At 44.3% G+C, this 121896-nt stretch overlaps 1 protein-coding gene across 1 annotated transcript; it reads right to left on the reverse strand.

Annotated features, from left to right (window-relative positions):
- Positions 1-71227: 71227 nt before the first annotated feature.
- LOC311242530 (hyaluronidase-4-like) lies at positions 71228-121411 on the reverse strand (the record flags this gene model as incomplete). The annotated part of the gene is made up of 5 exons (XM_084331488.1): positions 71228-71284; positions 74003-74185; positions 74891-74977; positions 79556-80671; positions 121370-121411. 5 exons carry the CDS (start codon positions 121409-121411, stop codon positions 71228-71230), a joined length of 1485 nt encoding a protein of 494 aa, XP_084187614.1.
- Between the last annotated feature and the right edge of the window lie 485 nt (positions 121412-121896).

Raw genomic sequence — 121896 nt, forward strand, 5'->3', positions numbered from 1 at the left:
GCAATTCGAAACTGGCCACCATAAATGTCCAAACCCCCCCACCCCCACCTAATAGACAGTCTCCTCCCTACCGCATGTATATATTCTCTCCCCACAGTATGTATATTTCTCTCCCACCCACCCACCCCCTCCTAATGTACAGTCTCCTCCCCATCATATGTATATACTCTGTCAGGATCTATGGATAACAGTACTGTATATTTGCATATCGTATATGTCACTAATGTAACAGTACTAAATACCTGTATGTCATATATGTCCCTATGCCATAAATGCCATGTATGTTGTGTATGTCATAAATGTCACTATGAATTGAAAATGGGGGACCCTGATGTAAACAAGACGAAAGTCTTTCTCTGGCCTGCATCCCCTTAACAATTGTGTGTATTGAGCCGTACTGTATTGTACCCATTCTGCAATCTGTCAAATAAAGTTTTCATTCATTCATTCATTCATTCATTCATTCATTCATTCATTCGTTCATTCATTCATTCATTCATTCATTCATTCACCCACCTCTTCACCAAATTTGTAAATTACTCTGATTTCTCTCTTTTCTTTCCTTTTGTTTTTGTTGTTACGTTGTTCCCTGATCCCCTTGCCTTAGCTGCCCCCTCCTGTTAAGCGCCTTGGGTCTCCTGAAAGGCACTATATAAATCTAAGATATTATTATTATTATTAAAGTCCAGCTGTTCGTAGTATTGACAATGTAGGAGTATACTGAGAGTCTACAATATAGTGCAGTAGTCCATCACGCACCGTGGGTCAGGGTTAGTAGTCCATCATGCACCGTGGGTCAGGGTTAGTAGTCCATCACTCACACGTGGGTCAGGGTTAGTAGTCCATCACTCACACGTGGGTCAGGGTTAGTAGTCCATCACTCACACGTGGGTCAGGGTTAGTAGTCCATCACTCACACGTGGGTCAGGGTTAGTAGTCCATCACTCACACGTGGGTCAGGGTTAGTAGTCCATCACTCACACGTGGGTCAGGGTTAGTAGTCCATCACGCACACGTGGGTCAGGGTTAGTAGTCCATCACTCACACGTGGGTCAGGGTTAGTAGTCCATCACTCACACGTGGGTCAGGGTTAGTAGTCCATCACTCACACGTGGGTCAGGGTTAGTAGTCCATCACTCACACGTGGGTCAGGGTTAGTAGTCCATCACTCACACGTGGGTCAGGGTTAGTAGTCCATCACTCACACGTGGGTCAGGGTTAGTAGTCCTTCACTCACATGTGGGTCAGGGTTAGTAGTCCATCACTCACACGTGGGTCAGGGTTAGTAGTCCTTCACTCACACGTGGGTCAGGGTTAGTAGTCCATCACTCACACGTGGGTCAGGGTTAGTAGTCCTTCACTCACACGTGGGTCAGGGTTAGTAGTCCATCACTCACACGTGGGTCAGGGTTAGTAGTCCTTCACTCACACGTGGGTCAGGGTTAGTAGTCCATCACTCACACGTGGGTCAAGTTTCAAGTTCAAGTTTCTTTAATAGTTGTCATACAGAAGTACAGAATACTTTTATACAAAATGCTTCTTACTGTTACGCTCCAGAGACTGTGCTAGACAGATAAAGTATGAAATAACATAGTATAGCATGTAAATTAGAAGTAAAAAAGAAGTAAAAAAGTAAAAAATTAGGTCACAGTGTTCAGTATAGACATATGTACAATGTTCGATGCAGAATAGACGTAACTGAGTTACCATATAATATACAATATACTATGCAGTGTACTAATATACAATACTATATAGTGCAAAGCAGAAATGGGATGAGGTACAATTTAGGTACAATTTACAGTAAGGTGTACGAGTTGTAGTGCAAATCCTTTATCAATAAATATAAAGTGTGTTTATGTGATCTAAAGTGTGGAGAGTGGGTGCTGCAGTGTGTTGTTTGTTTAAAGTGAGTGTGTGCGTGTGGGTGTGTGTGATGTGTGCATTTGATGGTTGTTGCATAGTGTTTATTGTTCGTTTAGCAGCCTAATGGCCTGGGGATAGAAGCTTCTTCTGAGTCTTTCTGTGCTCGCCTTGAGACTCCGGTATCGCTTGCCTGACCGCAGCAGTTCAAAGAGGCAGTTGTTCGGGTGGCTGGAGTCCTTGATGATTCTCCTAGCCTTACCCCTGCACCACTTGTTGTAAATGTTCTGGAGGGTGGGGAGCCCCCCTCCAATTGTGCGTTTGGCTGAACGTGTCACTCTTTGTAGTCTGCTTCGGTCTTGTGCAGTGCTATTCCCAAACCAGGAGGTGATGTTGCCAGTCAGGATGCTCTCTATTGTACATCAGTAGAAGTTCTTAAGGATCTTCTGACTGACTTGGAACTTCCTTAGGCGCCTGAGGAAGTAGAGGCGTTATCGTGCCTTCTTCACAACACTGTCAATGTGTGTGGTCCATGTCAAGTCCTCGGATATGTGGGCTCCGAGGTACTTAAAACTGTTCACTCTCTCAACCGGTGCCCCGTCGATGCTGAGGGGGCTGTAGTCCTTGACCCCCGACCTCCTGAAGTCCACAATCATCTCCTTTGTTTTGCTGACGTTCAGGGAGAGGCTGTTCTCCTGGCACCATCCCGCCAGGACCTTGACCTCTTCCAGGTAGGCCCTCTCGTCGTTTGCAGAGATCAGGCCCACCACTACTGTGTCGTCAGCAAATTTGATGATTGTGTTGTTACTCCACTGAGCCACACAGTCGTGTGTGTACAGGGAGTAGAGGAGGGGACTCAGAACACAGCCCTGGGGGGCCCCTATGTTGAGGGTGATGGATGAGGAGGTGCAGTTGCCTGCTCTCACCACCTGGTGTCTGCCCGTCAGGAAGTCGAAGACCCACTGGCAGAGGTCATAGTTCAAGCCCAGGTCCCTGAGCTTGGCTATGAGTTTGGAGGGGACTATGGTATTGAATGCCGAGCTGTAGTCGATGAATAGCATTCTCACATAGTTCCCCTTCCTCTTGTCCAGGTGTGATGCTGCTGTGTGCAGCACATGGGCTATGGCGTCCTCCGTGGACCTGTTGGGGCGGTATGCAAATTGCAGGGCGTCCAGGTTGATGGGGAGGGAGGAGCAGATGTAGCCCTTTACTAGCTTCTCAAAGCACTTCATGGCTATGGAGGTGAGAGCTACAGGGCGGTAGTCGTTGAGGCAAGCAGGCTTGGATTTCTTGGGTACAGGGATAATAGTGGACTTCTTCAGGCAGGTGGGGATGACAGCCTGTTCTAAGGACAGGTTAAATATGTCAGTGAATACCGGGGCCAGTTGGTCGGCACAGACTTTTAGGACGCGGCCGGGGATGCCGTCCGGACCTGCTGCCTTCCTGATATTCACTTTTTTAAAGGTCCGCCTCACCTCATGCTCTGTTACCCGTCAGGGTTAGTAGTCCATCACGCACCGTGGGTCAGGGTTAGTAGTCCTTCACGCACCGTGGGTCAGGGTTAGTAGTCCTTCACGCACCGTGGGTCAGGGTTAGTAGTCCATCACTCACACGTGGGTCAGGGTTAGTAGTCCATCACTCACACGTGGGTCAGGGTTAGTAGTCCATCACTCACACGTGGGTCAGGGTTAGTAGTCCTTCACTCACACGTGGGTCAGGCTTAGTAGTCCATCACTCACACGTGGGTCAGGGTTAGTAGTCCTTCACTCACACGTGGGTCAGGGTTAGTAGTCCATCACTCACACGTGGGTCAGGGTTAGTAGTCCATCACTCACACGTGGGTCAGGGTTAGTAGTCCATCACTCACACGTGGGTCAGGGTTAGTAGTCCATCACTCACACGTGGGTCAGGGTTAGTAGTCCATCACTCACACGTGGGTCAGGGTTAGTAGTCCATCACGCACCGTGGGTCAGGGTTAGTAGTCCATCACTCACACGTGGGTCAGGGTTAGTAGTCCATCACTTACCGTGGGTCAGGGTTAGTAGTCCTTCACGCACCGTGGGTCAGGGTTAGTAGTCCATCACTCACACGTGGGTCAGGGTTAGTAGTCCTTCACTCACACGTGGGTCAGGGTTAGTAGTCCATCACTCACACGTGGGTCAGGGTTAGTAGTCCTTCACTCACACGTGGGTCAGGGTTAGTAGTCCATCACGCACCGTGGGTCAGGGTTAGTGGCATCAGCAGCCAATATCTATTGATTTAATTCAGGTGTCTCCAAAAGCAATCACTCACAAGAGTCGTACAACTCAAAATTCACAACGTTTTTCTAAATAAAAAGACGAATAACAATGGTGTCTACTCTCACTTTAGCGACTTCCCCTGAGGAGAATAGTAATGGTGTCTACTCTCACCTTAGCGACTTCCCCTGAGGAGAATAGTAATGGTGTCTACTCTCACCTTAGTGACTTCCCCTGAGGAGAATAGTAATGGTGTCTACTCTCACCTTAGCGACTTCCCCTGAGGAGAATAGTAATGGTGTCTACTCTCACCTTAGCGACTTCCCCTGAGGAGAATAGTAATGGTGTCTACTCTCACCATAGCGACTTCCCCTGAGGAGAATAGTAATGGTGTCTACTCTCACCTTAGCGACTTCCCCTGAGGAGAATAGTAATGGTGTCTACTCTCACCTTAGCGACTTCCCCTGAGGAGAATAGTAATGGTGTCTACTCTCACCTTAGCGACTTCCCCTGAGGAGAATAGTAATTCAAAACACTACATACATCTACCATACTAACAGACAGGTCCCCCCCCCCCCCGACATGTTCCCAGAGATGGAGAGGACGCCCCGGCAGCCTTGTCTCTGTCCCGCGCCGGATCCCATTTGTCTCTCCGTCCATCTGTCTCAGAGTTTATCTCTGTGATTCAGGTGGAGTGCTGTGTGACGGGTCCTCCGTCTGCGTTTCATCGGCCGCTGGAGACGGTTCCCGCAGAGCTTATACGACGGAAGAGATACTACTCTGAACGTGGAGAGCATTGCGATCACACAAGCTAGCTGTCTGCTAGACAGGCGACCCAGACACAGTGTATAGTGTGTGGGTGGGTTTGTGATGTTCTTTCGCAGCAGAACAAATGACTCTCCTGGCCATTATTGGGGGATTAAGCATCTTGATGGCGTTCTCAGTGTGTCTGTCTGTGTGTGTGTGTAGGCGCATGTGAGCCCACGTTCACTCACTCCCGAGACGGCAAATCTTCAGTGACAAGTGGGAGTTCAGGAAGAGATTAAAATCCTCTCCAGCTGCAGAAGGCTTTGTGTTCTTTGAGAAAAGGAACACCTGTCTCCAGAGCCTTTTCATTTCTCCGCCTGTAGATCTGTCTCTGTTGTCTCTGATTGGTACTCTCTGCTTTTGGTAATCCGCTTTCGCAGGTTGGGAGTTAATAACGGCGATGGTCTCAAACGTTCCCTTCCTTTAACATTCTCCCATCACCCAATTTAGTTGTTATTCTGTCTGTCTCTAATCTGTTTGTCTGTCTCTAATCTGTTTGTCTGTCTCTAATCTGCCTGTCTGTCTCTAATCTGCCTGTTTGACTCTAATCTGCCTGTCTGTCCGTTTGTCTGCAGACGAGGACCAGGAGACCTCCGGGGATTTCGGCAGCGGGGGGGTCATTCTCCTCGACGACCAGGAGAAGGAGGAGCCGGCACAGAGTGGGCGTGGCCGACAGAAACAGAGGCGGGGCCGGATCCAACCCCGCGGAGCCATCGAGGACGACGAGGACCAAGAGGACGACAAAGACGACGAGATTGGCTACGTCTGGTAGCTTCCACCGCCCCCCCCCCCCCCCCCCCTCTTCCACTCAGCCATCAGCCAACCAGGGACCTCTGTTAACTCAGCACAGACCTGAAGCCATTCCAGCCTCCACCACGGTATTGGTCCAATCTTCGGCTCCCGAACCCCCTCTCCTTCTACTCCCTGCCCTGTATCCAAATCCGTCTCCTGCCTCTATATCAAGTGTCTCTCCCCTCAGTCAGAAAACAAAGACCCTTTTAGATTCCAACTAAGACCGTCAAGCTCCTTTTCCAGTCCAGCTCGACCTCTCTTCTTCCTGCTCCCACTGTCTCCAGACCAGCGACCTTCGACTTCCACTGAAACTGACTCTCCCCTCGCTCTTTCATATTTCCCCTCCCCCTCTCTCTCTCTCTCCCTCTCTCTCTCTTTCTTTCCGTCTCAGAGCTTCTGGTTAGTTTGCGAGGCCAGGGGTACCAGATGAAGTGTAGGATGTAAACACGATCCCTTCCCCGGGAAGGCCAGATTCTGTGTGTTCTTCTGCTCTTTTTCCTTCCATCAGAGGTTCACATCCACTCTCTCATGTTCTGTGCTCCACTGCTGGCTTCCCTACAGTGTTCAAGAAAGGTTTCTTCAATGGACACCAAACTCCCAGGTTCTGGAAAGCTCTCTTTTTTAGCAGATTGTATTTTGTGTTTTTTTTTTTTATTATCTTTCTGATTTGGAATGTCTCTTACCAACCTGGAAGCAATGAGATTGATGTTAGATTGACTTTGGTTTTTTTTTATTTTTTTTGCAAGATCCCCCCGCTGGCATCGTCTGTGAGCCGGTCAGTCCTCTATGCATCTTAAGACAGAAAGGGAAACAAATGTTTTTTTAAGTTCCACGACGATGACGCCTGTTTTTGGCTGCTACTGTGCTTTGAGTCCCATTGCTTCTTTCTCTCAAGCCCAGGCGCCAGGAAGAGAATATCCCGTTGATCACACGCCGCCAGACATGCATTCCTCTCCTCACCTCGAGAGCGCAAATGGATTCATGTTTTCGGAAAAAACAACAACAACTCACGACTACATTATTTGTCTTGGTTTTTGGCTGAAATCTCATTTCAGTAGCGTGAATAAAGGAAGCCTGTAATCAATTCTGACCTTTTCCCGAACCTCAATAATCCAGCCTCTCTCCCGCGCGCCCCTTTAGACAGACATGAATATAAATAACATAACACTTCACTTAACTCCACACTTAACTCTTGGCTTCGGAATAAAACACAGAAACATAATAGCCGTAGCTCCCGCTTGTCTGAAAAGAACAAGAAAGCGTTGGGTTTGTTAGTAATAGAGTGAGATGTCTGTAGGGGTTTTTAGCGAACAACTCTAACAACTTTAACATGCATCCTAGAGTCTGTTCTTACAGTGTCTTGACTATACTATTCCAGGTAGTAGCAAGACTTTGTTCTATTATACCATTCTCTAAGACACATTTATCAAGGATTGTAATAGGTTAACCATCACGAACTGGTACAACATGAGTACCCTCATTAAAATACATTACACTTTGATGAACACTACTATCCTACAGAGTACACGTATTGTCAGGGAATCTGTACTGCCCTGCGTGCAGAAGCTAACCGCAGTGACCACGCAAACAGTGAAACTGAGAAAAATGGCTTTAAAGTTCTTTGACTATCCGGTGATTTTGTAGTTACTGCGATTCTTTATACCCCTTTTTCTCTAAAAACAGAGCGAGATTGATCCCTGACACTTTGTCACAAGATAAAACGGATACTGAGAAGTTCAATTTCACTTAACAACAACAAAATGTAAGATTGTTAAATGATTGTGCATATTGTATTGTGTGACATGATGACTGAATAAACTACTACTACTACTACTACTACTACTACTACTACTACTACTACTACTACTACTACTACTACTACTACTACTACTACTACTACTACTACTACTACTACTATTGTAGTTACTGCGGTTAGCTTCTGCAGGGAAGTACACTCTTCTCTAAGACCCATGAAGGATTGTAATAGATGGTACACGTCTTGTCACGCCTGTAGTTGGTTATGGCTTGTTATTCTACTGGTCCTGCGAGCAGACTGTTGCAGTTGTACCTTCCTTTCTAGCTACTTTACATACTGGGCAGCGCCACCCGGTGTTTGGCCCCCGGTACTCCTCCGTCGGTGATTCTACAGTCTTGAGCTTGTTCTCACTGTTGCGCTTGTCGTAAATCGTCCTGGATGAGAGCATCCGCTTGGTGCCTAAAACGTGTACGTTAACGAGGAAGAGTAGCGACATCTTGTACTCAAGTAGAAGTGAAACGTTATTCAAATACAAGTAACACTAACCTAACTAAGTAACCTGTTGAGGAGATGTCCAAAGTTCACCAAAAGAGTAATGAATTCCCTCCACACGTGATTTTAACACTTTAAAAAAAGGTTGTATATTGAATAACAATTTGTATGATATGGTTTTTCCACCAAATATGTTCAATAAACTACAAAGAAAACTACAAAAAACGAGAAGAAAAAACGAAAAACTACACATTTGCCCTCATTGAGAATGCAAGGACCTCTCAATATGCACAACAATTTACCAATCTGTATAGTCAAGGTCATACCTCAGAGAGGAGTTAACTATAGGAGTGGAGGTTGTGTCCCAAAATTGTCGCCCCTGAAATTAACTGTTGTACCTGTTTGGTGGAGTGGTGCTTGCAAATAATGTGATCATCCGTCATCAACAAAGCTACTACTAATTGTGGGAGGTAAACGCATTATTGTAAACATTCATTCGCTCCTCGTCTGAGCAAAGATACTGAGTCACTCAAGCGGAGGTAAACACTGGGAATAAAAGCCTTTGAAAGAAACCGAAAAGAGGCAGCGTTCCACCGAATAACTACCGTGTGTTTTATTATTCACTTCTGTGTCTTGTGTTCCGAGTTTCCATTTCCTCTCCTGATGCAGAAAGTTACCGACGCAAAGCTCGTTAAAAAACCATATCACACACGCCGTCTCTCAAACGCCATCACGCTCTGCCCACTGCGGTCCTCCTACCGTCCTCTCTCTCCCCCCCCCCCTCTCTCTCTCTCTCTCTCTCTCTCTCTCTCTCTCTCTCTCTCTCTCGCTCTCTCTCTCTATCTTTCTCTGTCTTTCTCTCTCTCTCTCTCTCTCTCTCTCTCTCTCTCTCTCTCTCTCTCTCTCTCTCTCTCTGTCTCCCTCTCTGTCTCTGTCTGTCTCTCTCTCTCTTTCTCTCTCTGTCTCTCTCTCTCTCTCTCTCTGTCTCCCTCTCTCTCTCTCTCTCTCTCTCTGTCTCCCTCTCTCTCTCTCTCTCTCTGTCTCCCTCTCTCTCTCTCTCTCTCTCTGTCTCCCTCTCTCTCTCTCTCTCTCTCTCTCTCTCTCGCTCTCTCTCTCTCTCTCGCTCTCTCGCTCTCTCTCTCTATCTCTCTCTGTCTCCCTCTCTGTCTCTGTCTGTCTCTCTCTCTCTTTCTCTCTCTGTCTCTCTGCCTGTCTCTCTCTTTCTTTATCTCTCTCTCTCTCTCTCTGGAGAGAGAGAGAACGAGAGAGAGAGAGCACGTATATGCACACACACACACACACACACACACACACACACACAGTGTAATCTCCCTTCATCATTCTCATTTTCCTACCCTCTCCACCTCACTCCATCTTTGTCTCCCCCGGGGGGGGGGGGGGGGCTGTGTGAGTTTTACTGCTGGGCCGCTCCCTCCCTCAGTCTCATTTCCATTAGCCGAGCTGCAGACCCCCCCCCCCCCCGTCACGCCGCTACGCCTATCGGCCCCCCTAATGGAGCTTGTGAGTGTGAGAGTGGGGTGTTGTGGGTATTCCACGGGGGGCCACCTGTCAGCCTTTCATCTCCCAGAGCCGCTCCCCGTGAGGAGGAGGTCTGCGCCGAGACTTAAAGGTGCTGCGAGTGGGTATTCTGTTGTTGAAATAAGTGCTCTACGTGTGTTAAGATAATACCTCTACGTTTTTCTGACAGCCATCACTGATATATATATATAGAGTGTTTTTGGTTCAGTAACATGGGTCTCTCGCAGTCCCTCGCGCTCTCTGTGGTAAAACAGGAAATACATTCTCTGGTATTCCTGTTCCCTCACTCGGGTGAGAGAACTCCGCACTGCACAAATGGTCTGACAAAAAAAAAAAAAAAAAAACTAGTTTTAAAGGTGCTATAAGTGGTATTTTTTTGTTAAAATAAGTGTTGATTGATTGATTGATTTTATTTGACATAATAAAATACAATACACAGGTGCCTACAGTATAAAAATATATCAGGATAGCGCAAGAAAGTCCTTAGACTTATTTCCATTGCGTTTTTTGCAGTGTGGAGTTCTCTCTCCTGATTGGATAAAGTCGGAACAACTACATTTATTTTTCAGTGATGGCTGTCGGAGTGTAGAGCTATTATTTTAACATGTTGACCACTTATTTTAACAAACAAAACATTTACCTACAGCACCTTTAGGAGGCGAAAATAGAGGCATCCATTGTCAAATGTGAGCTTTTTAATCGTTTGCAGGCCGTGCCCACCGACGGTAACATTCTAGTACAGAGTGCATGAAGTCGCGTCCCTAAAGGCACCGTTCTCATCCCGGCCTTCACCCTTTGTGACGTCATCCACTCCCTCCCCCCTGCCTGACTTGCTTGTATAAAAGGCAGAGCATATAAGCCCCTCTCCCCCGCGTGACGGACCCAGCGCCGAAACGAGCGCTCTGAAAGTCCCACGCGACCCTCTGACTCCGTCCCTCTCTATCCACACAGCGGTGACCGACCTGTTCCCTCAAACGGACACGCAAAAAAGAAACGCGCGGAGATTACGCATTCCGCTATTTTCCGAAACTCAAAACATCGATGGCCATATTTGCAACTTGTCTTATTTGTTAATTATATATTTTTTTTACTTTGTAAAGAGAAAAAAAATTGAAAATGCTACTTGGGATGTAATATAATGTATTGCCATGTGGCATTGTCCAGTTTGCATTTAAAAAAAAAAAAAAAGAAGAAGAAGAAAAAAGACTGACGTGTGTCAAATTGATTGTCTTTAATGTTGCTAGATCCCTGTACATCTCTCTATGGAAGCATAGTGTAGTGAGTTTTTCAGTGCCCCCCCCCACCGCTAGCCCTCCCCCCTTTTTGGAGTTGTAATGGAATGTTGATGTTATGAGCTGAAAGTCTCTTGTTCCCACGGTGACGGTTCCACAGTGTCTGTCTGAATAAATTTAAGTCTGTCTGTCCTGTCCGGTGTCTGTTTGGTGTGTCCTCATTTCAGTACCTGCAACAAAGAACCTGCACACACACACACTTAGAAAGATGTATTTATTATATATATATACACCTGAGGAAGCGACAGCGAAACGCGTTGTGCAAACAATAAATAAGCAAAAACGAGTCCTGTGGAGTGTGCGGTCCCTTCTTTCCCTTGAAGGTTTTCTCCTTTTAGTTTATATATATATATATATATATATATATATATATATATATATATATATATATATATATATATATATATATACATTTACATTTTGTCATTTAGCTGATGTTGTTTATCCGACTTACAAGTTCTGTACGACAAGTCATCAGGAAGGGTACAACTCTATCAGCTGAGTAACAATGTCCATCAAAGTGTTGAGTGCTACAGTGTAGGTTAGTATATTATAATCATTATTTTTTTCAGATATTGATTGAAGAAATGTGTCTTTAGTCGACGGTGAATGATTGGTCGGGTTTCGGCCGTCCTAACTGTGGTGGGAAGTTCGTTCCACCATTGTGGGGCAAGGACCGAGAATAGGCGGCTTCTCTTTGATGACCCTCCCGGAGCTCGGATAGGAGTAGATCTGAGGCGGCCAGAAGATGCAGAGCGTAGGAGTCTTGAGGGTGTGTAGTTAGAGACCATTTTAACCTTTATTTAACCAGGCAGGTCAATTAAGAACAAATATTTATAATGACGGCCTGGCGAGAGGACAAAAGGGACAGTTAATTTAACATGGATTAAATAAAATAGAAAAGAGACAGACGATATGTCACAGAGGTAAGGGAAAACACTTACCCCACCGGCTTTCCACCTGCTAACACGGCCAATTGTGTTAGTAGGGACGACTGACCACGCCAGAGGTACCGCTGTAGGGAAAGGTAATTTAACATGAATTAAATAAAAATAGAAAAGAGACAAGCGATACATCACAGAGGAAAGGGAAATTATTAACACACACATCAAACAAAACAACCAAATAAAATGACACGGTATGTAAATACATGAAGCAGAACAGACCAGGTGACAGTTGCTGGTCCTTAACCCTTTCACTGCCGCACTACCAAACGGTTAACCCTTTCACTGCCACAACACAGACGGTTAACCCTTTCACTGCCACACGATAGCAGGTTAACCCTGTCACTACCACACTACAGAAGGTTAACCATCTCACTGCCACATGACAGCGGGTTAACCCTCTCACTACCACACTACATAAGGTTAACCCTCTCACTGCCACATGGCAGCGGGTTAACCCTGTCACTACCACACTACAGAAGGTTAACCTTCTCACTGCCACATGACAGCGGGTTAACCCTCTCACTACCACACTACAGAAGGTTAACCCTTTACCATCACACTACAGACGGAACCGTCTGTAGTGTGATAGTAAAGGGTTAACCTTCTGTAGTGTGGTAATGGAAGGGTTAAAAGTATGGGGGGGGGGGTCAATTTGTCCATCACATATCACTCATATTGTAAGAAAGTATCTCCACTCGAGGATGGTGCTTACCGGTAAGTACAACTCTGAAATTGGAAATGTCGCCTGAGGTTCCTGGCTCCTGGGTGGATGTCCGACCAGGTGGACCGGGTGAGCCTGTCTCTCGAACCCAAATGAGTGCACAGCGGTCTCACTCTGGCCCCCTGTCTCACTCTGGCCCCCTGTCTCACTCTGGCCCCCTGTCTCACTCTGGCCCCCTGTCTCACTCTGGCCCCCTGTCTCACTCTGGCCTCCATGTTGTGTGTCGTCAGGTTCCCAGCTCCAGTTAGACATCAGGTCAAGTGTTCCTTTATTAGTCCCCTTGGCGACATTCAAGTGTCATAGCAGCATGGGAGGGGGGAAGGGTGGGGGGGTACAGGTAGATTGAAATTCTTTATTCGGAATAACCCCTTGAGATGTAGCATCTCGTTTTCAAGGGGATCCTAACACAATACAGCGTATGTACATTTTCAGAAAAAGAAAAAAACACACAAAAAAAAATTGGACATCGAAACAGTCTACAACAACAAAATCAACTGAGAAATGAAATTACAAAATAAGTAAACCAACATACAAGATCACAAAATAAACAGGACAAACAAAACAAAACACAAATCCAGCAAGGATATGGAATGGACCGTTACTTCGTACGAGATAAGTAATGAAAGTCATGATAGTATGCAATATATAAATGATAAAACTAAAAATGATAAACTAAAAATGATAAAAATGATAAACTAAAAACATGTACATGTCCTATGAAAGTGAGAAGACAGCGCATTTTTTAATAAATAAAAAGATGAGATGGAACGAGTATTTGCAGGTAAGTTATTCCAATCAGAAGGGGCTTTGAACAAAAAGGCTTTCTTGGCTGTTGCTTTTGAGAGTGTTGAAAGTGTAGGTATGCAAAAATAGAGTTGGCTAGAATGCCTTAAATAATAATTGGAATAATATGGAGTCAAGTATTGTTTTAGATATTGTGGATAATTAAGATCCAATCCAATCCAATCCACTTTATTTATATAGCACATTTAAAACAACAAAGTTGACCAAAGTGCTGTACAAGTCCACAAACATAGGATAAAACATAAAACATAAAAATGTAATAAAAACACATAATAAAACAGTACAATGTGTCACATAAAAAGGCCAATCTCTCAAAAACGGTTTAAAAAACAAAAGCCAGAGCAAATAAGTGTGTTTTGAGGCGTGATTTGAACACCTGCAGAGTGGGGGCCTGCCTGCAGTGGCAGCTCATTCCAGAGCTTTGGGGCTGCCACTGCAAAAGCACGGTCCCCCCTAAGCTTCAGCCTGGAGTTTGGAACGGCCAAGAGGAGCTGGTCAGAGGACCTGAGGGACCTTAGAGGAACATAGGGTTCCAGCAGGTCTGAGAGGTAACCCGGTGCCAAGCCGTTCAAACATTTAAAAACAAACAGTAAAACCTTAAAATCAATCCTAAAACGCACAGGAAGCCAGTGGAGGGCAGCCAGCACAGGGGAAATGTGCTCCCTCTTTCGCGTTCCCGTCAGCAGACAGGCAGCAGCGTTTTGCACCAACTGCAAACGAGAGAGGGAGGCCTGACTGACGCCCACGTACAGGGCATTACAGTAATCAAGGCGAGAGGTCATAAAAGCATGGATAACCGTTTCAAAAACGGAACGGGATAAAAAAGGTTTGACCTTGGACAGCCTCCTAAGCTGGAAAAAGCTCCTTCCCACCACAGTATTGATCTGCTTGTCCAGCTTTAGGTCACAATCGAATTTCACCCCTAGGTTGGTGACTGTTGGCTTCACAAAAAGCCCAAGAGGGCCCAAATCACCAGGAGGAGGCACATGACCATTGCTGGGACCAAACACCATGACCTCTGTTTTAGATGAATACATTTGAAAATAAATTGTAACCAGTGGCGCTGTCTTCTTACAGTGGGAGAGGGCAAATTCAGTGTTTCATACATTAGACAGTGATGAGTTGTAAAAGGGCATCCAAGAGCAAATCTGCATAATTTATTGTAAGATGTATTGAGAGGAATGAGATTTGTTTTGGATGCAACCTGGTAGACAATATCTGCATAATCCATAAATGGCAAAATAAGTTGAATTACAAGCTTTTTTCTAACAGAAAGAGTTAAACAGTTTCTGGAGCGGTAAAGATACCCACACTAAGATTAATCTTTCTTACAATATGATCAATGTGACACTTAAATGATAATTCAGAGTCAAGCCAAACACCCAAGTATTTTGTGTGTTCGACTCTTTGCAAAGGTGTACCATCTAAACTATGAATAGCACATACAGGAGATTTGGCTTTAGATTTGATGCACTGGGGAGTACCAAAGTTCATTGTATATGATTTGCTTTTGTTAAGTAATAATTTGTTAGCAGCTAGCCAATGTTGCAAGGAATTAAAATCAGATTGCAGAGCTAATTCAATGTGTGATAGAGTGGATTTGATTAGATAAGATAATAGAACATATAACAAAGTGCAAGTAGTAATGCTAATAGTGATTACAGTAGTAGCAGTGAACAGTAGTGAGTGGCAGGATTCAATCAGAGTCAGATACTCCTAACAGTGTTTATTATTAAGAGTCAGATAGTCCTAACAGTGTTTATTATTAAGAGTCAGATAGTCCTAACAGTGTTTATTATTAAGAGTCAGATAATCCTAACAGTGTTTATTATTAAGAGTCAGACAGTCCTAACAGTGTTTATTATCAAGAGTCAGATAGTCCTAACAGTGTTTATTATTAAGAGTCAGACAGTCCTAACAGTGTTTATTATTAAGAGTCAGATAATCCTAACAGTGTTTATTATTAAGAGTCAGATAGTCCTAACAGTGTTTATTATTAAGAATCAGATAGTCCTAACTGTAACTGAGGGGTACAATTCCCTGACTGTATTAATAAGTATGGTATCATTAAACCACTACCGTCTTATGTACATTACTACTGGCCATACAGTACACAGGTATCTTATGATGAACACTTTCCACAATGACTGGGTTCCACACAAAACTGGATTTAAGTATTTATTAGCAGCAATGATAGTACATAATATACTTTACTTTGGATGCGCTTATAAGGCAAAGAAATGTGCGTAAGCAAATCAATAACGTATGTCCATTCTCATATTACGCAGGAGATAATAATACAACCTGAATCTTAGGAATTATATCTATGGTACTCTGGGGAGGCAGCGGGAGATACTGGTAGGGGGTTCCCACCGGTTGTAAGCCAGCAGGGGGAGGAAATGTTCGAATGCAAAGTCTGGATCAACGGGGACTCAATAAGCTCCTGCTATGGGAGGCGGTATTACTCCCTTGATCGGCAGACGAAAGCAGCAGCTGTAATCCAAGTATGCGTGCAACACAGGTGAAAGCCGGCCAGCCTCTCCAAGAGACGGGCTCGAGTGATGTTCCTCACGTCACGGGTAAATCCCACACAGTAGTGGGGTGTAGACGATTCTCCTCCGCTCCAACAGCCTGGTCCAAAGCAATATAATAATAATCCAGCCGGAAAAGGGCTCTGCTTTCACCGGTGTAGATTCTCCGGTGCGCGGTACTTCACATTAACTAGGTAGAACTTGACGTTATTCCACTAAGCTCTGACACTTTTACTATCCTATCCGCACGCGGTTATAAGTGCTCTATTTAGATGCACGGTTGCTCACTTCACTTGGTCGTTGACTCGTGATGAAGGCTTTACTAGTAAGGATAACACGTTTCTAGGTTAACTCGTTCGAGAGTAACTTGACTTTAGGCTAAGTGCTGCTGTCTCAATGCTCTATTTGGGGCCAAACGGGCCCTACTTCACCGCACGTTGTATCGTAGGTGAGGCTTCACTTGGGTAACTCGAACTACTTCTGTATTCACCTGCGCCATATTTATATGTTAGGCGAACAAACTAGTACCAGCCTTATTCCTGTCTCGTATTCTAGCGCCAAGCCGGGCATGTTCAGACAAGCCTTGACGGTGACTTTGAACTCGGCATTGGGGGTATGGTCGCTGGCGCCTAGGGGACGCTGTCCAATAGGAGAACGAAATATTATGGTCTGTACTAGGTTAAAGGGATATTCCGTGTATATGTACAAAGAATACACAAGGGATATCAGACGATATACAAATCCTATGCAATATATATCAATCAATAAATACATATATTCGGTTTAATCTGACCCTTTGTAACAGCCGCCTCCTAATTAGTCCCACCTAATTAGATAAGCAGAGACAGATTAACCGCACTGTCCACTACTCAATGTCCGTTGTGAGGGTAGGGCAGTTCACAAAGTCAGTGGGTCATGGTCGTCATTAAGCGAGTCGGGGAGCCTTGGCAACTCTATCAGCCTCGCCACGGGTCGGTTGTATGTCCGCCCTTAGACGAGCACTTCTGCCGCTCTGACCTTTCCGTCGGCACCAGTGATCACTTTGCTTACGCGGCCGGCTGGTCTATGGTCATGACGACTGGACGGGATGAAGGGGGGCTTAGGAGGAAGCGGGCCTGAGACTGCTTTGATCTGTGCTTGGCTGTGCCTCCTCCTCCTCCGTCTGTTCCTCCTGTTTGCTCTGTACCCCGTCTGAGGAGGGGCCGGTGCCGGCCGCCCCGTCAAGGAGTCGCTTGGGGTGCTGGGTTCGAGGTCAGCTACGTCTGGAGCGCAGCTGAGGGGGGTGGAGTTCCGAACTCCCTCTGGTGCCCACAGTTCTCTCACAGGCCTCTCGCTTAATGTCAATAGCCTCTCAACGGGCTGTACGAGGGAGTGGCCGGTGTCGCTCGCCTTTGTGTGTAGGCAGCGTGTCGACGTGGGTTGACTGTCAAGTCCGTAGAGGGGGCCCTGGAGCGTCCATCCCAGTCGGGTCTGAACCACGACTGGGCATCCTTTGGGTCCGATGTGGGCCGCCTCAATTGGGAGAATGAGGTCCGCGTGGTCGGAGCCGATGAGCAGGGTCGGTGTGGCGGCGTCGATAAGCGGTATAGGTAGTTGACGTAGGTGCACATACTTGGCCATCAGCTGTGGGATGGGGTAGGTGTACTGAGACAGGCCTATGTCGTGGCTGGTGAAGACGTTGGTTATACTATACTGCTTCTCGGGCTGGTCCACCGCTGCTATCTTGAAGGAGACCTTCTCACCTTTTATGGTCTTCTGGTCCCTTCTGATGGTGCGTATTGTCATGGTACCTTTGGCACCCCGCAGGCCCAACTGGGCTGCGGCGGAAGCGAGGAGGAGAGTCTTTTCAGACCCATCGTCCAGGACGGCGTAAGTATCCAGGACCTTGTCCTCGTAGCTCAGGAGCACTCTGACCACTTTGATGAGCACTCGGGGGGTCCCGCTATGCTGGTCAATGTGGAGCACTCCTGTTGGTCGGTTGCTTTGGATCGTCTGGGGTGGTGCCGACTCGCGGTCGTCCGAGTAGCACCGTGACTCCCAGTGTCTGCTGTAGCAGTCGGAACAGTAGGGAGCGGTCTGGTGGATCTTTGGTACTGGTGCCACCGCCTCGGCATGGTACATTACCGCGACGGGCCCACTCTGTTGTCCTGGTTGACGCTTGTTGATGTCATGCAGGACCTCCAAGTGGGTGCCACCGCACCTGCTGCACTTCTTCTTCAAGCGGCACTCAGCTGCCAGGTGGCTGCGCGCGCAGCGGAAGCAGCGGCGGTGGTCCTTGATCCACTGACTCACCTCATCCGTGGTCAGCTTCCCGAAAGTGTCGCATTGGTACAGCCGATGTTCTCCCTCACAGTACTGGCACTCAATCTTCCACTGGTCCTCTTTCGTCGAGGGGGTGTTGTGGTTCTTGTGCTGCGGTACTGATTCGGCTTGGTGCATAACGGTCACCGACCGGCGGTTATCATTTGATCCCCGAGGTCCTGGTCTTGGGCTTGGTCCACTCCATACGAACGTGTCCAGTCGTAGGCTGCTGACCTCCCTGGCGAGGAAATCAGACAAGTCTAGGAGGGATGCCTCTGGACCGTTGGGGTCGCGGTGGTCTCTCTGCCGCCGAAAACGCTCTTGTCGGGCGGGAGGGAGCTTCTCTAATATTCTCTCTACATTAGAGTTAGCGTACAGTTCGTGTATCCCTTTTTCCTTTTGGGACCCTAGCATCCCTACCAGGGACTGTACCTTGATAGAGAGGTCATCCAATGCTCTGTTGTCTCTGGCTGGGGGGAGACGGTCAATGTCTCTTATCTCCTGTATCACGTAGTCCCATATGCGTCCATAACGTTGGTCGAGGGCTACTAGAGCCGCGGTGTATGGGGTAGTAGAGGTGGAATATGCCAGCGCTATATTGTGCGCTCGGGGCACGTTGAGGTGCTTGAGTAGGATAGCATATTTGTACGGTTCATCAGCTACATCGGACATCATTGTCTCTAAGCACATTCGTAGCTCTGTGTACTGTGCTCTGTTCTCGTGTGTGAAGTCCGGGAACGTCGGTGTGCCAAGGTACGATGCCATGGATGGCTGGCACATCGGTGAGCGTTGGGGGAGAGGCCTCCTAGGCGAGTCTCCTCTTACGCGTCGTCTTGGGCTGGTACTTGGTGGGTACCGAAGGTCGGGTACCCAGGTGCTGTTCCTCGGTGCTGACGGTGCGTCAAACTCACCCGTGAGTTGAGTCGGGGGTGGGTTTGTAGCGCAGTGCCTCGGGGCTGACGTCTGGGCTGTACTGGACCTCCTGGTCCAGAGTACGTTGCTGCTGGTCGGGGCTGTACTGGGCCTCCTGGTCCAGAGTACGTTGCTGCTGGTCGGGGCTGTACTGGGCCTCCTGGTCCAGAGTACGTTGCTGCTGGTCGGCTTGACATTCCTCCTCTTCCTCCTCCTCTTCCTCTGCTAGGTCCTGGAGTCTTCTGTTCAGTCTCTCGGCGTGGTCCGGTTCTTCCCGGTTGCTGGGTCTTGTATGGACCGGCCGGGGAGGGGGTTCGGAGACGTGGACAGGATCCTCCTGTTGGCGGGGTCCCGGGTCGCTTGGTCGGGTAGGGGAATGTGTCCTAGACCCTTGTCGTGACGATCTCCGGGAGCTCCGTGTGGAGTGAGGGGGTGTCGCCATGGTAATCAATTTGTCCATCAGCTGCGCCTGCAGCCGGTCACGCTCTGCCTCGCGTTGGGCATGGGCGGCTTCGCGCACTGCTTCGCGCTGGGCATTTGCGGCGTCGCGCTGCGCATTGGCGCTGGCATGGGCGGCGTCGCGCTGTGCATTGGCGGCGGCGCACTGTGCATCGGCGCGGCTTCTTTCGATGTTCTCTTCCGTCTGAAGGCGTCTGGTCTCCAGTCTTATGCGGTCGTCTTCGCTTTTTTGTTGCGCCTGGAAGCGCTCTCGCTCGGTTGCAGAATGTTCGCGTTCACGGAGGGCTTGCGCTTGGAGTTGCGCGTGAAGGCGCTCTCGTTGGTCTGCAGCTTGTTCGCGCTCGCTCGTCTGTTGCGCTTGAAGTCGATCGCGTTCGGTGGAGGCTGCCAGGGTGGCGATGAGTGCCTGCGCCAGCATCTTGTCCGCTTCGCTGGGGGAAGACACAGGCGGAGGAGATCGGCTTCTAGCAGTGCTCGTTGGAGATCCGTTCTCCTGTCGCGCTCCGAGGAGATCCATCTCCTGGGTGTGCGTTTCTTCTGGTAGTGGGTCGGGTTCCGTCCCTGGAGCGCTTTCTTTATCCTGGAGCTCTCCGGGGACTACCTCGTTGGCGTCGGCGGGGGGTAAAGTCATGTCAGGTCCCTCCTGGTCCCCACCGTGAGCTTGGTCAGTTACGTTAGAACCCACTAGGGTCTCTACTGGCGGGGTAGCCTGGTCGGTAGGGTTGGACATAATTTTACTATCCGCTTTAGTTACTTTATCCGTATTTAACTTCCTTTTAAAGCTAGGTATTGGACTGACAACGTAGTCCTCTAGGTGAAGAGGTGGCTGCCGTCTGCGCTCCGGGCGATCTAGCTTAGGAGAACCGTTTGTGGAGTGTTCATCATCGGCCATGTTAATATTAATATTATATTAATATTACGCTAATTCTTATCCGGGGCTCGAAGGACCAATTGTAACTGAGGGGTACAATTCCCTGACTGTATTAATAAGTATGGTATCATTAAACCACTACCGTCTTATGTACATTACTACTGGCCATACAGTACACAGGTATCTTATGATGAACACTTTCCACAATGACTGGGTTCCACACAAAACTGGATTTAAGTATTTATTAGCAGCAATGATAGTACATAATATACTTTACTTTGGATGCGCTTATAAGGCAAAGAAATGTGCGTAAGCAAATCAATAACGTATGTCCATTCTCATATTACGCAGGAGATAATAATACAACCTGAATCTTAGGAATTATATCTATGGTACTCTGGGGAGGCAGCGGGAGATACTGGTAGGGGGTTCCCACCGGTTGTAAGCCAGCAGGGGGAGGAAATGTTCGAATGCAAAGTCTGGATCAACGGGGACTCAATAAGCTCCTGCTATGGGAGGCGGTATTACTCCCTTGATCGGCAGACGAAAGCAGCAGCTGTAATCCAAGTATGCGTGCAGCACAGGTGAAAGCCGGCCAGCCTCTCCAAGAGACGGGCTCGAGTGATGTTCCTCACGTCACGGGTAAATCCCACACAGTAGTGGGGTGTAGACGATTCTCCTCCGCTCCAACAGCCTGGTCCAAAGCAATATAATAATAATCCAGCCGGAAAAGGGCTCTGCTTTCACCGGTGTAGATTCTCCGGTGCGCGGTACTTCACATTAACTAGGTAGAACTTGACGTTATTCCACTAAGCTCTGACACTTTTACTATCCTATCCGCACGCGGTTATAAGTGCTCTATTTAGATGCACGATTGCTCACTTCACTTGGTCGTTGACTCGTGATGAAGGCTTTACTAGTAAGGATAACACGTTTCTAGGTTAACTCGTTCGAGAGTAACTTGACTTTAGGCTAAGTGCTGCTGTCTCAATGCTCTATTTGGGGCCAAACGGGCCCTACTTCACCGCACGTTGTATCGTAGGTGAGGCTTCACTTGGGTAACTCGAACTACTTCTGTATTCACCTGCGCCATATTTATATGTTAGGCGAACAAACTAGTACCAGCCTTATTCCTGTCTCGTATTCTAGCGCCAAGCCGGGCATGTTCAGACAAGCCTTGACGGTGACTTTGAACTCGGCATTGGGGGTATGGTCACTGGCGCCTAGGGGACGCTGTCCAATAGGAGAACGAAATATTATGGTCTGTACTAGGTTAAAGGGATATTCCGTGTATATGTACAAAGAATACACAAGGGATATCAGACGATATACAAATCCTATGCAATATATATCAATCAATAAATACATATATTCGGTTTAATCTGACCCTTTGTAACAGCCGCCTCCTAATTAGTCCCACCTAATTAGATAAGCAGAGACAGATTAACCACACTGTCCACTACTCAATGTCCGTTGTGAGGGTAGGGCAGTTCACAAAGTCAGTGGGTCATGGTCGTCATTAAGCGAGTCGGGGAGCCTTGGCAACTCTATCAGCCTCGCCACGGGTCGGTTGTATGTCCGCCCTTAGACGAGCACTTCTGCCGCTCTGACCTTTCCGTCGGCACCAGTGATCACTTTGCTTACGCGGCCGGCTGGTCTATGGTCATGACGACTGGACGGGATGAAGGGGGGCTTAGGAGGAAGCGGGCCTGAGACTGCTTTGATCTGTGCTTGGCTGTGCCTCCTCCTCCGTCTGTTCCTCCTGTTTGCTCTGTACCCCGTCTGAGGAGGGGCCGGTGCCGGCCGCCCCGTCAAGGAGTCGCTTGGGGTGCTGGGTTCGAGGTCAGCTACGTCTGGAGCGCAGCTGAGGGGGGTGGAGTTCCGAACTCCCTCTGGTGCCCACAGTTCTCTCACAGGCCTCTCGCTTAATGTCAATAGCCTCTCAACGGGCTGTACGAGGGAGTGGCCGGTGTCGCTCGCCTTTGTGTGTAGGCAGCGTGTCGACGTGGGTTGACTGTCAAGTCCGTAGAGGGGGCCCTGGAGCGTCCATCCCAGTCGGGTCTGAACCACGACTGGGCATCCTTTGGGTCCGATGTGGGCCGCCTCAATTGGGAGAATGAGGTCCGCGTGGTCGGAGCCGATGAGCAGGGTCGGTGTGGCGCCGTCGATAAGCGGTATAGGTAGTTGACGTAGGTGCACATACTTGGCCATCAGCTGTGGGATGGGGTAGGTGTACTGAGACAGGCCTATGTCGTGGCTGGTGAAGACGTTGGTTATACTATACTGCTTCTCGGGCTGGTCCACCGCTGCTATCTTGAAGGAGACCTTCTCACCTTTTATGGTCTTCTGGTCCCTTCTGATGGTGCGTATTGTCATGGTACCTTTGGCACCCCGCAGGCCCAACTGGGCTGCGGCGGAAGCGAGGAGGAGAGTCTTTTCAGACCCATCGTCCAGGACGGTGTAAGTGTCCAGGACCTTGTCCTCGTAGCTCAGGAGCACTCTGACCACTTTGATGAGCACTCGGGGGGTCCCGCTATGCTGGTCAATGTGGAGCACTCCTGTTGGTCGGTTGCTTTGGATCGTCTGGGGTGGTGCCGACTCGCGGTCGTCCGAGTAGCACCGTGACTCCCAGTGTCTGCTGTAGCAGTCGGAACAGTAGGGAGCGGTCTGGTGGATCTTTGGTACTGGTGCCACCGCCTCGGCATGGTACATTACCGCGACGGGCCCACTCTGTTGTCCTGGTTGACGCTTGTTGATGTCATGCAGGACCTCCAAGTGCAATCCATAAACCATAATAATTCTCCACTTGCGTAAGAATTCGACACTCCGACACCGTGAAATACCTTATGAGGAGAAGCGTTGTTTTATTGCTATAAACAGAACCTCATAATCAGATGTTATCAGATGTTATCAAATTGTATCGTCCTTGAAGAGTTTATTCTAATGATCTTTCGGTGTGTTCAGATTATCGTCCTTTTGCTGTTCAGTCCAATAGTGTTCAGGCCTGTTCGTTAGCCGAACCCTCCTCGTGTTAGCCGAAGCTACTGTAATGATGATGTGGCATTCTCCCTTTCCCCCCCCCCTCCGTGGTGGAGGAGGAAGAGTCTCTCCTCTGTGTGATCTCAGTCCTACTCGCTCTTGGTCAGATTCTCGTCTGCCTTACACCCGGAAACACCGTTCGACTCATAGATGTTCGTCGTCGCAACGACGGCCCCGCCTTCTGGTTGTCATGCGACGTGTTGTCATGACAACTGCATAACCTTTAACACTAATAAACTCACGTTTCATTAAGATGAACCTCTCTCCCTCCTGCCCTGGGAGACAGTACACTCTAATCTCAGATGTTCTTCTAAGGAATTCATAACAAAACCCTCGCTGACGCGGCTTGTGCCTGTGAAATCACTGGTTCCACCACCATCAATATCACCGTCTCCTGCTTCCATGCACATTTCGATCTACCATTTTAGCTGTGGTCCCCCCAATCTATACATCACATACATTGAATAAACCCCGTTTTCTCTCAACATGCTTATTTTTGCCTATCTTTTACAAATTCTTAAAAACTAAATATATTTTAATATAAGAAAGAAAAACTTTAAATATGCTGCAAGATATACTTTTTTGAAAGAAAAAACAAATGTTTGATGTTTTACTCAAAACTGTACTCCTGAATTATTTTATCCTTTAAGGGTTTTTTAAATCTCCCCTGAGAAGTACACAACTTCAACCCGTCACCATGGCTTGCAGACTTTGAAAACATGGCAAATTATGCAAAACTCCCATACCTACTGGGTGAAATACAACAATGTGCAAACACAGTAGCAAGATTTGTGAGCTGCTGTGACCAGAAAGAAAGGAAGAAAAGGACATCCAACGGAATACAACCACCATAAAGACTGTCAATCACACAAACATCCCTGCACTATCTGTACGTACTGATTGTTTTTCTTTGTTTTGTTTGTTTTAACACTGGCTTCGGCAATGTAAACATTTTGTTTCCCATGTCAATAAAGCTCCTTTGAATTGAATTGAGAGAGAGAGAGATCGATCGATCGATCGATCGATCGATAGAGAGAGAGAGAGAGAGAGAGAGAGAGAGAGAGAGAGAGAGAGAGAGAGATAGATAGATAGATAGACAGACAGACAGACAGACAGACAGACAGACAGACAGACAGACAGACAGACAGACAGACAGACAGACAGACAGACAGACAGACAGACAGACAGACAGACAGACAGACAGACAGACAGACAGACAGAGAGAGAGAGAGAGAGAGAGAGAGAGAGAGAGAGAGAGAGGGAGGGAGGGAGGGAGGGAGGGAGGGAGGGAAGGAGGGGGAGGGAGGGAGGGAGGAGAGAGAGAGAGAGAGAGAGAGAGAGAGAGAGAGAGAGAGAGAGAGAGAGAGAGAGAGAGAGAGAGAGATGTGTAGACACGGCCAAACACGGCAGTGGAGCAGAGAGTGGCTCCTTCAAACACACCTTCACATCCAAACACGTGACGCACCCAATACAGACACTCCCACATTTATGCAACAGGGGAATCCAAACCCTATGTCTCTGGCCAGGTTTTCAGCAGTTCCACACAATTTCACTCTGAGATGCTTAGCGTTGCCCAAATGAGCATGGATTTCAGATCCGTCCTCTCCTCATACGTCACAGAGAACTCCTCCCGCCAGACACACTTTTGTCTTCATTCAATACGCTATAATCCATCGATCTGCTAATGCCCTTTCTTTAGTAAATGCAGCTGAAAGAAAATCAATTTCCCACTGTGGTAAATTAGTTAAAATGAAACATTACTTTCCCTCAAGGTCTACAATCTACGGGACGATTCGGCGGTAAGAGGTTATAGGAAACATTTAAGCTGTATTTTTTAGTGCTGTCAAACGATTAAAATATTTAACTCGATTAATCGCATGATTGTCCATAGTTAACTCGTGATTAATCGCAAATTAATCGCATTTTTTTTTTTATTTTTTTTTTATTACCTTAAACAGATCTTTTTCAAGTTCCAAGTTTTAATACTCTTATCAACATGCGAGTCAACAAATGCTTGCTTTGTGCAGCCATTTAACACAAAAGGATGACCCTCATGCATTGCAAATTTGCATCAAATTCAAAACAGAGTGATGCACAAAATAACTTAAAAGAAAATAATAATTTAAAACAATGAAGTACATAGTCCCCTCCATACTCATAGCCAAGCTCAGGGACCTGGGCTTGGGCTATGACCTCTGCCAGTGGGTCTTGGACTTCCTGACTGGCAGACCCCAGGTGGTGAGAGCAGGCAACTGCACCTCCTCATCCATCACCCTCAACATAGGGGCCCCCCAGGGCTGTGTTCTGAGTCCCCTCCTCTACTCCCTGTACACACACGACTGTGTGGCTCAGCGGAGTAGCAATACAATCGTCAAATTTGCTGACGACACAGTGGTGGTGGGCCTGATCTCTGCCAACGACGAGAGGGCCTACCTGGAAGAGGTCAAGGTCCTGGCGGGATGGTGCCAGGAAAACAGCCTCTCCCTGAACGTCAGCAAAACAAAGGAGATGATTGTGGACTTCAGGAGGTCGGGGGTCAAGGACTACAGCCCCCTCAGCATCGACGGGGCACCGGTTGAGAGAGTCAACAGCTTTAAGTACCTCGGAGCCTACATATCCGAGGACTTGACATGGACCACACACATTGACAGTGTGGTGAAGAAGGCACGACAACGCCTCTACTTCCTCAGGCGCCTAAGGAAGTTCCAAGTCAGCCAGAAGATCCTTAAGAACTTCTACTCATGTACAATAGAGAGCATCTTGACCGGCAACATCACCTCCTGGTTTGGGAATAGCACTGCACAAGACCGAAGCAGACTACAAAGAGTGACACGTTCAGCCGAACGCACAATTGGAGGGGGGCTCCCCACCCTCCAGAACATTTACTACAAGCGTTGCAAGGGCAAGGCTAAGAGAATCATTAAAGACTCCAGTCACCCGAACAACTGCCTCTTTGAACTGCTGCGGTCAGGCAAGCGATACCGGAGTCTCAAGGCGAGCACAGAAAGACTCAGAAGAAGCTTCTATCCCCAGGCCATCAGGCTGCTAAACGAACAATGAATGAACACTACACAACAACAACCACCAAACGCACATAGCACACACATCCACACGCACACACTCACTTTAAACAAACACACTGTAGCACCCACTCCACACACTTTATAGCACACACCCACTTTAAACAAACACACTGTAGCACCCACTCCCCACACTTTATATTTATGGATGAAGGATTGCACTACAACTCGTACACCTTACTGTAAATTGTACCTAAAATTGTACCTCATCCCATTTCTGCTTTGCACTAGATAGTACTGTACATTAGTACACTGCATAGTATTGTGTATTGTATATTATATGGTAACTCAGAACATTGTACATATGTCTATACCGAACACTGTGACCTCATTTTCTTCTTCTAAATTCATGCTATATTATGTTATTATGTTATTTGATACTATCTTGTCTAGCACAGTCTCTGGAGCGTAACAGTAAGAAGCATTTTGTATGAAAGTATTCTGTACTTCTGTATGACAACTATTAAAGAACTTGAACTTGAATAAAGTGTGCATGAAATAATAGGGGAAAGAAAACGTTAGGAACTTGTTACATTCACACACACAAGGGCTGATTAATCACACACCCCCCTCTCTCCCTCACACACACACTCTCCCAGATCTTTTTCTCTTTTGGCCCTTCCTCATCTCTCTCACCCCCCTCTCTCTCTCTATATCTCACACACACACACACACACACACACACACACACACACACACACACACACACACACACACACACACACACACACACACACACACACACACACACACACACACACACACACACACACACACACACACACACACACACACACACACACACACACACACACACACACACACACACACACACACACACACACTTCAGAAACAAACATAGTATCAATGAGAGCATCAATAATACACCTGAGTGAAGTCTAGTAAAAAAAAAAAAAAATTTAGTTAATCTTGAGTTAAAAAAATTAGTGGCATTAATAGAATCGGGAGTTAACGCGATATTAACGCGATATATTTGACAGCCTTAGTATTTTTATATCTGGCCAAACCATAGGTTAAAGAGTGCAAAACGACTATAAAAGGTTAAATATTCAATAGACTTCAGTTAGAGACATAAGTAATCACTCAAATTGATTAAGCTAAATGACAAAATAACTAAAAACATAGTATTTATCAGGGAAAAGATTGGACAGTAGTCATTTGAATTGAATCAAAATTGTCTGTCTCCCTGAGAACCAAAAGGTCAGAGGAAGACACACACACACCCTAGGTTGCATACTATAGGATTATAGGGTTATAAACCTCCCCCCACCGCAATCATACATTCTAAGGAGACCACAGGGTAATTTAAATACAACAAGATACTGGTTACTCAGGCCTGCTTTTAGCATTAAGACCCTAGGCGGGTTGACCACAGCAAGACGATGAATAGGTCTTGTCAGCAAACTGAAGTTTATGGTGATGGAAAAGGCCAACTGTAACTAGAACAATGGGGAACACGAACCCCCCCTTTTATAGGAGGTGAAAGATAACGTAAGGTTATGAATATAACCAAGTTCTATGAATACTGGTGACGCTTAGCGGCATCTGCACTAACATCACTTCGTGCACATGCACTGAATAAAAATCCACAATGTACCTTTACATACCAACATCCGTCTGGCCACACCCCTATCCGCTACCTTCATAAGCAGGTGTGTGGTCACCTACTCGCCTCCTTCCCAATATTTCACCACAAGGCGAGATCAAGGGCCGCAGTGGCGTCCCGACGCTGAGCGTCACCAGTATTCATAGAACTTGGTTATATTCATATAACTCAGCTCAGCGTCATCTGCACTACAGGAGCTGAGCGGGAGCCTGAAGCTCGACAAATGTACCCCGCTGAGGCCCCCCACAACCATCAGACCGGAGAGGACCGAGCCCCCCGACCCTCCCTAATGGAGGATACCCCCCTTATTGGAGGACGGGAGGGAGACGGATCCGACCGTGCGAAAAGAAACTCGAGCAACTCAACGCACAGGGTGAGCAGACCGTGGCTTGACCCCACGACTACGCACACGCACAACCCGCATGCCACCAGGGAACGAACGGAAGGAACAAACCTCGTTACCACCCCCAAAATCACGTGGTCGAGAGCAAACTCAACCCCGTGGCAAGGCCGTAGCAGCGGAGCACGAAGGAAGACCCAGACCCACTGAAGGGATTGGATCCCCCGGAAAAAGGGGGCCCGGAGAGGTCAATGACGCCACAGCATCAAGACCTCACCAGGCGGTCACTTAGTGACACCGCCCCCCACATCGCCAGCGTATTCGGACAGGGCCCCTCCAAGAGCGGGCCCTTCCCCCCACTAGTACGCCGCCTGGCACACTGACCCTGGCAAACTCAGGCAGTCAGCATCGCCGTAACTTGAAGCACTCAAAGGGGGGTCGATCTCTTAAACCAGGCAGCAGGCGTTTGACCCGAGCCTGGAGCACTGCGGACGAGACAGGCGCCAAAGGGGTCAACTGAAAACAGCACCCCGGCGGAAGGGGCGTGTGCTGGCATTGTTGCGCACCATGACAAAGCCTCCACCAAAAAACCTCGACCCAGAGGGGCCGAGGCAGAGAAAGCTGACACGATTGGCAGGCGTCATGAACGTGCAGGGGCACAATCAACCGGGTAACCCGGGAGTTGACTCTGCTCCAACACACCAGGGAATCAACCACCCTCTTGGTACCACATGCGGTGGTTGTTCCTATAACCCCTCAAGAAAAAACTCCAAAACACACCTGCGGGTATACACTGGCTACACCGCAGTACAAGTGTTTCAGTTTTCAAAAAAAGGGTTATTCCAGGCCTACGGGTCGACGAAACACAACTTCGGACCGGGCCCCGGTGGCTCTGGAAGCACACAGGACTACCAGAGGAGGTCCATAAGACCACCCCAACAGCCCCCTCTTCGCCATGCGTGAGAGAGGAGCGAAAAGAATGGAGATCCAGCCCCTTCATGATAGCGCAGGGTACAACATGTACCCAACAAAGGGTCTCCATAACGCCCAACCCTGTGACACCCGGGCCGACCCGGCATTTTTTCCCCCGAAAAAAGCACAAGTCCCTCAGGGTACCAGAACAGCAGATATGCGTCCCCGGCGGACAACGGGTTAACTGACCTGGACCAGCGGGACCAGAACCAGTCCCGTGCCCTAACCACGCCGACATCCCCACTCCAAGAGAGGGGGTAGGTACGCGTGTCGATCTAAAACATGAAAAGAGGGCGCCACCCAGACGGTCCCATTCGTACCGCGCTCAGTGGCCCACCCCAAGGGCGTGAAACCCCTCTACCTATGTTTTGATCTATTCCGTTAACATCCCCCAGATATGAACGAGAATCCGTCGAGACCTAGTAACAGGCGCTCGGAAGAGAAAACCTCCATCCCAGTTGCCCTATAAAAACGCTGTTTTAATAACGAGCAACCAAGGCGTATCAGCCTCATGCGTGATTCTTATCAGAAACACCCCGAGCCAGCACTATGTACGCGTCGAGACCCAAACACATCAATGGATAGTCTAACCAGACACCAGACACTGGTCCTTCAAGTCGCCTGGGAGAACGACAAGGAGTTGTCGTGCTCATATTCTTCCCTCTTTTATTAAAAAGAAAGAAACACAGACTGACATGAATCCCACGTGACGCGGCCGAGGGTAAAAATGTTTTACATTCTTACATCCCGCCACCCTCACCACAGAGAGGAGACAGGAATCCTCAGAGAGACTTCCCACGTGAGCCACAGATTGAAAAGCCACGGTAACATTGAGCCATGTGAAAAACAGACTCAAGTTACACGTATATCGAGCGTAGCAGAACAGTAAGTTCCTACGCTCTGCCCCGACAACTTGACAATGACAGACCCTACAATGACAGAACATCCGGCGCAGTCATGAGCAGTCGCATTACTGAGAGCTCTCGCCAAACAACCAAAACAACAAGGTTTTGTGGAAATTTTCTACTCCTGCTAATATGGATTACGGACTTATACCTCAATTCATCAATGAAGCAACATCAAACAGAAGTGGAGAGAAGTGAAAACGGATTTAACGAGACCCACAGTGACTTCTACCTTCTCAATGGCTCGGAAAAGAAACACCTACACGTCGGAACGGCGGCTATACACACGTTACTAACAGCGAGCCCGGTACGTAAAAACTTACCCCCGACTGGCAGATTGGACCGTAGGACCATGATCATCCTGGTTCTGCTATTTTCGGGAGACATTCATTTAAACCCAGGCCCGGTTTTGACCAGAACTCAGGCTAGAAGACTTGGTCTGGCAACGCAAGAAGCGATGGAGGTTTCCATCGCGACCAACAACAACACCAACAACTCGACCTGTGGCTACATCCACAGCGCGGACGGCGACTCTCCCCCAATGACGCCGCAGCAGACGAGCACACGTGAGGCAGAGACGAGAGGAGGTGAACCGAGGGTCGAAACCATGACGACCAACTCGACGCGGGATTTAAACATCTCGGCGCCCGATAGCCGGCTAGCCAGCAGAGCTAACAGCTAAAACATCCAGGAACAAAGTCCTCTGGAACGAGTCCTTTGTTGTACCAGAACGGCGCGGGACCCGACCCCCCCCTCCCCCCTTCCCACCCACAACAACAAAGCCCCCCCGCCCCACTCAGAGGAACAGATCACAAACGAACAATACTTCGAACCTGCCAACATCAATGAAATAACCAACGCCAATGGACTGAACATTTTCCACATTAACAGCTTAAAAAACAAATTGGATGAAATCAAACAATTATTCATAAATGGTAAGGCAAACATACTGTGCTTCTCAGAAACTAAGCTTGACGATTCTGTAAAAGATCCAGAGATAGAGATTGAGAACTACTCAATAATCAGGAATGATAGGAACAAACATGGAGGTGGTGTCTGTATGTACATACACAAAGACACCAAATTCATCAACAGAAATGACCTGAATCATAAATCAATTGAAACTGTATGGGTGGAAATCCTATTCGAAAGGGCGAAATCCCTACTGGTTGGCTCAATCTACAGGCCGCCAGATCATAGTGGCTTTTATGATACACTGGATGGGTGTTTAGCTGGAGTTGAGGATGTAGACAAAATTCTTATTGGAGACTGGAACACGGATATGCAACGAAAAGATGCACCCGTCTTCAAGTCATTCAGTAGGTTTTGTGATCTGCACGGCCTCAGCCAGCTAATCACCCAACCCACACGTGTATGTGAATCAACTCAGACTACCATTGACCTCATTCTGACCTCCGACAAGTCCAAGATCTCCAATAAAGGGGTTATAGCATGCGGGTTAAGTGATCATTATATGATATTCTGTACCCGCAAAAAACGAAAACAAAAGGCTGGCTGCCACAAAACAGTCACATCTAGAGACCTCAAAACCTACTCTAACGAGGCCTTCAACCTTGAACTGGAGAGTCTGGACTGGTCAGATGAATTCAATGGTACACTGGCTGAAGAAACATGGCTTGGCTTCAAAACCAAATTCTCAACAATACTAAACGACATGGCCCCCCTAAGAACCACCAGGGTAAAAAATCGCGCTGAGCCGTGGATGCACTCCGAAATACTGGCCGCTATGAAAACTAGAGACAAAAAATGCTCTGAGTTTTGTAAAAGTCAGTCAAAGCTTACTAAAAGCACGAGCAGTGAACTCCAAGCCCACGTGACTGAACTCAAACTAGAAAGAAACAGACTAAGAAACGACGTAAACTCCATGATCAAAACTGCAAAAAAGAATTTCATCAATGACAAAACTGAGGAAAACAAAAACAAACCATGTGAACTTTGGAAATTACTCAATAATCAACTAGGATGCAGTAAAAAATTCAAAACCAGATTCTCAAACATAAACATAAAAACGGAAAACACACTCATCACAGACAAGCTGGATGTAGCCAATTACTTAAACATTTTCTTCACAAACATAGCCACAACACTGGTAAACAAACTACCCTCCCACTCAGGGCGTTATGGGGTAGAACACATAGTAGCTTACTAGAAAAACCTAGGGGTCCGCAAGGACGACTTCAAGCTGGAAATGGTAACAACAGATGAGGTACTCAATAAACTGAGCGCCCTCCAACCTAACAAGGCCACTGGCCATGACAACATCCCCTCCAAATTCCTCAGAGACTCAGCAGCCGCCATCACCCCAATCATCACACACATAATAAACCTCTCCATAAAACAGGGACACGTCCCCAAGGACTTCAAAATTGCGAGGGTGACCCCTCTGCACAAAAAGGGCAGCAAATTAGACCCAGGCAACTACCGCCCTGTTTCTATTCTCACCTCCATCTCGAAAGTCATGGAAAAAATAGTCTATGAACAGGTCGAAAAGTACCTAGCGGAAAAAAATCGAATCTACGAATTCCAATCTGGCTTCAGAACATCCCACTCCACTGACACATGCCTTCTCTATTTGAATGACCATATCAAACAAGAGGTGGACGCAGGCAAATACTGCGGCATGGTCATGCTGGACCTACAAAAGGCCTTTGACACGGTCAATCACTCCATTCTGATTGACAAGCTAAAAGCAATTGGTTTTGATAGTCTATCAGTGAGCTGGATGCAATCCTACCTTGAGGGGAGGGAACAGATGGTGGAGGTAAACACAAGGAAGCATACTAGGACCGCTACTGTTCCTAATTTATGCAAATGACATGTCGTCAGCTTGTGACTGCAACTTGTTCCTGTTTGCGGACGACTCAGCCCTGCTGGTCTCTGACAAGAACAAGTTACAGGTTGAAAAAACCCTCAGCTCGGAACTAGGCAGAATCTGCATATGGCTCGCTGATAACAAACTATCATTACACATGGGCAAAACAGAGTCCATTCTCTTCGGTTCAAATAACAAACTCAGCAAGACCGACGGCTTCTCAGTTACAGTGGGTGACAATATTGTCACAAGGAAAGATGAAATTACCTACCTGGGTTCCATCCTAGAGGCTAATCTCTCCTGTGACAAAATGGCATCCAATGTAATAAAAAAAGTCAACCAACGAACTCGATTCTTGTACCGGATCTCCTCTCTGGTAAACAAGAATACCCTGAAGACTCTGGCAGGAGCACTCATTAAGTCGTACTACGACTATGCTTGCACCTCATGGTACCAAAGCACCTCAAAGGCGCTAAAAACAAAATTACAAACATCTCAAAACAAACTGGTCAGACTACTGCTTGACCTTACTCCTAGAACCCACCTCACCCCTGCCCACTTTGACAACCTAGGATGGCTTAGAGTAGACGACAGAGTACAGCAACTTGCAATGGGCCTGGTCTACAAGATACACTACACGACCAAGGTACCCATGTACATGTCAAAATACTTCCCAAAGGTCAGTGAATACCACGATCACAACACCAGAGGGAGCTCCACAAATCATGTTAAACCCAGATTCGGCTCAAATAAGGGACTAAACACGTTTCGCAATTATGCCACATCAATGTGGAACGCCCTACCCAAAGCTGTAAAGGAATGTGAATCACTACCCACTTTCAAAACCTCTCTCAAGGGACACCTACGGGAGACTGCAATTCAAAACTGGCCCCTGTAAATATCCTAACCCAACCCCCTCCAATGTACAGTCATTTACCTAGTATGGTTTTGTCAATAGTCCAATGTACAATTTTGTTTGTTTGTACAGTGTCTCCTCCCCTCCCCCCTCAATGTACAGTTTTGCTTGTTTATACAGTGTGTCTCCCCCCCCCCCAACCACCTCCAATGTAAATTACCCAGTATGGTTGTCAATATCCCAATGTACCCAACCCCCCCCACCCAACCTCCTCCAATGTACAGTTTCTACGTCAAATGTATATACTCCCTTTTCTTGACTCCTTCTGTATCACAAACAGTACTGTATTTGCAAATCTGGTATGTCATAAATAGGGTTGGGCACCGAAAACCGGTTCTAATAGGAACCGGTTCCTAACTTCCGGTTCTGGAACCGGAAGTAACATATTTGAATTTCGATTCTAAATTTCGATTTTTTTTTCTTCTTTTTTTTTACTTTGTTAATTAATACCCTAGTTACAGTACAGCAACCAAATTAAACTGTATCAAGTCAACTGAAAATGTGAATAGTATGATTTTCTTTTTGAAATTAGAAACAAATAAAAAATCTCATTCGAAATAAGCTGTGACCTGTTTTGACCTGCATCTCAAAGAATCGGAATCGAGAATCGTTTAGAACAGGAATCGATATGGAGAATCGGAATCGGAACCGGAATCGTTCAAATCCAAACGATGCCCAACCCTAGTCATAAATGTATAGATGTAGCAGTACTGACTATCTGTATGTCATGTATGTCATATATGTCCTGATGAATTGAAAATGGGGGACCCTGATGTAAACACGACGAAAGTCTTTCTCTGGTCTGCATCCCCTTAACAATTGTGTGTATTGAGCTGTACTGTATTGTACCCATTCTGCAATCTGTTAATAAAGTTTTCAATCAATCAATCAATCAATCAAGTCTGAAAAAACTCACGGAAGCCGTCGTCCAATAGAAACGTGCCTAGTGACGTTTTCTATGACGGGGGGAAACCCATGACTCAACCGCCCGTGATAGGTGCGGAGTCAGGGAACCCCCCCCCCCCCCCGTGCCAAGCTGCCTAACAGCTTGGCCGGACCGAATGAAAAGAGAGTTCCAAAAAAAACCTGACCAATCAGAAGAGGGAAGGAGGGGTTTATCCGGTACCCCCTCGCAAGCCCAACCCTTGAATACGACAACAACAATAGCCATATGATACCTTAAGTAGCCAGTATGCTAATGAACGGCGCAAAGCTAACTCAATGCACGCTAGCCACAGACAAGTCTGTGAACAGGGTTTATAACAAGGCCAAAGTTATGTATGTGTGAACCCGACACCCGTGTTTATGTTGCAAGACACAGAAAATCTGATAGAGAGAGAGAGCGGCCTGAGCCGCGGTACCTTTACACACACGAGCATTACTGCAGACCAACACAATAGTGTTGCGGCTCAATATCACTGTTTAAGCAACAGAGCACACAACTAACCTCTACCTTTATGTGAAGACCTAACCTTCAGGTCGAGGCAGAAAAAACCTTTTTCAACCGAGTGTAAGCTGCAGGCCTTGCTTAAGCTCTAACATGAATGTAGCGACCAACAAGACTTAAAGTCTAGCCCTTCTATCAAACCCACACTAGCGAAAGGTTCACACATCGTATCCCCATCATATGTTAGTGAATAAACACCCAGTTTGTAACAAAAAATACAGTCCCTCCCAGGAGGGACTTTTTATTTCTCATAATCAAAATCATATGTTTGGGCCGGGAAGGGAACAGGGGGGACCACAGAGGGAAAAAAGTCATTTTCAGCGACGCCTGCCACGAGCCGCTCGGGACTTGCCACCCCGGGGAGCCCCGGAGGGACGGTAAAGGATAGGAGGCTGGTCACGACAATCCCTACAGTCACCTCCGGGCGTAGATGGGTCGGCTGCAGTGGCGGAGGCGCCCTCTTTCCTCCTGGCCTTCTTTGCCGAAGGTCCAGCAGTGGCGGTGGTAGCAGCGGCGGCTACGGCGGCGGAACCCCGACGACGAGCCTTCCGTCTGACTCCACCGGCGACATCGGGCGGGGGGAAATGAGGCTGGTGCACGGAACGCTCCTCCTGCATCTCCCTGCAGGTCGAGGTCATCAACTGCAGTGCCGACCCGAAAAGTCCAGCATCGGAGAGGGGAACCGTCAGAAGTGGAGTCCTCTTCCTTTCCGGCACACGTGCCTGCTCCAGCCAAAGGTGGCGCTGGACTAGAGTGGCCAGGGCGCATACTTTCCCAGCGGCGATGGCCTGCGGCTGGATCAGATGCAGGATGGCTCCTGCCGACTGGGCGAGCTGATCATGTTGCAAATCGGTCAGCTCTGTACCGCCCGTCAGTATCCCGGACATGAATCTCGCCAGCTGCGCGATGTTAGAAGTGGCAGCCAGAGATTGAGTCGCGGAGATAAATGACTGGTCACTCCAGTAAGCCAACCGCCTCGCCGATTTCCCTTGGGGAACCGGCTTCCGTAACGGCTCCCACACCACCTCAGGACAAAGGAGAGCTGCCATCGCCCTATCAAGCCGAGGCACCCCCTCCTTCATGCCGTCTACCAAACCCACCACCCTCGTGACTCGCACGTAGGCGGGGGTGAGGCCCATGATGTGGGAGACCACCTGTCCCTGACGGACGTAGGCCTCCATCGAGGGGAAAAATGGACAGACAACGGCCATCTCTCTCACAGGATGGCGTTGCCATAGATGACCTATGAGATCATCAGGAACAGGAACAGGCAGTGGCTGCGGCAGCGGCACGCCGTTTGCGACTGCCGCCGCCGCCATGAACTCGGGGAACAAAGCACGCAGTTCCCCCTGCATACTTTCCCCCACCGAGCTTGCGTCCCTCACATGCAGCAGACTACTGGTTACAGAGCCACATTCTGATGTGGCTGATAGCAGGGCATCCCGCCGCCGAGTCGGAGGTTCTAACCCAACATCCGCGTACGAGGAACCCCAAGGAGACCTATCACCCCCTTCCAGTGTTACCTGGACGGGCGGCGGACATGTCTCCACCGGGGCGTCAAACAAGAACCCGTCCGCTTCTACCATGTAGTCCTGTGTTTCCATTGGCCATGGAGAATCAGACGCATCCTCATCCGGCTCCAGCAACTCACCAAAACCAGGCCGTTCGCGTCTACAAGCCACCATCTTACGACGGGAGCGAGCCGACGCAAAAAGTTTGCGTCTCAAATCCTCCGCCATCAGAGGAGCCGGCCGCCCAACAGCGGACGACTCTCCGGAGGCAAAGGAACCAGAGCCGGAACCAGGCCATCGCACAGGAGACGGCGCTGGTGCACCAGCTCCTTGGAGAGGCAAACCTCTCCAAGGATACCTATCGGACGCCTACCGGGCGCGGCTGCTGACCACGAAAGAGGCCTCAACCCCGCTCCAAGACGCACGACAGAGGAGGCAATGGAGAACCGCTGGTGAAGGGTAACGTTGCTAGCGCGACCTCCAAGGTAAACATTATGACTTCGCTTTTTTCTTTTTTGTATTTTATTTTTTTATTCTTTTTTAAAACAAACATATAAACAAACATGACAACACACGATAAGATATACAAGCATTAATTGTCAGGGCACATCCAATGAGATCACATTTTGGTTAGTTGTTTTATATAAGATATACCCATAATACCTGTTATCTAAAAAAAAACCCTACATACGTATGCTCAGCTCGAAACCCCCCCTCCCGGACCCCACCTTGAGAAGTACCTCCACTATCCCTCGCACCTAACCAGACACTACCATTATAAGCTAGCTTTTATTCTCTCCACCACTTCTAACCACATTGACATTTTGGATTCATTGAGACCCAGAATTCTTGCTGTAGATATTTCATGGTAAATTACATCGAGATATGTAAGAAACCAAACTTTACGGCACATTTTTTCCGGTTGAAACCAGCGTGATGCGATCAGCTTTTTGGCTACTGTGATACCCGATAAAACCAATCTCTTTAGCTGTGGATTCACTGCAAACTCAAAAACATCATTCAACAGCAATACCGAGGGGTGTACAGGTATATTCCAAGATACGAGTTTTGATATTTGTTGGGTCACATCTTTCCAGAATGCCTTAACTGGTGAGCAGTCCCAATACATGTGCATAAATGTCCCTTCGTCCCCATTTGTACATTGGGTGCATTTGGAATCTTGTTTGAGCCCCATTCGGCACAGTCTTATAGGAGTCAAGTATGTCCTGTGAATATAGTTAAGATTGATTTGTTGATGATCCGGGTTCCTTGATGTAAGTCGGACATTTGCCCAGGCTCCTTGCCAATCAAAGTCATTTTCCAGGTCTGGTATATCCCTCCTCCAGACAGAGTCAAGTTGGAGGGTTTCATACGAGGACGTTAGTAATTGATGATAAAATTCTGAAACAAAACCTCTCGATGTCTCTCTTGAGTAGAAGAATTTGTGGTATCTGTGGTGTTCAATTGGTCTGTCTAATGGAACACCGTGAGACTTCAAACATAGCTCTAACTGTTTGTGAAAAAGCCATGTGGACTTGGTGAGATTAAATTTTTTGCGTATTTCTTTATCACTACAAAAACCCTGTTTGTTAAAAATATCCCCTAATGAGTGTATGCCTTGCTTTTCCCATATAAGGAATCTTATAGGTCGTTTTCCAATTAAGAGAGCATTGTTATTGAATAAGGGAGTATGGTTGTGCCATTCTTGTGGGTTAGGATTTTTTTTTTGTGATTCACGCCATATCCGGATCGCATGAGTAATTATGGGGCCAAATTTTCGTTCACAGTGCTTGATTGGTAGTTTAGTGTGTGCTATGTCCTTCAGTCTATGTGGGGCTACTATGTTTTCTTCTATTTTCCTCCAAGATGCTAATGCTTGGGAGTCAAACCATGTTGTCAATGGACTTAATGAGTACGCCTTACGCTTTTTTCTTTTTAAAGTTTATGAGAGAAAGAAAAAAGCAAGAAAAAATGTAAACACGTAACTCAACTTTCTTCAGCTAAAACAACCTCGTCAAGTGATGTATACAACAGGCACTTCCTTGTGGTGAAAGTGAAGAAGGAGGCGAGTAGGTGACCACACACCTGCTTATGAAGGTAGCGGATAGGGGTGTGGCCAGACGGATGTTGGTATGTAAAGGTACATTGTGGATTTTTATTCAGTGCATGTGCACGAAGTGAGGTTAGTGCAGATGACGCTGAGCGGCAGCCAGTATGATATAGAACTCAGTTGCGATCTACTTCAAAGAATGTCTCATGTTACTGTTGCCTGTAAAAACATAGCTGGTGAAACTCCGCCTGTCTGCATGGGCAGAGAGGGGAATAGTAAATTTGGATTTAACTTGGTTTTAATACATAAATAGTTACAATAAGTACAGGACATTACCAGAAATATTCAGCCCATAGAATATCAATAATATTAAGATAAAATAGGAAGTTTGTGGCCATCTGGAAACTAACTTAGAAAAAAACATAGGGTTTACATTCTTGTTAAGCTATTTAAAAATATGTAGGAACATACTAACAGGATAAATAATAACTGTAAGACAATAAAATAGAAATATAGATTATCTTTATTGATCTGAGAACCAAAAGTAGACCAATTCAGACATACTGAAGCCTAGAAAATCCTGCAAAAGAGCTATATTAATCTAAAATAATTAAGTAGAAGTAAGCTGTAAATTTCAAATCTTTAAAAGCAAAATACAACATAAAATAGTAATCTGGAGTAAAAACGGGTGGCAGCTGTAATCTAAATACAGAGCCGTCCCCTAAAACAAATATCTCCTTAGTTGGAGCTGATCTGAAATACAAACTGACGTATCCACAAAATGGATGCCGTCCAAGACAATTCAGCCAATCAGAGAAAGCCATACTTCTAGAACCTACGTCACATGACGAACCGGACTAGAGGCGTGGTTTTGGTTTCTTAACAGGCTACTCGCAGGAGACGAGACACACGGAAAATCAACACGCAGATCCCTCCACTCCAGATGGTTTCGAGAACAGAGACGATTGCACGAGACGCTTCTGGGTTGCCTTGGCGACTCACACATCAACAACCTGAAGACGCGATTAGATAGTAATTCGAGAAGCTGTTAAACTTATAATTGAATTGTGGTTTTATTGCTTGAATAAAACACAGATCTGTTCTGTTTGAAACCGCTGCGCTCTCGTCCGTGTCAAGTTCATTCTAGTGGAGGGAGAGGGAGAGAGAGAGAGAGAGAGAGAGAGAGAGAGAGAGAGAGAGAGAGAGAGAGAGAGAGAGAGAGAGGGGGGGGGGGGAGAAAGAGAGAGAGTGAGATAGAGAGAGAGAGAGAGAGAGAGAGAGAGAGACTATTCACTATTGAATAAGTAAACAAAGTGTCTACAACGCAGAGAAAAGGAAATTCCACTATACGAGTTAAGAAACGATCGATTAGAGATATGTTACCATCTATCTCTCTCTCTCTTGCTCTCTCTATCTCTCTCGCTCTCTATCTCTCTCACTTGCTCTCTCTATCTCTCTCGCTCTCTCTCTCTATTTCCCTCTCTCTATCTCCCTCTTTCTCTATCTCTCTATCTCATGCTCTATCTCTCTCGCTCTCTCTCTTCATCCCTCTATCTATCTCTCTCTATATCTTCCTCTATCTCTCTCTATCATCGGATCATCCACCTCTAACGACAACAGGAGGCACTGGGCTCGTGGGTCAACTCGTCCGAGCAAGACCGTGTGAGGAAGGCGTTTGCGTGGAGGGCTCTGAACGGCATGACCAGTGTGTGGAAATCCAACCTCCCCCGTCAAATCAAGCTCAACTTCTTTCATGCAACAGTTGAGTCTGTCCTTCTGTTTGGCAGTGAATGCTGGACCCTGAAGCCCACCCTGCAGAAGGCCCTGGATGGGTGCTACACCAGAATGATGCGTGTGGTGCTCAACATCAACAGGGATGAGCATGTCGCTAATGCAAACTTGTATGGGGGGGGGGGGGGGGGGGGTGCTAAGGGTGAGCAAGAAAGTGGCAGTCAGGAGAATGAGGCTGGCAGGACACTGCCAGACACCATGAGCTGCCAACCAGAAAACTTGTGCTGTGGGAGCCAACACACGGGCATCTATCACGAGGACGTCCCACTCTAACATACATGGACATACTCAGGAGAAATGCGGCAGCAGAAAGCCCCGGCGAGCTAGCCAGATGCATGGAGGATCGGGATGACTGGAGCATGGAGGATCGGGATGACTGGAAGCACTGAGGACGACCTAGATAGATAGATAGATCTCTCTCTATCTCCCTCTCTCACTCTCTCTCTATCTCCCTCTCTCTCTTTCATTCTCCCTCTCCCCCCCCCACTATCTCTCCCTCTCTCTCTCTCTCTATATATATATATCTCCCTCTCTCTATCTGCCTCTATATCTCCCTCGCTATCTCTCTCTCTATCGTTCCATCTCTCTCCCTCTCTCTCTCCCTCTCTCTCTCCCCTGCTCCATCTCCTCTTCCCCCCCTTCTTCCCCCTCTCACGGTGTTGAGACCTAATGATCTCAGACCTGCTTTACGGCTGTGAGCTGCATGAGCGCTGGTATGGATCACTTCATGTGTGTTGGAATCACTGGTCTGAAATCAGATTTACCCACCGTGTGCCTGTGTGTGTGTGTGTGTGTGTGTGTGTGTGTGTGTGTGTGTGTGTGTGTGTGTGTGTGTGTGTGTGTGTGTGTGTGTGTGTGTGTGTGTGTGTGTGTGTGTGTGTGTGTGTGTGTGTGTGTGTGTGTGTGTGTGTGTGTGTGTGTGTGTGTGTGTGTGTGTGTGTGTGTGTGTGTGCGATAATCTGTGTTTATACTTCCTGCATTCCCCCCATAGACTGCTGCCAGGGGGGACACAGGGAGGATGATAGCAGCATATGGTAATCATCCCTGCCGCCTCCCCGGGGCTTGGCGGAGGGTGTCCAGCCGTTATCGGTGGGATGTGTTGACGCAGCCTCATCCTCTGGGCTACCGTTGACGAAGCAGTCGTAGTGTGACTGTCATATTCATTAGTGGAGGGAGAGGGAGAGAGAGAGAGAGAGAGAGAGAGAGAGAGAGAGAGAGAGAGAGAGAGAGAGAGAGAGAGAGAGAGAGGGGGGGGGAGAGAGAGAGAGGGGGGGGGGGGGAGAGAGAGAGAGGGGGGGGGGGAGAAAGAGAGAGAGTGAGATAGAGAGAGAGAGAGAGAGAGAGAGAGAGAGAGAGAGAGAGAGAGAGAGAGAGAGAGAGAGAGAGAGAGAGAGAGAGCAAGAGAGCGAGAGAGAGAGAGGGTTCCTAGAGAGGCAGCCTCCACGCTTGCGCTCCTTCCGGCGCCGGACCGACTATCCCGATTGACACGTGCGGTCGGCGGCATGCGTCCGATGTAACGGCATTTGATTGGATGATTGCTAGATAGCGCAGGTATTAGGGGCGACAGCGGCTCGGGAGGTAGAGCAGTCGTCTGGTGATCCGGAGGTCCCCAGTTTGATTCCCGCTTCTCCCCCCGGGGCGGCGTGTCGAAGTGTCCTCGAGCAAGACACTTAACCCCCTAACCGCTCCCAATGAGCAGGTCGGCACCTCGCATGGTCGGTGTGTGAATGTGCGAGTGAACGGGTGAAATGTGAGGAACAAAATTGTAAAGCTCTTTGGATAAAAGCTGTTAAATAAACGCAACCATTTACCATTTATTAGAAAACCAGGGGGCGCCCAAGTGGCGAACCATGTAACGCGCTGCGTCGCGGCACGGCCGACCCGGGGTTCGATTCCCCAGTAGTAAAAAGCGATAAACGCTGCCGGCTGGACCCCGCTGGACCCCGCTCAGATCCATCATTAAGATAGAACGTGTGCCATGGCCTCTAAATCGAGTTTATTTCGCTTAATCCACTGCATTGATAAACTCTTCGCCTACACAGCCTGCCCTGCCCCCGCTCTCCTCGGAAGCCCTCATTTATATTTATGACAAGTCCAGCCCTCCGTTTTCCTGATTAATCCACTTCATATTTGGAACCAGATGCGTAAATCTCCCGTCTGGCTCCGAGGCGGAGAGGAATCCGGATTGATTGATTGATTGAAAACTTTATTAACAGATTGCAGAATGGGTACAATACAGTACGGCTCAATACACACAATTGTTAAGGGGATGGAGACCAGAGAAAGACTTTCGTCTTGTTTACATCAGGGTCCCCCATTTTCAATTCATCAGGACATATATGACATACATGACATACAGATAGACAGTACTGCTACATCTATACATTTATGACATACCAGATTTGCAAATACAGTACGGTTTGTGATACAAAAAGAGTCCAGAAAAGGGAGTATATACATTTGACGTGAAAGGTCAAGATGTGCGACAGGTGTGAAGGCTGAGATCAGCAGGGAATTCGGCTACAGGCCCCGCCCCCAAATCCTGCCACTCATAAATGTTAAAGGGTGCATTTATATAGTGCTTTTATCCAAAGCGCTTTACAATTTGTTCCTCACATTTTACCCGTTCACTCACACACCGACGGCGGAGGCGACCATGCGAGGTGCCGACCTGCTCGTCGGGAGCAGTTAGGGGTTAAGTGTCTCGCTCAAGGACACTTCGACACGCTGCCCGGGAAGAGCGGGAATCGAACCCGGGAAACCTCTGGATTGCCAGGCGACTGCTCTACCTCCCGAGCCACTGTCGCCCCCAGGGACAACAATGTACTCGCTCTTGTGTGAATGAACGATCGCTGTGTGTATACAGCGCTTTTCTAGACTTTTCTGGAAATTGCCTCCTTCACCGCCACTGTGTAGCAGCCAACCTTGGGCTCCGCAGGCTCAATGGCTGCCACACACTGCTATAAATATCACACTACACAATGGCTGAACGGCTCGGGAGACAAGGATTTGTATCAGCCAATTAAGGGGAGGGCTGATTATGTGGCCTTCGTGTCAGAGACCCAGGCCCGGACTGGCCATCGGGAGCACCGGGAGTTTTCCCGGTGGCCTGGCCTGCAAATTTTTTTAAAAAAAGTATATATTTTTTTTGATTGTAATTTTTTATTTTTTATTTTATTTTTTGCCAGGCCATTGATTCTAGTTGTGGCGGCGCGATAGTTAGATAACCTAGGTGGGTGGGGAATAACCAGGATTTCACTGTCTGCGACAGAGTTGGAAAACGATCTGACTCTCTCCCTCTCGCGGATCACACAGACAAATGGAGCCGTGCTGCCGCTTGTGATTGGTGGAGGCGGGACCAGGCGATACAACTGATTGACAGCGGAGGTGGCGAATGGAATGGCAGATGGCACTAATAGAATAACAGCCAGGCAGTGAGCCAGGTAGTGAGGGACTCGGGAGAGATCAGAGAGCGAAAGTCAATTAACGTTGATGTCAAGATGGACAGTGGAAGAACGAGAAAGGGTGGAGGAGAGAGGGATAGAACAAAGAAAAAGAAAGGCCCTTACACGAGATGCTGCTAAATCCGGCAACATTTATCAAATGTTTTCTTGCACCAAGGTCAAGGAACCAGCAGGTTAGTCAGTGATACAAATAAACATGTGGATGTTAGCTAGCTAACATTACCATGCAATGCATCATCTCCCCTGTCAAAGGCCCAATGTTAAATCTGCCAAGAAACAAATAAATAATTTAACCCTTGTGTCTGAAAACTAAAGTGTTATACTCTTACCATATTAGGGGACTAAATTGAAAAACGCCATAAAAAGATTATATGTTGTAATCATTTCCCACTTTCTTTTCCATAAATATTTTATTCAACTTCAGATTAAAAATGAAATACTCCCACTTTTCTGAAAGGAGTTGCTAAATCTGACATTACAAAAAACAATATGTGGTGGTTATGATAAGGGCTGAAGTTGAATAAACAATTTATGAAAGAGAAAGTCAAAATAATTCCAAGATAATTCAAAGATTACACACCTTTGCCACATATATTGGCTACAAACATAATCACTGCAAAGTTATCAAAGAAATAATAATCTGATCAGACACAAGGGTTAAGTTGTTCCCTTTCTAATTTCCTCAAAACCATCTAGTCTAGTTAATGTGATCAATATTATTTGACAATTGATGCTTTTTGTTGGAAATTTCAGTCAGTGAGCTCATACTTTGAGCTCATTTTATAGTTAAAATGATTGAGACTGATTGATTGAATTGATTGAAAAGTTTATTAACAGATTGCAGAATGGGTACAGTACAGTACATCTCAATACATACAATTGTTAAGGGGATGCAGACCAGAGAAAGACTTTCGTCTTGTTTCCACCAGGGTCCCCCATTTTCAATTCATCATAACATATATGACATACATGACATACAGATAGACAGTACTGCTACATCTATACATTTATGACATATCAGATTTGCAAATACAGTACTGTTTGTGATACAAAAGTGTCCAGAAAAGGAGTGTATATACATTTGGCGTAGAAACTGTACATTGGAGGAGGTTGGTGGGGTGGGGTTGGGTGGGTTGGGTGAGGGCTGTACATTGGAGGTGGGGGGGGGGGGGGGGTTGGGTAGGGGACACACACACATTTTACACTGTACATTGGAATGTTGACAAAGCCTTACTTGGTCATTTACTGTACAACTAGGTTAGGACATTTGTAGGGGCCAGTTTCGAATTGCAGTCTCACGTAGGTGTTTTTTGAGAGTGTTTTTGAAGGTGGGTAGTGACAACGTAATCTTGTCTTCATTGTGCATGCATGCGTGTGCTCACCACACGCGATACATGTGTCACTATTCTGGCAGTGGCTACTGTTATTATAGTATTGTAATGAAAGGTCTGTTATTTAATGTTTGTGTAAAGGGCTATTTTAACTGTTGATGGGTAGTGCATCAGTAAAGTGAATATGGTATTGTGCTCTTGCTCTGTTTGAATAGGTGGAGAGAGTGGTTAACTGTATTATAATAGTAAATAGAAAAATATGTTGTGCTCTTGCTTTTTTCTTTTTGAAGGTGGAGAGAGTAGCATTGCTAGTGCCACAACAGTTTTATTTGAGGTTCATAACAGTACATTGTACTAAGCAATTGTTGGCTCATTAGTTTGTGATTCACATGCACTCAAATTCACCAGAATGCAGGAAATGAAATCTTTGTAAAAAGAAAAATTCCTGGTGGGGGACCCCCAGACCCCCCGCTTAAAAAGTGTCCTGACTGGGGCTATATTTCGCGCTATATCTCCCGGTATGAATTATTTCCCCACTCCGGCCCTGCAGAGACCTGAGTGGGAATTTGACCAGGAACGTCGGGGAACCTACTCTTTGCGATAGGCGTCCTGAGTTCTTTAACAACCTGAATTCGGTCGGTTTAGCATCTCATCCGAAGGACGGCACTCTCATCTGTACTGCCACGTCACTCACATTGACCTCCTTTCCGAGGTCCCCAAAACATGTCCTTGAATTGCTGAAAATACAAGATTATACATTTTAGGAGCCTCTATAACCCTCTGTCTCCGTCCGGTTCTCGACTGGTTAGTTCTGTGTCTGTGGAGAAAGAACGAGCGAGCCGCCACGATCGTTCATTCATTCATTCATTCATTCATTTTATTTTGTTTCGTACATGGGGGTACAGTTCATCTTTGCACAATATCACCAACATCTTTATTTTTATTTTTAACATGATTCACCCATGGCCGAAAAGGAGCAGGATGAAGAAAACGTATGTTTCCTGCCCCCTTACAAACTTCATATTTATTTTAACATAATGGTCAGCTCAAGTGCACCTTACAGCTTCATACCATATAATAATAATAATAATAATAATAATAATAATAATAATAATAATAATAATAATAATAATAATAATAATAATAATAATAATAATAATAATAATAATAATAATAATAATAATAATAATAATAATAATAATAATAATAATAATAATAATAATAATAATAATAATAATAATAATAATAATAATAATAATAATAATAATAATAATAATAATAATATAATAATCATTACCATAATTATGATAACAATAATAATAATAATAATAATAATAATAATAATAATAATAATAATAATAATAATAATAATAATAATAATAATAATAATAATAATAATAATAATAATAATAATAATAATAATAATAATAATAATAATAATTGTACATCTGTCGATGCTGTACGATCAAGCGTACGATCAAGCGAAATTCTGATCAAACTGTAAAACCAGGCATTGTAAAAATAAATGTTGTCAGACACATATTTTAGTGAACCGTATTTAAGCAAGCTGCCATTTTGCACACACGCGTTTTTTGCAAGCACGCACGCACGCACCTTTTCTGAATGCGAAGCCGTGTGCTAAATCTGATTGGGTTGTCTCATTTCACATTTTCTGGTGGGGCGACAGTGGCTCAGGAGGTAGAGCGGTCGTCTGGTGATCGGAAGGTTCACGGTTCGGTTCCCGGTCCGATTCCCGCTCCTCCCGGGCAGCGTGTCAAAGTGTCTTTGAGCAAGACACTTAACCCCCTAACTGCTCCCGATGAGCAGGTCGTCACCTTGCATGGTCAGCCTCCGCCGTCTGTGTGTGGATGTGTGAGTGAATGGGTAAAATGTGAGGAACAAAATTGCAAAGCGCTTTGGATAAATGCACCATTTACCACTTTGTGTGTTAGTAGGCCCATCAGAGACACACAAGCAAAAGAAAAGTGAGTTTTTCACAACATGGGACCGTTAAGAAGACTGGATTAGGCCGCAGGCGAGCTGTTGAAGTGCTGACTATTATGATCCTCGCTGGGGGAGAGAGAGAGACACTGAGTCACAGATGAGCTCATCAGCGGAGCCACAGCGCTGCTTAATTCCCTGTGAGTAGTTCAAAGGTTTCCTCTCTCTCTCTCTCTCTGGTGACGAGCTGCGTCGCACGTCCCGAAGAGAAACTGACGTTTTTATTGGAGGATCATAAGAGAGAGAGAGAGTCACAAGGCCACACAACTTTGATTATCAGGGGTGTTGTTTTACTGTAGGCTGGAGGGCCGGCCTACAACAGCTAATGTCCCTAACTGTCTCACTCCCCATTGACATTTAGTCATTTAGCTGACACTTTTATCCAAAGCGACTTATGAAGTTTTGTGCAAGTCAGCAGGAAGGGTAGAACTTTGGCAGCTTAGGGTAAGTAAGATTGTTCGTCAAACAGGGTTGAACTTAGGTGCTACAGTCTTGAATGCATAGTAGTATAGAGATATTAATATAGTAGGTAGTAATATAGGCAAGGTAGATTATTTAGTAGCAAAGTGCATAATAGTAAAAGACAAATGTTAAAGGGGAAGTTCACCCAAATTAAAAAAGATTATAATAAAAGAAAAAATATATATATATCTTTCCCCTTACCTGGAGTGCTATCTATCCATCCAGATCATCCCGGTGTGTTTTGGAGATATCTACCGCCGAGATGTCTGATGTGACAAACTTCAAGTCTCACTTGAAATGCTTAGGGACATTCATGTAGTATGGGCGATACATAGATCACAGCAGTTTATATGGATCATAATAATCAAACACGCTGAAACTTACCGCAGCTTCCTCTGACCGTTGGGTGGTCAGCGTGGAGCAGAAAGTTCGCGATTATGGGATGTTGATATATGCGATCCATTTCCAGGTTGTATAATAGTATATACGTCCAAATCAGGTTGTTTATCGAGTTATTGGCAACGGATCGCTATCCAGTGTATCAAGCTCGAGTCCCGGGAGCAATAGCGAGTGGCCGGACGAAATATGGTTGAGCACCATTTCCTGCCGCGTCACTTCCGGTTTGGGCGATTCGCCGATCGGCCACCAGATGGGGGTCTTGAACCGTTGGAGAGTTGATAGGAGATCAACAGCAAGTCTCAAGTCTCCGTGGGTAAAATATGATTGACATGACAGATTTTTGAAATATTGATCTCAAAGACGCCTTACGGCGTCATTGGCAGATTACGCAAGGCGGAGAATGACGTGGTAACACGTCATTGGCGAATAAAGGGTTAATAGTTGTCATACAGAAGTACAGAATACTTTTATACAAAATGCTTCTTTCTGTTACGCTCCAGAGACTGTGCTAGACAAAAGATAAGTATGAAATAAAATAGTATAGCATGTAAAAATAGAAGTAAAAAATAGAAGTCACGTACATAGACACAGTGTTCAGTATATACATATGTACAATGTTCAATGCAGAATAGAAGTAACTGAGTTACCATACAATATACAATATACTATGCAATATACTAATATACAATATACTATATAGTGCAAAGCAGAAATGGGATGAGATACAATTTAGGTACAATTTACAGTAAGGTGTACTGAGGTATGGGTTGTAGTGCAAATCCTTTACCAATAAATATAAAGTGTGTTTAGGTGTTCTAAAGTGTGGAGAGTGGGTGCTGCAGTGTGTTTTGTTTAAAGCATTTGATGGTTGTTGCATAGTGTTATTGTTCGTTGAGCAACCTGATGGCCTGGGGATAGAAGCTTCTTCTGAGTCTTTCTGTGCTTGCCATGAGACTCCGGTATCGCTTGCCTGACAGCAGCAGTTCAAAGAGGCAGTTGTTTGGGTGGCTGGAGTCCTTGATAATTCTCTCAGCCTTACCCCTGCACCGCTTGTTGTAAATGTTCTGGAGAGTGGGAAGCCCCCCTCCAATTGTGCGTTCGGCTGAACGTGGCACTCTCTTTTTTTTTTTTATATTTTTTTTATTATTGCAAAACAAAAATTATTAAAAGTCAGTACTCAACACATAATGCATAATGAAACTAACAGTCAAGGTGGTTAAAATTACATGCAAGTACAGAAACAAGACAAAAAAAAAAGTCTATAATAATATTTTAACCGTATACAGTGTATATCCAGCGAAATTAACAATTATACAAATGCTTATATAGGACATACCCCTAATACCTATTTTCTAAAACCCTACACACATATGCTCCAGCTCGAACCCCCCCCCTCCCGGACCCCTCCTTGGATAGTACCTCCATTATCCCTCACTCCTAACCAGACACTACCATTATAAGCTAGCTTTTATTCTCTCCACCACTTCTACCCACATTGACATTTTGGATTCGTTGAGACCCAGAATTCTTGCTGTAGATATTTCTTGATATATCACATCGAGATATGTAAGAGACCAAACTTTCCGGCACATTTTTTCCGGTTGAAACCAGCATGATGCGATCAGTTTTTTAGCCACTGTGATACCCGATAAGACCAATCTCTTTAGCTGTGGATTTACTACAAACTCAAAAACATCATTTAAAAGCAATACAGAGGGGTGTACTGGTATATTCCAAGATACGAGTTTTGATAATTGATGGGTCACATCTTTCCAGAATGCCTTAACTGGTGGGCAGTCCCAATACATGTGCATAAATGTCCCTTCGTCTCCATTTGTACATTGGGAGCATTTTGAGTCCTGTTTCAGGCCCATTCTGTTCAGTCTTATAGGAGTCAAGTATGTCCTGTGAATATAGTTAAGATTGATTTGTTGATGGTCCGGGTTCCTTGATGTAAGACGGACATTTGCCCATGCTTCTTGCCAATCAAAGTCACTTTCCAGGTCTGGAATATCCCTCCTCCAGACAGTGTCTAGTTGAAGGGTTTCATACGAGGACGTTAGTAATTGATAATAAAAACCTGATACAAAACCTCCCAATGTTTCTCTTTCATAGAAAAATTTGTGGTATCTGTGGTGTTCAACTGGTATGTGTAATGGAACACCGTGAGACTTCAAACATAGGCGTAACTGTATGTAAAAAAGCCATGTGGACTCGGTGAGGTTAAACTTTGTGCATATTTCTCCATAACTACAGAAGCCCTGGTTATTAAAAATATCCCCTAATGAGTGTATGCCTTGCTCTTCCCATAAAGGGAATCTTATAGGACGTTTTCCCATTAAGAGTGCATTGTTATTGAATATGGGAGTGTGATTATGCCATTTTTGAGGGTTAGGATATTTTTTTTGTGTTTCCCGCCATGTTCGGATTGCATGGGTAATTATGGGGCCAAATTTCCGCTCACAGTGCTTGATTGGAAGTTTAGTGTGTGCCATGTCCTTCAGTCTCTGTGGGGCTACTATGTTTTCTTCCAATTCTCTCCAAGATACCAAAGCCTGGGGATCAAACCATATTGTCAATGGTCTTAATGTGAAAGCCTTAAAATATTGTAAAAAATCTGGAACTGCCATGCCACCGTCTGCTTTATTTCTCTGTGCGGTGGATCTTTTTATGCGAGGTGGTTTGTTATTCCAAATAAATTTGTATGTGGAGGAGTGTAATCTTTTCCAGTAGCCCTCTGGAGGGGGTAATGGTAGCATTGAGCTGATGAAGTTGATTCTTGGTAATACATCCATCTTAACTATTGATACCCTTGCCTGTACTGAGTTTTTAAGTTTTGCCCACCTGTCCAGGTCGTCTTTGATTTTGTTCTGTATTTTTGTGTAATTGTGCTTCACCGTTTGTCTTATGGTGGGAAATATTTCCACACCCAAGCATCTAAAATGTTTTACCATGGGTATCGCACCTGGGAGGGTTGTGTCTTTTTTTGCATGGATGTTAAGTGGAAGGAAAGCCGACTTCGGCCAATTTATTTTAAATCCCGATAAATCACCAAAGTTCTCTATCAACTTGAGTAGATGAGGCAATGTGGTGTTGGGGCTTTGCATGAACAATATTACGTCGTCCGCATATAAACTAATTTTATGTTGTGTGCCCTTGATTACGATTGGTTCTATGTATTGGGATTGTCTTATATATTGTGCTAAAGGCTCTAATGATAGATCGAATAGTCCGGGACTAAGAGGGCAACCCTGTCTGGCTGAGCGTGATACCGGAAAGATTTCGGAGATGAATGTGCCTGTTGTAATCATGGCCGATGGGTCCTTGTATAATACTTTAATCATATCAATGAATCCTTTTCCTAACCCCATCCTTTCTAATACTGCCCATAGAAACGATCATTCCAGCCTGTCAAATGCTTTCATAGCATCCAGGGATAGCATCGCCTTAGGTGTGGTGTCCTCTTTGTCTGCATCTAGTACGTGCAGTATTCGTCTTATGTTATCATTGATCAGGCGACCTCTTATGAAGCCAGTTTGGTCCGGATGAACTAAAGACGTCATATGCTTTTGCAATCTGATGGCTAATACCTTAGAGTACAGTTTGACATCGGTTCCGAGGAGGCTTAAAGGTCTGTAACTACCGCACTCTGTGGGGTCTTTGTCTTTTTTGAGAAGGACTGAAATGAGTGCGATATTGTGGTGTTTATGGAAGCTCCCCTCCTTGACTGAGTATAAGATCATATTTAGTAATAAGGGTCCAAATATGTCCCAACAAGAAAGGTACATTTCTGATGGTATACCGTCTCTTCCCGGAGCCTTACCATTTTTCATTCCGGATATGGCCTTCTTGAGTTCTTCTAATGTGATCGGTGCTTCTAACTGTTTAGCGTCGTCCTCCGAAAGTTTAGGGAAAATAATTTGATTAAGATATGTGTCCAATTTGTTTTGATCAAAGGTTGTTTTTGAATTATATAAGTCGGAGTAGAATTCTTTGAATGTATCGTTTATTATTTTGGGGTCTGTTACAAGTACTTGTTGTTTTCTAATGGCAGTTATATCTGCAAATTTTGCATTAATTCTTAATCGCATGGCTAATAGGTGACTACGTTTAGAACCTTGGAAATACTGCTGTTGTCTTGTGCTGCGTATTTGCATTTCCGATTTTTGTCTGTATATTGCATTGATCTCTGTTTTTAGAACGTTAACTTGATTTTCTAGTCTAGTTGAGTTGTTGTATTTTAAAGAATTAAATAACGTTGAGTAAAGCGTTTCCAGTTCAGACAGTTTTGTGCATTGATTTTTGCGCAATATGGAGGAAAATCTATCCGTGAAATCCTTGATCATACCCTTTACCGACATCCATATTATTCTGGGGTCTTGCACCGCGTTTGCATTCTCCCGTAGGAATACTGTGAGAGCTTCTTTGAGTTGTGTAATGAATTCCTTGTTGTTAAGCAGCATAGTATTAAAACGCCATCTTGGGGCCCGGGAAGATAGTATACCAAATGTTGCTTTTAGGATTAAATAACAGTGATCTGAAAGCGCATTGGGTATCATTTCCACTTCATATTTATCAAATAGTCTCGGGGATGCAAAGACGTAATCAATTCTGGATAATGTGTTATGTCTCGCCGATCGACAGTAGTACTTTCGGGTCGTGGGATTAAGTGAACGCCATAAATCAATTACCCCTGTAGTCTTTGACCAATCTTTTAATGCTTTAGATGATTTTTTTTGTTCGCTGGAAAAGGCGAGGTAAGATTTGTCCATCCTTGGATTCCAAATGGCATTAAAATCCGCACCTATTATAAATGAGTACTCGGGATGGTTTAACATTTCATCGGTTAGTGAAGTGAAGAAACCCACTTCGTACAAATTTGGGGCATATACCGCTGCCAACGCTATTTTCCTGTTATTATGTACAATCCTAGCTATAGTTATACGCCCCTCAGCATCCGACCATACCCCTTTTAATTCGATATTTAATTTACGTCTGACGACTATGGCTACACCTCGAGTTCTCGTACCAAAAGAAGAGTGACTAATATATTATGGTATATGTTATCCGCTAACGTATCTATAAATTCTAAAAATAGACTGAAGGACATAGCATACACTAAACTACCAATCAAGCACTGTGAACGAAAATTTGGCCCCATAATTACTCATGCGATCCGGATATGGCGTGAATCACAAAAAAAAAATCCTAACCCACAAGAATGGCACAATCATACTCCCTTATTCAATAACAATGCTCTCTTAATTGGAAAACGACCTATAAGATTCCCTATATGGGAAGAGCAAGGCATACACTCATTAGGGGATGTTTTTAACAAACAGGGTTTTTGTAGTGATAAAGAAATACGCAAAAAATTTAATCTCACCAAGTCCACATGGCTTTTTCACAAACAGTTAGAGCTATGTTTGAAGTCTCACGGTGTTCCATTAGACAGACCAATTGAACACCACAGATACCACAAATTCTTCTACTCAAGAGAGACATCGAGAGGTTTTGTTTCAGAATTTTATCATCAATTACTAACGTCCTCGTATGAAACCCTCCAACTTGACTCTGTCTGGAGGAGGGATATACCAGACCTGGAAAATGACTTTGATTGGCAAGGAGCCTGGGCAAATGTCCGACTTACATCAAGGAACCCGGATCATCAACAAATCAATCTTAACTATATTCACAGGACCTACTTGACTCCTATAAGACTGTGCCGAATGGGGCTCAAACAAGATTCCAAATGCACCCAATGTACAAATGGGGACGAAGGGACATTTATGCACATGTATTGGGACTGCTCACCAGTTAAGGCATTCTGGAAAGATGTGACCCAACAAATATCAAAACTCGTATCTTGGAATATACCTGTACACCCCTCGGTATTGCTGTTGAATGATGTTTTTGAGTTTGCAGTGAATCCACAGCTAAAGAGATTGGTTTTATCGGGTATCACAGTAGCCAAAAAGCTGATCGCATCACGCTGGTTTCAACCGGAAAAAATGTGCCGTAAAGTTTGGTTTCTTACATATCTCGATGTAATTTACCATGAAATATCTACAGCAAGAATTCTGGGTCTCAATGAATCCAAAATGTCAATGTGGTTAGAAGTGGTGGAGAGAATAAAAGCTAGCTTATAATGGTAGTGTCTGGTTAGGTGCGAGGGATAGTGGAGGTACTTCTCAAGGTGGGGTCCGGGAGGGGGGGTTTCGAGCTGAGCATATGTGTGTAGGGTTTTTTTTTTTTAGATAACAGGTATTATGGGTATATCTTATATAAAACAACTAACCAAAAGGTGATCTCATTGGATGTGCCCTGACAATTAATGCTTGTATATCTTATCGTGTGTTGTCATGTTTGTTTATATGTTTGTTTAAAAAATAATAAAAAAAAAAAATACAAAAAAGAAAATCTAAAAATAGAAGTAAAAAATAGAAGTCACGTACATAGACACAGTGTTCAGTATATACATATGTACAATGTTCAATGCAGAATAGAAGTAACTGAGTTACCATACAATATACAATATACTATGCAATATACTAATATACAATATACTATATAGTGCAAAGCAGAAATGGGATGAGATACAATTTAGGTACAATTTACAGTAAGGTGTACTGAGGTATGGGTTGTAGTGCAAATCCTTTACCAATAAATATAAAGTGTGTTTAGGTGTTCTAAAGTGTGGAGAGTGGGTGCTGCAGTGTGTTTTGTTTAAAGCATTTGATGGTTGTTGCATAGTGTTATTGTTCGTTGAGCAACCTGATGGCCTGGGGATAGAAGCTTCTTCTGAGTCTTTCTGTGCTTGCCATGAGACTCCGGTATCGCTTGCCTGACAGCAGCAGTTCAAAGAGGCAGTTGTTTGGGTGGCTGGAGTCCTTGATAATTCTCTCAGCCTTACCCCTGCACCGCTTGTTGTAAATGTTCTGGAGTGGGAAGCCCCCCTCCAATTGTGCGTTCGGCTGAACGTGCCACTCTCTGTAGTCTGCTACGGTCTTGTGCGGTGCTATCTCTCTGAGTGCCCGTCTCCTGGCGCTGACTAAGGTGATGGATGCCTCGGGGTCTTGGCCAAGATTGTAGTGACTGCTCTACATGCACCTCCGAGGCCTTGGATCAGTTATTCACCGTCGTCTGTCCGTGGTCCTGTCAACTGATTAACAGTATTAACAGACTGTTAACAGATTAACAGTCAACGCGGTTTCATTGCTGGGTTAAGTACTTCTATTCTATTCACATAATACGCTTACTTCATATATCTACTCCATTCACATATATGCCTACCACTTGTATCTATTGCTATGTCCGCCCACTACAATCTCATGAGCTGTCTAACGCCTGTCCCGTCTCCCTGTCCCCCTATGACTTGCTGTCCTGGAGTGTTGACCGGAGTGTTGGACGTCCCGTGATGAAGGCCGGGAGGTTGCGACCCCCTCTGCGTGCCCCCCTGTCTCTGGAGGTCTCGTAGTGGTGACCGGAGTGCCGGATGTCCCGCGATGATGTCGGGGAGTTCGCGACCCTCTCTGCGCCGCCCCCTATCTCCCTGTCTCCGGCTGTCCCTGAGCAATGACCGGAGTGTTGAATGTCCCGTGACTAAGACGGGGAGGACGTGACCCTCTTTGCGCCGCCCCTGTGCCTCAAATAGAACGGCTATCAGCTCTATCTTTAATCTTTCAAAATGTTCAGTTGCTATCGCTATTAGCTCTATCTTTAATCTTTCAAAATGTTCAGTTGCTATTGCATGCACTCATCTGTGTTTCACTACGCACATGAGTGCATGCTTACCAACTGTCCGTCTGCAACACTACTATCACCAACATCTAAGAAGGGAGATCCCCCCTTGAATGGCCCTTCTAAGGTTTCTCTCCTCCACACTGCCTGTGGAGCTTTTTTCCCTATTGTTAGGTTTTAGTGAGTTTTTCCTTACCTTCGCGTGGGGTATGTCTGGGAGTGCTTGCATTCTTTCATTTATTTGCATTCATCTAAAAATGTTTGGACCTTATGGTGTTCTTGTTCTGTTCTTGACTTATTGTTATGTTTTCTTCTTGACTTGTTTAAAGAAGACCTGTACGGCCCATGGGGACATTAACGTGTGTTGTCGGGCCCTATAAATAAATTTGATTTATTCCCAAACCAGGAGGTGATATTGCCAGTCAGGATGCTCTCTATTGTACATGAGTAGAAGTTCTTAAGGATCTTCTGACTGACTTGGAACTTCCTTAGGCGCCTGAGGAAGTAGAGGCGTTGTCGTGCCTTCTTCACAACACTGTCAATGTGTGTGGTCCATGTCAAGTCCTCGGATATGTGGGCTCCGAGGTACTTAAAACTGTTCACTCTCTCAATCGGTGCCCCGTCGATGATGAGGGGGCTGTAGTCCCTGACCCCAACCTCCTAAAGTCCACAATCATCTCCTTTGTTTTGCTGACGTTCAGGGAGAGGCTGTAGTCCATTCATGCTGAGTGAATCAGTTCCCCCAGCCACATTTGTGTATTCAAAAAAATTTGGGGAATTAACCGATAGAAAATTTATCGAAAATTAATCGAATCCAATCCAATCAAATCGAATCGTGGTCAAATGAAGAGATTTCATGATGCATTGAATCGTTGCCTGAATAATTGAAATTATTCGTTGTGAGGTCGCATCGTTACACACCCCTACTACTGACTAAATGTAAAATACCTTTGGGGCCACTAGGATACCCCTAACAAGATCTTCTTAAGCCTCTGTGAACTCTGAACCCCAGAACTATTAGGAATGTCTGACCACTAAGTGTGTCTGACTCTTAACCACAAAAACCTGCACGGACTACAACGTATGACGTATATCATGACAGTTAGGGTATCTTGTGTATACTGCTTACTTTTACTCATAGTATATATTCAGATTCTAATTATTTATTGACTATATTTATTGTAACTATAATATATATATATATATATATATATATATATATATATATATATATATATATATATATATATATATATATATATATATATATATATATATATATGTATATATATATATATAACCAATAGGGCATACAGACCCTCATCTGCACCTTTGTTTATTTTTCTCATATTTATATATTCAGAGTTAATTACATGGATTACACAGTACATTTTTTCTCATATTTTTACATTCAGATTTAATTTTATTGTCTATATTTATGTCTTTCTACTATTTCCCTGCCCATACCTGTACCTCCCCCTCCCCCATGCTGCTGTGGCAGCCGAATTTCCCCAAGGGGATCAATAAAGGAATATCTTATCCAGCCTAAATGTTTTTAAGGGGGGGCGGGGCTTTAAGCATTTATGCGTGTATGTCACTGATTATGCCCGATAAACAACCATTTTGGGTATTCAAGCCAGTTTAAAAGCAGTCATTTCAAGGCAACAATGGCCAGAGCTAAACACTGCGAATTATGTGGGCGACATCGTGTTAGACTGGACCGGCACTTAAGATGATTTCACCATTTAAAGGTTGTTTCTTCAAGCTTCAACTCGGCTATGCAAACCAGACGGCATACACAGAATGTAATCTAGCTCTATTGATGAGCTTTTGAAATACTGTACAGTATTGATGAGCTTTTGAAATACAGTACAAAATGAACATTTTCTCTCCAAAGTCTCCTTTCAAATCCTCCAGCCGAGATGGTCATTTCCCAACGCTATGTGCTGCCACCACTGGTCGCCAGTGAAACACGTTACTATCACTGTTAACCTATCGGGTCAAGGTGCTGATCTTATTGGCGACCAGTGGGGGCAGCACCGAGCGCTCGTCGACTGGAGGATTTGAAAGGAGACTTGGGAGAGAAAAGGGTCATTTCATACTGTTTTCTCCTCTTCTTCAGCTCCAACAGAAACCAAGCCAGGGCCTTGAGGCAGGAGAACCATCCCAACATGGCGCCAGGGCAGCTAGGTATACTGGGTAGAAAATATATATTTTTGTATCCACTTTTTAAATTTTTCTATTTTTCTCCCATCCCAATTTCGTATTGCCAATTCTCCCCTCCCCTGTCTTGAACGTTGCTAGACTATGCCCCCCACTGGTCGGTTGTAGTGAGGATAGAAGCCTTGCATCACGTGTCCCCTCCTCCGGTACACGAGGAGGCAGCCTGTCGCATCTTTTCACCAGACAGCACGGACTCTCAGTGGCGAGGAGTAGCGCGTGGGAGGCTCACGCTGCCCCCGATACTTCCTGTCTCTGCTGTGCAGGCGTCACCCAACCGACCTGTAGGAGTCGCTGTCGACAACGTCCAATCCCCACCCATCGACTTTCCACCCGCTACCTCTGCCAATTGATAGTATGACGACTGGCCCAAGCCGCAGGCAATGCTGACACCGGGATTCGAGACCGGAGTCTCTTGCATTGGTGACGAGCGCAGTCTCCGTTACGCCACCCAGCCGCCCAGAGTTGTAGTATTAATATGTACAGTGATACAGGTATAAAGACACTATGGTACTAAGTCATACTGGCCAGCAGCGTAACTAGTAAAGGTAGGTAAGGGATAGTCTCTTGCCAATGGAAATCAAGTGCTGCCTCCCGCTACACTGACTACCGTACATTAACGTTTCCCTCTGGTTAGCTTTAGCGCTAGCTAACGTTGTCATAATATCTAGATCTGTGGTGTCAGCTGGATGACGTTCATCATCATCATCATCATTTTATTTATTCGTACATGGAATTACCACAGTCCAACAGTACATATTCATATAATTCACCAAAAATACCATGGCCGAAAGGAACAGGAAGAAGAAAAAATCTTATATATACCTGCCCCTACACACACACAACACACCGATAGACAGTGTAAAACCAAACAGAATATACCCATTTTGCAAAAAAAATAAAAATGTAACATCAACACAACCAAATTAAATCAACATAAATAAACCCATTTTGTCTATCTATCAGTCAAACTACATATTTAGGTTCATTCATTTACACACACACACACACCCCCACACACACACACTTATATAATGTATTATACTTCTATATACTATCTAATTTCTATTTTATTATAATATAACAAAATCATAGTTATCTATATGGCGTTGGCAGACGAGGCTGGCATTGTCCAGTTGACACATTAACATTACAGATCATGATGCTATGATAGCATTAGTAGCTAAAGCTATTCCCTGCATGTCAACAACTCGATTCGACTGAGGAAGTCGAGTAGGTACCACACGCTAAAACGTCCCCGGACCCCGCAACCTATACAGTTCCAACTTCAGTGTGTGAATTACGTTAATGCCACAATTACTCAACTGCACTCAATATTTAAATACCAATGCTAGTCTAAATAAATGTAGACAGACAATGTACGTATTAAAAAATAAAAAAATAATAATAATAATGCAATAACAGTCTGAAAATGAAGGGATTATGTCCATGAGTGTCATTTTTAGAAATTAAGGCCTGCCTCTTATATAAGCCTCTCTCTAATAAAGGCCTGGTGCTCTTTGCAGCTGAGGTAACTAGAAGACCCATCCTATATTTGAGGATTTACGGTATACTAATTCAAATGGTTGGACCTGCGAGATTTGTACTTTGTAGGTCTGCATTTTAAATGTAAAGAGTAAAAAATATGTTTTTTTTCTCTGAAATGTAATTATAAATGTAATTATAAAGTATACAAACCTAATAATACTTGAGTAAAGTATAAATCCCCAAAAACAGTACTTTAGTATTGTAACGAAGTACAATCACTCAAGTACTTTACACCCCTGACTCTATGTGATGTGCCCTTTCCAGTGAGTTTCCTCAGTCAAGTCTATCCATATTGTCCCATGCAAGATTGGTGAAGACATGAGGATTGGTGGATGCTGGAAGTACACCTCTCTGGTTTGAGGCTGTCTATACACAGACTTGGCGGACAGGAGGAGCAGGTTCAGTGCCAGGCTCACACTACCTAAATGCAGCACTGAATGGCACAGGAAGTCCTTCATTCCAACAGCCATCAGACTATACAATGCATCACTGTGCCTCACTGCCAGTGATGGGAATAACGGCGTTACTAACGGCGTTAGTTTTTTCATCTAACGGATTACTCTTCCAATCTTAATAACGCGTTACTGTTACTGCCAAAAAATGCGGCGCTTTACTATGATGATTGAAGCTGTTTTTTTTCATCAGACAGATCTCTGCGCCGAGAGGCATACTGTTCCTGGTTGGTTAGTGGGCAGCGCGCGATTGGCTGAGGTTGAGTAAAATGTCATGGTAAGCCAATCAGAGGTAGAGGTGGGCGAGTGCCTCCAGAGTCTGACACACAGCGACAAGTCACAACACAACCGAGTTAAGTCAACGTGAGACCGCGGGTCCGTGTACGAGCCCAAATAATCCAATAATCCAAAACGAATCCAACGAACACAAGCGAGCAGTCAACGACAGTCCATGAGCGTTTTTTGTTCACTCTTGTTAGTTGTGTTGCAGCGCAGGAAACTGCAGTAGTGGAGGCTCTACTCTGCTGACATAGTGCTGCACTTCCTGGTTTAATAGCAGTCTTCAGCTGCTCAGAGATATATATATCTGTATGTCATGCATGTCTTAAATGTCATGATTAGATTTGTTTAGATGATTAGATTATTCTTATATCTGTATGTTGTGTATGTCATAATAAATGTCATGAATTGAAAATGGAGGACCCTGATGTAAACAAAGACGAAAGCCTTTCTCTAATCTGCATCCCCCTAACAATTGTGTGTATTGAGCTGTAGTACTGTACTGTACCCATTCTGCAATCTGTTAATTAAAATGTTCAATCAATCAGTATATATGTTATTTATTTTTTGTAGTGCTTAACAAGTGTAGCCGGTGTGATCTTAACTGCGTTGTGTATTTCGTTCGACCCCTGTTAAGGGATCGCCCTGAGTGGAAATTGAACCCCGGTCTCTCTGTACCGGGGCCGACAGCACAGACCACTGTACCAAGAGGTGAATCCACCTCTTGCTTCCGGGTCTGGATGCCTCTGGGGAGTGAGTTTAACTTGCAGTACCGCTTACTAACTGCGGTACCTCGGTTACACTCACCCCTCTAAACTCACTCCACCCAGGGCATCCGGGTGGGTCGCCTGTTATTTTTCTACAACGGAGTTCGGCGATTTGCGAATCTGATTGGGCAGTGTCATTTCTGGTCATGTGACATGTACGCCCAATCGTGGGACCGCAAGTTTCTACACTGGTTAGGCTTAGGCGCTCGTTCGAAGTCAGTTAAGGTTAGTTTGTCTTAGAGCATGGCGATAGAACGCCTGCCCTGATTCTGACGGTTAAGCTTAGGCACTCTTTCGAAGTTGGTTAAGGTTAGGGTTAGGGTTAGGGTTAGGGTTAGGCGATAGAACGCCAGGTGCTTTGCAGGCTGTTCGACGCGGAAATGGGCAAAGACACAGCTCGTCACGCTATTGGGCGCACATGTCACATGACCAAAAACGTCAGTGGCCAATCAGATTCGCAAATCGCCGAACTCCGTTGTAGAAAATATAGACACATCCGGGTCACAGCACCACATGTAGCCGGTGTGATCTTAACTGCGTTGTGTATTTCGTTCGACCCCTGTTAAGGGATCGCCCTGAGTGGGAATTGAACCCGGTCCGACAGCACAGACCACTGTACCAAGAGGTGAATCCACCTCTTGATTCCGGGTCTGGATGCCTCTGGGGAGTGAGTTTAACTTGCAGTACCGCTTACTAACTGCGGTACCTCGGTTACACAAGCATAATTTAATGTTGCCCAGTTGTGGCCTGTTGGGGGGCAATACATATCAAAAGTTGCAAAACATCTATTGTGTTTGTATTTGTATAATCCACTATATAAACATAGTAATTATAATATCTACATACATGGCATTTGATTGGAGGCTAGTCTCACTTTGTCCCACAGCAACATTAAAATAGTTTAGATTTGTGTATGTTATTTATGTAAAAAAAATACTTGAAAGTAACGCAAGTTACTTTCTGAAGTAACTAGTTATTTATCATTTGTAACTGAGTAAGTAATTTGGTATCTTTTTGGAAGAAGTAACTAGTAACTGTAGTAACTTGCTTAAAAGTAACTTGCCAAACACTGCTCACTGCATCACTGAGCACAGAGTGGCAGTTACCATCTTCCTGGACTTAGTTTGAAACAGCACTGTGCAATATTACACCTACTGTAGACCTCAGTATATTTTTACTGTATTTATTTACTGTATATTTTATTCCATTTTTATTCTATTTGACTCTACTCTTATCTTAGGCAACTTGACCTGTTCTGTCTAAATGTTTAAATGTTGAGCGATTTGCAGTAAAATTTCCAACGGGATAATAAAAGTATTTATATTCTACAGGTGCAGCTCAATACATTTGAATATCGTGGAAAAGTCTATATATTTAGCTGTACTGATGCAGTCATTTGTGCAAAAGGAGCCCCAACCAAGTACTGAGTGAACATACATGAACATACTTTTCAGAAGGCCGACATTTCTATATACAAAAGAAAAATACATCTATTTAAAAACATTTATTGGTGATACAGAATGTTGGGCTTTCATGAGCTGTAAGACATAATCATCTAAATTAAAACAAATAAAGGCTTGAAATATTTCACTCTGTGTGTAATGAATCTATTATCTACCAGAGTTTCGCTTTTTGAATTGAATTACTGAAATAAAATAACTTGGCCACGATATTCTAATTTATCGAGTTGCACCTGTATTATCTATTCTATTCTATGCTAGCTTTTGGAGACACAGAGCAGTGTCATTCTCTTCAAGTTGGGAGTAAGAGACCCCATGCCCAAGCTTGTTCAGTGTTTGGACGAGCTCAGTGTTACCTGTCAATGTTTTACTGCATAAGGAAGTAGAAGGTGGTTTGTGTTGACCACATGTCACAGCATATATTATGTCCTGACTAAATGACTGAACCAGAGCATTGACTCTCTGTGTTTGAGTTTTGGTGTCAAGATTTCCAGTGACATTTACATTTACATTTAGTCATTTAGCTGACGCTTTTATCCAAAGCGACTTACAAGTTCTGTACAACAAGTCATCAGGAATCAAATCAAAATCATATCAAATTTATTTGTAAGGCCCGACAACACACGTTAATGTCCCCATGGGCCATACATGTCTTCTTTAAACAAGTCAAGAAGAAACATCACAATAAGTCAAGAACAAAACAAGACCACCATAAGGTCCAAAAAATGTATCCCTCCCTACCACCCCTGGGATCAAGAGCACACTCAGAGAAGAGGAAAGAGAGAGAGGAGAGGGAGAAAGGATAAAAATAAAATAAGTATTCATCCTAGTTGACCGTAAAAAGAGAAAGGTACATATCCATATACACATACGCATATATACACATATATATATACACATACATACATACATATACGCAGAAAGGGGATTCGTAGTATAGGTGTTGTTTGTAAAGTAAATATATCATCAATAATAATAATTCATTTATTTTGTATAGCGCTTTTCAAAGACCCAAAGTCGCTGACAATAGGCAAAAAATAAACAAAGAAAACAAAGAAACATAGAAGAACCACAGGGAAACGGAGAACAATAAGAATACACAGGAACATAAAACCATGAGTAACGGATAACAAATACGGGAGTGAGTAGGGGACAGTCGGGAAGAGAGTAAGGGAGAACCAAGGGGGGTGGGGGGGGCAGGAGAGGAGAGAACGTAGGGCAGGGGAAAATGGTGGCGGGTTGGAGGAGGGTGGTTATGGGTAAGGAAGGTTGAATGCTAGGGAGAACAGGTAGTTATATTATCATACTGGCCAATCGCGTCTCGCTCTTCGCCATTATGAGATATCTCTTATCTCCTAGCACATGTGCTCACGAAACAACAAATGCACTCACATGCACGTGACCAGGCCACGCCCCCACGTCCCACTATATGACGCCGGACATGGTTACACTCTACCTTCCTCTTTTTGTTTCCAACACGGAAGTAGCAGTGCACTCCGTGAACTAGCTGTTATGAAACGCAGGGAGAAATTACACAATGTTTGGTTTTAGCCAGAGGTTCACCAGCCCCTGGAATCTTCTCGGCACATCCTAACAGCGCATAGGGCCTGTCCTGGGGTTTCCTCATCTCGTGACAGCGGATCGAGGGACGTCGCGCGACGGTTAGCAGTCGAGCTACGTCGTGCACAGGTAGGGCCTGCGCTAACAGGCATTGATACTAGCATGAGTGATACTGCTCGTTGTCCCGTGAGACATCAGAGTTATGTATTGGCGAGAGGCGCAGGATATTTGGGTAAACATGGTCGTCATGACTCTGTTTTGGATGTTTTCCCAGCTATCCTGGAGCGCGTGGCTAATGCTAATGCTACGATGCTGGGACGCCGTTCCTTTGTTCCCCGCCGTGGGCTGTCGCCACTCTTCCCTTCTCTTAACCGTTTCATTGCTGAAGGTCAATCGGTGTCTAATGTGGGGGGTTTTGCTGAGGCTTATTTACCCTTTATACGAGTGGATGAGCTGACAAAAGGGCGCAAGGAAGGTGTGCCGTGGCGTGAGGGCCAAGTAGCATCGGTCCTTTGCCCTGGCATGGTTGAACGGTGTCCCACCCGGAAGCCGACGCCAGAGGGCGAGTCGGCTCGGCAGGTGGCTGTATGGGCTGATGAAGTTTATACCGCCGCAGGACGGAATTTAGCGGCGACCAGTGTCATTGCTCAGTTGACTGCTTTTCTGTCCACAATGGTGTCAGGTAGTGGGGCCTTAGGGCCAGCCGACGTCGAAAACATTGCGCATGTTTTTGGGGTTATACAGCTTTTAGTCGCAAGCTATAACCGCAGGGAGAACTAGGATGCTGTCAATGCTTGTTCACAAACATCTTTGGTTGGAGCAGTCTTCCTTTGAGGAGGAGAAGAGGCTTCTCCTCCTCAGGGCTCCCCTCTCCGCCGAGGGATTCTTTGGTCTTTCCGCAGGAGCGCAGGCGGTAGTTGACCTAGGCCCCACACCGCCTCGCACCACGCAGCCAGAGGTGAGGGCGCGGCCTCGCCAGCGACTGTGGTGAGGCACCGACCAGCGGCCATGTTTCCCCCGCCTGAGGTACCCTGGACACAAAGACAACAGGTGATCACAAGGCCGACAGCCTTGGCAGCCGAGGGATCGGCTACATTAGATGAGCACGCCCTAAAAAACCATAGCCGTCTAGCTGTGTCTAGCTCACTCTCCGGTCACTCCCCCCCCCCCCAACACCAGAGGGATATGGGCTCTGATTTGTCCCCTTTGGCTGCGGGCCGCATGCCTTCAACGAGGCGCAAGCGGCCCCACGTTTCGCTTCTCATGGGGACAGGGGCTGACAACCAGTTGCTGGCTAGGCCTGGGTCTGCCTATGAGAATGCTGTGCCGTCAAGCGGCTCCCACGCCACACGTTCTGCGTCTGTGTTTGGTGAGCCTGGTGTTGTGTCTGTCAATGACAAAGGTTGTCAGGGGGGGAACTCGAGGCCCAGGGGGTCGCAGCGTGAGTTCCCCCAGCCCCGCCCTCGCCAGGCCGGGTATCACTTTAGTGCCTCCCACGGCCGGAAGACCGGCGGTGGTCAGTCAGGCACGGGTGATTTGGGTGGTAGTAATATCACTGCAGGGCTACGGTGTGTAGGAACCCACCCTATCGGGCAGTGTGGGGACCACACGCCTTGCATGTCCAGCTGTAGAACAGATCCTCAGCAGTCCATGCCGGGGAGATGTTCAGTGGGGGAGCTTATGTCACCCAGTGTGATGTCAGCTTCCCCCGTATCAAACCGGCCCTTTCTGTCGGGGTCCCCCTTTGGGTGCGATTGCCTCGTTGGTAGTGTCAGGGTGCGATATCCCGGCTCTGCGAGACGCCCTGCTTGCGCGGTTGGCGAGTCCAGGGTTGGCAACACACAGCGGGTAAGACCGGGCCGGCTATCTACGGTTCCTGGCGGACCAGCGCCAAGTGGCGGCGGGTGCGCTTTGGGATTATCATCATATGGCTACAGCAGTGCCATATGTCAAGGTGGATGGAGAGAACGCTGAGGCGGGGACTTGTGTTGCAGTTTGCACAACCCCTCCCTCCGTTTTTAGGTTGGGTAGGAGGGGTGGGTGGGGGACACACTGTACAGCTGTACAAGCAAAACTGTACATTGGAATATTGACAAAACCATACTTGTGGTTCAGGCGTTTCATCCGCCTCCTCACGCTAGTGAGTTAGAGGCGAGCCTTCATCAGTCGTGTCCTGTCCATGCACTGGGGGTTTACCTCAGTCGGACGCAGGATCTCAGGGCTTCCGATCAACTGTTTGTTTGTTACGGTGGCCCTCGCGCAGGTAAGGCACTGTCCAAGCAGCGCCTGTCACATTGGTTGTGCGAGGGCATTGCCCTTTGCTACACGTTGGCTGGACAGGTCCCCCCTGGGGGCGTCAGGGCACACTCCACTTGTGGAGTGGGGGCCTCTGCCGCCCTGTTAGGGGGGGCCTCGGTGGAGGACATCTGCTGCGGCCTCCTGGTCCTCCCCGGGTCCTTTCGTTAAGTTTTACCTCGTGGACATGACTGAGAGTTCTGTCTCCCAGGCGGTTCTGAGGTCTGGGACCTCTCCTGCGTCCCGCCATTTGGTGGGCTAGCAGGGGTGTGTGGGTGTGTGCCACGGGGTGCTGTGTCACACGTGGTCCCGCCTGTGCTGTGTGTTTTTCAGGGGTGTCTGGTTCCCCCTTTTTCGCACTTTGGTGGAGTTGACTGCCTACCCCCCTTCGTTAGGACGGGCGGGTGGACGGGACTCCCCTCCTCCCTGGTTGGGGCTTACGGGCCCTCAGGGGGTACACTTGTCGGGCCACGCGTCTGCTCTGCCCCATATCTCATAATGGCGAAGAGCGAGACGCGATTGGCCAGTATGATAATATAACGAAAGGTTATCCTATAACCTAGTTATATGAATACTGGCTGAGCGTCTCGCTCTTAGCGCCCTGAGGTCCCTTGGTTGGGTTTTCAGTGTTGGAAATCTTTCTGAGGAAGGTAGTGTGTGACCATGTCCGGTGTCATATAGTGGGACGCGGGGGCGTGGCCTGGTCACGTGCATGCGAGTGCATTTGTTGTTTCGTGAGCACATTATATGCTAGGAGATAAGAGATATCTCATAATGGCGAAGAGCGAAACGCTCAGCCAGTATTCATATAACTAGGTTATAGGATAACCTTTCGGTTTTGAGTCTGGATTTGAAGGTGGAGAGTGAGGGAGAGTCTCTGATGGTCTGAGGGAGGGAGTTTCAGAGTCGGGGTGCAGCTCGTGAGAATGCCCGGTCACCAAAAGTTTTGAGTTTGGATGACGGGACAGTGAGGGAAAGAGTGGTAGAGGACCGGAGGGAACGGGTGGGGCAGTAGGGGAGAAGGAGGTCAGTCAGGTAGGGGGGGGCCAGGCTATGGAGGGCTTTGAAGGTGAGGAGTAATGTTTTGAAGTTGATGCGTTCCCTGATCGGGAGCCAGTGGAGGGAGTGGAGGACAGGAGTGATGTGTTCGCGGGACCGGGTGTTAGTGAGGAGGCGGGCAGCTGAGTTTTGGAGGGAGCGGGAGGTGATGCCAGTGAGGAGGGAGTTACAGTATCAATCAGGTTGGTGTTATCTCAAAGAGTCAATCCCTTTACATGTTCAATAAAGGGAGACCATACTTTGGTGAACTTGTCATAAGACCCGTTCAGTGTATGTCTTATTTTTTCAAGCTATAGCAAAGACAACACCTCCTGTATCCACCTCCTGAAGGGGGGGTGTTTGTTGGATTTCCATTCCATTAGAATGATTCTGTGTGCAATGAGGCTACTGCTCCCATCCCAATTTAGTCGTTATGCAAATTCTCTTCCCTCCCTTCCTGGTCGTTGCGCGCATTTGCCCCCCACTTAGTTGCCGGTCTAGGGAGGGTTGATAGATACTATCACATGTCCCCTACGATACATGTGGAGTCAGCCAGCCACTTCTTTTCACCTGCCAGCGAGGACTCTCACTGGGGGAGCGTAATGCGTGGGAGGCTCACACTACTTCCCCCAGTTCCCTTCCTCGCTGAGCAGGCACCCTGACCGATCTGTAGGAGTCGCTGTTTACAATGACCAGGATACACACCCCACCGGCTTCCCACTGCTAACACTGCCAATCGTGTTAGTATGGACCGACCAAGCCGGAGGTACCGCCAACAGCTGGATTCGATACCAGTGTCTCTGCGGTGGTAGGCAGGCGCTTAGTTCGCTGCGCTACCCAGCCGCCCACAAAAGCTTAATTTTCACAGTATTACCCAGCTCTGCCTCTTCTACCACTACCTCTTCTACCACTACCTCTTCTACCTCTGCCTCTTCTACCACTACCTCTTCTACCACTACCTCTTCTACCACTACCTCTTCTACCACTACCTCTTCTACCACTACCTCTTCTACCTCTGCCTCTTGTACCACTACCTCTTCTACCACACCTCTATTTAAACTTGTGTAATTCGGCAGTTCAACAAGTTGAAAGTACTAAACTCCTTGGAGTGATGCTGGATTGCACTCCGTCTTGCTCTCAGCATATTAATTATATTGTTTTAAAAATGGGAAGAGCAATTGGTATTTCCAGGAAATGTGCTTCTTTTGTTGCCCGTCCCCTTTTATGTCAGATAATGCAAAGTTTAGTTTTTATGTCATCTTGACTATTGCTCTGCGATGTGGTCTTCTGCTGCCAGTGGTGACCTCAGGAAGCTCCAGGTGGTCCAGAACAGGGCAGCACGGTTGGTACTGGGCTGCTCACTAAGGTCTAATGTGAGCCGTATGCATGCCCGCCTCTCTTGGCTTAACGTTGAAAATAGATTGTCTTTTAATTGGGGCTGTCAGTTTATCGCGTTAATTAGATTAATTAATTACACAGTAAATTATCGCGTTATGAAAATGTACTAAAAATAAATTAAATTGATTTTTTTTATAATATATATTTTTTTATCTCATGCATTCCATAAGAACGTAGAATAGACATTTCCAGACTTTTTTTTAATATGGTCCACATCTTGGTATCTGATTCTAGGGACATCTATGGATCTCAGGGAATGTATTCCCAGTGTCTGAAATACTGTGGGCTAGATCCACAAAGAATGGATTGCACGGTGCAAGTTGCACCCTTACACAGTGGTTCTCAACCTGTGGTACGCGTACCACTAGTGGTACTTGGTGGTACTGCTGGTGGTACTTGAAAAGATTTATAAAAATAATAATAATAATAATAATAATAATAATAATAATAATAATAATAATAATAATAATAATAATAATAATAATAATAATAATAATAATAATAATAATAATAATAATAATAATAATAATAATAATAATAATAATAATAATAATAATAATAATAATAATAATAATAATAATAATAATAATAATAATAATAATATTAATAATAATAATAATTTTTTTTTTTTTGTGCAGTCAGGCCACTGAACTTAGAAGCAGGCCAGGCCAGTGTTTCTAGTTGCGGCGACGCGATAGTTAGATAACCTAGGTTGAATGCCCACGCTCGCTCTTAGGTCAGATCGATAACTTCATAACTCATTGGTCTGCCTATCTACACCTCAAACAGCGTCCTGTGAAGTGGTTGACACGCAGAACTAACCGAGTCTACAAAATGTTGTTGTTACCACTGACCGACAAGAGACAGCGAATGCACCGTTCCGACCCCCGTCAGTCATCGACCTTTAACGTCGAGTGATTGAAGTTGCGGAATCTTTTATTTTATTTGCACTGGGAAGGACTCTCTATATTCAGAGGAGGTCCATTTCCCTAATCCGTTACACGTATTATCACTATATGGCTTTACTTGATAATCCCATTATACAGAATCCACCTTTAGTCCTTAATGCATAATCATAAGTCTCCTTTTACTCCGTAGGGATAAAGCCTATAGTTATAGTTATATCCCCATTATAGCTAGGGATAAAGCCACTTACACATATTATCACTATATGGCATTACTTGATAAAACCAGGTTTATCAGAATCCACCTTTAGTCCTTAATGCATAATCATAAGTCTCCTTTTACTCTACTTGATAAAGCCTATAGTTATGGTTATATCCCCATTATAGCTAGGGATAAAGCCACTTACACATATTATCACTATATGGCTTTACTTGATAAAACCAGGTTTATCAGAATCCACCTTTAGTCCTTAATGCAGGGATAAAGCCACTTATTCTATTTTACATCATTAATCAAAAAATGCATGGGGTGAAGTTACAATGCAAAACACATTTCATGCTTACCCGGTCGTCTGGTCAGAAGAAAGGACACAAATCATATTTATAAAGAGGTAATTTTAATTAGAAAAAGCTAGTTACAAAAAGATACTGAAGTGGAAAGCACCCAATTCAGTTTAAAATAAGCACAGAACAAAACATCTCATCATGCACGGCTTGTGCCCAGTGTCGAGCACCATTCTTCTCATCTCTCAAAAAAGTCTCTAAGCACCATTCTTCTTCTCTCTCCAGCTCAGTGTAAAAATCTGCCCGTGATCTCGCCAGTTGGCCCTTATAAAGGGCCCCAGGGTCTCTTCTGCTTATTGGTCCAAATACAGCGCTGTCACCGTGATGTCATTTCACCAGCCAGTCAATGCACGGCTCGTGGGGACTGGCTCTCCTCCCATTTTACTCCACTAGGCCGTAACTCGAAAGTAATTGTAACGTTTTTCGCTGGAACAGACTCCCTTTGTTCTCTGCTGTGGAAAGTCCCTTCACTCCCCATCTCACTCAGACCCCACAAAGGGTTAACCAGTTTAATGCGTCTGCCGGCCGGAGAGCTCCAGGAAGAGGCCCCCGTACATTCCTCTGGGCTGTAGTCATTATTGAGAGGGAATAACTGGCCTGTGTTCCTACAATACACAATATACCTGTACTGCATACTACATACCTGTAATACATCAATATACTATTGTATATTGCATTGTATATATTGTATATATATATATATAAATATACAATACACCTGTACCAATCATTGGTTTTATTCTATGCAGACAGGACAGGTTTAAACTGTGCCAACTTGCTCTCAGCTCAATCCTGCTCTTCACTCCGACTGCACATTAACTGTAACATAGTTTTATAAGTGTATAAAGAGTATACAGGTCATATACATAGCTCCAATCATATATAATAAACATAAGAATATTATACAAAGTGTCACTCGTTGACTTGTGGCACTTTAACATGTGTTTACACATAACGTGTTTCTATTCCATTGTCCAGGAAGAATCTACAGACATTCCCCATAATCATATATAAGATCAGGATGTCATACCCAGTGTCACTTAGTTGGCTGTGACACTTTACAGGTAACAACCAGGAGATCACTGTGACAGAGAGTATTGCAGTCTAAACAGTCATACATCTTTTATTCAACTTCAGCCCTGATCATAACCATTTTTATTTTTAGATTTTTTTGTAATGTCAGATAGAAAATGAAATACTCTGAAATATTCTGAAGAGTTGTTGTTAAATCTGACATTACAAAAAACTAAAAAATCCATCAAAATCTGTGTTGTTGCTAATCATTGACACATGCCTAGCCTGTAATAATCCCCCCCCAGAAAAATGTACTTTGCATTTGATATATTGAAAATATTTTTCTTTTTGTGTGTTTTTTTAACAATAATTTGTGATGTCATCACACAAACTGGCATTTAAAGGGTTACAATTAAAAAATGTATTGAATATGTTTTTTTCTTTTTTACAATAATGTTTTATGCCCATCACAAACACTGGCATTTAAAGGGTACATTTAAAAAAGATTCATGCACCAGAATGCAAGAAATTAAGTCTTTGTAACAAAATAAAGTGGTTTGACTGGGGCTATATTTCACACTATATTTCCCAGCCTGAATTATTTCCCCAGTCCGGCCCTGCTTTTGTGAGTTGTCAATGGACAACAAAATTGTGTGTGTGTGTGTGTGTGTGTGTGTGTGTGTGTGTGTGTGTGTGTGTGTGTGTGTGTGTGTGTGTGTGTGTGTGTGTGTGTGTGTGTGTGTGTGTGTGTGTGTGTGTGTGTGTGTGTGTGTGTGTGTGTGTGTGTGTGTGTGTGTGTGTGTGTGTGTGTGTGTGTGTGTGTGTGTGTGTGTGTGTGTGTGTGTGTGTGTGTGTGTGTGTGTGTGTGTGTGTGTGTGTGTGAATGAAGGACAATTGCTTGCTGAGCGAGAGAGAGAAAGAATTAAGTACACTTGCTGAAAAACAGTTGTTCTTAATTTTCTCACTTGCTATGTGAGAATGTTAATTATTATGTTCTCAATGCCCATTGCATTGTATGAGTTGTGTGGAAGAGTTTGCTAGTGCTAGTGCTACCCCTTTGTACATTGTGGCTGTCTGATGACAAAAGTTAACAATATAATGCTATTAGGAATACATTTGCCTCCTGCGTGAACTGTGCATAGCTGAATATACTGTATTTTAACGTCGGTCATATGGTGGTACTTGGAGAGCCAGCTACGTTCTCAGGTGGTACTTGGTGTAAAAAGGTTGAGAACCACTGCACTAGAGGTTCCAGTAGTGGGCAGCTTGAATTGCCAGGTCCTAAAACCAACGCTTTAAAGAGATCTTTTATTTTTAGAGCATTAACTCTTTGGAATAACCTGCCTCAAAACCTCTGCTGCATTTACAGTAGATTCACTTTAAAAAATAATCTTAAATCGTTTTTTAGTTGTTTTTAACACTGTAAAGTAATTTTTTGTTTTTGTTTTACACTGTAATGTAATTTTAGCGATCTTAAGTGGGCAGCTTGAATTGCCAGGTCCTAAAACCAACTCTTTAAGGAGATCTTTTATTTTTAGAGCATTAACTCTTTGGAATAACCTGTCTCAAAACCTCTGCTGCATTTACAGTAGATTCACTTTTTAAAATAATCTTAAATCGTTTTTTTAATTGTTTTTAACACTGTAAAGTAATTTTTTGTTTTTGTTTTACACTGTAATGTAATTTTAGCGATCTTAAGTGGGCAGCTTGAATTGCCAGGTCCTAAAACCAACGCTTTAAGGAGATCTTTTATTTTTAGAGCATTAACTCTTTGGAATAACCTGCCTCAAAACCTCTGCTGCATTTACAGTAGATTCACTTTTAAAAGTAAAGTAATTTTTTGTTTTTGTTTTACACTGTAATGTAATTTTAGCTATCTTAAGTGTTACAGTAGTTTCATTATGCATTGTGTGTACTACTGACTTTTAATACTTTTGTTTTTGCAATAATAATTGTTTTTGTATGTTTTTTTGTGTGTGGACCACAGGAAGACTAGCTGGTTGCTATGGCACCAGCTAATGGGGATCCCTAATAAAATAAAATCAAACCAAATCTTCTACCTCTGCCTCTTCTACCTCTCCCTCTTCTACCTCTCCCGCTTCTACTGCAGCTCTGTCTCTTCTAAAGTGTCTAATGTAAAGTGCCAACAACACCAACAACAACAACAACACCGACAACGACAACCACAACCACCACATGCTCGCCCCGCCGTCGCAATTCATTCCCTTATATCCCTCGTAGCAGTGGCAGTGGAACGTGTCATTCAGCACCTGGAGCTCCAGCTGGACGCCGGTACTCGAGTGCAGGTAATGCTTGAGGTGGTGTTCCTGGCGGACGCAGCGCCCGTTGTTCTGGCACAGGACCTCGCTGCAGTGCTCGGCGGCCCGGGTGACCTTGGTGATGAAATCGCCCAGAGTTCCTCTCAGGTTGGACACCAGCGTGGTGCATGTGTCCTGTGGACAGGCGATGGGGGAAAGGGGAAACAAGTTAAATTGGCATGAAAAGAGTGGGGTTGTGTGAGAACAGGCTGTTTAAGTGAGTAAGTGAATGTAAGTACCACACTACATAAGGTTAAGTACAGTACACTCCGCTGTACTGTAGCACTATTTTACTCTGTCCATTCTATTGCATAATTTTACTATCTATTCTATTCTACTATTCTATTATTGCACTGTATTATTTTACTCTCTCTATTGCATTTTATTACAGGTTCAAAACTGTCAGGTTTTTTATTGAACTGTTGAACAGTAATCCAGAACTATTTTATTGCACTGTAATATATATATATTTTTTAATCTATTCAATTTTATTGCACTGCACTATTACACTATTTTACTCTGTCTATTTTATCTTGCTCCTTTTATTATTGTCTATTTAAAACTGAATCAAACCATAAACTATAGGTGGCCTGTTGGGATGTTAGATCCTAATGTGAACAACTGTGATTTTATATGTCTGCACTTTATGTGCTCATTTTATCTGTTGTGATTGAAGCACTTTGAGCTGCAGTTTCTTCATGAAAGGTGCTATACAAATAACGTTTATTATTATTATTATTATTATTATTATTATTATTATTATTATTATTACAGTGCTTGAGTAAAAATACTCGGTTAGTTTCCACCTCTGTGTATGGATAGGAAATACTGTACACTTACGGTGGATGAGGCGATATCGTTTCCAGTAATCACGAAGCCAGCCGCACCCAAGGCAGCACTCTCACCAATGGTGTAGAGCAAGTCATCCTGGAAGAAATTCATGAATTGGTTTAAGATTAAATAATGCATTTATATTTATTAGTGCTGTCAATAGATAATTTCTTTTTTTACTAATTAATCTCACAATTTGCTGTAATTAATCTAGATGAATCTAGATAAAAAAAATGCATTAAGACCGAAGCTTGTAACAGATATTTACTTGAGTAAAATAATGGAATTAATGTAAACTCAACACAAAGAAAGTATATTTAGATTCAAAGACTATTTTAATAGCTTTCTTTGAATACAGTTTCTCTCCTGTGAAATACAAATGTTCAACAAAACCATCAACATTGACTCAGCTAGACCTCTTTTTTATATCCGCGGCGCTAATATTGAAGATGTTTCACTCCATAGATTAATCTAGATTCATTTATTTTAATGCTTTAAATAATTTAAATTAATCTCCAAAATTAAAGCATTAACTTTGACAGTCCTAATTTCTATTTATATTAGATTGCTCGTAGTAACATTTGGCACAGAGACAGTATCAAGTGTGTAGGCTACTACTATAAGGGATGACAAGAGTATGTACTAATACGCATCCATTGCACCAAAGGAATACTGTTTGCTGTTAGTGGCTGTGAGTACAGCGATAGACTCTGGTGAATGGAGTGGTTAACTCTGTTTCACCACATGGTGGTGCTAATGAGATTCTACTGCCAAAGGCAGGGCTGCCGTCCTTGTATTAACTGATGCTTCACTTCACTCGGAAGGATACCATGAATGAACTAAACAAACCAGTTGTATGAACATTGTATTTCAAAGACCACTCAACCCAACACTCTCTGGCATTTATCTTTTAGCCAATATTCTTTTTCACATTGCACACTGGCTCTCCACAGGGCTGCGTTCTGTCCCCACTACTATTCTCCCTGTACACCAACACTGCCATCATCCAGTCCATCCTCACCCTCTCCATCATCACCTGGTTCCCTGCAGCCACGGTCAGGGACAAGGCCAAGCTGCAGCGGGTGATACGATCAGCGGAGAGGGTGATCGGCTGCCCCCTTCCCTCCCTCGAGTCCCTACATTCCACCAGGGCAGGGCCTTGAGGGCGAGGAAGATCATGGCAGACCCCGCCCACCCGGGTCACGGCCTCTTCATTAGGCTCCCCCACGGCAGGCGGCTACGGCTGCCCAAGACGCGTGTATGCTTTCTACAACGCAGTTGCCTTTCCGGGTTGCTCTGATTGGCCGCTGACCCCACGTGACCCTACGCTATTACGCCCCCCTTATCTGACGCTCTACAGCTCTCCGTAACTTCCTCGCAGAACAGCTCTTTCCGTATTTATAATATTGGAAACGCCGCGCTGTGATAACAACATTAACGAGCGCTGTGATAACAACATTAACGAGACTCTCTTTGTGTCTATTCTGCTAACGCTAACGTTACCTCTCATTGTGTCTATTCTACAAGCTTTAACGTTAACTAGGCTCTCGTGTCTATCTGCTAACGTTCTCGCGTCTATCTGCTAACGTTAGCATTAGGTAATAACCGGTTTAAAATGGATGGTGATTACCTCACGTTGTGTCTATTCTACTAGCATTAACGTTACTAGTACAAACAATCAAACCAAAACATTGACATCTAACTTATCTTTAGATATTTACTCAACCTCTAATGTCTAACTATGAATGAACACAACACTCTAACTTAACATCTTTAGCTAATAAAGTACTCAACCTCTACTGTCTTTAACTATGAATGAACACAACACTCTAACTCACCATCTTTAGATAATAAAGTACTCAACCTCTACTGTCTTTAACTATGAACAAACACAACACTCTAACTTACCATCTTTAGATAATAAAGTACTCAACCTCTACTGTCTTTAACTATGAACAATAAAGGAATATCTTATCTTATCTTTCACTACCACACTACAGAAGGTTAACCTTTCACTACCACACTAGACGGTTTAGTGAAAGCAAAGGGTTATGAAAGGGTTAACACATTTGTTGTGTGGCAGTGAAAGGGTTAACCTGGATAGTCACAGTGAAAGGGTTAACCACTTGGTAGTGAAAGGGTTAACCTGTATTGTCGCAGTGAAAGGGGTTAACCCTTTGGTAGTGAAAGGGTTAAAGGAATGTTCTCCCAGCAGAATGCCAGCAGGAGCTGCAGCCTCAGTAAGAGACACAGGGACTGTTCTGCAGAGCTGAGTGATGTTTATGGTGGACATTTAGAATATCATTCTTTCCTTCAGAAATTGCTGTACAAGTAGAGGTTGAGTACTTTATTATCTAAAGATGGTAAGTTAGAGTGTTGTGTTCATAGACAGTAGAGGTTGAGTACTTTATTATTTAAAGATGGTGAGTTAGAGTGTTGTGTTCATAGACAGTAGAGGTTGAGTACTTTATTATTTAAAGATGGTGAGTTAGAGTGTTGTGTTCATTCATAGTTAAAGACAGTAGAGGTTGAGTACTTTATTAGCTAAAGATGTTAAGTTAGTGTTGTGTTCATTCATAGTTAGACATTAGAGGTTGAGTAAATATCTAAAGATAAGTTAGATGTCAATGTTTTGGTTTGATTGTTTGTACTAGTAACGTTAATGCTAGTAGAATAGACACAACGTGAGGTAATCACCATCCATTTTAAACCGGTTATTACCTAATGCCAACGTTAGCAGATAGACGTGAGAACGTTAGCAGATAGACACGAGAGCCTAGGTAACGTTAAAGCTTGTAGAATAGACATAACGTTAGCGTTAGCAGCAGGGTACAAAATAGTTAGATGCCCAGCGCCGTTGGCTTGTAGATTTATTGTTTGGCGATTAGAATTTAAGGTCTGCCCGCCACCTGGCAGCTAACAAAATACACTGCATGCATCTACCTCGGCCGGCAGGTAATGGGTTGTCTGTGCTCGGCGTCAATATGATGCGGCGGTGGTGAGTTGAAACTGTGTGTGTGTGTGTGTGTGTCACGTGTCCGTTCTAATGTTTACAAACAATGAACCTTTAAATGTAAATGAGATGCACTCTGCTCACGAGGTCAAGTTTGTAACATGAGACGCACATGAGGTCTTACATCACTCGTTCTTTAGCCTACAAGAAAACCCTGCAATCGTGTTTTTGATTGTGCTCTGATATTTTACTATTTCGCATTTGATTTGACCAAATATGTGGAGGCATATTCCCTGCAACAGGTTCAAAGATAACTTCACATTTATTGGCAATTCGTTTCCTTATATCGCTTCCTCCAGGGTTCCAACTTGTGTTGACAAAATGCAACCTTGCTCAGCTACGGAGAATCAGCGCTCTCTCTCTAGACTAGAAAGGTGCACTCAGTAGAGCACAGATGTCCGCCAGGGCGGCAGCCACAAATAATAATAATAATAATAATAATAATAATAATAATAATAATAATAATAATAATAATAATAATAATAATAATAATAATAATAATAATAATAATAATAATAATAATAATAATAATAATAATAATAATAATAATAATAATAATAATAATAATAATAATAATAATAATAATAATAATAATAGATTGGATTTGTAATGCACTTTTTGTTCACTGGGATCCCAAAGTGCTACACTACATGGTTAAAACAGTTAAAAAAATAGAAATAAAATAGTTATTAGTAAAACAAATAAAATAAAATACAGAATAAAAATAAGATAAAAATAGAACAGTTAATTAAAAACATAGTATAAATAGGCAATTTAAAAACAAAAGCGCAATAAAATTAAAATAAAAAGCTAACAGTCAAAGGCCTTTTTGAACAGGTAGGTTTTCAGGCCTTCCTTCTCTCTCTCTATCTATCTATCTACCTCTCTCTCTCTGTTCAATGATTTAAAGTGGCCAAACGTTACAATATAAATACTAATAGGATTTTTGGCTGGTAAAAAATCTGCCCGGCTGGTAGTTTTTAAAATCTACCAGCCAAATGGCTGGTAAGTCAAAAAGTTAAGTTTGTTCCCTGGTTAGCAGAATAGACACAATGAGTCTCGTTAATGTTGTTATCACAGCACGGCGTTTCCAATATTATAAATACGGAAACGGAAAGAGGTGTTCTGCGAGGAAGTTACGGAGAGCTGTAGAGCGTTAGATAAGGGGGGCGTAATAGCGTATGGTCACGTGGGGTCAGCGGCCAATCAGAGCAACCCGGAAACGCAACTGCGTTATAGAAAGCATACACGCGCCCCAAGACATTAAAGTCCCGCCATAGACTCAGCTTCTTCCCCTCAGCAGCTCGCCTGGTAAATGAGTCAGGTGTCCCCCTGCTCCCCCCCCCCGTCTATGGCGGGCTGGACCTCTGGACTTGAACTGTGCTGCACTGTATCCATGTACCCCACCACTGCACTTTACTGTCTTACTTGTCTCACTGTTCTGTCCTGTTTTGCACTTATTTATTTATCATTATCATTATTATGTTGTTCCTATTTGTGAAAAAATCAATCATGCACTGAAATGTCATCACGTTCCATTTGTACCTGTACAATATGGGGAATAAAGAAATCTGAATCTGCCAGCAGTAATACAAATAGAAAATATATATTTCAGATGCATAGTCAAGAAGCCCGTGTTTCAGTTTCACATCAACTCTTACCTCTACGAGAAAGTCCTTATTTCCTTCGATATACTTCAGTCTCAAATGCGGGTAGATGGGAAGCTCGTACTCCTTGGAGCTCAGGTCGGAGACTCTCATGGCCTCCTGGAGCCGATGGTGGGAGATGAGGCGGTTTTGTTGTTTGTTCCTTTTGAGGAACATGGTGGGGAACAGCGCCGTGCTGCTATCCCACATCCACTGCATATCGTCGTTGGACTCCTTCGTGTTGTCGCTGCAGGAGCCTTTTGTGTCGACCACTACCGTTGTATTGTCCCCGTAATTGGAGTTGTAGCAGTCGGGGTAGGAGTAGTAACCCCACAGGGCGTTGGGGCGAAGTTTCACCCCGAACTGGATCGTCTTCTGCATGAACCGCCTGGCGCTACGCTCGAATCTCAGCCTCGCCAGCATCCTCGTCTTCTCCGCGTGCGTGACGTCTTTATCCACGACCGCGTCGTCGTCGGCCGTGCCAATGGAATGTTCGTCGTCCTCGTCAATGGCCTTCAACCAGAAGTCCAAGTCTATTTCCTTGCCCTTAAACTCCTCCTTGACCAGCGCCACCACATATTTCCTGTATACGTCCCGCACGCCAAAGTTGTGTTCCCACAGCGGGCGCCAGCCCTGATAGCTGATGGTGGCCAGGCCGAGGAAGTCCTGGCGGGGGATATAGTGACGGATGTGCCTGCTGGCATTGTAGAGGTGGTTCTTCAGTGACTGGAACTGGGACTGGAGCTGGGACTGGAACTGGGGCACGCCCCCAAATATGGCGTTTTTCCTCATATCCGCCAGAGATATATTCTTATTCTTAGTTTTTATTATAAACGGGAAATTGCCGAGCGTATCCTTGTTGAACAAGACGGCGGGCTGTGTGTCGTCTTCCCCCGGAGTGGCTTGGAGATGGAACACTTTGTTCAGGATGACCTTGACATTGTCCTGGTCCGCTTTATTGTTGCCGCAGCTCACTTTGACGTTCCAGATGGCGATGAAGGGCTTATGGTACACCTGCGGCAACTTGGCCGGCTTCTGGCTGTTGGTAAACTCGTTCTCAGTTTCATCTGGGATGGTGGTGTTGGCGGCGTGAAAGAGGAGGAGGAGGAGCCAGGAGCAGGTAAGGGCACCCTGGGGAGGAGACAGAGAAAGAAGTGAGCTGAGGGTGGTGACACAGACATTACAGGAGCAATGAGTCATTTGTCTCAGCCAAACAAACGGATCAAATATATCATTAGATATAGATATATCATCTTGCATGTATACAATTATTAAGCTATCGGGTATGTTTCTATTATCTGGTCCAGTTTTCTTCTTTTGTTTTGCCGTCTGGCCGTCCCTATGTGTCCATATGATACCCTGCAATGTTTACTACTGTAAAGTTTTTCATGTAACTATATACAGTAGAACACATTTCCATGAAAAACCTTTAGTAAACAATTTGCAGGGTCAACATTTTGGCAACTTTTTTCAGTTTAATTTATTTATTTCAAACCATGCAACCTATACAATACAAGACAACCACAAAACTAGGGGTGCACCGATATGAAAATGGGCCGCCGATACCGACTGTTCAACTAACACAATCGGCCGATACCGATACCGATATTTGTGGCAAAAAAAAATATATATATATATTTATATATATTTTTTTTTTGAAACTACTGTATATGTGCACAAGCGCCCTTTTGGCGGTGCGTGACATGAAAAGGCTAATGGCGGTGCTATGGTGTTATTTTACTAATAAATATAACTAATAGTCATCTGTTTCTGAGCCTATGCATGCAATTCTCATTTTGTTCTTTCGTGTGGTGAAGTATTTTATTTGTTGCAATTTGAGTAAAATGACTGGAGTTACCAACATTTTCATTAATAACTGCTGCTTATTGATATAGCTGGTTAATTGTTGTGTGCTTGCTAAGGCGAGGATAATGTTTACTTGGTTTCATATTAAAAAAAAAGTTTGGGAACCGCTGCTCTAAATGTTTTGATGAATTGAAAATGGAGGACCCTTATGTAAACAAGCTGAAAGTATTTTGCTGGTCTTCATCCTCCAGTCTTAGGTCGCTTTCACATATAGTTTTGGAGGACTCGGTGCGGTTCTGGGGGTGAAGTTGCAACATTGTTGCATTCTTCATTTGGTTCGCCTGCTTTCACACAGGTTTCTGTGAGGCGGACCGAGACCTTCTGAACAATGTCACGCGGTCGAAAAGGGCGCTTGTCTATTGGACAGTGGAAATGTGTGTGTGGCTGCGATCCTGTGTGTGCGCGCGCGCGCGTGTGTGTGTCTGTGTGTGTACTGCGGAGCCCAGATCAGCGGAGCCGAGTTTTGACATGGCATTGATCCATTGTTCTATTGAAGCACATTACCACCATCCTCTCGCTAAACAACTTGTAGACCACTGTGTTTTTATGAGTGCCCACAAGTAGCTGTTTTAATAATATAATAAGCCGCGCGCCTCGGTAATAATAATAAGCCGCGTTTTTTCTTCCTTCTTCCCAAGATGCACAGACATAGATATAGATAGATAGATAGATAGATAGATAGATAGATAGATAGATAGATAGATAGATAGATAGATAGATAGATAGATAGATAGATAGATAGATAGATAGATAGATAGATAGATAGATAGATAGATAGATAGATAGATAGAGAGAGAGAGAGAGAGAGATAGATAGAGAGATTAGATGCAGTGTGCTTGTTTTGCAGTGAGTGCTGCGAGCAGTGGTAATAATAATCACTTCCTATATTTGGTTCGCATTTGGTCCGCTGAAGCCGAACCGAGACCTACGTTTTCAGGCGGACCAGAGTTCGCCTGCTTGGTCCGTGGACCGAGTTCGACGCGCATTCACACAGACTATCGAATTCTGGTCCGAAAGTCCGGACCAAACAGCCCCTGTGTGAAAGCGACCTTAGCAGTTGTATTGAGCTGTACTGTATTGTACCCATTCTGCAATCTGTTAATAAAGTTCTATTTCGTTATGGCTTCGCTCAGCACCAGTTGCATAATATCTCGCTTCAGTGGATATGCACTGAATACATTTCAAAATGTACCTTTACATACCAACATCCGTCTGACCACACCCCCATCTGCTGCCTACATAAGCAGGGGTGGGGCCACACACTCATCTCCTTCTCAAATTTCATCCACAAGGAAGTGCCTGTATACACCACTTGACGTGGAGAAAATATTAGTCTGAGGAAAGGAAAACAGAAGAACAAGGAGATACGTTGACATTATATCTTTATTTTCTCTCACTATTTTCGAGAAAATACGGCGATATTGTCTTCATCACTGGAGTGTCTGGAAGATGATGATCATTCTAAACCTCCACCGGTTTTTTCGTATTAGGGGCTCGCGTCGCTGATATACTCCCCAATCTGCAGTCCTCCTTTGCTGCGGCTGGATGGGTTTGGCCCTCCGGCTATGCAGCTGGACTGTGGAAGTCTGTTGTGAGGGACTGGTTGGTTTTCGAGCCTGGGTGAGTAATGTTTGCTTGCGAGCGCCAGTTGTCTGTTAGTGCTATGGGGGCTAGCTGACCATTTTTACGAAAGCCGGCCCCAGATTAGGGTCCTCTGTTCGGCCTCTTAGGCGACGGCGGAGGATCTTGGTCTGAAGCCCATTATGGTCAACTAGTGGGCCGCGACCAGGACCTGGTGATCCCAGGATTTTCTGGACAAGCGGATGCTTCTCTGTCCCGTGCAGGCCCCATCTTTCACATAAAAGTGAAAGTACACCCTAACGAGGAAATGTGGGCATGGATGTTCGTTATCGGAAGATCCATGTTCAAGTCGGCTGCAGCCCAGATGGGACTTGTGCCGGCCCCGCCGTATGTCTGGTAAAATCACCGTTGTAAACTGTGTTGACATCTCTTTTTCTCTTCTCTCTTAAAGGATGAGGAGGGTTTCAGACGGCGGCCTGTCTGAAGTGTGGCTTGTTATGTCGTTGTGTACAGTTCAGGTGATAGCTGCTTAGCTTGCGTGCTAGTTGTGGCCTACCTGTTAGCCAGTCAGCTGTTAGCTGCGGCGCTAGCCCGTTGTGTCACTAGGCTAGGAAATGTTAGCTTGTTGCTATCAGTCGAGAGCGGCTGTTAGCTTGATGCTACACTGTTGAACATTGCTATGACTATAACATGCCTTAAACACTCTGACTACGACGTCATCTTTGACAGAGGATGTTAGTCGAACCTACACCGGGAGCCCTGCCAGCGAGGACTGCGTCAACATGGAGAAACGTAGAGGCTGGGTGGCGCAGCAACGCTACCCTCGTCGCCGACACAGGAGATGTCGGGGGCGACAGTGGCTCAGGAGGTAGAGCAGTCGTCTGGCAATCCGGAGGTTCCCGGTTCGATTCCCGCTCCTCCTGGGCAGCGTGTCGTTGTGTCCTTGAGCAAGACACTTAACCCCTAATTGCTCCCGATGAGCAGGTTGGCACCTTGCATGGTTGCTTCCGCCGTCGGTGTGTGAATGGGTAATATGTAAGTAACTAATTGTAAAGCGCTTTGGATAAAAGCGCTATATAAAAAAGCAGCCATTTACCATTTACCATGCTGTGTTCAACTTCGGTGTCCCGTTAGCCAGATTGCAGTTCTCTTGGCCTGCGCTCAGGGTAGCAAGGTCCCGACCGGACTTTAAACACTTCTTCTTTCCTTCTCTTCTAAATGTTTTGTAATAACAATGTTTTCTATAACGTGTGTTGCTGCAATACATTGAGGATACGACGCGTGTTGTGTGTGAATTGTCTTGTCACTGGTATAGCTTCTCTCTCCATAGAAATCGGGTTGTTGTTTACATGTGTAAAAATTATCTGGTTAGTTGTGATGAGAACATGTGTGTTCATGTAACGTGAACTCACAACTAAGGGGGTTAATTAACCTATAAAGCTATGCTTAGTGACATATGATTGAGGAATGAATTATTTTCTCAGCCTGTAATGACAATGAACAGTGTGTTCACATATTAACAGGGTTACCTGTTCAACTTGGTCGTATCAAGGGTAAGGAAGGAGGGGTGATCCCCCCGGTTTCCCTGGGGCTTCCCCACCCTCCTCTCAGACATGTTGTTTACAATATATTGTGTCACTGTGTTTGTGGGGATACGATGTAACCCTCAGCTTAATTGCTGGGGTTGTGCTTTCCGCTTGAGAAACTATATTTTCCTAAAGAAAAGATTGTTTGGTCACTTATCATGTGTGCTTAGCAAGGCCTGTGGCCAATACATAATCAAGGATTCTGTATTCTCTCGTTATGAAAAACGGCGTTCCTCTGTAGCAGGAGTGTACTTGCCATTTTTTGTTGTGATGAAGGGTTGTGTGTGTCTTGTGATCTACAACTGGGTTAGGTTTGGCCACAGAAGCACATGTGTAAGTCTGGTACCGGGGCTCTTAAAGGGGGCCCTCTCTATTCTGTGTTTTTTCCTTAGTAAAAATCAGATAGCAGGTTAGCACATGAGCTATGTGAAGCTGTTAGATACTTCATGTAGCAGACTATGACTGTGTCATGCTCTATTTGTCATTACATCGTATCATGGGTGTGGGGTCGTAAAGGGGTGAACTGGTAATCCTTTCCTCCCCTTTTCTGATTGGTCAGGGGTTAAAACCTCCTGTCCTTCAAGGTTCCTATCACGTTGCTGTTCGGCACGTGACAGGGTAAGAGGGGGGGGGGGGGGGTAGTTTCCTGGTCCTGATGCTGAACGCTGATGTCACATCAGGTGGAGGGCAGCGAGGGGCTCTGAGAGTCACAGGCAGGTAGTGGCAGGAACCAGAGCCTTGCTACTACTAGCCGAGGAGTGATGAATGAAAATGTATCTGTTTCACCTAACACTATTGCTCCGTGATCATAGCCATTCATCTCTAAAGCTAACCACTATTTGTAACAGCCACAACCACGAACACATTTTTTTATAAAAAATTCTAATGTTGATTTAGAATTCGAATGCCAACGTAACGAACGTTCAAACGTTTGGGCTCATCCCTAGTGGACACTCACCTTTCCACGGCTAAGCGGTAGGCAAGGCATCTTGTTTGAGAAATGCAGGTTTCAATCTATGGCCCCGTCCACACGAACGCTGGGTTTAATGTAACCGTGATTGTATGTGCGCAGTTGCACTGTTCGGCCACACACAACCGGGGATTTGCTACACTGCAACCGCGGTCTTTTGAAACCGGTGGCCAGGGTGGAGTTGTGCGGTTTTGCAGTTGCGTGTGGGCATAGCAACCGAGGTTATTCCCAGTGTTTACAGCAGAGCTGTCGCAATTATTCCCCATGTTCACGGCAGACCGCGGGGTAGAGAGATTATAGCAGAGCCAACTACACCAGTGTTTACAGCAGAGCTGTCCCAAGTAGCGTTATATGAAAATGATTGTAACAAACTTTTGTTCAAAACGTATCGTCTGTGTTGAAGAGTGTTGTGATCGACTGATGTCTGTTGACGCTCAGAGTAAACATGTAGCTGCAGCTAAACTAAACTCATGTGTTGTCAAGTTATTGTTATAACTTATAAGGAACCCAGTCCAGACTGCATCCCCTTAACAATTGTTTGTATTGAGCCGTATTGTATTGTACCCATTCTGCAATCTGTTAAATAACGTTTACATCCATTTCATATCGGTAACGTTACTTCTTCTTCTTCAGTTAATTAATGGCAGATCGCGACCCAACAGGAAGTTTAGTGAGCGTTCAGTCTTTTCTGATTGGTTGAAATGGCCTTCATGTCTGAACAACATCGCCGCCTACTGCTTTGGCATTGTATTACATTGTACTAAATGTATCGGTTGCTGGGTTCCAGCTCTGCCCGTGAGTACGCAGTTATACACGGTTGTCCACCTGTGTTCACCGTGTGGACGGAGTTTTATTTTTTCAAACGTCATATTAAATCCAAACTCTCGTGTGGACAGGGCCTCTGTTGTTTAACAGTTCAGTCCTGTTCCAAAATGTGCAATGATATCTTCTGAGAGAGTTGTTGGATACACAAATGTTCTAGAATGTTCTATTATGACATCATACTGTGACATCACTACATGACATCATACTGTGACATCACAACATGACATCATACTGTGGCATCACAAATGTTCTAGAATGTACTATTATGACATCATACTGGACATCACAACGGAACATGTTTGAGTTCCATTTGAATAATATAAATAATATGGTAAGGCTGTCCCCGAAGCCTGTTTTTGGGAATCAAAATTTTGACAGGGTTTTTCGAACGGTTCGTATCTAATAAAAAAAATAATAAAATTCTAAATGTATTTTCTTAACCGTTTCCCGGCCAACCACGGAGATGTCCGTGTTTCGGATACACCGCTAGAGGGCCATCCACGGACATGTCTGTGGCAAGGTTGTTTTGGCTTTTATTCCATTTTAATATCCTACTCGATGTCACCGAGCAGCACTGCAGAAGTACCCTACTCTTTGAATTCAATAAAGTGCATTACCGGCCAGATCCTCTTAGAGGCGCTATCTTGATAATGCAGTGTTCCCTGTGGCAGAAGTTGTCTTGTTTTCTCTGGATCTTCAATGTAGTTTCTGAAGCTATGCCTATAGCATGTAGCACGGAATACGTTTTGGGACGCAGATTTCAGTTAGAGCCATATGAAATCCGCGTTCACGGACGGAATCACGGAATTTACCAATAAAAATGGAATCAACTGCAAAACGTGGAATATTGCAGAATTTGGCCTAATCTGGACTGAAATTCCGTTTTTGGGTGGAACGTTTGTTGCAAAGCAAACATGACCGGGGAGGCGGGGACGCTGCGTGTTACACACAACACAGCGGTGACCAAGCGTTTCGCTGCTTCTGTGTTAACGCCGCCAAGAAGCTACGAAATTCCGCAATAAGCCCTAAATTCAGAGCAGAGCAGTATCCTAATGACTTTTATGCTTCAGTCGATAAGGTGTTTTGCTAATTCTGTCATCATACCGTGGGGACTGGACCCGCAAAAACACGTGCGAAGATCACTTCAAAAACCATGTCAGGAACAAGGACTGCGCTTCCCAAAACACACCAACTCTCTAACGATGATCTCTGGTGATCACAATAAATACAGCTAGAGGGCGAGGCTAATCACTGACACTATTGTGATTTAAATAGCTATGTAACGTTATGGAAATTATAGCTTCTTGCTAAATCTGGTGCACCCATCTATTTGCAAATGATTGTCAGTAGCACACTGTCCTTTATAAATGAAATAAACTAAAGGTGCATAAAATTATGCATTACTATATTCCATCACAATAGAATAGATATAGCTAGGCTACTGACATTGTGATAAAAGTAGCTAGCTGTATCTTGTTTACACTTGAAATTTTTATTTTGTCACAATATTATTTGAAGCATATTGTGCAAAATGTAACTGTATTTCTGAGTTGCAGCACTTAAAAACATTAAATGGACTGTTATATCTTATTAAATTGTGGACATTTATTCATTCCCAATTATTAGACACTATTTCTGATGGTAAAATGGGCGCAAAAGGCAAAATACAGAATTCTGAAATATTAAAATGGCAAAAAATGAATTTGGGAAAAAATAAAATTGAATTTGGAAAATAATAAAATGGATTTCATATGGCTCAAATTTTAGTGTGCAGTAAAGGAATATTATGATCAGCCAATGGACATATCGATCGATGGCAATCGATAACTGGGAAATCATTTTGGGGATCCAACCGGCCCACAAAGATCTTTTTCACGTAAATTACATGCTGATCAGGCCTTGTTATGATAGCCATCCACCCGATCAGCGAATGTGACTACTGAGGCTAACGCGGTTATTGGTAATCAATAATCAGAAACGATGTCCCCCGCCCCCCCTTCATGCATGCATGGTGGACCATCAATACCGACTATATGAATTTTGCGTTTTAGCTTTAGCTCCTGTAGTGCCGAAACGCTGTTCGATTTAGGCTACGTTTAGACGAGCGTTTTGGGATGGAAGTCTGAACAGAAACCGCAAAAGTCGTCTTGCGGTTTCACTTTTAATTTTGCGTTTAGACGAGCGTTTTGGGGTGGAATTCTCCGTGCAGACGAGGCTGTAACGACGGAGCCCCGCTGTCACACGATTGGCGCATATGTCACATGACGTGCTGTGAAGACCCGCCCTACTCTGCCTCTGATTCACAGACTGTGGATGGGGAATGTGATTGGACCAAAGCAGAGTCACTCACAGACAGTGGGTCCACTCACGCCGCGGGACAGATTCTTGCGTATTTAACCCTTTCACTGCCACACGACAGCCGGTTGTGTGATAGTAAAGGGTTAAACTTCTGTCGTGTGGCAGTGAAAGGGTTAAAAGTACTGCCAATGTAGCCTTCAGGTGATCGCCATGGATAGAATCAGACATGCTTTGTTTACGCTTCTAGGCTACTGGCGGCGCTGGCGCATGCCTGTGATGTAAGCAGTACGCGCGACCAGAGCCGTGACAACCCTTTCGTCATCGTTTTATGCGGTTTGACAGTTTAGATGAGAGCGCAAAGGTTTAGCGTTTTTCTAGGAATTCCACCCTGGAAGGTAGTCTCACTTTTTTGCGGTTTCACCCCGTAAAAACGCTGTTTCCGTATAAACGAAAGGCACATCCGAAAAAATATTTTGGCGGATTCACCGGCTAGCGTTTCCGTCTAAACGGGGCCTAAGTTATTCGCTTAGCGGCCTGTATCTCGCCTACCAGGAAATATACTAGTCCAAATCCCATATAACGCTTATATTCACGAGGCTATAAAATGAGAACGTATTGATGAAAAAATTATTTCTTTAAGCCATTTTGAAGGGGCGGTTTATGGTCTCAATTGACAATGAGAATGGACAGATAGCAATAATATAAAGTATAGATTTAGCTCTACAAACAGCCCCACGAACTATGCAAGTCTATTTTGAAATGCTGGCCATCTAGAGTGATATTAGACGGCCCCAAATGGCCCTGAATGTGTTAATAAATTTTTTTTATCCTCAAACTAAATCCTCAATTTGAATAAAGTGACTAATCTGATTAAATTAGTATTTTTTTCTTTTATTAAATCAACTTTCCAGCCCCAGACCCTGCCCAGGGAGAAGCCCCAGCCCAACTAAATCAATTAAATCAACTTTCTAATGAATATGACTCATCAGTTTCTTTTAATACTATAATATTAGTGTAGCCTAATCTTTATCTGCAACTGTGAAGAAAACCCCCATTGGTTTAAACAGAATGAATAGAAAAAAATATTTAAAAAAGAAAAGAAGTAAAAAGATTTTTATAAAAAATTCTAATGTTGATTTAGAATTCGAATGCCAACGTAACGAACATTAAAACGTTTGGGCTCATCCCTAGTGGACACTCACCTTTCCACGGCTAAGCGGTAGGCAAGGCATCTTGTTTGAGAAATGCAGGTTTCAATCTATGTTGTTTAACAGTTCAGTCCTGTTCCAAATTGCGCAATGATATCTTCTGAGAGAGTTGTTGGATACACAAATGTTCTAGAATGTTCTATTATGACATCATACTGTGACATCACAACATGACATCATACTGTGACATCACAAATGTTCTAGAATGTACTATTATGACATCATACTGGACATCACAACGGAACATGTTTGAGTTCCATTTGAATAATATAAATAATATGGTAAGGCTGTCCCCGAAGCCTGTTTTTGGGATTCAAACTTTGTCAGGGTTTTTCGAACGGTTTGTATCTAAGAAAAAAAAAAAAAAAAAAAAATCTAAATGTATTTTTTTAACCGTTTCCCGGCCAACCACGGAGATGTCCGTGTTTCGGATACACCGCTAGAGGGCCATCCACGGACATGTCTGTGGCAAGGTTGTTTTGGCTTTTATTCCATTTTAATATCCCACTCGATGTCACCGAGCAGCACTGCAGAAGTAGCCTACTCTTTGAATTCAATAAAGTGCATTACCGGCCAGATCCTCTTAGGGGCGCTATCTTGATAATGCAGTATTCCCTGTGGCAGAAGTTGTCTTGTTTTCTCTGGATCTTCAATGTAGTTTCTGAAGCTATGCCTATAGCACGGAATACGTTTTGGGACGCAGATTTCAGTTAGAGCCATATGAAATCCGCGTTCACGGAATCACGGACGGAATCACGGAATTTACCAATACAAATGTAATCAACTGCAAAATGTGGAATATTGCAGAATTTGGCCTAATCTGGACTGAAATTCCGTTTTTGGGTGGAACGTTTGTTGCAAAGCAAACATGACCGGGGAGGCGGGGACGCTGCGTGTTACACACAACACAGCGGTGACCAAGCGTTTCGCTGCTTCTGTGTTAACGCCGTCAAGAAGCTACGAAATTCCGCAATAAGCCCTAAATTCAGAGCAGAGCAGTATCCTAATGACTTTTATGCTTCAGTCGATAAGGTGTTTTGCAAATTCTGTCATCATACCGTGGGAACTGGACCTGCAAAAACACATGCGAAGATCACTTCAAAAACCATGTCAGGAACAAGGACTGTGCTTCCCAAAACACACCAACTCTCTAACGATGATATCTGGTGATCACAATAAATACAGCTAGAGGGCGAGGCTAATCACTGACACTATTGTGATTTAAATAGCTATGTAACGTTATGGAAATTATAGCTTCTTGCTAAATCTGGTGCACCCATCTATTTGCAAATGATTGTCAGTAGGCCTACACACTGTCCTTTATAAATGAAATAAACTAAAGGTGCATAAAATTATGCATTACTATATTCCATCACAATAGAATAGATATAGCTAGGCTACTGACATTGTTATAAAAGTAGCTAGCTGTATCTTGTTTACACTTGAAATGTGTATTTTTATTTTGTCACAATATTATTTGAAGCATATTGTGTCAAATGTAACTGTATTTCTGAGTTGCAGCACTTAAAAACATTAAATGGACTGTTATATCTTATTAAATTGTGGACATTTATTCATTCCCACTTATTAGACACTATTTCTGATGGTAAAATGGGCGTAAAAGGCAAAATACAGAATTCTGAAATATTAAAATGGAAAAAACTGAATTTGGGAAAGAATTTAATGGAATTTGGAAAATAATAAAATGGATTTCATATGGCTCTAATTTCAGTGTGCAGTAAAGGAATATTATGATCAGCCAATGGACAAATCGATCAATGGAAATCATTTTGGGGATCCAACCGGCCCACGGTAAGATCTTTTTCACGTAAATTACATGCTGATCAGGCCTTGATAGCCATCCACCCGATCAGCGAATGTGACTATTGAGGCTGACGCGGTTGTTGGTTTTGATTTGATATTTTTTATTTTCGTGTCTTATGTATGCCCAGCCCATATGGGCTTACAAGACACATAACAATAAGTATATAATAATATACTTTACCAATTACTTAACAAATGACATAGACCAAGATGGCCATAAAAGAATACAAGAAAATACACTAAAACGTAATATAACACAAGCTGTACTCAATGTAAATAAACAGAAAAACAAGGTGAATTCAAATACAATTATATAGGATACAGTGTTGGTAATCAATATTCAGAAACAATGTCCCCCGCCCCCCCCGTCATGCATGCATGGTGGACCATCAATACCGACAATATGCATTTTGCGTTTTAGCTTTAGCTTCTGTAGTGCCGAAACACTGTTCGATTTAATGTTATTAGCTTAGCGGCCTGTATCTCGCCTTCCAGGAAATATACTAGTCCAAATCCCATATAACACTTATATTCACGAGGCTATAAAATGAGAACGTATTGATGAAAAAATTATTTCTTTAAGCCATTTTGAAGGGACGGTTTATGGTCTCAATTGACAATGAGACTGGACAGATAGCAATACTATAAAGTATAGATTTAGCTCTACAAACAGCCCCACAAACTATGCAAGTCTATTTTGAAATGCTGGCTGTCTAGTGATATTAGACGGCCCCAAATGGCCCTGAATGTGTTAATATTTTTTTTTTTATCCTCAAACTAAATCCTCAATTTGAATAAAGTGACTAATCTGATTAAATTAGTATTTTTTTCTTTTATTAAATCAACTTTCCAGCCCCAGACCCTGCCCAGGGAGAAGCCCCAGCCCATCTAAATCAATTAAATCAACTTTCTAATGAATATAACTAATCAGTTTCTTTTAATACTATAATATTAGTGTAGCCTAATCTTTATCTGCAACTGTGAAGAAAAACCCCATTGGTTTAACAGAATGAATAGGGAAAAAAAATGTAAAAAAGAAGAAAAGAAAATTAATAAAAAATTCGAATGTTGATTTAGAATTCGAATGCCAACGTAACGAACGTTCGAACGTTTGGGCTCATCCCTAGTGGACACTCACCTTTCCACGGCTAAACGGTAGGCAAGGCATCTTGTTTGAGAAATGCAGGTTTCAATCTATGTTGTTTAACAGTTAAGTCCTGTTCGAAAATGCGCAATGATATCTTCTGAGAGAATTGTTGGATACACAAATGTTCTAGAATGTTCTATTATGACATTATACTGTGACATCACAACATGACATCATACTCTACAGAAATGGGGGCTCGAGGTCATGTGTTTGAACACCCAGACTCGGGGCATCATAGCAGTATGGGGGAGGGGGGAGGGCAGGTATAGGTATGGGCAGGTTAATAGTACTAGAAAGACATAAAAAAAACAGGAAATACAATTTGATCTGAATATAAAAAGATGAGGGGAAAAAACGTGTAAATGATATAATTCTGAATATAAAAAAGAGAAAAATAAATGGTGTAAACAAAGGTGCAGATGAGGGACCATGGTCAGGAGTTCATCAGGTACTCCACGTCTCGCAAACATAGACTTCAGAGCTGTGCTGTGTTTGCTTCTAGTACCACTTAACTCTGAAACCTCTTGATATTTAGAGCAGGGGTTTCCAAACTTTTCAGGCCGCGACCCCCAAATAACTGTGTCAGAGAGCTGCGACCCCCACTATTATAGGAGGTAAAAAAAATTATAATAAGAAAAAAAATATATATATTTTTTTTTTAATAAATGGAAATGTATGGTTGAAACATCCAAACGTTCAAACGCACACACACTAATAAGCATTGGAGGCTTTTAACCAGGGCCGGACTGGGGAAATCATTCAGGCCAGGAAATATAGTGCAAAATATAGCCCCAGTCAGGCCACTTTTTAAGCCCCCCACCAGGATTTTTTTTGTTACAAAGACTTAATTTCCTGCATTCTGTTGCAGGAATTCTTTTATTTGTACCCTTTAAATGCCAGTGTTTGTGATGGCATCACAAATTATTGTTAAAAAACAGGCTAGCATATGTATGATTAGCAACAACACAGATTTTTATGGATTTTCAGTTTTTTTGTAATTGATAAAATATACAATCTTATTCAACTTCAGCCCTGATCATAACACCACATATTAATTTTATAATTCTAACCATTTAAATGCCAGTGTGTGTGATGGCATAGATTTGCAATATATCAAATGCAAAGTAGATTTTTCTGGGGGGGATTATTACAGGCTAGCATGTGTCAATGATTAGCAGTTTTTTGTAAGGGTCCCGCCTCCACCAATCACATGCGGCTCCCTTGTGTGTGTGTGAGAGCAAGACAGAGAGAGAGAGATAGTTCTCCAACTTGTGTGAGTTGCAGTGATCTCTTGGTTGTTTTCCACCTAGGTTATCTAACTATTGCGCTGGTGCAACTAGAAACACTGGCCTGGCTTGCTTCTAAGTTCAGTGGCCTGACTGCACGGTGGTGTAGTGGTTAACACTGTCGCCTCACAGCAAGAAGGTCCAGGGTTCGATTCCCGCTTGGGGACCAGGTTTCTATGATGCCAGGTACCCAGGTGGGGTATCCCCAGGCCTTTCTGTGTGGAGTTTGCATGTTCTCCCCGTGCTCGCAAGGGTTTCCCCTCCGATAAGATAAACCCAATGGAAAAACATGCACAACAACAGATCGCTAACGCTGTGGCGTCCTTGACGAAGACGGACAGGAGCACTTGGATTGGTCCCCTGGCGCGGCTCACGTTGACGCCTGTCTGCTCCCGGCTGCCCTTGGGGGGGAAGGACGACGGGATGGGTTAATCGCAGAGACGAATCGCATCAGCGATCCTATAGACAATGTATGCGTGTGTTCCGGTGTGTGTGTGTGTTGAGGATAATTGCCAATGCCAATTAAAGACCTCTGAGCAGGTCCTGCATTATTATTATTTAAAAAAAAAAATCTGGCGACCCCCCCGCGGCGGCTCGCGACCCAACTGGGGGTCGCGACCCCGACTTTGGGAACCCCTGATTTAGAGCACACACACAAGATATTCTGCATTCATGTAATGGAATAGATCTCTCCCACTCCTGACGCCATGTTAGGTACCAAAGAAAGAGACTGAAAGTTTACTTGTGTAACCTCTCTCTCTATATATATTGTATGTATATATATATATATATATATATATATATATATATATATATATATACTGGCATATGCAATGTTACAGCACCACCTATTGGTAACTCTGGTACTACAACATAATACATGATGGAGCAGATCCTTATTGTTTTGCTACTGTGGTTTGAGTTGAGTTAACCTTTTAACTCTGCTGCCCGCATGCTCACCTCCACCCGTCGCTCTGATCACATCACCCCTGTCCTCCACGACCTCCACTGGCTTCCAATCAAATACAGGATACATTTACATTTTACATTTAGTCATTTAGCTGACGCTTTTATCCAAAGCGACTTACAAGTTCTGTACGACAAGCCATCAGGAAGGGCACAACTCTATCAGCTGAGCAACAATGTTCATCAAAGTGTTGAGTGCTACAGTGTAGGTTAGTTTATTAGGACAAGTGCATGACAGTACGGTTAGTTAGGGTTAGATTTTTTTTTTTTTTTTTTTTTTTTTTTAATTCAGATAATGGTTGAAGAAGTGCGTCTTTAGTCGACGGCGAAAGATTGGACGTGATTCGGCTGTCCTAACTGGGGTGGGTAGTTCATTCCACCATTGTGGGGCAAGGACTGAGAATAGGCGACTTCTCTTTGATGACCCTCCCGGAGCTTGGATAGGAGTAGGTCTGAGGCGGCCAGAAGATGCAGAGCGTAGGGGTCTTGAGGGTGTGTAGTTAGAGACCATTGACCGGAGGTAGGCGGGAGCGGTTCCCTTTGCCGCACGGTATGCTAGGTCGAGGGCCTTGAAGCGGATTCGTGCAGCAATGGGGAGCCAGTGCAGGTCCCTAAGAAGTGGGGTGACATGGGCCGACTTCGGTAGGTTTGAGATCAGGCGGGCCGCTGCGTTCTGAATGAGTTGAAGAGGCTTAGTGGCAGTGGCCGGGAGGCCAGCGAGCAGTGCATTGCAGTAGTCGAGGCGGGAGATGACTGTTGATTGGACGAGGAGTTGGGTGGCTTCTTTTGTCAGGAAGGGGCGTATCCTTCTGACGTTGCTCAGGAGGAATCGGCAGGTTCTGGTCGTCGCTGCGATGTGAGCAGAGAAGTTCAACTGGTCGTCGAGGACAACACCAAGGTTCTTGGCGGTCGGGGACGCAGTCACAGCTGCATTCTCGACTGTGATTGAAAGGTCGGTTAGGGGGGAGGATTTGGCCGGCAGGTGGAGCAATTCTGTTTTGCTTAGGTTCAGTTTGAGGTGGTTGGACGTCATCCAGGCTGAGATGTCGGACAGACAGGCCGAGATCCGCACAGAGACGTGGATATCTGAGGGAGGGAAGGAGAGGAAGAGTTGAGTATCGTCGGCATAACAATGGTAGGAGAAGCCATGAGACGTGATAATGTTACCCAGTGATTTAGTGTAGAGGGAGAAGAGAAGGGGTCCTAAAACCGAGCCCTGGGGGACACCCGTCCGCAGGGGGCGGGTGGCCGACAGGGTCCCTCTCCATGACACTTGGTAGGAGCGGTCATTGAGGTATGATGACAGCCATGTCAGCGCAGAGCCAGCCACTCCCATTCCTGCGAGGGCCGCAAGGAGGATCTGGTGGTTGACTGTGTCGAAGGCTGCAGATAGATCTAGGAGAATCAGGACAGAGGAGAGGCCTTTCGCTTTTGCTAAGTGAAGTGCCTCTGTGACCGCAATGAGGGCTGTCTCTGTGGAGTGACCAGTCCTGAAGCCTGACTGATTAGGGTCTAGGAGGTCATTCTGTAAGAGATAAGTAGTAAGTTGGTTGGATACAGCACGTTCAAGTGTTTTAGAAAGGAAGGAGAGAAGAGAGACAGGACGGTAGTTGCCTATGACAGTAGGGTTCAGGGTTGGTTTTTTTATGAGCGGCGTGACTCTGGCTTGTTTTAGGGAGGTGGGGACCACCCCCGAGTTGAGTGAGGAGTTGATGGTTGCAGTTAGGAATGGGAGGATGTCTGGTGCTATGGTCTGGAGGAGTGGGGAGGGTAGCTGGTCCAGCTGGCAAGTAGTCGGACGGTTTGACGTTACCAGTGTCAGGGTCTCTGCTTCTGTAATGGGAGAGAAAGATGACAGAGTGAAGGATGAGGTTCTCGATTCAGCATTTGGAATGGGTGGGGGTTGGGAGAAGGAGCTGCGGATGTTCTCCACTTTTTCCTCAAAGAAGATCGCAAAGTCTTCGGCAGAGAAAGATGAGGGAGGGGGGGGTGGGGGGGGAGTGAGGAGGGAGGACATGGTAGCATGCAGTTTGCGAAGATTCTTGGCAGAGGCCTCGATCCTATGGTGGAAGAAAGAAGCTTTGGCATTTTAAAATACATTTTAAAATACTACTCATCACATTCAAAGCCCTCAACAACCTTGCCCCTCCCTACCTGTCCGACCTCCTCCACCGTCACACGCCCACCCGTCGCCTTAGGTCTGCAGATGCCAACCTCCTAACACCTCCCACGACCAGGCTCCGGACCTGGGGCGACAGGGCCTTTGCTGCTGCTGCCCCCTCCCTCTGGAATGCCCTCCCCAGCCATATCCGTGATGCAAACACCCTGACATCTTTTAAATCAGCCCTCAAAACTCACCTTTTCAATCTTGCTTTTGACCTCTAATTCTGTCTGTGTTATTTTATTTCTGTCATGTATTATTTTTGTTCTGTTTTTTGTTTTGCCATAGTTTGTCTCTCCTGCCCATGTAAAGCGTCTTTGAGCACCTGGAAAAGCGCTATATAAAATAGATGTATTATTATTATTATTATTAACATTGTGTTCTACAAATGACACACACACACACACACGAACATACACACACACACATAGATGAACACACACACTGTCTACACTGGCTTTTTGTTATTATGTGGAGCAGTTCTTTTGTTTTTGTTGCCAAATTGGTTTTGGAGCAGTGAGAGCACAAAGCACAGCTTATTGTTTAATAAACAATATGACTGAAATGTCTCTTGTTATTTATTATTTCTGAATTGAATTGAATTGAATTGGGTCTGGGTTGTTTTTCTGCTACCTGTCCCTGAGTTCTGCCCGTCTGAAGCTACCGGGTTCAGCTGGGAACACAGACAGAACATCGACCACTGAGCTCAGTGAGTTGGCTAATGGCTATTGATAGACTACTGGCAAGTATTTGAAACCGCTTTTATGTAAAAAAATAAAAAATAAAATCCAAACTATCCCTTTAACATCAAGTGTCTGAGGGCAGGCTGTCTGAAAGCTGCACAGAGGAGGTTGTATGAAAATCCAGTGGCATCCCTTAACCCTAATGTTCTATCTTAATGTTAAAATGACCCATCATCATAGTATTGCTGTGTTAGTATCAGGGTGGGTGTCTTGGTCTATGTTTGTATCCGGGTGGGTGTCTTGGTCTAGTGGTGAGAGCTGTGTTAGTATCAGGGTGGGTGTCTTGATCTAGTGGTGAGAGCTGTGTTAGTATCAGGGTGGGTGTCTTGATCTAGTGGTGAGAGCTGTGTTAGTATCAGGGTGGGTGTCTTGATCTAGTGGTGAGAGCTGTGTTAGTATCAGGGTGGGTGTCTTGATCTAGTGGTGAGAGCTGTGTTAGTATCAGGGTGGGTGTCTTGATCTAGTGGTGAGAGCTGTGTTAGTATCAGGGTGGGTGTCTTGATCTAGTGGTGAGAGCTGTGTTAGTATCAGGGTGGGTGTCTTGATCTAGTGGTGAGAGCTGTGTTAGTATCAGGGTGGGTGGGTGTCTTAGTCTAGTGGTGAGAGCTGTGTTTGTATCAGGGTGGCTGTCTTAGTCTAGTAGTGAGAGCTGTGTTTGTATCAGGGTGGGTGTCTTAGTCTAGTGGTGAGAGCTGTGTTGGTATCAGGGTGGGTGTCTTGATCTAGTGATGAGAGCTGTGTTTGTATCAGGGTGGGTGTCTTGGTCTAGTGGTGAGAGCTGTGTTAGTATCAGGGTGGGTGTCTTGATCTAGTGGTGAGAGCTGTGTTAGTATCAGGGTGAGTGGGTGTCTGAGTCTAGTGGTGAGAGCTGTGTTGGTATCAGGGTGGGTGTCTTAGTCTAGTGGTGAAAGCTGTGTTTGTATCAGGGTGAGTGGGTGTCTGAGTCTAGTGGTGAGAGCTGTGTTGGTATCAGGGTGGGTGTCTTAGTCTAGTGGTGAGAGCTGTTTGTATCAGGGTGGGTGTCTTGGTCTAGTGGTGAGAGCTGTGTTAGTATCAGGGTGGGTGTCTTGATCTAGTGGCGAGAGCTGTGTTAGTATCAGGGTGGGTGGCTTGGTCTAGTGGCGAGAGCTGTGTTAGTATCAGGGTGGGTGGGTGTCTTGATCTAGTGGTGAGAGCTGTGTTAGTATCAGGGTGGGTGGGTGTCTTAGTCTAGTGGTGAAAGCTGTGTTTGTATCAGGGTGGGTGGGTGTCTTGATCTAGTGGTGAGAGCTGTGTTTGTATCAGGGTGGGTGTCTTAGTCTAGTGGTGAGAGCTGTGTTTGTATCAGGGTGGGTGGCTTGGTCTAGTGGTGAGAGCTGTGTTAGTATCAGGGTGGGTGGGTGTCTTAGTCTAGTGGTGAAAGCTGTGTTTGTATCAGGGTGGGTGGGTGTCTTGATCTAGTGGTGAGAACTGTGTTTGTATCAGGGTGGGTGTCTTAGTCTAGTGGTGAGAGCTGTGTTTGTATCAGGGTGGGTGTCTTAGTCTAGTAGCGACTAGTGAGAGCTGTGTTTGTATCAGGGTGGGTGCCTTAGTCTAGTAGTGAGAGCTGTGTTGGTATCAGGGTGTGTGTCTTGATCTAGTGATGAGAGCTGTGTTTGTATCAGGGTGGGTGGTATAGTCTAGAGGTGAGAGCTGTGTTAGTATCAGGGTGGGTGGGTGTCTGAGTCTAGTGGTGAGAGCTGTGTTTGTATCAGGGTGGGTGTCTTGATCTAGTGGTGAGAGCTGTGTTTGTATCAGGGTGGGTGTCTTGATCTAGTGGTGAGAGCTGTGTTAGTATCAGGGTTGGTGGGTGTCTGAGTCTAGTGGTAAGAGCTGTGTTTGTATCAGGGTGGGTGTCTGAGTCTAGTGGTGAGAGCTGTTTGTATCAGGGTGGGTGTCTTGGTCTAGTGGTGAGAGCTGTGTTAGTATCAGGGTGGGTGGGTGTCTGAGTCTAGTGGTGAGAGCTGTTTGTATCAGGGTGAGTGTCTTGGTCTAGTGGTGAGAGCTGTGTTTGTATCAGGGTGGGTGGCTTGGTCTAGTGGCGAGAGCTGTGTTAGTATCAGGGTGGGTGGCTTAGTCTAGTGGTGAGAGCTGTGTTAGTATCAGGGTGGGTGGGTGTCTTGATCTAGTGGTGAGAGCTGTGTTAATATCAGGGTGGGTGGGTGTCTTAGTCTAGTGGTGAAAGCTGTGTTTGTATCAGGGTGGGTGGGTGTCTGAGTTTAGTAGTGAGAGCTGTGTTTGTATCAGGGTGGGTGTCTTGGTCTAGTGGTGAGAGCTGTGTTTGTATCAGGGTGGGTGTCTAGTGGTGAGAGCTGTGTTTGTATCAGGTTGGGTGTCTTGGTCTAGTGGTGAGAGCTGTGTTTGTATCAGGGTGGGTGTCTGAGTCTAGTGGTGAGCTGTGTTTGTATCAGGGTGGGTGTCTTGGTCTAGTGGTGAGAGCTGTATTTGTATCAGGGTGGGTGTCTGAGTCTAGTGGTGAGCTGTATTTGTATCAGGGTTGGTGTCTTGGTCTAGTGGTGAGAGCACTCACCTCCACCACAAGCGCCGTTAATTTGACTCCGTGTTGTGCTGATTCTTTTGCCAATACAAAACGTAAATATATTACATATACAATACATAAATATATGTTATATACTATAACATAACGTACATTATGTAGCTTTTTTTCTATGGTCGAGATTACTTTATTTACGTTTTCTGATGAGACCGAGGAGTGTACAGTACACACCTCTGTACATAGGTGAGACAGAGGTGGATAGGGTTAACTTAAAACCTTTAAATTCTTCAGTACCCACATCAGTGAGGACCTCACCTGGGCTCACAACACCCAACAGATAATTAAAAAATCCCACCAACGACTGTACTTCCTAAGAAGGCTGAGAAAATTTGGCATGCCACCCAAAATTCTCAGCAACTTCTATAGAAGTATGGTTCCTTACCAGCTCAATCACGGTCTGGTATGGAAACTGCACTGCTAAGGAGAGGAAGGCACTCCAGCGAGTGATTAAGGCCCTGTCCACACGATCACGGGTATTAATGACACAGAAGTTTTGAAAAAAAGAAACCTCTGTCCACACAGGTGAATAACCGTGTATAACCGCGTACTCACGGCGGCTGGAAAACCAGCAACCGATACATGTAGTACAATGCCAAAGCAGTAGGCGGCGATGTTGTTCAGACATGAAGGCCATTTCAACCAATCAGAAAAGGTTGAACGCGCACTACACTTCCTGCTTAAAAACAACACAGCCACCATCTTTAAATACCTCACGTTAGTCATTTAGCCAACGGAGCATATATTTTTCAGCAAAGAAACTGCAATAAAAGTGCAATAAACAAACGGATACATTCACTGTGTGTTCTGCCTCTCATTTGTTGATGAAACAAAACCAACAGCAACACAATTTACCACCAAGAGCGGATAGTTTAGTCTCACAAAAAGATCTCCGGTGTTGTTGGCTACATGCTAATGTGAATGGCATTCTCTATGTATAGTATATAGCTTACATGCTAACGTAATAATGTGGTAACGTTAACGCTAGTATAATGAATGGATGCAAACGTTATTTAACACATTGCAGAATGGGTACAATACGGCTCAATACAAACAATTGTTAAGGGGATGCAGTCTGGACTGGGTTCCTTATAACAATAACTTGACAACACATGAGTTTAGTTTAGCCGCAGCTACATGTTTACTCTGAGCGTCAGGTCAGGAATGCGACAACAGACATCAGTCGATCACAACACTCTTCAACACAGACGATACGTTTCGAACAAAAGTTTGTTACAATCATTTTCATATAACGCTACTTGGGACAGCTCTGCTGTAAACACTGGTGTAGCTGGCTCTGCTCTAATCTCTCTACCCCGCGCTTGGCTGCTAACTTGCTATTGTTTGCGACAGTCTGCTGTGAACATGGGAAATAATTGCGACAGCTCTGCTGTAAACACTGGGAATAACCTCGGTTGCTATGCCCACACGCACCCACTGCAACCGGGATGTGCGCAAAACTTCACCCTGGACTCCGGTTTTCAAAGACCGCGGTTGCAGTGTAGCAACCCCGGTTGTGTGTGCCCGAACAGTGCAACTGCGCACATACAATCATGGTTACATTAAATCCAGCGCTAGTGTGGACGGGGCCTAAAACTGCTCAGTACATCTCTGGAGCAGCCTTCCCCTCACTACAGGACATTTACTCTACCAGGGCCACAAGGAGAGCACATAACATAATTAAGGACAGCACACATCTTCAACCTCCTGCCACCAGGCAGGCGATATAAGGGGCCTTTCTCACTCACCCATTCGGTTCCGTTCCATTCCGTACCGTCCTCATTCCGGGTAGGGTGCGAACTTCCCCCCTCCCTCTCCCCCCTCTAGTTTGTGTACACACTTCAGTCTTGGTTCGCTCCGGGTTCTGTTTACGGTTTGCGTTTTGAGCGTTTACGCTTGCCGTAGGCGATGATGTCACGCTCGAAAATGTTAACAGGAAGTGTGTTAACACGGAGACTGGAGGCTGATATAAAAGAAACAAATAACCAATAAATATGAAGTTATATTTGAACTTCTGTTGTCAAGCCTTGTCAATATAACCCACCCCATTTTATCACGAATGGATGGTGTTGTAGAGTTCGCTTTTGAGCGTTTCCCAGGGCTAACGCTAAGCTAGCGGCTAACGCTAGTTAGCTTAGCCTAGTACTAGTCTAGTATAGCCACTGGCACTGTAGCACTTATTTTTCAGCAAAGAACGTGCAATAAACAAAACGGATACATTCACTGTGTGTTCTGCCTCTCATTTGTTGATGAAACAAAACTAACATCAACACAATTGAACACCAAAAGCGGTGTTTAGTCTAATCTGCGCCGTTTTGTTAGCTTACATGCTAACGTGAATGGAATATGCCAGTATAACAGTATAGCATTGTGGCTAGCAGCTAAACGCTAAGCTAACAGCTAACGCTAGTTAGCTTAGCCTGTGGCAATTACATTGCATGTCATTGATCTACTGGTCGACCACGGCCGACTGGTTGGGCACCACTGGTCTAATAGAAATAAATGCATTCGAACAAGAAACCAATGTATAGACATAGCATGGCAAACAAAATTGCCAGGCCTAATGCGAGCCAGGGAAGTGCTGTGCGTTTGTAATGTGGCTTCATGTTTTCATCCACTGAGCTGTGAGGCTCCACAATGCTTGTTTTTGGTTGAGGTCTGAACTCTCAAATTGCCCATAAATATCATTTTTGTGGGTATTGTCCAGTTGTTGCTGTGTGGTTTTATCTGCCCAAAATTCAAGCAAGCATGAAAGCATATTACAGTAACGACGTTGTGTGTGTCACGCCCACCGCTCCCACTGGCCCGCACCCGAAACCACCTATTTCAACCGTCCCAGGTTCAGCGGGGGGTATTCCGAATCAGCGCCGCTTCGCATCCAAAAGGGGTGTGTCCGTCTGAGTGAGAACACTCCCCCCCGTCCCCGGGGGCGCTGATTCGACCCCGATTGGTGAGTGAGAAAGGCCCCTTAGGCCCGCCTCCACATTTGGCCCGGCCCCCTAGAGCCCAGGAGCTAAAAAATAAATAAAAATTATTTAAGATGGCAGCATCCCCATTGTCTGTGCTGAATGTTTGTTAGTGTTTGATATTTTTTGTTGGTTTTTAGTACTTTTAAACATCCATTTTTAGTAAGTAGTAGTTTTCATTTGATCCTATAATTTTTTCATTCACCGATTTGTGGACTTTTTTTTTAGTGTCCTGAAAGGCGCCTTATAAATAAAATGCATTATTATTATTATTATCATCCAGGAGGGAAAGACACTTTGGATAGTAGGGACAGCATCTCTGCCTGTCCTGGCCAGGAAACACTTTGCAACTGTGATCTCCTCTGGCAGTAGTTGGATATTGTAATGTGTGGCGAGGGGTTGCAGCAATTCCACTGAGAGAAACTGGTCTGAGGCTGGATAACATGCCTGTCTGAAAGCCAGAACTACGAGACTGACAAACAGTCTGGTCAGTTTAGGCATAATGGCTGCAAAAAATTATTAACATTTGAGCCAATGTTTTTCTGTTCATTTAGGGCCTGATAAACAAAAAATGCAAGGAGCCCAAAAAATTTGCTAGGCGAAGTCCCTGAAACGGCCACGCCCACTTTTTAGGCCTGGCATTTTGTATCTCGGCTCCTGAAGGTCACAGAGAGTTGATTTTGGGCTCAAAAGTTGCAGAAACACCACATTTATATTAGTGTTATGAACAAACATTATGCCCTAAAACCTTTACTTTTTCAGATATTTGTGAAAAATCACTGCCATTCCGCCACGCCCGTTTTCGCTACGGCCGAAATTCGAAACCGCTCTGGGTGTATCGCGTATCATGGGAGAAGAGTTTTCTCATTCATACTTTGCTTTTATGGGTGGGCTGCACCTTGAGAAGGTTTCTCTGGTCTGTGTTGGCCAGTTGATAAAAGGAACTGGCCTGGATACCAGCTTAACCTCAGCTAATCTGAACATCACTGGTCTGACTACTGCTGTATGTGATGTGAATTCCATAAAGAAGGCTAGATACTGCATTCAAATCCTGGCTGTGGTCCTGGCCAATAAGAGAGATGAGGCATTCCAGGCAAAACATCTAGAGGACAACAGTTTGATTTGGAGCAATTGGGTGGCCAATGAAAACAGCCCCATGTTTCACTACTGGACCAATGTCCTTGAAGCAATCAAGAAGGATCTTATCTTCATCAGATACTTTCGGGAGGCCAACTTCATCATGATAGTCTGTGGACTTGAACAGCTCATTCCTCTTTACTTTGCACTTGATCATACACACTATGCCAGATGGATATCAGTGTTTCTTCAGGATCTCAAAGAGCTCAAATGGAGACACCCAGAGTTGTTCAAGGAATTTCTATCAGGCTCTTTCACAGTAAACACCAGAGGTAACCGATTTCCAAAGATTGTATGTGATCAAAAGCAGGAGCATAATATAAAGGTCATCAAGTCTGACACTGGATACGTCGATATCATCAATCGGGAAGATCAGGAATTCTTCAGGAAACTCGAACTTGCCGTACCCAAAATCCAGTGCTACCTAGCTGAGATTGAAGGTCAAGATCTAGCACACGGACACAAAGAAATGCTGGACTCCTTCAAGGAAACGTTTTCAAGCCACACTCTCAAGGTGTATCAGGGTATCCTTACCAACCCCTTCAACCAAGCTCAGTTCATGAGGTTGAACTCATCCATTCCCTTCCCAGATGTGGTAACTAAAGATGCCAGCCTTGTTTTTACAGTTGGCAAAACACAGCATGACCAATTTGTGCAGGAGCGATTTGTATATGCTCAGAAGGATGTTAGTGCAAAAATCTCCCGCAATGCCCTGATGCCAAGTTCAGGTGCAAAAGTCCAGCTTGCTAGCCCTGCAATCAAGCCACCTAAAGGAACCTTTGCAAAGCTGAAGGAGGCCTGCAGATCAAGAGAAGAAGAGACAAGGAGGCTCTTTGGTGGTGAATTCACAGGTAAATCTAGTTGATATAATTTCAAAGTTATTCAATGTTTTAGACGCAGGCAACTTTCGTCTTACCAGATTCTCGATACAGTGACGTTCAATTATTCATTTTATAAGTGAATTGATTTGACAGTGCTAATTTAGTTTTGGTAAAACTATTCATTTCAATCACAGGTTTACCAGAAGCCCCGTCAAGAAAGGATGGAGACATTATCACAGCCAAAAGTCTCAAATCCTGAAGGACATCGGAGTACAAGTTCAATCTACAGCCTCAGAGGGACTTGTGATAGATCTATCTGTGCAAGTACGAATCCTGGCGAAGTCTCTCACCAAAGGCATGACATTCCGGGACTTTGTCTTCAAGGTGTTGAACAGCGTTGCCAAGATTGTTCATGAGAAGGAAGCAAATCGTATTGACATTGTGGCTGACCTCTACCAGACTATGAACATTAAAGGGGAACTATTTTACTATTTCTTTCACTATTTGGGCACTTTTACACAATTCCTGTGAGTTTATGGAACACCTCTGTAATTTTTTTATTTTTTTTTATTCATTGTTTTGTATTTCTAATCAAGTCCTCAAACACAGCATTTTTCTACCTCAAGATCCTAAGCCGTTTTGAGGCTGAGCTCCAACCACAATGGTAAGTTACTGCGCCGCCTGAACATTATCATGCAGCGGTGTCTTTCTGACATCACAAATCATCACATTTTCAGATGACTCAGTTCAGTGAGGGTGAATATTGTGAGAGGAGAATTGGAAGAATGCGCCAATATGATAATTAGAGACATAGATCATATTAATATAAGTCCACATAGCTAGGAAACAATGCTAAACACTGAAAAAGGCCATTTATAAGATAGTTCCCCTTTAAGACTGACTAGGAATAATCGGGGGTCAGCAGGTAGTTCACAGATGGCCTTCAGCGAGAATGACACCGTGCCGGAATCTAAGCAATTCTTTGAAGGTTTTCTGTCTAATCAAGGCAACAAGGTAGCCCTGAATTTAATGTTTGCCAGGATTGCTAAGGAACATGCATGGAACTGGAGCAAGGAGTTCAGCATCACCTACAGCAGGAAGATCCTTGCAAACGTTGGCGAAAATGTTGAGATCCAACTTTATGACCGCATAGAGATGCTTGAGGAGGCTAACAACCGCATCATTTGCCATGAGATGGACATGCTAAACAAGGGGATTAAGTCAGTTACGGTTAGAACAGTTGACTCCGATGTAGTTGTCATCCTACTAGGGTTCACTACAAAGTTCCGGTCAGTATGTTGTGATTTGCAACTTCGTCGACTTTGCTGTTCCGGACAAATGCCAGTTCTACTCAATCACAGAAGCACACAAGAAGCTTGGTGGAGATGTGGCTGATGCCATGCCTGTGTTCCATTATTTCAGTGGCTGTGATTCTGTGAGCAGAGCACCTTCTTTGGCCAATCAAAGAATGCTCAATTCAAAGCCTGGATGAACCACAGTAAGTTGACAGAGTTCACTGCTGCATTGAGAGGACTAAGTTGCTGCCCTAGTATTGAGACTGTTAGGAACAGCATGGAAGTTATTGAACCCTGGGTAATGAGCTGGTACAACAAGGCAGGATGGCTGTGGGGGAACAGCCTTCTACAACTCCCTTGTCCCCCGGTTGTTGAATGGAGATGGACTAACTCTTCGTCAAGTGGAGCACAGTTTCCGCAGGAGACACATTGTCTCAGGTAACAGGGGTGTGTAGCTGCAGATCTAATAAATGCACCTCATGTTCTTGTGCTGGCAGGGGGATGAAATGTCTCATTTATTGCAAGTGCCTCAGCAAGTGTTTGAATCCTGTGTGATGGGATGTGTGATGTGTTCAAATAAAGTTTTTTTGGGGGCGGCTGAGTGGTGCAGCGGACATTGCGCTCGTCACCAACGCAAGAGACACCGGGTTCGACTCCGGCTGTCGGCGTTGCCTCCGGCTTGGGCCAGCCGTCATACTAACTCAATTGGCAGAGTTAGCGGGTGGAAGTCGATGGGTGGTAATCTGGACATTTTTGACAGCGACTCCTACAGGTTGGTTGGGGACGCCTGCACAGCAGAGACAGGAAATGGCGGGGGTAGTGTGAGCCTCCCACACATTACACCTCGCCAATGAGAGTCCGCGCTGGCAGGTGAAAAGATGTGACAGGCTGCCTCCTCGTGTATCGGAGGAGACACGTGATGCAAGGCTTCTATCCTCCCTACAACCGGCCAGTGGGGGGCATATGCGAGCAACGTTCAAGACAGGGGAGGGAAGAATTGGCACAGTGGAATTGGGATGGAAAATAGAAAAAGCTGAGAAAAAGTGGATACAAAAAATTAAGTTTTTTTGGACTTCAAGTGGTTTGCTTTGTTTCTTGGGTGGTTGTTGGGGTCCTCATCTTATAACAAAGCCTCAACCTAAACACTAGTATGCCCCATGAGTAGATTTTGAACTTTGGCCCAAACTAACTGCATGGCCTTCATGAGCAGATTTGGCTGAAGTGGCTTGGGTGCTGATCAATTCAGAGATAAAAAAAAAGGTTTTTCATGAATATCTCAAAAAGTTAAGGTTTTGGGGCATATGTTTGTTCATAACACTATAATAAATGTGGTGTTTCCACAACTTTTGAGCCCAAAATCAACTCTCTGCGAGCTCCAGGAGCCGAGATACTAAATGTCAGGTCTAAAAAGTGGGCGTGGCCGTTTCAGAGACTTCGCCTAACAAATTTTTTGGGCTCCTTGCTTTTTTTTTCTTTATTGGACCCTAAATGAACAGAAAAACATTGGCTCAAATGTTAATCATGATTTGCAGCCTTGACCCCATATTTGCCCCAAACTGACCAGACTATCTACCCACAGGCCATCAGACTCTGAATGCCAGCACCTCCACCTAGCCCCCCCCCCCCACACACCTTGGCAGACACTGACCTGATTACTGCTGTGAACACACTGTCACCCTTCCCCCCTGAACTTTGAATCACTAAAGACACTTTTTAACTGCTGCTGTGACCCACTGTCACCTCCATTCATATCGTAAATACTGATCGGAACGTGCAATGTTACTTGTTGTATATATTTATCTATTTTTCTTTTTTACCTTATTTTCTAGCACTCGTTTGTATTTAAATATGTTTAAGTTAAGTTTTGTGAAGGGCGGACTAGCAAAGTAAGATTTTCATTGTATGGCAAACTGTCTGTTTAACTGTGCATATGACAATAAACAATCTTGAATCTTGAGACCGTGTTGCATGCAGACAGTGTAGACAATAGACAACAAACCAGCCAGAAATCTGAAGTAAAGCATTGCTTGCACCAACTTTATCCAAATGACTGTGTGTAGTTTGTGATGTCATCAACCAGTTTTCTCCAATGACGGTAGAGTCATTATATATCGCAATATTTCACTGCAACATTACTGGTAAGGGGGGGGGGGGGGCAGGTACAGGGCAGGGAAATAGTAGAAAGACATAAAAACAGGCAATAAAATTAGATCTGAATATAGAAAGATGAGAAAAATAAATCAACGATATAATTCTGAATATAAAAAAGAGCAAAATAAACGTTGTAAACAAAGTAGCAGATGATGGTCCATGTGATTGATTGATTGAAAACTTTATTAACAGATTACAGAATGGGTACAGTACAGTACAGCTCAATACACACAATTGTTAAGGGGATGCAGACCAGAGAAAGACTTTCGTCTTGTTTATATCAGGGTCCCCCATTTTCAATTCATCATAACATATGACACACACGACATACAAAGACCTCCCCCTTAAAGGGGAATGCTAGCCATTTTAAGAAGTCACATTATGTTGAGGAACTACTAGGAATCTCAGACCACTAAGTGCGTTTGACTCTTCCACCAAACCTGCACGGACTACAACGTATGACATATACCATACCAGTAAGGGTACCTTGTGTATACTGTTTACTCTTACTCATATTCTTTATTGGCCAGTGTTACGGACGGTGTCCTTATAGAGGGAATAATGTATAATAATTAGGGCTGTCAGTTTATCGCGTTAATTAGCTTAATTAATTACACAGCAAATTATCGCATTATGAAAATTAACTCAAAATTAAATACAAAAAAAAAGTATTTAAAAAAAATAATAATTTAAGTAGATATTCCCGGATTATATGGGTTTTCGATATCTAATTCTAAACATTCTAAACAACACTTTATTCTGAAATGTTCTAACCAATAAATGTTAATAGGTTTAAAAAAAAAAAGAAAAAAAGGTTTAAATGAGTATACCAATTGAGGTATAATTTTCATTCTGTTATAATTACATTAACGGGAGAGAGGCTTGGTCACAGGTGACATTATTAAATTAGAATTAAAAATATAGATTCTATGGTATACATAGGAAAGCTTAGGATAAATTGCTCATTCTGGGCAGACCGGAGGTGCAGGAAAGGAAGAAGTTGTACGCGAAGGAGGTATCAAATAGGTACCTTGTACGACTCTGTAAGGGAGGGGGGATCAGGCTTTTTTTTGTATATATGTATGTTTTTATGCTCGGCTCCCAACAGGACCTCAACAGTGGGATGTAAATCCATTGTGAATTCGCACTCCAGAAATATTACCAACAAATACAAATCAATATGTATAGATTATGGCTAGTTTGAATATAATGATCTGGAACACTGGGGGAATAAATAATCAACATAAACGCAAAAGCGTGCTCACATTGATGAAAAACAAACAGGTTGATGTGGCTCTCTTAAGCGAAACGCACATTTTAGTGGGAGACAAAGCTACGTTAGCGGACAACACATACCATAACATTAGTCACTCTTCCTTTGGAACGAGAACCTGTGGAGTCGTGAGACGGAAATTGAATATTGAATTGAAGGGAGTATGGTCTGATGCAGATGGTCGGATAACCATAGCTTATACACAAGAATAGGAAAATAGCGTTGGTAGCGGTATATGCCCCAAATCTTTACGAAACTAATTTCTACACTGCACTCACTAAGGAAATGTTAAACCTTCCAGAATACTCATTTATAATCGGTGCAGATTTTAATGTCATTTGGGACCCTGGGTTGGATAAATCTTATCCCAACTTTTCCAACGAACAAAAAAAGTCATCTAAGGCGTTAAAGGATTGGACAAAAAATACAGGTGTAAATGATCTATGGCGATCACTCAACCCCACGATCCGGAAGTACTCCTGTCGATCAGCAAGACATAAAACACTCTCCAGAATAGATTATGTTTTCGCAACCCTGAGACTATTTGATAACTATGAAGTGGAGATGGTACCCAATGCATTATCAGATCACTGTTATTTACTCCTAAAAGGATCATTTGGTGTACTATCATCCCGAGCCCCAAGATGGCGCTTTAACACGACACTGCTGAATAACAAGGAATTCATTACACAACTCAAAGAAGCTCTTTCAGTATTCCTACTAGAGAATGTGAACTCGGTGCCGGACCCTAGAATATTATGGATGTCGTTAAAGGGAATGATCAAGGATTTCACTAATAGCTTTTCATCCAAAATACGCAAGAATCGATGCTCAAAACTGGCGGAACTAGAAACGCTTTACTCTATGTTATTTACTTCTTTACAATATAACGACTCGGTTCGACTGGAATCTCAAGTTAATTTACTAAAAATAGAGATTAACGGCATTTATAAACAACAATCTGAAGTACAAATACGTAGCACTAGACAACAGCATTACTCTCAAGGTTCCAAACCAAGTCACCTACTAGCTACGCGATTAAGAGTTAACGCAAAATTTGCAGATATAACTTCCATTAAAGCACAACAAGGACTTGTAACAGACACCAAAGAAATAAACGCGACATTCAAAGAATTCTACTCCAACTTGTATAAATCAGAAACGACCTTCGATCAAAACAAAATGGACACATATCTTAATCAAATTAACCTCCCCAAACATTCAGAGGATGATGCTAAACAGTTAGAGACACCAATCACACTATAGGAACTCAGGAAGGCCATATCCGAAATGCAAAGTGGTAAGGCTCCTGGAAGAGACGGTATCCCACCAGAAATGTACCTCTCATGCTGGGACATAATTGGACCCCTATTACTTAATATGATTTTATACTCAGTCAAGGAGGGGAACTTTCATAAGAACGACAATATAGCACTCATGGATAAAAGCGTCAGCTAAATGACTAAATGTAAATGTAAATGTAAATAACAGTTCTCCTCAAAAAAGACAAAGACCCCACAGAGTGCGGTAGTTATAGACCCTTAAGCCTCCTCGGAACCGATATCAAACTGTTCTCTAAGGTATTAGCCATCAGACTTCAAAAGCATATGACGTCTTTAGTTCATCCGGATCAAACTGGCTTCATAAGAAACCGCTTGATCACTGACAACATAAGACGATTACTATACGTACTAGATGCCAGCAAGGACGACACCACACCTAAGGCGATGCTGTCCCTGGATGCAATGAAAGCCTTTGATAGGTTGGAATGGTCGTATCTATGGGCAGTATTAGAAAGGATGGGGTTAGGAAAAGGATTCATTGATATGATTAAAGTATTATACAAAGACCCATCGGCCATGATTACAACAGGTATAATCACCTCCGGAATATTTCCGGTATCACGCTCTTCTAGACAGGGTTGCCCTCTTAGTCCCGGACTATTCGATTTATCACTAGAACCTTTAGCACAATATATAAGACAATCCCAACTCATAGAATCAATCGTAATCAAGGGTACACAACACAAAATGAGTCTATATGTGGACGACGTAATACTGTTCATGCAAAACCCTAACACCGCAATGCCTCATCTTCTCAAGTTGATTGATGACTTTGGCGACCTACCGGGATTTAAGATAAATTGGCCAAAGTCGGCTTTCCTTCCACTGAACGCCCCTGCAAAAAATACAAGTCTTCCAGAAGAAATACCAATGGTTAAACACTTTAAATGTTTGGGAGTTGAAGTATTCCCTACCATAAGCCAAACGGTGAAACACAATTACATAGAAATCCAAAATAAAATCAAATACGACTTGGACAGGTGGTCAACTTAAAAACTCAGTACAGGCACGGGTTTCAATAATTAAGATGGATGTCTTACCTAGAATCAACTTCATCAGCTCAATGCTTCCGTTACCCCCTCCAGCTCCGCTCCCCTCCGCTTCCGCATATAAATTTATTTGGAATAACAAACCACCACGTATAAAAATATCCACCGCACAAAGAGACAAAGCAGACGGAGGGATGGCATTTCCAAATTTGTTCCACTATTTTAAGGCGTACACTTTAAGACCACTGACAACCTGGTTTGAACCCCAAACATCAGTATCCTGGAGAAATTTAGAAGTAAATATAGTAGCACCACAGAGACTGCAGGACATAGTATACACCAAAGTATCAATTAAGCAATGCGAACTGAAATATGGCCCCATAATTACTCATGCGATCCGGATATGGCGTGAAACACAAAAAAAATATTCTAACCCACATAAATGGCATAATCATACTCCCTTATTCAATAACAATGCACTCCTGATTGGAAAACGACCTATAAGATTCCCTAGATGGGAAAAGCAAGGCATACATACATTAGGAGATGTTTTCAACAAACAGGGTATTTGTAGTTATGATGAAATAGAAAAATAATTAACCTCACCGGTTCCACATATTATTTTTACACACAATTATTGTTATGTTTGAAGGCTCACAGTGTTCCATTAACACTTTAATCACCATGGGTTAAATTCATAATTTACCATCCCTCGCCAGCTCTATTTGTCTATGGAGAAGTTCCCCTTCTTTGCAGGGCTATAACTTTTTAAATTCTATTGCTAAACTGCCATTATTATGGCCCATTCAATGTCCTATATGTATTGTTCAGGGTGTAGCAACGTTAAACTTTTTCATTCACATATTCATACTAAAATATGGTCTAAAGTATAAGTATGTTTTTATCGTTTTCTGCAGCTTTCTTCAGAACGTGATTTATAGCCCCAAATGCATTATATTGATGATCAAATACAGTTTGGTAGGAATCTGTGCGAGATAAAAAGTTTCAACTGGACGTGGTTCTAGACGTTTCTACGCATCATCTGATGATGACCGGATGGGCGGGGGATCGTTTATAATTCCGTGGGCAGCGTTAGATGATTCATCCAGAGTGGGTCATATGTTCATCAGATCAGTTAGTATATTAGACTTTAGAAAATAACGCTGAATCTTACCGTGGCTTCCTCGCGCCGCTGGCAGATGAGCGTGGAACAGATTTTTTTCTATTATGGGATGTAGAAATGCCCGATCCATTTCCAGGTTGTATAATAGTATATACGTCCAAATAACGTTGTTTATTGAGTTAGGGCGAGCGATCTATTATCCAGTGTTTCAAGATGGAGTCGCGGGAGCTATAGCGAGTGGCCGGACCACATATGGATGATCACTACCGGTTCAAAGGTTAATATCCGGTTGGCGATCTGCCGATCGGCCACCAGATGGCGCTCTTGAACCGCTAGAGAGGTGAGAGGAGATCACACTTGTGTCTCAGGGCTCCAGAAAGGAAATATGATTTCGATGACAGATTTTTGAAATATTGACATCAAAGACGAGTTACGGCGTCTTCGGCAGAATGAGCATGGCTCGGAATGACGTCTTAACTCGTCCGCGGCGATCATAGTGTTAAGGATACCAATTGCACACCACAGATACCACAAATTTTTCTATGAAAGAGAGACATCGAGAGGTTTTGTATCAGATTTTTATCATAATTTACTAACGGCCTCGTATGAAACCCTCCACCTAGACTCTGTTTGGAGGAGGGATATACCAGACCTGGAGAAAGATTTTGATTGGCAAGAAGCCTGGGCAAATGTTCGACTTGCATCAAGGAACCCGGACCATCAACAAATCATTTTTATTTTTATTTTTTTATCTTTTCCCCCCTCCATTTTCCTCAGATTTTCTCCCATCTCAATGTTAGTCGTTATGCCAATTCCCAATCCCCTTCCTGGTCGCTGCGCACTTACCCCCCACAGTCGGTCTGGGAGAGTGGAGGCTACCACGTGCTTCCTCCGACACACGTCCAGCCAATCAACCTCTTCTTTTCACCTGGCAGCGCGGATTCTCACTGAGAGGGCGTAGCGTGTGGAAGGATCACACTATCCCACTCAGGTCCTATCCGCGCTTAGCAGGCGCCCCGACCGAACTGTAGGAGTCGCTGTTTACAACGACCCGGACCCACCCCGCCAGCTTCTCCCACCCTCTAATACTGCCAATTATATTAGTGTGAACGGCCAGCCAAGCTGGTGACAACCCCGGAGCTGTGAGCTGGATTCGAACAGGCGAATCCAGCCGCTCCGGGGTTTGGTGACGAACGCAATCTCCGTTACGCCACCTGACCACCATCAACAAATCAATCTTAACTATATTCATAGGACATACTTGACTCCTATAAGACTGAACAGAATGGGTCTTAAACAAGACTCCAAATGCTCCTTATGTACAAATGGGGACGAGGGGACATTTATGCACATGTACTGGGACTGCCCACCAGTTAAGATATTCTGGAAAGAAGTGACCCAGCAATTATCAAATCTCTTAATTCTGAATATACCTGTACACCCCTCTATATTACTGCTGAATGATGTTTTTGAGTGTGCAGTACCTATACAGCTAAATAGATTGGTTTTATCTGGTATTATCTGGTATTACAGTGGCTAAAAAACTGATAGCATCACGATGGTTTCAACCGGAAAAAATTTGCCGAAAGGTCTGGATTCTTACATATCTCGATGTGATTTATCTAGAAATATCTACAGCAAGAATTTTGGGTCTCAATGAATCCAAATTGACAATGTGGTTAGAAGTGGTGGAGAGAATAAAAGCTAGCATATAATGGTAGTGTCTGGTTAGGAGCGAATGATAATGGATGGATTATCCATTGGGGGGTCCAGGGTGGGGGGTGCAAGCAAGAGCATGTGTGTAGGGGAATAGATAGCAGGTATTAGGGGTATATCTTGTATAAGACATTTATCTAAAACGATGATTTAAATTGATGTGCACTGTTAACAATGCTTGTATATCTAATCGTGTGTTGTCATGTTTGTTTATGTGTTTGTTTAAAAAATAATACAAAAAAAAATACAAAAAAAAATATATATATTTTGTTTGTATCTCATTCATTCCATAAGAATGTAGAATACACATTTACAGACGTTTTTTTTTTAATATGGTCCATTTGCATGTTCTTGGTATCTGATTCTAGGGACATCTATGAATCTCAGAGAATGTATTCCCAGTGTCAGAAATACTGTGGGCTAGATCCACAAAGAATGGATTGCACGGTGCAAGTTGCACCCTTACTTACAAATCATTATGAATTGAAAATGGGGGACCCTGATGTAAACAAGACGAAAGTCTTTCTCTGGTCTGCATCCCCTTAACAATTGTGTGTATTGAGCCGTACTGTATTGTACCCATTCTGCAATCTGTTAATAACATTTTCATTCAATCAATCAATCTGCGCGGTGATTGATTGAATGAAAATTTTATTTTGAGTAAATTGTAATGAACCAAATGAGAATATCAATAAATTTTTTTTATCTTTGACTCTGAATAACACCATGCTCAAATTGACCAGACCTGAAAAATCTAAGCAAACTGCCTCTTTGAACTGCTGCGGTCAGGCAAGCGATACCGGAGTCTCAAGGCGAGCACAGAAAGACTCAGAAGAAGCTTCTATCCCCAGGCCATCAGGCTGCTCAACGAACAATAAACACTACACAACAACCATCAACTGCACACAGCACGCACATCCACACACTCTTTAAACAAACAACACACTGCAGCACCCACTCCACACTTTAGATCACCTAAACACACTTTATATTTATTGATAAAGGATTTGCACTACAACTCGTACACCTTACTGTAAATTGTACCTAAATTGTACCTCATCCCATTCTGCTTTGCACTATATAATATTGTATATTAGTACACTGCACAGTATATTGTATATTATATGCTAACTCAGTTACGTCTATTCTGCATTGAACATTGTACATAATCTATACTGAACACTGACCTTTTTTTTTTTTTTTACTTCTAATGTACATGCTATACTATGTTATTTCATACTTATCTTGTCTAGCACAGTCTCTGGAGCGTAACAGTAAGAAGCATTTTGTATAAAAGTATTCTGTACTTCTGTATGACAACTATTAAAGAAACTTGAAACTTGAGATGGAAGATGATTAAACAGAAGGTTTTGTAGATACAGTACTGAATTCTGCCATCCGGACACATGCAATTTTAAATATGATTATAGAATATCAAGCATAAAATGGTTATGCGAAAATGTGATTAATTAGATTAATTAATTACAAATCCTGTAATTCATTAGATTAATTGTTTTAATCGCCTGACAGCACTAATAATAATCTGTTGTATATATAGGCATGTGTTGTTTGTTGTGTTCTTTTGTCTCCCTCTTGTGTCTACATATCCCTAGTCTCAGGTGTCTAGGCCATGTCCCCACGTATCTGGATCTTTTGCCAAACGGATATTCTCAGGCTCTGTTTAAAATAAAATCCTCGTCCACACGACAGTGTTTAAAAAAAAAACTCTATCCAGACACAAACACATAAACGCATATAAATTGCTCCAACAAGCATGCAGCCCAGAAGGTGGCGATAAGCGATATCCCAAATACCATAGTGGTACGAGCGGTCAGGGCGACTGAGAAACGATAGGAATTGTCCATTGGTTCACCCAGCCCACGTGACCATTCCTAGCATTTCCATTGGCTATATTGACATACATAGATGCTAAATAGATAGATATAGCGGAGGATTATGCAGTCCAGAGGAAACAACCAATCTAGATATGTCACGATTCAATGCTTTACTCCTGCGCACTGGGCGACGGAGAGATACAATGTCAATGTTGAGATCACAATCTCCGGATTCTGAAACTAAATACGGCGAGTCCTTATCACAAACTATATATATAGTAAATTACAACAAGACATTAATTAATTGCATTGTACTGTTCACGCGTGATGCCAACATCCTCAACTATCCGCAACATCAGAGAGCATCAGGTGCAGACGCTCTTCTGTCTCGAGTCTACATTGCAATTTGGCTTTTAAATAAATCAAACGCGTGTGTTTAACAACCTCAAAATCTTAATAAATAAACAAAAACGAAAAATCTACTTATGTAAACGAAAATGTCCAGTATAACTAAATAACAGATACATCCCTATATTACGCGCAAGCAGCGTCTGATGGCTGGATCTGTCGGCACTGGAGTATACAGTAGCTGTTACATCTAGACATTTATGAATGATATACAAGATATACATATATACAGTACTGCTTAAGAGGCAGAGATCAATAAGAGAAAATATATACATTCGAGGCGAGGGGGAAGAAACTACAATCCGTCTGTCATTTCAGCACCGCAGGCGCTGTCCATCTTATTACCTCTGTGCGCTTCAAGGCTACGGGTGCCTATTGTATTGCCATAGATAGAACAACAGTCTGAGCATGTGTACTGCGTAGTGAGCTGTGGCGTCATCGTTTATCTAGACTATGCGTTTACAGTGGCTACACAGATCCACTGAACGGATATTTTGGAAAATCTTCACTTCTTATGCGTTTAAGAAAATCTCTGTTTATGTTCCTGAAAACACCCTTTACGTGTGGATGAAAGGCCCAATCGTGGAATAAAATGTGCGTTTGGCAAAAGATCCAGATACGTGGGGACATGGCCTCAGTCCCAGCAACAACAGCAGCAGCAGAGGCTCGTCAGGCAATCAAGCTCCACACTCCTTCATATACCCATTGTGTGCAGTCTTAGTTTAGCTCCCTGGTTCGTTTGGTTGTGGTAACTATACTTGGTCTGTGTGGGAGAGCTCTTTGTGTGTTCTGGTAATAGAGCTGGTGAAGGCTCTGGCACTTTGTGCTGTTAGTTAGTTTAGGAGTTTTAGTTTTGTGCTGTTTGTGTGTTCTGTAGAGCTGTGACCTTTTTGGCATTAGTTTGGTATAGAGCTGAGGCTCTTAGTTAGTTTTGTGTAACTCTCTGTCTTTGGGTATAGAGCTGTGGCCTTTTTGGCATTAGGCTGGTGTAGAGCTGGTACCTAAAGCTCTGGACCGTTTGAGTTGTTGTTTAATAGAGCCATTGTCTTTTTGAGTACATTTGTTTAACCCTAACCCTGTGTATATTTATTCCTCGTCACCCAGCCTATGGTGATTGTTTTTCTTGTATATTATTCTTTTGTTTCGCACACAGGGACAATTGAGGACAGGAAGATACCCTGGGGTCTACATTTTGCATCACGTAGGTGACCTACTGTTAAAGACACCAGCCTTAGAAGTGAGCACCGCCACCTGTACTTTTGGGCGTCCGCGCCTGTAAGGGGGGGATGGGCTGTAATTTCCTTTTGATATTTCATTTGGTGCCACTGGTAGGTCCTCCTTGCTCTCTGTGTTGCTGAGTTTTGTGAAATAAATATTATTATTTTGCAAATTGTTTCTTGGGTTTTGTGTCGCTGCACCCTCACCTACCCTGTCTGTGGCCTAGTGTTGCGTCCCCTTACTGGGGGTGCGTAACAGCCAGATTTATTGTAACATGTAATATAACTGATAGGGCATACAGACCCACCTTTGATTAATGATTATTGTTTACTTTTTCATATTCAGTTAATTATATTGTTGACTTTTCTTGTATTTTTATATTCAGATCAAATGTTGCCTATATTTACGTCTTCATACCATTACCCTGTCTGGACATACCTGTCCCTCCCCTCCCCGTGCTGCTGCTATGACGGCCCGGGATCAATAAAGGAGTATCTCATCTTGTCTTTTTCAAACTAAAAGAAAATGGCGGAGAAGCAGAGAAAGATGGTTTTATTTATTCAAACTGCTTGCATACAAAATATGTCACTGGAACAGAAGTCACCGCAGTACCGCTCCTACAGCTCCCCCCGGTGTCAGGAGGACAGTATGTACAGAGGAGGAAACAAACAGATCTATTGCCCCAAAGTGCAGTTCAAATCAACACAAGGCGTTCTGCTTTAACTACCTTGGATTCATTTATCTACAGAATCTTCACTGCTGTCAAACAGCCTAACGTTACAATATGTGCAAGAAAACGTTATTTTTTTATTGGTTATTTTATATTTACATTCTGGAAATAAGTTACAAAAAAGTCATATTTTCACTGGAGACCAGAGAGAGAGGGTTAGGGTTACAGGTTAAAAAGTCATATTTGGGCTGGGGACAGGAGAGAAAAGCTTGTTTATTTAAATGGGTCCCGGGAGGGACACAAACTATCAGACATGACCTGTAGACAGCCAGGATCTGGTTAGTTTAGGAGTGGAGGACAGTGATGTCATGACTGGTTAGTTTAGGAGCAGAGGACAGTGATGTCATGACTGGTTAGTTTAGGAGCTGAGGACAGTGATGTCATGACTGGTTAGTTTAGGAGTGGAGGACAGTGATGTCATGACTGGTTAGTTTAGGAGCTGAGGACAGTGATGTCATGACTGGTTAGTTTAGGAGCAGAGGACAGTGATGTCATGACTGGTTAGTTTAGGAGCTGAGGACAGTGATGTCATGACTGGTTAGTTTAGGAGCTGAGGACAGTGATGTCATGAATGGTTAGTTTAGGAGCAGAGGACAGTGATGTCATGACTGGTTAGTTTAGGAGCTGAGGACAGTGATGTCATGACTGGTTAGTTTAGGAGCTGAGGACAGTGATGTCATGACTGGTTAGTTTAGGAGCAGAGGACAGTGATGTCATGACTGGTTAGTTTAGGAGCCGAGGACAGTGATGTCATGACTGGTTAGTTTAGGAGCCGAGGAGGGGACAGTGATGTCATCAGAGGGTAAACTGGTTTAGGAGCTGACAGTGATGTCATGAGAGAAGACTGAGAGTTCTCCGTTTGGCTGTGCCAAATATTACGCAGCGGCAAAGGAGAGGAAAACTGGTTAAATGGAGAGAAGTATAATAAAATACTGACCCTAAACCAGTTAAATGGAGTTCCGGCTGCAGTATAATAAAATATCAACCCTAAACCAGTTAAATGGAGTTCCGGCAGCAGTATAATAAAATACTGACCATAAACAAATTAAATGGAGTTCGGGCAGCAGTATAATAAAATAACCATAAACTAATTAAATGGAGTGCAGGCAGCAGTATAATATAAACCAAACCCTGAACCAGTTAAATAGAGTGCTGGTGGCAGTATATAATATGACCCTGACCCTAAACCAGTTAAATTAAGCGCTGGCAGCAGTATAATATAAACCAAACCCTGAACCCGTTAAATGAAGCGCTGGCAGCAGTATAATATAAACCAAACCCTGAACCCGTCAGATGAAGCGCTGGCAGCAGTATAATATAAACCAAACCCTGAACCCGTCAGATGAAGCGCTGGCAGCAGTATAATATAAACCAAACCGTGAACCCGTCAGATGAAGCGCTGGCAGCAGTATAATATAAACCAAACCCTGAACCCGTCAGATGAAGCGCTGGCAGCAGTATAATATAAACCAAACCCTGAACCCGTCAGATGAAGCGCTGGCAGCAGTATAATATAAACCAAACCCTGAACCCGTCAGATGAAGCGCTGGCAGCAGTATAATATAAACCAAACCCTGAACCCGTCAGATGAAGCGCTGGCAGCAGTATAATATAAACCAAACCCTGAACCTGTTAAATTAAGCGCTGGCAGCAGTATAATATAAACCAAACCCTGAACCTGTTAAATTAAGCGCTGGCAGCAGTATAATATAAACCAAACCCTGAACTAGTCAGATGGAGTGCTGGAGCCTGGAGGCAGTATGATGTTGAATCCCTAAGAGCTGATCACACCGTGTGGAAGAAGCAACACTCCTTGTTGAAGATGGGTTTCATGTTGACTACGACATTCTGGCATCTGTATTTACACTTCTGCATTAATGAAGCCATACAATGAAATGTCACCATGTGCCTTTGTGTTTTACCCGACTAGATGCCAGACAAAGTGATCGTGAAAGAGAATAACTTAAATAAAACAACTCCATCCGTCTATTTTTTTAGTCAGGCCAGACCTCGACTTAAATCTTTTTTCGAAGTGTCGACAAAGAGCGAATTATAACTTGTTCCTTTGGATTAGCCGTCGACGCAGGCGGGCTCACGTGCCGTTTCATGTGTCTGAAGCGCAGTACTGGTCGGGTTCTGGAGCAGTGACACCAGGAGACGCTGGAATAACCCCGACCCATCCTCCGCCTGACGTGGAGGTTTTTTTCAGAATCTTCAGACGTTTTTCAGTTAGAATCCCATTTTTAATCTCATCGGCCAGAGGGTCCATGTTCAGGGTCTCATGACATGAAGGTTCTGATGTTTATTTTTTTTGTATT

The sequence above is a fragment of the Notolepis coatsorum genome, assembly GCF_963971535.1.
Source record: "Notolepis coatsorum genome assembly, chromosome: 16".
Taxonomy (NCBI): Eukaryota; Metazoa; Chordata; class Actinopteri; order Aulopiformes; family Paralepididae; genus Notolepis; species Notolepis coatsorum.